The sequence below is a fragment of the Tyto alba genome, unplaced genomic scaffold (genome assembly GCF_018691265.1).
Source record: "Tyto alba isolate M040663 unplaced genomic scaffold, T.alba_DEE_v4.0 Super-Scaffold_2, whole genome shotgun sequence".
In the NCBI taxonomy this organism is placed as follows: domain Eukaryota; kingdom Metazoa; phylum Chordata; class Aves; order Strigiformes; family Tytonidae; genus Tyto; species Tyto alba.
The window spans coordinates 73388421-73532599 of NW_024881282.1; the positions used below are offsets into that span (position 1 = coordinate 73388421).

Sequence of the window (144179 nt, forward strand, 5' to 3'; positions counted from 1 at the left end):
TGCTCCACATATCCCAGGTAAATTTAGCCTCAGACTGGGAATATAGGAGATTTTTGATTCCACAGCTGTATTTAACCAGGAAGGCGGGCATATGTGAAGCCTCTCAACTATCCTGATGCAGTTTTCCTGATTGTCTGGTCCTTGCCCAGCACAGCACCCCAGAGGTCACCCCATCCCCAGGAGCACATGTCCTGGCAAGCACAGCACTTGATGAACACCAAAACCATCATCCCCCCTTGCCATGAATCTACCCTACACATACACCTCCCCCAGCCTTCCCTTTCTCCTTGAGAAGAAGAAAAAAAGCCTCTACAGCTCTCATCTGCATGATAAGGGGTAATGGTTTTAAACTAAAGAGGGTAGATTTAGACTAGATATAAGGAAGAAATTTTTTACAATGAGGGTGACGAGATACTGGAACAGGTTGCACACAGATGGTAGATGCTCCATTCCTGGAAACATTCAAGGTCAGGTTGGATGGGGCTCTGAGCAACCTGACCTAGTTGAAGAAGTCCCCGCTCTTTGCAGGAGGGGATTAGACTAGATGAATTTTAAAGGTCCCTTCCAACCCAAACTAATCTATGATTCTAAAATTTTATGATGTGAATACTCACATCACCATATGCACCTGAGCAACTGCACTGTACTGCTGCTGAATGCTCTTTGCTTAGTTTCTGTCCCACAGCAGCAGGAGGTTACAAGAAACTGCTGAATGAAATGTTTCATTGTTTGATTTTGTGCTACAGTGTTATATTTTAATTTAAAAATCACGTTAATTAAAAATCTTTGCCTCAGTTAGTCTCCGTGGCTTAGAGAATTTCAACTGAACCTTTAAAAACATTCTTTTGCCCTTTATCATTGTTTCTAATTTTGTGTTTCTTTCAGTGTAGTGATTCAAAGAGGTTGAATCTGATTCACTTCGGTTTTTAATTTATTCCAAATCCAGATGGTTTTACATCCTTCAAATGCCTCAAACAGTGATGTCAGGGAAATACAGATCCACTCAAATAACAAAAATACCCTGTCCTGAAGACTTCCACCCTCATCTAAAGCAAAACACCAAAGCCACAAAAATCTCAGACAGGACTTTGCTGAGAACCTGTATAGGAAATGTGAACCCTGGAGAGCAAACTGTAGTTTTTTAATCCTCAGCAGAAAACAAAACAATTTATGACTGGAATTTTATTTTAATTACCTCCCTCTACAGCTTAAAAAATACCATAGACACTTAAAAGAAATAGCTTGAGGTTTGCAATTTGCAGAAGTAGGGGGGAGGCTGTTTGTTGGTCTCACTTTTTTTTAAACAAAAGATAGAGTCTGATCCAGTGATTAGACCTACCAGCAGCTTTTCCACCCACGTGGGCCCATGTATGTCTAAATAATGCTCTTAATTCTAGCCTGGCCCCAGATTGTCCTGAATGGAAGTACGGAGATCCAAATGAGCTTTGATACTGCTCTGCCCATAGCTCTAAATGGAAAATTGATCATTTAAGCCTATTTAAAAATACTAAAAAGAATATGTAACACACTGAATGCTGAAATCACATCTGAACCACAGAAAATAGGCTTGCCTCTGAAGCATCAGGAAAAGAATGGGTTTGGGTTTTTTCCACAAGCATCTGTAAAATTGAGCAAAAAGAGACTCCTTTGCCTTTTCTGGTCAGTGATATCTTTGCAAAACAGTTTGAAATGCCATTTCTTCCAAAATTTCATCTAACCTGATGCCAGATGCCTGCGCTATTGGTGTCTCAGCTCCCTATTTCACCATGGTCTAGTTTGTTATTCATACTGTTAGGTTTGTCACAGTATATAACCTACCTGTTTTCATGCTTAGTTTCTTCTACAGTCTCTGAATAACTCTGGACCTTATACATCTGCTGACATGAAAGTATTCACAGGCTACGTGGCTATCCCATCAACATCCCTTCCTGTACTGCATCACAGCAAGTTTCTTCGGGAGCTCCTCCTCATGTTACCCAGATTTTCTTTGGTTTATGCTTTTTCTATGTTTTCAGAAATTCTGTATAACATGTAAAACCCTCTCTCAGCATTTTTAGTTTTTTTTCTGGGTCTGAAATGAGCATTGGTAAGTAAACATGTGGTGGACACTCCATATCTTTGGCAGGCCTGGGCATTAAAACAAGTGAAGGAAAGGAAAAGAAACTTTGCTTTGACTTTAGCCATGAAGAATGTTTGCTTGATTCCTGAGTGATTGTACCCAGAAATCTCTTTAGTCATTTCATGGTGCCTGATTAGACATAAATCCCACCAAACCTAAAATTACTAATTGGGTCCTCTCAAATGTGAAAGCAATCTGGAAGTCAACACATCTCCTGAAGACAACATAGCACAGGTAAATTCAACACACAGAAATGTGATGGTTTGCATGCGTCTCCTTTTTCAAGTTGGGAATTTGGTGCCATTACCAAACAAGTTTATAAAGCTCATCAGGACCTTTCTCTCAAAAGGATTTTTTGATTTAGCATGATTGTGGGTAAATGATGGGAGATGTAGTTCCACCAAAGAGAGGATCCTTGGGCCATAAGCCCTTCATATGCTCTTGGGAGGCTGACAAGAACCCACCGAGATAAATGAGAGAAAGCAAAGTAAATTGCTGCCTAATTGGCATTCCTTCCCCAGGATTTTTGGCTATAAGGTAGTAAGGCCCGAAGACTAATGCCACAGGGGAAAATGGGAGTGAAGAGGACATAAACTCATATCCCGCCCATGGACTGCAGCTTTAGAAACAGGTATGTGCTATAGATTGCAGCTTGAAGCAAACATGTCTAGATGTTTACAAATTAGATGGTGGGTTTTGAACAATTTGTTCAGATTTTTATGTGTGCTCACGTGAATATTCCAGCCTGCATCAGGACAAAACAACGAATGTTGAAGAACTCATTTTTCCCCCGGGATGAAAAACCTAATTTCTACTTGGCTGTAGAAAATAAACAATCCGCAGTAGCTTAGAGGCTTAATTAAAATCAGACTATACCTGTGGTAAGAACTGGCAAACATTGACTTTTTAATGGCTTCTGTGAGCAATCAGAAAAACCAAACAAACTTGCTTGACTTTGCAATGTAAGGAGAAAAGCACTTCTAAAGAGCAACTGGGCTTTAGGACCCCAATCTTTGCTGATGGTACCCTTGGAGATAAGCAAGACTAAGGCAAGCACTTATGTGATACACAGGATAGAAAATATTACCTTAATGAGATGTATATTATAGAGCTGTGTGTTTTTACTACCAGGCCAGGATTAAGACCTAATGAAAAATAGAAATAGAAGTGCTTCTGAGGCAGTGGGAGCAAAATTTATTGTCACCGCTGGTCGAAGGGTGATGGGATCTAAGCCGGGTTCCCAGCACTTGCTGTGCAGGCAGGGAGCTGCTGTGAAGCAATGCAGCTGGCCACCTTGTGGAAAAGGCAGTAGCACTCAGCAGAGGTTACAGGGGCAGGATTTTAAATAAATTACAGTAAAAACTCCAGAGTTCCATTTTATTTTAAAGGATTGTTTACTGTGAACCTTCTAAGAAAGACCCTCACTTGCTCTAAGGGCTGGCTCTGAAGTAAATAGAAAGCCATCATCACAGCCCTGAATAGGATTCAGCTGTCCTTAATACACGTTTCAATAAGAAGTAATTAATAGCCTTGAACAGGATAGCAGGTGAACAGAAAACAGCTCCTATCAAACTCTCATCCTTGTTACTGCTCTAAAACACACTCTAAGACTCATCCCATTTGTGTGAATGGTTTCTAAATGGCCCATTTGTTTAAAAGTCCCTTTTTGCCCTGTTGAATCTCTGTCTTAGAGAGTCACATTTCACATTAATAGTAGTGCTGCAGCTAGTAGACACCCTGCAAGCATAGTGTTCATGTCTGCTGCATTCACCAGCTTGCAATGATGTTCATTCCACACTGATTCATTACTAGAGAGAAGATGCAATAGCAAATTCTTTCAGTCTTGCTGACTTGTTCATCTGTTAGTCAAATAAACAGAGGGGAAGCTGGTTAATTTGCTAACAGAAAGGTTTTCCTCATTGAAACATCACAGTCAATAAATAACCATTCAGTGGGGTTTCGTTTGTTCTCTTCATTATTCCATGTCTGTAACAAAGCAAATTCATCTGGTGTTATGTTTAAATGAAGAAAAACAGATATATAGTCATTTGTACTGAAGTCATATGGTGGAAACCTAAGATGTTTGCAAGGGAAGATTATAATGGAAAATAAAACACACACAATTTATAACTGACTTTAATCCTTTTTCTTTCTTTTACACAAGCTCATTACAGGAGAGAATGAATTTCTGCAGTAGCTGCCTTCACTCACAGGCCTCTGATGAGCAATCAGCGCTGTGTACCGAAGCATGAACTTTATATGTGTACAGAAATTCACAGTTCAACAAATTCTCCAGATCAACCTGGAGATGGAATAACAACAGAATTAGATGTGTTATTATAGATAGTGACCCAACATCTTCATTGTTCATCTTTCATTTAACTTTTCTTTTGTCTGGATCCAAAATGACAAGCTGAGTTTGTCTTCACTGAGTCACTTCTGTGATGAAGTGTTTGATGAAATTTCTGCAGGCCAAAAATATTATTGTTTTGTTTTGTTTTTTTTTAATTTTGATGTTGTTTTTCTTATGTTGCTATTCACATAGAAGCCACATATGGATGGAAGAGATAAAGTGTCATGTTGTACAGGCTTTGAATTAAAATAAAGTTCTTGCATCCCATTTTTTTCACGTAGGAAAACACAAAAGATCTTGCTTTTCTTCCACGTTTCCAGGAGGAATCACTGGGTGATTTTATCTTTGCCAGTGAAAGCAGCAACAATTTTGGATGGCAATAGGTGAAATAATTGTAGTATCTCTTGATGCCTACAAAGCAAACTTCTCACTCAAACATACCTCCTCCCCGCAAGCCTGTCACTGTGTCCCTGGTCATCACACACTCTGAACAGCAGCTCCATCTCCTCTGTGCTGCATGAGCCATGGTGATGGGCACCTCTGAGACACTGACAAGAGGGAATCACAACACTGGTGTCTCTGGGCTGACCCAGCACCAGCAGCCAGCGCAGAAGACAGCGTGCTGGTTTCTGTCAGGGTGGTCAGGAGTCTGCTGGGGTAGACAGATATCAGTATTAAATTACAAGGATTTATTAGGTCCAGCATTTTTAGGGTATCTTGGCTTTCCTTCCTCAAACTAGTCTGCAAGGCTTGCAAAGGCATTAACTTCTTCCTGAGGTTCCAGGATAAGGACTCTTAGGGTTGTGGAAAGCGAACCTGAAATCTGTAGGAGCCTTTTTGACAAGATCCATTCATTTAATATATGGCAAAGTATACTATACATACATACATATATATATATATATATATACTGAGGCGAAGTAAGGAAAGGGTGGCAGTCTCCATTTTGGATTCAATAAAAGCACTTCAGGTATCTCTCCCACAGAAGATGGACCCAGGATCAAGCCTTGCATTAGCCAGACATTGCTGGGCCACGATGGCATGGGAGGGGTTTTCAGGAACACACTGCCTGGCTCCCATCTTTGCAGAGCTTCTTTTCTGGAGTGGGACATCCCACTATGCATCACATGCTGCCAACCAGGCTGTCAGCAATATGTGTTCATGAACAGCTAACACATTTACCCACAGGTAAAGGGAGGAAGGTCAGGCAAAAAGCACCATAAAATCAATTTCTACCTTTTTTTTCTATTTCACACCATTTATTACAGCTGGAACCAGTGGCAGACAGAGCCTAAAGCCAGGTGCTGGGACAAGAGTATTTCCAGTCATGCCTTCTTCCATGCAAAGGCCACTGCAGCAGCTGTAAGCAGCAGCCTCCTGCCTCTGAAATTAGAGTTTCCTCACTTTCTGGGTGACCTAGGATATAGCAAGATCTCCATTTTCAGAAGTGAAAAGGAATCTGGCCTTGAAAGGCGGGTGATACTTTTATATTTCAGTTCAAACTTTTTTTTTAACAGGCAAATCAGAGAGGCTTCTAGATTTCAGGTGCCTCTTAAAAATACTCATAGTAGCTTTACTTTAATAACCTCTGTCTATCATATCTGGGACTGCTGACTCCTCTCGCCTCATACAAGGCTTAAACCAAAGTAATATCAGCAACACCAGTATCACAGAGTCTGCTGTCTGCTACTTCACTTTTTTTTTTTTTTAATTTTGTTACCTTAACTCTTCCCCTTCTCCCTCCCTCCCCCAAGTTGGTTGATACTTTTAAGATTTTTAGTCACTAAAATCTCTTTTATGAAATATATATTCCATTAAACAAGATATTTTGGAGCCACATCCTTGATGTATGATCTTAGTAAAGATTAACTTGTAATGGACTCAGTTTGTAGGGAAATGGCACTGCAGGGCGCACCCATCGCTGGGTCAGACCCATTTTCATGTCCCACTTGTTGCTGGCCAAGGAGCGATGGCTGTCACCTGCCTCTGCCAACCACATCTCACTGGTACAGCATCCAGCATCATCTGTCCCTGCACAAGGCCTGTCAGCTGGGTGGGAGCATCCTTCCAAATGCTTGAGGGCATCACAACTCCTGCTGGCTTCAGTAGCCAAAACCGCCCTGTGCAATGATACTTACGGATAAGAAACACCTTTACTTTATTCACGAAAGGGATAAATCTATTATCATATTTTGAAGCAGCCCCCAAAAGACTAAAAGAAATGCAGGTGTGTCTGGACAGCGCCAGCTTCCCTCAGTGGCGCTGCTCAAAGGCTCCTCTCCTGCTCCTGCCCCAGCCACCTGCCCAGAGGTCATAATCCATGCCCTCCTCTGCAGCCATTAGCTCTGGGGAGTCACCAGGCCCTTTGCACACCAGAATTAGTGATGCCTTTCATCATTTAAAGTCCTCTAGCAAAGGTGTATGTCCTGACAGGCAGAGAGGTGTCCTATGGTGAGTGCCAGGGTTTTCTGCCCGTCTGTTGCCCTTTCAAGCACTGTAGTTGAGGTCTCTTTCAGGTCTTCCAATTAGCTTCCGAATTCAAAGTTACTGGCCCAGAAGCACAGCATCAACTCTGCAGTTCTTCAGCTGACGTGTCACGAGTGGTGGCACATGGACTCCCACCACTCAGCTCTGTGGCTGTGAGGGCTTGAGGGTCCAAAAGGTTTGGGAACCAGGTTAACACCTTCAGAGGTTTCCCTTCCCTGGTGCTGCCGTACTAGAGCCAGGTTCCTCAAAGAGCGTATGTTTGATGACACGCCGGTGATGAAGGATGCCCCTGAAGGTATTTTAATTAGTTCAAGCTGGCTTATTCTACCATAGGGGATCACAAAGGTCCTGTAGCTTTATCGTCACAGAGCTCTGAGATGATGTGTCTGATAGCATTCTGCATCAGATCTGTTTGCCATTAAATAATTAACCATTAAATCGTTAGCAGTCCATAAAAATTTAGAATAAATCAGACTATTATTTACTAGACTTTGGTCATTTCCTAATCTCATGAAACACACAAAAATAGCTATGCTAATGATATTGTTATGAATCTGGTTTTCTTGCTCATCATTATCATTTTAAAGTGGCTTAAACGGACTAGTAATCACCATAGCAACAAAGCAGCAGTCAGGAGGACTACTGTCAAGAGAATTTGGTGTCTTAAAAGAGAATGTGTTTTTTTACATCTTTTCATTGAAGCCTCGGTTTCTTCTGATTTTGAACGTGATAACATACCAGAAAGAAAGGGGAAGAAAATATGAACTCTCCCATGAAAGCACTGCATATCCCCAAATCTACACTTCTTATTTATTGATGCAAAGTTTAAGGGGCATAAATAGAGAAGCAAGTAGGAATTAGTACATCAGGAAGGATTTAAGTATGCATTGGGGTACATAACACATTCCAGTAGCAAAAAGGCAATGTTGCACATGGGAAAGCAAATAACTGAAGTCTGGAAGAAGGCCACAGTGTCTTGTTGTACCTCAGGCTTCATCATATTTTTTTTTTTTTTATAATGACTTTTCCTGCGTCTGCCTCCTTCTATTGGTAAACACTCACAGACCCTTAAAATGACTTGTCATGGTATACACCACAGTCTAACATCATTCTTTGAGTTCTTCCTTAGGGATTGGCAATTTCAGATCATAGTAGAGATGAGAAATAAAAAATAAAAAAAAAAAAAAGGATGTGCTACTGCCTGGCTTAAAAGGTTTAGATCTGTTTACAAAAAATAATGACATTGAAATAGCTATCATTGCCTGTTGTCTCTTTCCTATCCTTCCCTGTTTCTGGAAGGCTTGATAGATCTCAGGAAGAAGCAAATTGAGTCAAAGAGATATAACAAAATACTTTGAAAACTTTTTTTTTTTTTTTTTTAATTATTGAATCATATCTGCACTTATGCCCGACAAATTCTCTGGATAAAAACTCCTCCTGTGAAAACTGAGAGAGCGGCAGCTGAGGTTGGAGTGCTGGGAGGTTCCTCTGCCACGAGCCCTTCCCCAGCCCATGGCAGCAGAGCCGGAGGCTCTGGGTCCTCAGCTGAGTAGCGGGGGGAAAGCCCAGTGGCCAGTTTCTTGTTGGCCAGATCCTACCCCCAACTTACATTATCTTGTCGAGCCACTGACAACAGCAGGGCTCTGTGTCTCCCAGAAAGATAGCTCTTCTGCCCCAAAATGCCTGACAGCAGTTGTCCTATTTAAGCACTGAATAGGCAAAATAGTCAGCAGGTACAAGCAAGATGCCTACTTGCATGCAGGCATCGTTTAGCAGCCTTAGAGGACAGGGTATTGCAGTGCACAGACTTTTCCAACCCTATCAAAAGGCTGTGGTGTTTTCTGCTCTGGAGGGGCTGCTCCTTGTTGTGCCTCAGTGCCACACAGCACGAGGATTGTGTCCTGACAGCCAAGGCACGAGGTAGGTGAACCCTATGGGGTTTGGAGCCCAGGAGCGACCTGCAGCTGGAGGGTGGGCTGGGGGAGCAGGAGACAGCTCCCCCCAGCCACGCTTGGGCTGTTCAAGTTACCGATTAAACACAACAGGCATTGCAGCCTTGATAGCAAAGACTTTTTCCCAGCTATTTCCAGTCTGGTCACCTTGCTGGAGCCTGAGGAAGCTGCACACGTGCTGCTGGAGATGAAGCCTCTCCACCCCATCCCAACCTGCCTGCAGCTGCCAGACTTCTGCATCAGGAGGCGTGAGAAATTATGTTACTTCAGCCTTTAGCCCGCACCTTGATACAAAAGCATTTCAGTATTACAGAGCACCTGGATTAACTGCATTGCTTCTCTTCTTGGAATGCAGTTTTCTCCTTATAAGGGGCTTGGATGCATGTCAAAAACTTGCATCCCGATGCCACTGTAATCGCTAAGTATGGAGATATTTTTCAAGACCTGCACGCTGATCTGTAGCCAGATGCTATTTTCACTTCACTGCTGACAATCGTGTAGAAACTACCGACAAGCAGATCCAAAGCAGTACACTTGCTCCGAGTTCCTTGCCTTCATTATTAAATACCAGCAGATGGACTCGGCTTCAGGCTGTCCCCCGCCCACGCCTAGGGCTCAGAAAGGATATGGGTCATCTTTAGCCATGAGCTGAATGCAGCAAGACCCACCAGGAGAGAGCTCACAGGAAAACACATTGGTTAAAAAACCCACCCCAGAGGTCTCAGAGGTGCCCAGCTGAGCAATGCTTGAGGTGATGGAGAGTTCCAGCCCCAGCACAGCGCAGCAGTCCTTGTACTGCATACAGACGAGCGGCTCTTACCCAGCCTTTGCACAGGAGCACATCACCCTCACAGCTCAACAGGCTCCTGCACGTTACCCACCACAGCAGCCAACAGTCAAGTGCTGGTGACAAAGGTGCACTGGTGAAAAAGGTGCCTGCTGCTCATTAGGAACATCTAGAATTAGACTATGATGCCAGTCTTCCTAAAGAGAGCATCAGAACTATCATCTGGGAAATGCACTTCAACTTCATCCCCTGCAAGGGCTTCCCTTTAAACTGGCTAACAGTCTCACTCATCAGCTGAATTTCAGCAACAAATGAACAGAGGGAAAGGGCTTTTAGGTCACCTCAGACACATCAAGAGGAAAGGGAAATGGAGAACAAGGGTGCCCTGAGCCCATGCTGGCCCAGCCCAGCACACTCTCCCTGGCTCTGCTGGCAGTGCTTCTGATTTGCAGACTTAGCCTCTGAAAAGGAGAGACCAGGGACTACACAAAACTGTATAAAATCAGACAGAAACAGTTACCCTAAAAAAAGAGGACAAACAACAAAGGACAGGCAAGACTCTCCTCTGCAACAGTGTCCCTCTCTCCTCATCATGGCTGCTCTCACTACCTTGGCACAAGGCACAGCATGAGCAGTGCAGTCCTTCCCACACAGAGCTGGCTGATTAAAAACATAACAGGCACGGTAAAATGTGGAACAGTACGGTGGAAACCAGGGTAATGACCTAAACAAGAACTCTATTTTGCCAATAGAAAAGTTCAGTTTTTGACCGAAATCATTCTGGCTGTCACCGCAGGAGAGAAGAGCAGAAGCCCTTCCACCTCTGCCCACCCTGTCCACGATACTGGCCCAACATAACAGTTGCCAGAGGCACAAGGCCCAGGCACGTCTGTCACTTGCCCCGGTGTTGTGGTTTGAGCTCAGAGGGCAACTGAGCACCACACAGCCACTCACTCCCCCTTTCTCCCCAGTGCTGAGGAGAAAATAAGCCAAAGCTTGGGATTCTAGATAGGACACGGAGGGATAAATCACCCATTACAGTCATGGGCAAAAGACAGACTTGTTAGAGGAAGAAAAAAAGAACGTGAATTTATTACAGACACTAACAACAGCAACACTTAACAGACAGAGTAGGACAGTGAGAAGCATTACCACATCATGAGAACACCTCCCTGAACCCTCCCTTCTTTTCCAGATCAGCTTGGCTCCCTATAACTCTACCTCCTCCCCCAGCAGAACAGGGGGCAGGGGATGGGGGGTGTAATCAGTGCTGCCACTTATTCTACCTCGGGGCAAGGAGGAACTTCTGGAATTCTCCCCCTGCTCCAGCGTGGTCCCCTTCTCACAGGAGTCAGTCCTCCACAACTTTTCTTCAACTTGAGTCCCTCCCATAGGCCACAGTGTTTCCCTCGCTGCTCCAGCATGGGTCACCAACTTTCTCTAACTGGAGTCCCTCCCACGGGCTGCAGCCCTTCCCGAGCTGCTCCAGTGTGGGACACCCCCGCGTGCTGCAATCCTCCCAGCGCTGAACTACAACAGCGGGGGCTGCCTCTTCCCACAGGATCCCGGCTGCCTTTGGGTGCAGCCACTTTAAATGGTCATCTAGGGCCCCTGCTGGCCATATATCAGCATCTGCTCCACCAAAGACCTCCATGGGGGGCAGGGTGGGACCACCCTGCCATCTCACCACAGGATACAGGGGGGGTCTCTGCTCTGGTGCACCTCCCCCCTTTCCTCCTCTGTTCTTCCACTGACCTTGATGTTCACGTAGCTGCCGGAACTCGTCCTCACAAGCCCAACACCTCCTCTCAGGTTCCTTCTTAAATAAGTTATTGCAGAGGTGCAGCTGATAGGCTCGGCTTTGGTGCAGAGCTGGGGCCGACCTGGAGCCAAGGGATCTCCAAGAAGCTTCTCACAGGAGGCCACCACTGTCACCTCCTCCCCTGCTACCAAAAAAACCCACCACCCACTCAAACCCAGAACACCTAGCTGGGAGAAACCTGAGCATGAGGGGGTGACGACTCTCCTGGCCAAGAGTAGTACAAAGCAGTGACTTGTGCCCAGCCAGGAGTTGCAGAGGGACAGCACCTTGCTCCAACCACCCTCTGCGCTGGGGGTACATGAGCTGCTCCGTCCCACCTCCCCATACAGCTGTGCAGGAGCCTGGAGCTCAGTGCAGGCACCTCTAACCCGTTGCTAAAGCCAGCAGAGCAGCCCAAGGTGGGCTTGGAGTCCTCAAGCTTGTGGGCACTGCAAAGGTCCTGTGGGCCAAAAAGCTTCAGCAGCTCTGTCCATTTGGACAACTGCAGGGCTGGGTGGCCATCACAGGAGCTTTAAAGCACCTACATTTGGGATTTCTCTTGGAGATCCAGCTTTGCCAGAAATCAGATGTCCGAGCGAGTTTGTCACCACCATGCCCCCCCCCGTCACTGCATGTGGCATCTCCTGCCAGGTGCTTAGGTCTTCTCTCATCGGCTGAACTGTTTCTGAGCAATCTGATGCAATTGCTGAAATGACACTGCTGAAAGCAGAGGAAAAGTATCTCTCATCAGGGCTTACCTGACAGTGATTAAAAAAAAAAATCTAATTCCTAACAAGAACTAAGACTTAGAAGTAACTGAAACCTGGCATCTATATTTTGATTTTATATTCTCCAGCAAAAATGTCAGCAGCATGGAGGACTATAATACAGTGTTATAAATTACCTCAGCCATAGAATAACATAAAATAGCTTAAACAGCACCTTGTGTGATGCATTTTCACATGGAGCTTATAGGTCAGCTTCCCAGTGCTGTCATGGGAAGCTCTCAGTATCATCAGTGCCGCAGGCAGTGCTGAGGGATGAGCCACGGCTGTACAGTCCCCACTCCAGTCTGGTGCTGGTGAGCTCCATGACTTGGAAAGCCGATGATTTTGAAAAGCAAGGGAACAATATCATAAAGACAGCAGTAAAAACAGCAAATGTTGAAATCACTGGGACCAGTGCAAGGACACAGATCTGGGTGTGTTTAACAGTGAGGTAGTATTTTCTTCACAGAGTAAGGGTGCGGGGGCACAGCAGGAACAGGACATAGACCATCTGAGAATACAAGTTACTCGTATCTAGGTTTTAAAATCATCAAGTGTTAGAAACTGTGTATGCCTGAGAAAAGTTCTCATGCAGGTGTGTGAAGAGAGCGATCTGGGAAGCCTGAGCTTTCTCCCAGCAGCTCCTGCTGCTGGGTCTGCACGCAGTTTACAAGTCAAGGATGAGATTTTTTTGCAAAGATTCAAGACATCAGCAACTTACTTTACACACAGGCTCACAATCCAATCCTGTATCTATGTGCATTTTATACCAACCTATGTCTGAACCTCTTAAGCTGGGTCAAGTATAAGTCTGTCCAAGCTGCACTTTAAAATAATGATGAGCACTGGGCAGAGGGGAAAAACAGGGAGAGCATTGTGCTTCCTTGGGAGACCTGCAAGAAATGAGATAGATCTATTTCTGCCAGTTATTCTCCTCATCCTCTTTTGCTAAAGGAGGCACCACAGCTTCCTTCTCACATAAACTCATTTCAGACCCAAGTCTCTAGAACCCAAATTTCCCAGCAGATTTAACAGAAAAGTGATTAACCAGCTAAAGCAGGCAGGGGTGCTCCCAGCCTTGCAGTTTCACAGATTCCAGGCGATGTGAGAGAAGTCTCGCAGCGACAGGAGGACCTGAGTGGTGCCACCACCTCTGAGGCATGCAGTGGCCCTTGGCCCCTGCGGCACCGCAGGGGAGCTGGAGGCAGCTTTGGGAACTGAAACGGGGAGAGCTGCAGGAGCACAATGGCCAGGCTAAGGGCATGGAAAAAGAAGGCCTACCTTCTTGTGAACGCATCTGCTGTGCATTGAAAGGTAAGTTTTTGGCCTCTTAGTGCACACAGCTACATGCCCACAGACACAGATGCAGAAAGGACAAGGTAAAGCTGGAGAGTAACATGGGTTAGACAAACCCAAACCTTTTTTATTTAAATTTAACAGCGTCCAAGATCCTTACTCGTGACTCTTAGGATGAGAACATACTACCCCAGAGATAACAAGTCTTCTGCTGCTTCTGCATAAGGGCTCTGAGACAGCCACCCCCACATTCCCCAGGCTTTCAAGAGGGATGAGCCCAACCCAGCACAGTCACTGAGTCAACATGCTCAAACAGAAAGCCCATGACCTCTCCTGACCACGCTTCCCGGCTCCCCTTCAACCATCCCTGCTCTCATTGAAATGGCCCCCAAAACAGATGAGCAACAGCTGCCCCCTCCTCACCTTCTTTTTGCCAGCTCTAGTTGAAGTTTTGAGAGAAGGAGCAGGGGAAAAGTCAGTGCTTGAAGGAATCTGAGTTAGTAGATTAAATGTAGCTCTAACAACAGCATACCGACTTGCAAATATTTGCAGTCAGGTTTTGTGCAGAGTTAACCTGCACACAGTTTTATCTCAGTTTCTTTGCATTATTCTTTAATATTATAAACTTAGGATCAGCCTTTGATGTTTATCCAATTCATATTCAAAAGTCACCTCTGAAATCTGTAGGATATTGCAAAACTGGAAATGGGAACTTTGTATATATCAGCTCCATTATAGACACCAAAAATACACCAGCAAGTGCAGATCCAAGGGCAGCTAAGCCAGCCCGTAACAGCTTGCTGTGCTGAAAAGGGAAACACACACTGCTCTTCTATATGCTCTCAGGTCCTCTGCTGGGCTCCTGCAGTTTTAGGAAGGTCTGGTGAGCCCCAGTGCTGGCATAAGGTAGGTGGCAGGAGGCAGGGAGCTCTCAGTTTGTCATGAAACCATTGTCAGCTTGAAATGTTTGCTTGAGCAAAGGCCAGGGTTTGGGCTTGTCAAGAAGGTGTTTACCCAGCTGGACCTGGAGTCTGGCACACCTGCAGAAGGAGGCATTAAAGGGCTCCTGTCATCTACAAGGAGAAAGTTGTATGGTGCGTAGTAAGTCTTCACTGAGCAGCCCAGCTTGTCAGAAATATAAAACAATAAACCTACTGAAATAGTATGAATAAATTTTAAGCATGAGTAGCGCAGTAAGCCCAGGTTGTTTGCTGAGGCCCTATATATTATACATTAAAATATATATATATATTTGTGTGTTTATTTTCCCCAAAAGTCACAAAATGCAACTGATATTTGCTACACTATGACTTTGCATGAAGACCATGTGTGGTCATTTTTGACAACCGCAGTTAGGGCAATACAATAAATCTACACTGTTCACATAAACATTCTTTATACACCTTTTGGTATATTTAAAAGCAGTCCCAACATATTTACACATATTTGAAGACAGCATCTTGCCTCGTTTTCCAAAAGCCCTTCTGAACTCTGCTCAGCCACAGATGGTGGGGGGAGCACCCACAGCCATCACAAGTCCAGGATTGGACTCAAAGCTGCCCGTGTCCCACATCCCATCTGTCCTCCCTTCCAGCAGACACTGTTTCAGTCCTGCATCACCCAGACCAAGTCCAGGGCTTAACTCCTCTCTGTCGTGCTTTGCTTTCCTTGGAAAGTGCCCAGAACCACTCATGCAGGAGGACGGGCACGCAGACACAGCCACCACCACACCACACACTATGCAGTTGGGGTTGCTTATTTTGGGAAGTCGTAGGGGTCAATGCACCACGAGAAACAAGGTGAAGTTCCATCCATGAGCAGGAAGATAGCTTTGTGAGGCATCTCCCCTGCCAGGTGAGCACTGTGAGCAACGGATGATGACCTGTGTAGCTTTGGAAACTTTCCTAGAGCACATCCACTAACCAACACCATTCACATTTCCTGCAGTCATCCAGCACACAGTGTATTGAAGGGAAAACCCATCTGAATACGGGAAAGCTCTGCATTAATATACTATACCCTCCCTCCAAGAGTAAAGAAAGGTAAATGCTACTGTTTTTATATATATATATATTCTCCATCAAGAAATGTCCATTTGATCATTCACCCGCTCCAATCTTCCTTGCAAAGAGCTTCTTTTGTTCCCAAATGCTTCTCAGACATCACCTTTGCAAATTTATAGACTTGCATGATACTTTTTAGCGATTATTTGGTTTAGAAACAGCTCATGTGAGTCTTATTCCCTATTCCTGCTGTGTGGCTGGTTAACATTTGTCAGTGGCTAATGATGTTTCTAGTCAAAGGAGAAAATTTTTCAAAAAGCAAAAATAACACTGAATACAGTTGCTTGATTTACAGACTTCATACTCGGAGCACTCTTTCCCAGATAATTATCTGACCTAAAAAAATAGGGAGAGGATTTCCAGAAGTCCTTACTGATTTATCTGTGAGAAGTTAAAACCTCACTCGGGTGCTCAAGCATAGCATGGAGATGTCTGAGCAAATATTGACTTAGGTTCAGTCCTTCCCAAATACCGTTTTGCAGCAGGCAGCTACTTCTGCATTTATCCCTCTACAAACATGTTTTGTTTGACACAGGCTTGCACCAGTAAGAAAACTGGCTTTGTCAAGACAAGACTGTCCACTTTGAAGAGCTCCCTCAGTGGTTTCAAGAAGCATCCTCTCCCTTCGGTTGTGTGGGTCATCAGGAGCAAAGACATGACGCATCAGCGTGAGAAAATGGAAGCCACCAACTAATCTAAACCAGCAGAAATAGTAATTTAGCTCCAATTTACACACAATGGAAGATATAACAGGTGCAAGGCAGCTTTAGTGAACTTGTGACATGTTCACGAGGATGTGGTCAGTCAGTATTTCTAAATGATCAGGACTGAAAGTATGAGGGCATTTTTATGAAAGGAAGAAAACTGGAACAACACTAAAGCAGAAAAACCCAGGTAAGAGGAAACAGAGGAAAGCTCTCAATTCAAAACTTGAGTAGTGACAGAGACAGCAAACCACAAATTTGGGCAATTTAGGAATGAAAAAAGAAAAACTTCTCTTCAGATATAATTCAGCTTGAAATTTCAGCTATACTGTAAGGCAAGAGCCAGTCACAAATTACTAAATGAAGCCAGGATGAAGAGAAATTTCTGGTCTAGTCATGCATGTGCTAGTAGGATTTTATCCATTCACACAAGATCATCCACAGATGAAATAAAGAGCAGGGAATAAAGAAAAAGGATGCAGTAGGCCAAATGGGCCAAGTGGTTTGGGAGGAAGCAAGAAAAGCAAGAAAAAATAAAGAAAAACAAATATAGAGAATTAGGGGAGGGTGAAGCATAAGGCAGAAGCCATAGAATAAACAAATTTGGTATTTAATGGAAAAGCATAGTGAAAGAACAAGACTGAAGGAACTCATGGAAATTGGCAAATATGGAGCTTCAGTAGAAGATGCAAAAGTAGAAATTTTGCCTAATATCCATACTTCAAATAGGCTGTGACACTCACAAGGTACAGAGAAGAGCCAGCTATTTAAACACAGAAACGGGTATTTATCTTACACTCATCTTACCTGTCTCCCAGCCAAATCCAATCTGGCCAAATACAGCATCATTTCAGGCTAAATATATCAAAGACATCTTCACAACAGTTAGATCAAGGCACTACATTAAGCCAACAACTTTTAGAGCATCCACAGCCCAGTGAGGACACTGCTGCTGCAAGGGACTGTTCCCTTTGCAATGCCCACTTCCCAACACAGAACAGGAACCACTCACATCTTTGTTACTTTTTACTCATGATGTAGGAAAAATATTTGAAGGTTTGAGATGAGCTGATAATTCATGGGTAAAACATTTAGCTTAACCCGAAACTGTCTAAACAGAGGAATTACTGAATCCAGGGATTCAGCAGAAGAACTCAGACTTAAAAACTACTTAAAAGTAAAGCAAAGAACCCCCTCCACTTCAGCAAACTAAATGCTGTAACTGTCCTTTACCATTAATCCAGTTACTTTTATCTGCTCGCCTGCATTAAGCCAGCATGTGCTGATGACACCCAGCAGACTGCCACCAGCGTGCCTCCCCTCCTCGCATGTGCGTTGGAGTTACACGGGGAACAGATAAATGGCTCGTTTTCATGGGCTGCTAAAGCGAGCTTGAGAAAGCAAGTGGCATTTTCATGACAACCGTCCCCTCCTCCCAAGCGCCCTGCAGTCTACAGCTGAAATGGCTCCTCCTCTCCTTCCACAAGGCTTCAGGCAGGCAGGGCTGAATCCAATTTCTGTGAATACTGCTGTAGACGTAACTCATCTTGTACAAATATTTAATGAAAAATGCATCAAAGTATTAAAACTGTGATGTTAAGTATTGTCAGAACACAAAATACCAGCTTAAAAGTACCACTGTATTGGCCAGATGCGTTGCTGCCAGCATGAGAAAACTAAATACTGAAATAAATAGAGCAGCGCACATTCACAACCGCAAGATCTATCACAGAGTGATCTATTTCAGCTGAGCAAAACACAGAAAGGAGTATTGTAGAGGCAAACAAACAGGTCTGGATTAGATGACCAGGCAGCTCACTCCTGGTATTACATCCCTAGCTGCAGACAAAGGCCTGGGTACCCAGTGAAAGCCAGCGCTGGGCAGCGAGCCTCCCTGGCACACACCACGGCTAAAGCAGCCCTGCCGATTATCCCCAACAGCGTTACAGGTTACACAGAAGCACAGCCAAAGGCTCAGCAATTGGGTACGCGCTGGTGTGACCGACGAGCTGAAGGGACCCGCAGCTGCTGCGGAAGAACAGCCATTTCTGGACGCGCGACGCTCCTGCTGAGCACCCCTCCTGCACACCCCCGGGGTGGAAGAGGGCTCCTCCTCACCCCCAGCACCCACCCGCAGCACGGTCCACACCTGTTTGTTTCACGGAGGAGCTCTGGCAGAGAGGAGTTTGTACTCCTTCAAACAGTCTCCTGTCACACAGGCCCTCCCGCAGCAGCCGCATCTTAGAAATTACTGGTTGCTTTTTCATCCCTGAAATTAACTCCTATGATTACAAAGTGACAGACGTACTTGCAGACAAAGATCTAAGCAAAAATAGGCATACACTCCCCGATACATTAACAGGATTATTTAAAATAAAATCAAGGTCTTCGGGCTTCAAAAGCAGTGAGAAACACAATCCACCCACCTCCCCATCAGTGATGGACTTTACGTGGCTGTGAATCTGCCAGAGAGCACTAACTCACCGTGTTCCAAGAAACAGGGTGTAGTTTTGATAGCTAAGTTATTATAGTTTGTATAAGAAGTGTTAGCACAAAGCTTTTTTAGGTTTATTTAAATAAAAATTATAATTTATACAAGACTTTTTAAACAAACAAGATTTTCTTAAAAAATGTACAGGGCAAATCATCTCATTATTTCAATTCTTCATACAGTATAAGTCTTTTGTCAAACAAAAGTTACACTGATAATGAATTATTTACAGCTTCAAAATATAGACTCAAACTTCAGACATAAAAATTTTAACATCCATTATATTTCAATGATTAGTAGAAATTAAACATCTGCCAAAATGTACAGAATTCAATAAAAACTACCAGTGTTTTTCATACAAGTTTAAGTAGCCAAAAAAAAGTACATCCTTTCATCTCTTCACGATTGGGTAAAATCTCTTTTCTCTTTGTCTGCAGAAACAAGGCTAGGGTTTTGCTGCTGGCGTCCTGTGTGATGTTGCTACTAATAAACAGCTTGTTTCATTCAATCTTGCCTCACAAAAGCTACAGTGCACAGAAAGGCATGATTTCATATTTCAGCTTTTTTTGCCTTTTGAATTTAAATGGCCACCAGTAAAGAATTAAAGCAGTCAGTTTTCATCTCCCTTTTTTTTTTTTTTTCCTCTTTAAAAGGGACTCAAACTAACCAATGCACTTCTAAAGAAGTTAAATACAATTACACGTGAATGATCCAGCAATGAACCACAGACATCAACAGAATTGCAAATATAAACAGCCGACAGACAGAATGACGAGAACATCACTTTCTGCTATTAGAAAGTAGCACTTTACATTAAGTGGTACAATCCAGCCTGTTACTGAAGTACAGCAGGCTATGCTGCAAAACGTATGTAGGAAGATTGGAATTTAAGGTGAGAGCTTCAGTGTAATTATAGGAGTCAAGTCTATGTTCACTCACTGTCCATCCCCTCCTGCCTTCCAAACCTGGGAGAGTGTAGCAGGAGGAAAAGCGCGAGTAAACATACCGAGGTTACCCCCCAGTGTCTCTGAAGTCACATATGCCACAGGAGCAGTTATGTAGCAAGAACTTAGCCAGCCCAATGTAAAGTGAACTTTGCAAAATATTTACACAGATGTTTGTCAGTTATATTACAACTCTAAAAAAAAAAAATAAATCCAGTCTGTTTGCTATATATTAGAATGAAACAATGTTGCATTGCAGTTTGCACTAGGTTTACTGCTTTAAGAATTGCAAACTTTTTAGGTTCACACTGTTAAAGTGCGGATTGATTTCAAACATCAACACATCAGATTTTACAGGAAGTTTCTAATTTCTTTGTTCAGAAAAAAATTTTAAAAGCATATTGTATATGAGGCATTTCAGTCTGGGAAAAGGATAATGACTTCTTTTCTCCCTCTCCGAAGCCTAGGTATGGTTAATTGTCCTGGCACCATCAGCATAGGACCTATAGCTCCTCCAGGAACCAGAATCTAGGACAACCCTATATACTAGGGTCAACCAGTGAAGAGTGGGAGGGAGAGGAGGTAATAAGTGCAAGTCAACTAATTTCCTACTGAAACTGCTGTTATGATCAGAGTGAAGGTATAAATTACACTTGAAAAATGATACAAAAATAAGAAAAAGAGCATGCTCTCTGTAAAAAATATAGTTTTCTGTTTCTTCAAAAAAAAACATAACCTTAAACACACCCAAGAAATTTTTTCTTAAGACAAAATTAATTAATCTGATTAAGATTTATATAACATTAAGCGATTTTAATGCCTATTTGTTAGCCACACTTACTATTCAAGGAAGTTTCTAGAAAGGAAAGCCAAATGATAATACACAGCAATTACAAAAAGAGATCAATCGATTTTAAAGTAGGTTTGATGAGAAAAAATCAAGATTAAGGATTTTTACTTAAACATAAAACCTGCATGTGTAAAGTGAAGAAACCATAAACTGTCAAGCTATATCCATATTAGATGGTGGCAAAATGGATTTCCCACCAGCTTCACTTATACTTTAAATTTTCAGGCCCTGAGTTACACCATACCTAAGGAGGTGTTAGAAGAGCACCCCTTTTTCAGGTCACATAAAGACATGTGTAACGACTACTCTAAAGGGAGAAGTCAAAAATAGCAATTTAGCCATTAGGGTGGATTCTCCCACATTCTGTTCACATTTCCATCCAGGCCACAGAGTTTTACCCCATCAGTGTTTCACTTTATAATACCCAACCAAATCACAGTATTCAACAGTATTTCTTCATGTCAAGTTCATAGTAAGTTCTTTGTATCATCCCTCTTCATGGCCAGACTGAAATAAAGTTTGTACAGTTTGACTGCCATCTTCTTCATTACTGTTGCATTTGTTGAGAGACTTTAATTAAAAACTGTGCTAAGAGTTAAACACCCTTTGGTGTTTGTCACCCCTCTCCCTCCTTCATTTTACCCCTTTCCTTATAAAGAAAGAAAATTATTGTTTAAATAAAAAAAAGAAAAAGAGAAGAAAAATCCATTAAATTAAGTCCCATTTTTATGTAAGAATTTGCATCTCCATTGCTTTTTTGGGGGACATTCATATAATGTCTGGAGACATCTATACTACCCAGCTGAAAAGACATAGCAAAAGAAAAGACATACTGGAAGGCTTGGCGTAACTCCTACTGTGCTTTCATGAAAATGCAAATAAAATACTAAACCTCTCAGATGGGTGCTATTATATAGAGTATAAAAGCTTTCTAATATTAAAGACAAAGGTCAATATGTGCTTTGCTGCTAGAAATGCCTGAGAGAGTTTAGAGAAGGAGCACAGCCTTCCTATTTTACCTGGCAGTTGGGTTTAATTGTTACTAAAATTTAATTTTACAAGGGGAAAGACAGCAACATACCAATGCCCCTCAAATTACGATTTGAAAAGGAACTAGTGCTTTCAGCTGCTATATTATAGTGTTATTTTATTACAAGGTAACTCAAGAGAAAAGCCAAAATAAAATTAAAAAAAAGAGGTCATATCTCAGTTTAGTTTAATTATTCCCACCTCCCCCAACACAAAAAGCCTGCAAGTCTTTAATGCATTAACATACAAACACCTTGTACATACAACATGTACAGTAATTGAGCCCTTCTATGACAAGTATCTACAGAAATACAAATATACGATGCCTAACATTTTAGGAACAACATTTTGGTGCCCTCTTTTATAAAAAGTATCTGCCTGCCTTCCTTCCTCTTACTTTGGTTAATTAGGAAAGGAAGATATAGTTACAAACTTTCTTGTCCAATTCACTGTACAAGCAATTTAAACATCTATGCAGGAAAAATTGAACCTAACCAAACTGGTAAAATATCCTTCTGCAATGGAAGAATTAGCAAGAAGGAGTTAAGTGCAGTTATAAATATGGAAATATTAAGATGATAATATTTCCATGCTACCAGTTTTCATAAAGAACCCAATTAAAAACTCTGAGCTGAAGAAAGAGACTTTAGGCTGCTGCAGTCATCTTTCTCACTTCTCAGGAAAAATAACTAAGATAAAGGGTCAAATGTATCCCTAGTGATATCAGCGGAGTTAAAGGGATCAATCTGTTTCACTTGTTACTGACTTCTCCAAGTATCTTCCCAGCTTTTAATGTCAGTAAATAAACATTAAAAGTGCTTAATGTGCAAGGCTAATAGTGATGATAGCACTTTCACTGTTTTGTTTCATTTTGTTTTTTTTGTTTCTTTTTTTTACAAAAACCTTAAAAACAAACATGAAGGCATATATAAAATACACTTGATTTATGTAACATATAGAATATAAACCACCAGACAAGAAAAATTATTGCAAAATAGATGAGGATGTTCATTTTTTTCACTACCAAGTTGTAAAATAAGAAAGTTTCCTTTAGATCTTCTAAGATAAGATACTAGCTTTCGCTGCTCGATGATGCAGAGGTTATTTTTACATATTGGTTGAAAATTGTCTCAAAAGCTTCATCTCTGTGAACCATGGCACCAAACACCAAAGGCTAAATGATAGAAAAAGAGATCATGTCAGTCTGGAAATGAAAAATCTTCCTCTAGGTACAGTTTTGGTCAAATCAATAGGAACAGGAGCTGAACTGTAATCAAGGTGCATTAATGAAGCCTTAAGAATCTTTTTCTCTACTAAGTCCTTGGATATATGGCAGGGTCTCTAAGATTTTTTCACTTCTCCACCTTCTTAAAACAACAATGCCATAAAATGCATACAGAATATTAGCAATGGAGAACGATTCAACTGTCTTTCCTCTCCATCCACTCCATGCATGATGTTTTCCTGATTGACCTCTGCCTCCAGTAAAGATTTTTAGAAATCTTTATCAGTGCCTCTTCATTTATGCTCATAGAGTATTTATTTAGGTAGATGAGTATTTCCAACGTTGTAATTAAGAAGTACTTCTCATTATCAAACAAAGAGCAGAAACGTGGGTACAACGGTCGTGTGACTTGGAGAAAAGTTATTTATAGGTGATTAGTTTAAAACAACTTTCAGTCATACACAAGAAAAGCTTCAGTTGCCCAAAGGGTATTTGAGGCTTAGAGAAACTTAAATCTTTAGCACTGTAAGACTGAAACAGGAAAATTGCATCTGAGGGTCAGGCCCTTCCACCCCAAAGCCTTCTCTCACCCACAGATACTCTCAAGCCACCAGCTTTTTGTTTCAGACTGCACAGCAGAGCATCCCCCCATGCTCCTGATGAAGGATGCTGGGAAACAATCAATGGAGGTAGTGAAATAATGAAGCAAATCTCTCTGAAGTGTTATAGTAAAATAGTCCAGATACAGTCGAACAAGCTAAATGTTTAAACTAAAATTCTGAAGCCAGATACACTGACTAATAGACAACTGAATAAAAAAGAAAAAGAAAAAACAAACAAACAAACAAACAAACAAACAAAAAAACCCAAAACAAAACAAAACAAAAATCCCCACTGGAATAAGGAAAAAAAGAAGTCTTTATGTTGGTGCTAGACAGAGAAGGAAAACAAAAAGGGCATGAAGTCAAGTACAGCAATACAGACACAGCCAGCTACTTACTTTTTGTGTAGATGGCGTTGATACAGCAATACCCATCCCTGATCCCGGGAGAACAGAGAGCACTTTATACTAAAAAGAAAAACAAAACAAAACAAAAAAAAAACCAAAACTGACCAAAGATATCTTACGTACTGAACAATTGCAAAACGTTCTGAGAAGGTTACACAACTTGTCACTGGTGTATCCTCCCAGCCAGAGCTGACAGACATCTATTAAAACGAAGAAGAGGCCAGACGTTGTTCTTTGATCCCGGAGCCAAGGGGAACAGTGAGAACCTGCCTCTCCTCTTCCTCCCGCAGGCCGTGGCAGCTCCCGGCCTGCTGGGACCGGCCCCAAACCCAGCACCCCGGACCCGCTGCGGCCGGCGGGCGCTGGCCCAGCCGCGACGCCAGGGACGGGCCCACACGGGCCGGCAGTAGGCACCGGCCCTACCGGTGGGACTGCGCACCCGAGAGCGGGCTTGGGAGCACCACCTAGAGGTTCCCCTAGAAGGAAGGAGCAGCAAACAGACCAGAAAAAGCTTCTTTTTCAAAATTAAATTGGCAGACAGGGTATGTATAGGTTGTTTCAGTTTTGTTTGTTTGCTGTTTTTTTTTTAAAGAAGGTCTGTAGTGCTAAGAAGGAACACAGTTGGCTGACCTGGGGAATATGCTCAGGGAGGAAGAGACCCAAAGTCTGGCCTGTGTTTCCCACCCCCCAAATAAAACCAGGCACAGTACATTTTTATGCTTGGCTACATGATCCCTGTTTCATCTTCGTTAAAAAAAAATAACACAGATGCAAAAGGACCTTCATGGCAGTAAAGGCCTACTAAACAATGAGCCAGCATTACTGCGAGTATGATGTTTAAAATCTATCAACATGAATTATTAATTCCAGTAGGAACGTTCAAGTTATGCGTAAATTGTCTGCTTTACAGGCATGTGATATATATAGAAGGAACTTACTTGAAAATCTGGAGGCACTTAAGCACTGAGGTGTTTCTTTGCACAGCATGATTTAATCTGTGGCACTCACAGCCACAGGACGTAGCAGGAAGTAGGGATGTGAGTTTAAGCGTAGGACAAATTCAGCGAGGGTACCAGAAAGTGACATTAAATGCCACACAGAGTGATGCAAGCCATCAATAAAGCCACTAGTGACTGCAGGCTGATAAAACTCAACCAGAGGAAGGATCCCACTGTATTTGCCATGCTTCCACCCATCCACTTCTTGCCTCTGTTAGTGATGGGATCCCAACTAGATGAAACTCCAGACTGATCCAGTTAGGCTATTTCAATGATTTATCTTTCTCCACTGACAATAATCCCTCACCTCTCTGAGGCACCTACTTTTAAGATGGTGCATCTAATGATATCAATGTCCAAACTGAAGTTAGTATTACACAATTCCTGCTAACAATAAATCTTCTTAAAGCCTACAGAGCTCCAGTCAACACAGGAGTTAAGAAACAACTTTAATTTTTCAATTATTCAGAAGTGTAAGGATTTTCTAAACTACTTTGTTGTTATGCTCTAGTTGAGTCTGCTTATGATGAGTCCAAATGGCTAAACAAGCAGTTCTGGACAATATTCTTGATCAAAGAATTGCATTTTATTTATAAAAATTATCAATGGTATTCTTTTTCAAAATAACATAAACAAAAAAGCAAAATATGACTATCTGAACAGAAAACCAGCTTCCTCCCCTATTTACAACATAAAACAGACATACCTTCTGAATATCCGTTATATCCGTTAGCTTTATAACTTTATTTCTTTTAGATGAGCCAGATTTGGAGCTTTCAAAGCACAAGTAACTGAAGACAAGGAAAGAAAATGCTCATTTTGGTACAGTATTCTAAAACAAAGCTCTCAATATCCCTCCTGTCACTTCTGAAGTTTGAAATCTCACAGGTTAAAATCAGCTTCAAAAAAAATAAAAGAAAGAGGCACACAATTCGCAATTCAGTTATGGCTTCTAATTTAGACCAAACATTTGTAACTTCTAGCAATTGGCTAAGGTGTCTGAAAGCCCAGAACATACAGTATGCACACACACACACACAAAATCTTGTATTTATATTACTGCACTGAATGTTTAAACCTGACAAGAATTTTAAGGACACAGGAAGCACATATGTCCTTAAACAGTTGAAATACCAAATCTCAAAAGGCTTATAAATCTTTTACCATCCTAAAAGAAGATTAACGCAAAACGCTGTGTTAGTTTCATGTTATTGTGGTGCAGACAAAAGCCCAGATTTCTAAATGCTGGAAAGTGCTCTCCATTACTAGGTGACACTGCATACAGATGAGCTTTACTTCCATTCATTACACTCCAACAGAATTTCAGTGCAAGACCCAAACAGTAATGACCGCAGCTATTCAGCCCTGGGAGGCTGGGTGGTAAGTAAGTGTCGAGGTTTGAACCAGGACAGTAAGGATTAAAAAAAAATAAAAATCAAGTATTAGTTTTGCAACCAATGCTTGAATTTCTATTTTCTTTTTGTTGCACATAGTTTCTTTTTTTTAAGCACAAATTGAATGTATGGCTTCCTTGAAATAAAGTATTTGTCAAATAACCATTGATCACAACTACAAATACACTTATCTTTTAGGTTTCTTTTTTCATATATACGTAGTTAGTATGTTATCCACAACAAGAACTGTAGCTGCTAACAACGGACTACATCGAACTACTCTCCATTCCTATGCAAGCTTTCCCAAGGCAAAATCCCATTTTTAAGCATTACCACACCCCAGATGCAGCTCTCCCTCTCCTATGGGTTTTCTTGAGGTTTTAAAGCACCATGAAAAGGTATTTTTGGTTCTAAACACTGTTAAAGTATTACTTTTAGATTAAAATTTTTTAGTCTCTGTTGCATTCCCCTCCTAAGAAATGTGTACAGTGTAATGACTCACTTTTCTGTGACATAAAGAACTCCGTTCCTGATGTAGTCTGTAGGCATCTTCCTATCTCTGTTAATCAAGCAACAGCGCCAGCCATTTTCACACACTGAAAAAGTCATAACAAGAAATCTTACTTTAAGAAAAATAAAGAGATGGACAGGCATTACCCCCAACAATTCCCTTATAAACAAGCAAAAAACACCAAAAAGCAAACTTTAGACACTAAAACTAGAAGTCTTTACAAAGAAAAGCCTAAATAAGGGGTTTTCAGATATCATAACATCTGTTTTAACATCATTTTTTTTTTAAATAAAAAAAAAAAAAAACAACCAACCAACCAAAAAAAAAAAACCACACAAAACCGACCCACACAATTATTCCCTTTAACTTGACTACTCTATTTGCATTGCCACAAAAGGCACACCAGGCTGTGCATTCTTTCAAAGAACTGCACGGATGTAGAATGAAAGAGACCATCACCATTCATCCTAATTCAAAGCAAGTTTTTTTAATCAAAAGCTTATACCTGTATATTGCACAGAAAGGGAATTCAACTTTAAACTATCCTTGGCTTTTTAGAAAATACTCTACTAATGTTACCTTCTTTTGTGTAATACCTGCCAAAGGACGCTCGCTTTCTGACAGGTTAAAAACTTCATGGAAATTCCCCCTCTTGGTGGTATGAAAACGACTTGTGTCTTCATCTTTGCTTATTCCAGTTGGTGCGCTTGAGCCCACGTAACTTCTGGATGCTGCTGTTTGAAGCTGCAGAAAAATAAACACGATTCTGAAATTTGAACAGCAACATTTAAGCTCCACTCAAAAAGAACTTGGCTAGCTATTCTTCCTAAAAAAAAATAAATCTGTAATGCAACAATTTTCATCAACTATTTCAGTAAAGTTAACTTTGGACTACTGTGTTATGCTATTGCTAAAACTCTAATGTGTTATCTAAACCTAAACTTTCAAAGTGCTGCCCTTTGATGGACACCCTTAGCAAGGGTGAAAGTACATGACACTAAATGCATCTATCTTAAGATATTATTTTTCTACGGTAAATGGCATATCTGATTAGATATGGCTAAGTCACTGCACACAGCTCCAATTATTATACTAGTGAGACTACTAACAGTTAATATATTATCAGTACTTGGCTTGTATGACAGACCAAGCACAAAATATTATTGCACAAAGTAAGTTTAGAAAGGAAAAAGAGCAAACAAAGAAAAAGCCACACAAAGCTGCATAAGCTTATTATGAATACAAATGCTGAAATTGAAAGGAAGTTTTGCACGCTACGATCCATACCTTTTCATGCCCTGACAGCTAGCAGGAAAAGAAACAAACAACACAAATGTGACAGTGACAAAAGAAAAAGTGAAGTCTATTTAACAGTATAATACATAGAATAAAACATGAACTGAATGACACTGCAAGATCTTGCTCACAAACCAACAGACTACACACAATGAATGCAATTAAAAAAAAAAGAGTTATCAGTGGTTAGAGCACACCAGTTCAATTTATTCAAGTTGCATTAGAGCCACTAAACTTTCCTTTGCTTTGAAGTTGCACTGAATTTTGACAGTGTTGACATGCGAAATGAAATCAGACTGGCTGTCAGCACCCTTGGGGGTGGGAAAAAGGTAGCATGGAGTTCTCAAAACTGAAGTATTCAAGTAAAATCTACTTTTAAACAGAGCTCCTGAACCACTGGAGACTGCCCTAACAAACAAGCCTTACTTCTAGAAGGACGGCAGAGTTTCATTTGGAAAGTTTGTCTGCATTTGCTTTTTCATCTTGGTGAGGCACCATAGGATTCCAAAGGAGGGGTTCTGTCATCAAAGCATAAACAGCTCTGTTCTTAGCCCTACTATACAACATGCAGTTAAACAACTGGCAAACTGACAACATGCAAGCTCAGGACTAAGCCCTGCTTGTGTAAAGGCCCGATGTTGTTGGAGGCCAACCAGCCTCCACTGCCTTTGTTTTTTTTGCACGTAAGTTGGCAGCACTCGACACTTTGTAGGATTTAACACTAACAAAAGAAATACAAAGCAAATGAAAAAATGTGCACTGCATTTGCTGACTAGAAACCAGACTGACAGAACAGGTATAGCAGAGGGTATTCACCATCAAGCTTTTAGTGTAACTGCGAAACAATGATGCCTCGGGGGAAAAGAATCAAGAAAGTTGACATGAAAAGCAAATGGTTGATGATTACTGTACTATTGCTTCAGTTACTGCCCTTTGCAATGATCGAGCCCCTCAAACCAAGGAAAATAATAGTTTCCAACAATTCATGTGCGAGTAAAGATCAGATGAATTTTTTGAAGGCTTTCTTGGACAAGTTACTTAGCTCCATATGCACATAACCAGGTGAAGCTCCATGGCCCAAAACATTAAAAAGGTCAGGGCAAGAGGTATAATGCTTTATGCACTGGAATGAGGATTATTCCTGCTCTCTGCTACCCTGCTGCCTACCTACACATTATATAAAGAGATTAAAAAAAGATGTTTAAACTTCAGTACCACATCCCATCCAGTGGCTGAAGATGTGAGAAAGTTCTGCCATTACTTTTAGTCCTTCTTAACACAGGGCAAATGTTTCATCTATCCTTAAAAGCAGCGGCTAATTTATCCACAACCACCCAGGCTTGAGACAACCTATGGTCGATTACTAAAAGAAAAGCATTGCACTGAATTTTGATAAGCCTTAAATCTAACTGGAAGTGATTGGATTTGGAATGCTGGAAGAGTCCTGACTGTCTAAAAATGCCACCAACAACCTGATTATAGGAATATCTGGAAGTATTCCTTTTCACTTGATCTGTCATCAGCTTTTGGCATACAACCTTTACCCGTCAGATACTGTTGTCAGGATTGTTCTCTAAGGACACGGGGTCAGAGTAGTGGTATAGGCAATGAATATTGCATTGTGTCTAGGTTTACAGTGTCTTGTATGCTGTTTAATAAGAAGCCAAAACAAACGCACGTATGCTGGCACTACATGCTTTTGGGCTCTGCCTTTTCTATGAAAAAAATGAAAAGCCTATTTGCTTTTTACCTTTTTGTACAAAAATCTATTTTTTATATTATGAGGTTCCCAGAAATCTCTCAAGCAGTAAGTAAGTTTGTCTAAAACTGTTGAGACCAAGTTAACGTTTTCAAATACACTTGGAAGCAGATAACGTAGTCCTGCACATCCTTTCCGGCAGAAAAGACAAGCCCGTCAAGTCAGACACTGTAGTACTAAAACCAGCCTGGTCTAATTGTCAAAACTTAAGCCACATGGAAAAGCCAGAAGGCATAGTTACTCTCTAGGTTTATGGGTTCAAGTTCAGCAATTCAGAGCCTTTCCACCTCTAAGGCAGATTAGAGAGACTCAGTGAGAAACTGTCACAACCACCACAGTATGTGAATGATAACCTGCAAACTTGAGAGGCACAGAAACTTTTAAGCCCATCTTCTGCAAGCAAGAGAAATACAGGCTATGGGCAGCTCCATCCAAGCACTTATTTACCTCTCTCGTCTCTTGGAAAATAGTTGCAAGACTCACTTTCTGTCAGAGATCATCCTTCTCTTCTACTTCCTTCTGAAATACTCAGATTATGCTGCATTTATTTTACCACCAACTGCTCCATCGCTCCTGGAACCCCATATTTCTTCTTCTTCACAGGTTAACAACCGAGGGTTCATGTGATTATCCTTTTTGCTCTCCAGTTGTGTACCCAGGCTGAATTACTGCTAAGTGCTGCACATTTTAGTCAGGGAATTTATAACAGTACTCAGATACTCTGTGAATTCAACTAGATATTGTGGTAAGAGGCATTAAACAAATGCTAAATTGGGACTCCTCTGAAGTTTTATTACAACTATTTTGATTTTTAAACTAATAAACATTGACAAATTCAGGGACATGGAAACACATTACTTGCTTTTCAGTTATCATGTCAAGCCCCAAAATAAATTTCAAAGATGTGAAAAACACAATACTTAAAGATTTAACTATGAAATTTTAACAAAAGAAAAATTTACTGTTGAAGTAGCAACATGGTGAAAAATCATTTATCACCACCATGTTAAAAGGTCATCTAATACAAATAACCTGAAGACATAATGCCTAAATCTGTAAACTACTTTATTACCTCTGTTAATGCTTATTTCATTAGTAAGCTGCGTATTATACTCAAGCCTTTTTTACTAATTGTTTCTCAATCTACACAAGCAGCTGAATTTCCACTGAAAAAGAATGTCTGAAAACAGAGAAGGGGCATACAAAAAAGACTAAATTTTGACAGTAAAATCACACAGAATGTATGTTACAGAATTTTACATGAATATGGATGGTGTTATTTTTGTGCATTTAGCTTCATACAATTTCCAGTATATATATTTATTTATATACACATTTTGATAATAGATTCCTTTCTTACAAGAAACAGAATCCATATAAAAACTCTGTGGGTTGTGAAAATAATATAAAAAATAATACAACTAACATTGACTTTTAGGATTTAATTAACCTTCCTTTTAATGTGCTCTAGTCACTGGGAAAAAGAGAAAGGGAGAAAGGGATCTAATCTTCAAATGTTGAGAACAGAGGGACAAAAAGATTTATTACCCTTACCCGTCTCGACACTGTAGCATTAGATCTTTCTTTGAGCTGAGGATCTGTCGGGAGACTTGTCCAGATGATATAAGGAGTATCATACTTAGCTCTTAGTCTGGGGCATCGTTTGAAGATAAAATCAATAAGGAAAAACTTGATTCCAGCATAGAGTCCTGAAAAAAAAGGTCACTTTTATATTCATGTTGAAGCAACATTAAGAACATCACTGTTTTGATCACATTTTAACAAGTTCATAAATGAAACCAAATTCTGTATCTTCAGTCACTATGCTAAACCATTCTCTTGAGTTTAGTATTTTGATTCTTATTCCAAAGGCATGAAATTATTTTTTTTATCTATGCTGCCCAGATTCCTTCCTCTCCATCTCCAGTTCTTTTAAACCACTTACGTAGCTTCTTATGTAGAAGAACATTAAAATAATTCAAAGATACATTCCTTATTACCAGAAGCATTCTGAAAACATGATATACTTCCAAAACAGAAAACACATCAGAGTGTTCAACTCTGCAGCTCCTTGCAAGAATTTAAATGGCAACAGAGGGCTCTCATGTACTACATTAAACTCTATCTTCTAGTCTAGTCTGTCCTCTTATCTTATACAAGATACTTCCTTGCATTCTGCCAGATTAAAAAAGGCTCAAAATAATCTCTCAAAACAGATCACTTTCTAAGGGTCAGAGCAAAAAAATAATTCCTCACACATCTAATTCAATTGCTACATCAAGCAAACCCACATTTATGTTCAAGCTAATACAGTTCGACTAAAAATAATGCTCATTTGATCATATAATTACTTTAATGAAAAAAAAAAAAAAAAGAGAATTCTTGGTTCACAGGACATGGCTACATATAGAGAAAAGACAGTCTCATGCTGTAGCGAAAACCACCTTTTCTCAATTCTCAGCTGAGAGTTAGCATCAGCAACTTCACCCACAGTAATCTGCTCGTTTTGTTCAGCCTATCCTCCAAGTTTTACAAGTATTCCCTAAAACCCTTTAATTTTTTTCCAACCCTGTCATCTTTGTGCCTTCTATGTGGCTCCACATATTTAATTTGAAAGGATGTATGAGTGAAAAAAAAAAACAAAACAAAACCAAAAATAGAGGACTTCCTGGAAGCCTTATAGCTGAGTCTGAAGACCTCTGCTAACAGCTCATCACAGACTTCCCCTCTTCAAGGAGCAAATGCATTATCCAGTATTTTTCTATTATATCTAGAGATGTTTTTCAAAATGCACAATAATCGATGTCAAGCACAATGAAAATACTTTAAAGCACTGCATTATTTATTAATGTGGGGTTTTCTTTCTTAAACTCTAAAATTCTCCTCTAAAGATCAGGTTAAGTTTTAACGTAATAAGTTCAGACTGTAACAGGTGAATTATTTATTGCATTTACCCATTGCAAGCCCAATAATCCTATAGGGCAAAAAGCAGGATGCAATAAAAGCTGCCCATAGAGTTATGTAGAGCTTCTGTGTTATTTCTGGCTGGACCCACATGAACAAGCTGAAAACAAAACAAAACAAAAATTTATTACTACTGTTCCAGACATTGGTCAAGACTTGTTTTTAGAGGAAAAAAAGACTCATGTCAGATAACTTACTTTTTAATTTTTTCCAGTATGTCTGCCATCTTGCCAAAAAGGTTCTGCATAAGAAGCAAGAGAATTAAAACCAAGTCCTGCATTTTGTTTTGTTTTTTTTTTTTTTTTTTTTGTCCACATAATAGAAACCATAAGTTATTTTACTCTGTTGGTAATAAGCAATTCCCAGAAATTAATTTTTTACCTCATTTTTAGCTGTTTATGTATTTCACTATTGAGTATATACAGAAGTAAACTTCATCTTCCCAAAAAATTTCCGAAGGTGTTCATATAAACACATGCACCACTGCCATCAGAAGGAAGGTGATGTGTGCACACAGTTGGCCAGAGAAGGGTAAGCTACTTTCAGCAGCGACACGTCATTAGGCATGGCACACGGCTGCAGTTCCACTGGAGGGTGGAGTCACTCAGCTGCTAGGGTAGCTCAAACTGATGGAGCTGGAAGAAAACCTTATCTCGCTCTCTCCCACACAAGCAGCAGATTTCAGGGCTGTGGGGGGAGTGGTGGTGGTGGTGTTTGTTTTAAACACTATTTTAGAGATGCTGTGCAAACTGTTGAATTAACACACAGTGAAGGAACAGGTTCTCTTACGCGAGTTTTGCAACTAGCAGGTTTGGGATATGGAGCCATACGACAGAACATTGGTAAGATTTGCCACCTGATCTACATTATTAGAAGCTCATTTGCATATATCAGGGGAAAAACTGTCAGAAGGTGCTTCTGTTCCCCTTCAGACCTCGCTCAGAGCTGTGACTGGAGAACCTCAACCACTTCTCTGAAGCATCATGCCATTCCAGAAGCTCCAGGCATCTTACTGAGATCTCTACTGCTCACAAGTGAAAATCCCCTTGCAAGGGATGTATGGTTTGTTTAACCATTTGCTTTCAGATGCTGTGTAACAAAGTACTTTGACCACTTGGACTATGAACCTCTTTGTTCTACAGAAGCAGCGGAGAGGTCCCAGAGCAGCACAGTACCTGTGCCTTCTGAGCCACATCTAGAACAAGCTGAAACTTTTCAGACACCGTCAGGTCCTCTTTTGGGGGTTCCTTGGGCAAGAAAGAAACAATCCATTAATTTTCAGCTCAGTTAAAACTGGTATTTTACAAAACTCCTCATGACAACATGACCCTTCAATAGTCTTCGCATTTTTAAACAGTCTAAATTTGCCAAGCTCCTCCCTTGTTTCAGATCTACTGTTTTATGTCTTTCACTGCTGGTTATCTTTAGTTATCAACGCTTTTCCTGCATGGTATATGCGAACATAGTCGTATGAGACTGTGAAAGACACAGTAAGCTTTTGGAGCAGCATGGTTACATTGGCTTTCAGTCTACAATCACATACTTAAATTGACCTATTTCTAGTCTAGTACAGAAATATATATATAAAACTTTTTTTTTTTTACATCTATAACTTTATTCATTTGAATAGATTATTGGCCTTTTAAGAATAACAAAATTATCCTGGAAGCAAGGCCTCACTAAGTCTTAGTAAAAGGTTTGAAATTCAAAGAACTCCATCTTATACAAATACTTCAAATACTTCCTGCTTAAAGCAGGATATGCAAATATTTATTTAAAAAATGTTACAGAGAAAACAGAATGAAAGGCTTCTTGAGGATCCCACAGGAACTAACGTGTCCCAGGCTGGCATATTAACATTTATTCCAGAAATATCATTCAAGTTTGGAATATTTTATGGTGAAACACTCAAACCTAGTGCTGTCTGTGAAGATTTCTAAATTTAAAGAGAAAGAAAAAAGCTGTAGCTTCTTTATTTGCACCTAACTCTTCCTTCATTTTACAGCTACCCACATAAACACAGAGGAAGGTTTTGAAGGTGCAACTTTTAACACAGGCATGCAGGTCAAACCGATTGAAGGCCTACCATGGGTTCAGAAACTTCAGGCACAATGCTCCACTGTATTCTCCAACCCCTAGAAGTTATGGAAATAGTTAAAGAGAGCAAGTACTTCTCCTCCACCTGCCAACATGGACTATTTGTAAGAGGTTAAAAAGTGGTTTTCTGCAGCAAGCACTTAAGCGTTAAAAAAAAAAATAAAAAAAAAATCCTCCAATCAACAAAGAACCCACAAAATAACATAAACACAAGTGACAAACCACAGAGAGCTTTAAAGGAATATACATTAAAATAAAGATTGTATTACCTAGGTGGATACTACTCAGAATCACTGCTTGCAGGTTTTACAGCAAAAGCAAACCGTGTGCACAGAGCAAATAATTAGGAATATATATATATATATTTTTTTTTTTTTATGTGAACAAAATTACATCAACTTACTCTGGAGCCTATTTGCTATTGGTAATTTTCAAATAGAGTGCCAGACAGTAAGTGTTAATTAAGAAATCATAAAATTATTTTTAAATATGCACATTAATATTGTCCCCACCATTTTAAGGTAGAAAACCCCATCAGCCTAAAATAGTATTTTTAAAAGAGCATCTCAGTACAGAAAATGTACTTCTGTTTTTTTAAAAAGTAAGTCTTAATTTTTAATAGAGACCAAACATACAAATGGAATATACTTTGGATAAAGTATGCCAAGGGCCACTGAAAAAGGCAAAACTGCTATTTTAGGCCTTCTTCAGGGAAAAGGAGCAGGGTTTGGTATTTAAGGTGATGTTTTCCAACTACTCTGAATACTGCAAAATATTTTTGTTTTAAAGTGTTAAGTCTGAGAACATACAGCATCATTTATGATGACCCAAGTCACAGGAAATGAAGATAATCCCTTAGAATAGCAAAAAATTATAGAAATTGAGCAACAAAATTAATGATACTAGAATTTGAATTCAACTTCGTTAAACTTAACTCACAGCATTAGAAAAGGTAACAGTTTATGACTCAGAGCAAGAATAATAAAACTTTTTGCAAACAAAGCATTACAAGACAATAATCTAGTATTTAAGTAAGTACCTGGCTATGAGGTAATTTAGGGACAACCTCAAAATTGCTAAAAATAAGAACATAGGAATGGCCCAGCCATGCCATACAGCATTCATGTAAATCTGCAGATTAAAAAGAAAAAAAAAAAAAAAAAAAGAAAAGAAAGACATATGGATTACAAACTGGGGTACAGTGAGTTATATGAAATATCATTTCCCACTGTACTGTTGGGTTCAGAATTACACAACTCAGATGACAAAAGTTAATAAATTTTAGCCACCCCATGACAGACAATAACACTGTATTCATGAATGTAAAGTCAAAACTACAAGATTGAACTAAATCTCCAGAGATAACATTTAAATAGTGACCAACTGCTCGAGAGAATTAGTATTTCTAACACTGCAATTATATGAAGGTATAGAAGAAAAATAGTAAACCTTAAACTCTGTGAATCTGCTACATGACCATGATAGGCCTGACATCACATAGATTAGTTGAAGCAATGGTATGGTAGAAGAGTTATAACAATTAGCCCCTTACAGAGCAACGGGGGAAACTCTCACTATATTATTTCACATCAACTAAATTCCAAATTTTTACCAAGCTTAAAAAGATTTCTGGAAAACAGGTCTTATTTTACCTAACAAATACAGTCACGAAGTGCTTCAAAAGGTGTTCTGTCCCCTTCCCAGCTTCTGAAAATACAGACTACCGTCTCTCTGCAGAGAGACATTAGACTTTTTACTAATAACACCAAAATGGAGACTCGCTCCAGCTCCGAGGTCCCAGAGGTCTCTGAAAAACAGCTGAAATTCCTTCTTTCAGCTTTTATCTGAAGAATGGGTTTATCAGGAGAGGTGAGAGAAAAATCGTAAGATTAGGAGAAGGCACAGACACAGAGCACTGGGAAGGGGAATTTTCCTCCTCACTATTCCTTCAGCTGTGCCATGAAAAACAGCATTAAATAAGGCTCTATAACTTAGGGAAGGATCATTTCATGAAAAGGTGTGTGACATTTTCACCAAACAGGTTAATTCAGCTACAACTAGTGGTAGTAATTTCCTTCTATATCATAATATTTCATATACACTGTGACCAAAAGAATTTAGATCATTTAATTAACCATTAGAAGGAAAACAAATCAAAACTCTACTAAATAGGTATGTCACTTTGTGGCATGCAAAGTTCCTTACGTAACGTGGGAATGCTTGAATTTAGCTCAGAGACCTGATGTTTGCACATAAAATTATATTAAAATCAAGGCATTTTGTCTCTCATTAGTAAGCATGATCCTAACAAATGGCAAAGAGCACTGATGGTAAATGATAGCTTCTTATCAAACACTGCTGCTATCAGCATTTCAGCCCTAGACAACAAGAGACTTTGCAGAGGCTGAACTAACCAACAAATTACAGGACTGGGAGACAGGAAACAAGAAATGAGAGAACAATGCCCAGACTGTTCCAAACTATTTTGACAGTTACAAAACTATGTACAATAAACCCAGAACACACAATTTAAGCGGCTCTGAAATATAACTGAAAGTGACAACTACTGGTATTTTGTGTTAAATGAAATTACACTATTTGATTTGACTTAAACTGTAGTATAGCCCCTACTTAGATATGGGAGTTTCACTGAATTTCAGTATATAATACATTTTAAAAGTTCCTACTACTGGAGGAATAGGATAACTTACAATAAAGGCAATAGCAGAAGTGTAGATAGAATACCAGTCTGATAAGGCAGAAAGATTCTTCACAAAATTAGTAACAGGTTTGGCACCTCTCTCTAAACAGAAAAAAAACACAACTGTTAGACTTAGCTGGCAGCGGTTAAGTCACTTGTAAATGACAAACAACCAAATTAGAAAATTAATAGGAATATTCAAAGACATGTAAAGATAAAAAGGCTTATCCTAATTAAGAAAAATGAAACCCATTAATGTAACTGAACAACTAGATAAGTAATGCATTTCCAAAAACTGAAGCGTTATTCAAGACAAAGTGATGTCTAAACTCTGAAGTGTAGACAAAAATAACCAATACCCTCTACAAGGGTACCCTGGACACTGACAGCAGTCTGTTCTAAGCCCTGTTCATACTACCCTGGAGATGTCTGCAAGGGCCAGTTCATCCCACTGTAAAACAAGGTAAATGAGCCTGACTGGACTCCAAGCCACCAAGCAACAACTTGCTGCTACTTGACCAAGCTAGCTTAAAGACAGGCTAGATCGTTCTCGGCTACGTTTCTGCGGGAGTCTATCCATTGGCAGCACTTTGCTGCTTACCCTTCCTAAGCCAAGAGACACAGGACCTTGCTGCCTGAAGAAGTTTGTCTCCCGTCTCTGCAGACCTTTGCTCTCGCAGTCACTGCACGGGAGACAAACCTGTGCCAGGAGAAAAGTCACTCCCACGTGCAGATGCCCACGGCCAGCCTGCGGCAGCAAGAGGAGCTCTTCAGCTCCCTGAAAAAGACTTGTCCTTTACCCTTCCTACTCCTCTAAGCTCTTTTACAACTTGGGTAAACTAACTGAGAGACACAACAGGAGAGGGCTGCTGCAAGATGACCTCTGCTCTCTCTCTTGGAACAGACATTGGGTTTTGCCTTCCCTGCTGAGAAGAGTGATGACCCCTCTTGCACAGGGGGCCTCAGAAGCACCCACCCTTGTTTGCAGTACAGCTCAATTTTCAAAGGCTTTCCTCCAGAGAGCTTGCGACTTGCTGTCCTAGTTTGTTTGGCTTGAAATTCAGCTACCCTTGAAACATTCCCTGTGGGAAGTAAACAACTAGGACTCGAATTTCCTTGAGCATCAGCAGCGCAACCGAAGCAGCAGATGAAGTGGAAGTGCACGCTTGAGGCACTGGAGGGGGTCACAGGCTTGAGCACTGCTCCACCATCCTACACTAAACCTACCGGGAAGGTGAACACCTGGAAACCGCTGGCAGCAACAGGGGTCTTCAGAGCAACCAAGGGTCTTGAGAGCTCTGGTGGGTGGTTGTCAGGCATCCCTCAACAGCAGGGATCTAGATTTGGGGGCTCACTGAGTGGAACTTAAGAACCACTCAAAGTTTAAGCTTAATGCCGCTTTTTTAAAAGCTATTCTGAAGGCAATGCACATCCATCCCAAAGAAGAGGTCACAAGTATTATCCCGAATAAAACTAGAATGAATACCAGTATTAGAATATGGAGAAAAAAACCTGACTTTACATGGAGATAACAGACCCTTATTTCAACCTCACCTTCTCCCTTACAATAATTTAACAATTTGGAGCACAAATCAGCCATTTTTTTTTCAGGCTAGCAATTCTTTGCTGCACTGAACTTTTGGAGGGCTTAACTACTTTGTTTAACCCATTGTCTTGCATCCTGCACCTTCCAAAATAGTTTATCAGCTATCCAAGAGAAAGAAATGCAAGACACACTCATCCAACCCCTCCTTCTTTGAAAGCATAAGCTAACAGACTAGCAAAGCAAACTACAAGCAGCTCAGGCATAAGCGTATGAATGTTACCTTTGCCATTGGACAAATACCCTGTTCTCATTCATTACATGTTTACACATTTTAATTAACATTACATTTTTACTTCAGAGATACACTATGTAACTGAAGATTAAAGGCAAGCTTGTACCAATGCTCCTCTAAGTTACTTTGCACTCCAAACACTAATTCAGGATTTCAGAGCCATTTCTGTTTATGAACTGGCAGAAGTATTTCAAAACTGCATTTTAGGATGCAGCAATATTCCCAATAGAGTTACTAAGAACTATTTTCACTTCCAGAAAATAGAATACCGTTAAATACTTACTTAATCTTCTCATATTTTCAGTCAACCTGAAAAACAATGGATAGAACCCAACTTGTTAAATACATAGTGCAGTTGTGTACATTTGGTCCCTAAAATACTGTTCACAGTTATAAATTACATGTTTGTGCATAAAGCTTGTTATTAAATCTTTCTTGTAACTAATACAGACTACCTTACATCACACCAAAAACTGAAATGTAAAAGCTCTCCAGCCTAAGACTGTTTACAGTTTTTGAAAGGCATATGACGGAGCCTGGTAAATAACTCTTACTCTACAGCAGATAAACTTCAAATTTTGTGTCTTGGCCAATGCATTCAAAAACCTTTTGAGACAGTTCTGTGCTTTCAGTTTTATTATTTGTTATGCAAACACTTGCTCAAACCATGCAAAAAGTTGTTAAAAAAAAAGAGAGGAGGAAAAAAAAAAAACAACACAACAAACAACTCGTAAAGAAGCCAACAATTCCTCACAATCACTTTAGAGATTTACCTTCTAGCACTAAGTGGCTCTTCTGTTTCTACTGTATTCTCTTCTGGCTGAAATCTGAAGTCCTCAACATACTCCCCAAATTTGTCACAAAACCACTTCTGGAGTCTCGAGCAGACTGTGTGACTACGCTTATCTATAAAAAAAGAAGCACTAAGTATCAGGATATATCTTCATACCAAGCCTGCCCCTGCTCCCGCACACCATGCTTTGCTGGGAAGCAGACTCTGTACAGCTTTCCTGCCCTTCACCAGCACTCTTCACCATTGCACAGAAACCCTGACTGCACTAAACTGGTAAAATAAGACTAAAGGTGACTCCTGCTCTAAGTACAGCACATGGAAGCATCTTATTACCAGAAGTACAGAGATTACTCAAGCATCCTAACAAACAAGAATTTTTAGCAAACACTGTAAAAACATTTTCTGGTTAAGAGGTTCCTCTAAACAAGAGACTGACATAAATTTCAGCATTCCTATTGTGCTGAAGGGTCAGACTTGAGAAAAGCAAGTATAAAGCAAAATACTCCACAGCAGAGAACAGGACAACCACTTTTCAGCCATACAAATTTGACAGGAGAGGGAGGTGGAAACTTAAGCAAGATCACAGAATACCAGGTTGGAAGGGACCTCAAGGATCACTTGGTCCAACCTTTCTTGGCAAAAGCACGGTCTATTACCACTTCCAGCTGAACCTTTAAAGTGTCCAATACCGGGAAAGATCCTGCAAGGGGAATTTTTACTACCACTTTCCAACCATTTATAGGTTTTAAAGACTGTGCGCACATGTGTATGTGCACGCACACATATACACACACACACGTGTGTATATATATGCACACATGATAAAAAACACTCACATTCTTTTCTCTAGAGCCAGACTACAGAAATTATGCTGTACATGCCACTTTATATATATGGAATATATAGTCATAATACTGCCTGGAAGGTCTTATATGGCAAAGTAATGAAGTGATGCACACTTTCTGTATGTCAGCTGCAGTGGAAAAATATAACATAAATATATGGGTATATGGAAATAATATAAGGGTAAAAGCCTTAATGTAGCACAAATCAGAACAAAATTATCATGTTTTGCTTTACCTGTAACTCAGAAAATGACTGTCTACAAGGAATAGACAGATTATTCTTTGGAAAATTAGGTCAATACAGCAATGTCATGAAGAGGACACCAGTCAGAACTATCCCAAGATCAAACTTGGTACAGAACTCCATAAAATTATGTTATGATTAATCAGCCAACTACAACAGCCAAAATGATGCTTTTAAGCATGTGAGAAAAAGCAATCAGTGTTCAGAAAATAGAATCAAATTATATATTAATAAATGACAGGGATATCTAGAAAAACAGGGAATTTAGTGACAGTTTAGAGCTGAGACAACACTTCAATTTGAAAATAAAACAAAGTAGCTACCAACATGCTAATACTTCAGGTAGTACTGAGAAATAAATTTTGAGCGTACAAGACAGAAAAAAAAATGGCAGGCTGGAGTTCACATAACAGAAAGTGTTGACATTATGGGAGTATAAGAGGAGCAATTTCAAATTTAATCCACAGACTTAAAAACATAAAGCTCAAACAAGAAGTGTGAGGAGGAAAGTTTAAGTGTACTGAAAGATTGAGAATCTGCCTGTTGCCTTAGTTCTTTCAGAAATCACTGTTATTAAATTCATAATAAGCAGCAGCTTGAGAAATGTAGACGACAGTGTAGGTGTCCAAAAAATGAGTATGTCTTTATCTTATTCCTTCTCCAGAATGTCTTTTCTTTTAGAAAAAGGAAGAATGGCATAAAAGAGCTTTTGCAGTTGAGAACAAAATAGAGTATCTTTTCCATGTCTTACATCTGTTTTCTGGTAAGTCAAGCATCAGCAAAGCGTGCAAGAATGACAAAGTCAGACAACAGGTTTCATTACATTCCTAAAAGCTTTACAATACACAATAAATTCCTTGCTCAGGTGTGCAAAGTCAACTACAAAAAGTAAACGCAGAATCATGTACAGAGAGGTAAGAAGCTGCTCAAATCGTCATTCATATTCAGCTTCTTCAGAAGCCTGCTTAGGGATCCAGGAAGTTTTTCAACAAGGTTTAATCTTCTAAGGATCAAAAGAAAGGGGTGAAAAAATCCAACTGAATAAAGCTGCTAGTAGAGATCTGACCAAGATTACCTGTTCCATTGGCTTGCGTCTGTGGCTTTGCAGGTTGCTGAACTGCAGGCACCTCTTCTGTCCTACAAAGAAAACAGAAACAGTGTGAAATGCTACAGATGGAGACTTTTTTCCCTCTTAGGTAAAGGAAGTAACAGAACCTCCACAGTTTCCATAGCTGAGATAATGCAAGATGACAAGAGAAAAACAAACTCATGCCCTTTCGCAGGATTAGAAATATTCATTGCAAGTTGCACTTCGGATCCAGGGAAATACCACCCACTGGAAGAAGAGGTGTGGTTAAGCCATTTCCTGTCACCAACACCTCAATTTCATCTTACACCTACTAAATAATTTAGCATTGAATTTCTTGCATTACTTACGCCTCTGTGTTTTATATTCAATGCAATGCCTACCAGAAAAACCCTTCAGAGCTCTGACTACTCCCACAGTAATGAATGAAAAAGGATTCAATACTGCAAGTTGATAACCACAATACTAGAATAAAACCACAGTTTAGTGTATGAACCTAGAATTCTGCCATCATTACTACAGTCAAACACCACTCATCTTCACAATGAGAGGAACAGGTGTCAAGAATTATTTAAAATGTTATGTTGGTAAGCTCTTGAAACACACAGATACCAACCAATTTTAAAAATATCTTTTTAAAAACTTGCAAAACTTAAATAATGGTCTGAAAAACTGAGACAAAAATGTTCTAAAAATACACAAGTAGCAGGCATCATTGGTCTCATCTTTCAAAAACAAGTCAAGAATAATATTCTCATCCATTAAAAGTGATCAGATTTTGGAGAACACAAATGGTTTTGCCATTCTGCACATGTGCAAAGCTTCAAATTACATTTGCACTATCCAGTCTCCAACTGCCAACCTGTCTTGAGAATACTTCAGGCTTCAGTCCAAAAGTGTTCAGCCGCCCATGGAGATATCCTACAGAAAGATTTCTCTAACAAAGCAGCAGCTTTGACAGCGTAACACCAGCGACAGCAATCTTTACTTGACAAGGAGTTGAATGATTGAAAAGATTACTGTTTGAAACAAAAACATTTCAGTTGTGCTATCTCATTATTACTCATTTATCAGACAATATAGGTGCTTTCAAATGTTCCCTTCATCATTTGCTCCTCAGGAAAGGAACCAAGTGGGTCACTGGTCAGCAAATGGAGAAAGAAAAGAGGGATCCTACTGTACTGGGCAGACTGCAGCAATATAGACAGATATACAGTTCTGTCTCCTGCTGTTCCTCTAGAAAGAACATTAAAGAAAGATCTCGCTGTACTGTCTGCACATGGAAAAGGCAATTACTAATGTGTGCTGTCTCCACATCAGCATCAATGAATATGATGGAGAAACTACAGAACTAATTACCTCCTTTCCTTCCTAAGCATTCCCCATATTTAATGAACTTTCCACATCCTTGTTCATTTCTAAAAGGAACATTTAGAAATAATTTACTGATTTATAAATTATAACTGGACATCTATCAGTGTGGAAAAGCTGAATTCAACAGTTTCTGCTTTAAAAGTCACTTGTTTTCACACCTCTTCAGGACTTTTCCACATGGCTTCTGTATTTGCAGCAACTCTTCTTTTCAAAAGCCACCTGAAATTCCACCAGTTTCTTTTTTTCTAGCTAAACTTTTAACTTTGGTTTCTGTGAGGTTTTTCCCCAGTTTCTATAGAAACCACGGGTTCCTTGCCTAAAATCTCCCTCCCCACTTGCTCTTTCCCCCACTCTCTTGCAACTCCTCCATTTCCAGCTCTGTTTCTCTAAAGACAGACAGCAATTAACATGATCAAATTTGTACAAATTATTATACAGCAGTGTCTTGTTTTCCTCTATCAGCACATCAGATGGTTACACCATATAGGTGGGCATTTTCATCTGCAGTCTGTCACTGCCACCAGGTTTCACTGAAGCTGAAGACACATTTAGGTAGAGAGGGGGTAGTCATTCACAAACAGGTTCACAGTAGCAAGGAGCCAGTTACTCAACCTGTGCCACTTGTGTGAAGGCACTGGGGGGGTGTCACACCTGAATGGCTCCAGTGACAGAGCCAAGATGGGATCCTACTACCACCAGCCATCAGAGCCTTCAGACTGGGTCTTCCTTTGACATGCTGGAATCTATTTTCAGAAGCAGCACAGTGTCATTACTTTCATGTTTCTTCAGGGAAAAAAAAAAAAAAAAAAAAAGAAATATCAAGACAATCTAATCAAGAAGCAATTCTGGATAGCAGCCTCAGTGGGCTCCACCAGGAGCACATGATGGTTTTTGGCCCTTGTTGCTTTTTTGTTTCATTTTTTCTGGCAGTGTCTTACTTGCCATCTGTCTGTTACTCCTTCCCTATGAAGAACCTGACCTTTACGAATCATCAGGTTAATGACAGCTCATTATTGCACCTGTGAATCAGGTTATAATTAGCTACTTCAGACAGATTTGGGCCAGGAAGCTCAAAATTCATTGTTTAGGCTTGCACACCCATTGGGAAGCTCAGTCCCCAAACCAGGTCATGTTGAACCAGCCAGTACATCAAGACCACTGACAGAGGGGAGGAATTATCTTTCCTACAGTTTCTGAAGTCGTCTTCATGACAGAGATCAGTTAAAAGGCTGGAAAACATAAATGGTCCATAGAACAATGTAAAAGGCTGTGTTCCTATGCAGGCTTCCTAAGCGCAGCCTGCACCAAAGAAAACAAGCTTCATGAATTCCTCTGGGACCATGCCTTCCACACAGGAAAAAGGGTGTAATTGGTTACACCAACAGATCTTCAACCTGAGGCTGGGATGTGTTTATGCAACTAGAGATCACACCCATTTAAAAGCACAGGCTGATTAAAACAGATAAGAGCAACCACAGCCAATGGAGAAGACAAATGTGCCCTTTTTATTTTCTTTTGTTCCCCTCTTCTTTTTTTAATGTACTAAAGTCAGGGAAGCATGAATTTTAGAGCTGTTCATAACCACTATACATGTACCATTCAAAAATGACCAGCACATACTGATGCAGCATCCACTCAATGCCACCCCACAGAATAGCACCAAAACATTAGTTTTGTAGCTGCAAGTATAACTCAAGTTAAGGGAGCCTTGATGCTTAGGGCCATTTACTTTAAATAAACATTTTTGGTTTGTGCATATTAGGGCTTTAATACCGTTGTGAGTTGGGGCATATGTGAATCAACAGACTCTCCCCAACAACTGCGTGAAGACCAGACTGACTGCACACAACAGGTCCAATTGCTGCCAGGACGTTCTGAGACAAATTAAAAGCAATTTTCCTATAGGCTAAGCCCAAGTTCACAAGCAACCCATCATCATTCTTTTGACAGCTGTTGTGGAAGCCAGACAAGGCTGTTACATCCTTCTTACTGCTCAAAGCAACATGAATGTGTGTGCACTTCCATCAAAAGCACCTTCCAACCTCAGAAATGCAAAAATAAGCATAAGCAAGGTATTTTCACAGCCTAGTTTAAAGACATATCATTCTGGTATGCATGACTCCTTAACCTGAGGAGCTACCACAAAACTGACCTAAATTATTTTCATATCTTTTGTATTTCCTTCCCATTAAAATATAACAAACACTTCAGAAGCCTTTGCCCTTCTCACCCACATTTGATATAGCTAGCATCCTAATATGTAGTTTCTGAAACAAAAGAAAAGGTTTCCGAAGAAATTCCATCAACCCAAAGTTGTACAAGATCTAAAAGTTCATGGGCAGAAAAAAAATTAAAAAGAATCTCTTGACAGCAGCTACTTTACAAGCAGCCTGTCACCAAATCTACTAAGTTAAAAAAATAAAGACATGCACGAAGTGCAGCCAACTGGGTATGTTGGCAATCACATACATATACCAGCAAGCCTAGTGCAGCACAGCAGCCAGGCGAGAAGCTTTTGACCCAGGTCTCAGGTTCTTGCTACCTGTGCAGAGTCCCACCCTGATGGGTATCCTTCCAGGAGGGAATGTTTCCAACCTCCAGAGCAATCTCAAGCTGAGACAACATCTCACCAAAGTCAGCCATGCTCAAAACATCACGTGTGGAAGATGACATCATTTAACAAGAGGCCAGGAAGAGTTAGCCAAGATAAGTGGCACAGAAAGAATACTGGCTTATGCAGAAGCATTGTCTATTTGCCTCTCTTAAAAATAGTTCACAATGATACTAATAAAAAGGTTTGCACGAGTCACAGCTTGCTGGTAGGTGTTGTTGCAAAACTTTTTTTTTGTTATTTTTTTTTTCTGTGTGACGGAGCTGGCTCGCAATTTGTAAAATAAGGCAGCAACAGCCCACAATTTACAATAAACAAGCATTGCTCACACAGACTATTCCAAATTATTTATGCATTGTTCCACTAGCAAAATGTCATAATCTTCAGCTGTCGTACCAAATGCTGAGATGTCCCAAAATGTATCTATGGAAAACTTCAGCTCAGGCCACCATGTCTCTGAATACTCAAACATCTCAAAAATGAACACCATGACAAATAAAACCACTAAAAATCCTCCTCTTCCACTCCTCCCTGTGCACAACTCAATGAAAGAAGCCCATGTTCTTCACTTAAAAAAATAAATAAACCTAGATTATTAGCTCATTGTTTTCTCCTTGCTGAACACTTTGCAGCATGTATTTATAGAGCTACATGTATTGATTGACTTCACAAATATTTCTGAATACTGCAAATATTAAAATAATTTCTTCCTTCTTATACCACAGCATGGCTTGTTTTTTACTAGTAGTTCACTTCTGTAAGCAAAAAGAATACATGCAGACATGTTTATATGCATATCTGTTTAAAGACGGTATGAAAAATTACTTAACTGAGAAGCAGAGTGAATCTGGTTTTGTTGACATAGCAGAGGTGACTTTCTGCTGTTACTTTGCTTAATAAAACTAAGTTCCCATCAGGTGTAAATTTGCCTATTATGTATTTGACTGTGTCAGCCAACACTTCACCTGTAGTCCTAATAAAAGTATTTCAAAATGCCTAAAGTGAAGTGCAAAAAGATAAAAAGCAGTGAAGAATTTCACACAATGGAGCGCAACTTAAGGAAAAATCATAGGCAACTGGATTTTTCTCCTGAGTAGAAATTGGAAATTTTTCGAAGTCTTATTTTGTTGTCATCTTACAAATACCTGCCTGTCCCAAAAAGGTTGGACTATTAGTAACACTGGTTAGAAAAAGACTCGAGTAAATGGGATAACTGGCTGAATGTAATCCCCAACTGCAATACCCTAGATAAGAGGGCTAGTGTAATCCTTAGGATATCTAAATGGAAATACAGCACTGAGGTGGACAAGTCATCCTACCTTCATTTAGCAATGGCACACCTATTAGAGATTTGCTGTTGTCCACAATCCAAGGCATAGATGTTGATACTAATATTGATAAATAAAGACCTTCAAACTCTTTTCTCTGTAAAACACACATACTCACAAGCTGCAGTGAGCCATATCAGACCCTAAACCACTCTCATTGCACTGAAATAGGACAGGATGATGGGTACCTTTCTGCAGAGGAAGATGGCTCCAAGTAGGTGAGAACCCAAAGGGAGGGTAACGGAGAAGGTAAAATGAAAAATATCCCACCTAGACAAGCATCAGGACACCTCCATAGCTAATGCAGCACGTATAGTCAAGTAATTCAGGTGTACAAGATGTGCTTTTACAGGAAAACATAGACAGCTTCTCTCTCTGTGAGCTACTAATTTATTTTAAGAGACCCTAGGCTGAAAGTGAATGCTTTCACCAGAATTCCTCAGAGACAGTCAGAGACCACAAGTGGCTTTCAGCATTGTAGTCAAGATATTTCTCTTACCTTGCTTTAGATATTCCTCTTACCTTGCTTTAAGTACTTCATTGACTTTTTGTTCTAGTTCTAATCTCCTCTGCCGTTCCCGTTCTAGCTCCTGCCTTAACGTTTCAGCATTCGTTTCTTCTCTCAGCTTCCTGAGCTCCTCCTCTGTTAATTAAGGGAGAAAAAAAAGATTTAGTTACTCTCAAGTATTTCTGTAAGAAAACTAAAACCTAATTATGACAGATTAAGTGTTATTTTTTTTTATCTGTGCTATGCCAAATTATATTCACCAGAAAAAACAAGCCATCAAGGACTAGAAAGACTTCACAAAAATCACACGGCTGTAACATGTACAGAATGTTTAGTTACAGTTGTTAAAGCAAGGAGAAAAACAACTTGAAAGTTTTCTTTTTGAGATGCGATGTATTAAAAATAAGCCCTCAGTACAAACTACCTTTACCTAAATAAAGTGTGATGTACTCTTCATTCCCCAAAGAAATAATCAGTAGGAAAGGCTGTCTATTGACAAATCCAGTGAGCATAACAAAGAAAAAAATAAGTATATGTTTTCTTCCCCTATGTGTATGGGTAGGAAAAAACACCCATATACTCACATAAAGTTAAATGATGCCACACAATACGCTATCCATCACTTTCTGGCACCCCTGTATTTTTATGTAAGTCAGATGGCCCCGTTATGGACCTGAGTATCTTACAGTTTTAAGAGGGGTTATGAGATGAGGAACTAAGTTCAGATTTTTACCATTTTCCAAGGCTACAGTGTACCTTACTAACTTACATGTAATAATCTATATATAAATATATATACACACACATATTTACTTATACAAACACATATACACACTCTCATAACTTTTTTCATGAGAAATGAGTATCAAGTACACATAAGGCTTTTTTTATGGCTAATTAGCCTTGCTTTTTTGCCACTGTCAGTATCCTTGTTCATGACCTTATTTTACTCTAGAGCTACAACGGGGTCACTATCACTAATCGCTTTTCCCAGATGGGTATACAAGAAACATGACAAAGAGAAGATTTGGATTTTTTTTTTTCTTTTTAAACAAAAAAATTACTCTACATTTTGGTCTCTGGGCTGGTTTTTAAGCTCAATGTCAACAATAAATAGCAGAACAGCAGGTGTATTTCAAGCTCAGAGCAAACCAGAACAGAAAATACTTGCTAATTCCACTATCAACACAGACACAGGGATTCAGGCTTTACGTTGCTTTACAAGACTCGTATATTATGTTCTACCCTTCATCAACCTCTTCTGTTTCTTTTTACATAGTCCCTTGTAAATCAGATAATTTTGATACCTGAGCTTGACTCCAATCATTACGTGTTTTGAGAAGGTCTGGAGCCCTAGTGCAAATATTCAGAGGAACTGATAAACGTTCCCTTCTCTGCAGGAGGCCCTTGTGCAGTATCTCCGATCGTTTTATCTGCTGTGTGAGGTGGTGGCAGATTATCTGTATTCCTAAAGCACTAAGAGGTTTAGAGCACAGAATTAGGAGAGATGGGAAAAAGATAAATGAATCGAGAGGACAACATGACAACTTCCACTGTGAGGCTACAGGTTGAACTCCACCAAACAGAAAAGAGTGCTGTCATCTCCCCTCTGACACTTTGTTAGTGACACTGGAGAGAAGAGTTGGAGTACAGAAACCAAGTTATCTTCCCACAACTAAAACTGAAATTTATTTCCAAGGGTAGGGTAGGGAACTTTCACTGTTGCAGCAGGTATTTGTCTCTCCTGTAAATAAAAGGAAAGATATGGACATAAAGGCATACCTATACATGGAGCTGTTCCTAATTATGTGTCTACAAGGAATTTTAAATCCAACAAGAAAACTACGTTTATAATTAGCTTACGCTACTTTCAAGGGCTCGCCTTGTTCCAGAACAAGAGCATGAACACAGATGAGGGGAAACATCTGTTGCAGCTCAAATGCACTGGATCTTGTGCAATATCATGAAGATATCACAAAAAGTTCCAAAGCTCAATAGGGATGTCATCTTTTCAAGACCATTAAAGGGAAAAAATTCTTCATTAAGCACTGTTGGGTTTTTTTTAAAGAGGAAGTGACTATGCATTGTGTATACATAAGAAAACCACAAGTAGTGTAAATTAACCTCAATGCCCTTGAAAGTCTACTCAGATCTTCCAGCTTCCTTAAATCCAGTTGTTCTGATTGAGCTACATCTTGTTCTATTAAAAACAAAACAAAACCCCCAGAAACTTGACCACTTGGAGGACAAGCAGTGCCAGAGATGAAGAATCTCTCTATGCAAAGAGGCAGAGTTAAAGGGTACACAATGAACAAGGTAGAGCTACAAGTCAAAACAAAAAATAAAGTATCTTATCATTAAGGATTGCCACAGCTTCACATTTCAGTGCATTTCCTAACTTTCACGTACATGACTAATTCAAATCCACCCCACTATGACTGCTTTGGCCCCTCCAACTCTTTAAAGCAGTATTTGTTGCTCCTTTGGCAGCAGTGTGATCTGGCATTGTAAAACTTCCATGTTTGGTTAGTTAAATGCTTTAAAGTTTGCTAAGCAACAGAAACTGGGTGATGGGGGGAGAGGAAAAGCAAAAAAAAAAAAAAAAAAAAAAAAAGAAAGAAGAAAAAAAAAATGTACTTCCTCACTCTCTCCCCTGCAATAATGTACAATTTGGCCAAGCTGAACTGAACTTAGTAGACATTTCTCTAGCCCTGAAGGTTTCTCCTGTTGAATGAGTGAAGTTGTCTACAAAGAGCAGAGGTCACGGACCCTTGAGAATAGCCTGTAAGAACATTTCACCACTGTATCTATCTACTAAGTTTTACAGATGAGTATTCTCCTTAACGATGAGAACAGAGTGCTCCTTGGATTTCATCTTCAGACAGTCAAAATTCGAACATCCTCCCCCCTCCACACACACGCAAAAGGGTAAAGCACAAAAGGTCACGCTTCAGCTCCAAGATTAATCACCCTCCATAATTTCCCTCCCAGGCATATCAATCACAGCTCCCTATCTCCTGCTGGGCAAGAAACATTAAAATATTACAAGAGGCTCAGTGCATGTCTTAACTGGACATACAGGTGATGTGAGAAGTCGTAAAGGTGTCCTGGTCAGAAGGGGAAAATTACTAAGAGAAGAAAATGTCTGCTGAAATACTGACAGAGAAAATGCCAGCCAGACTGGGAACTAGGCTTGGGAAGCAGTAGCATCCTTGAGAAGTACAGCTGGTCTCTTTGAAGTACACAGCTGGATACCTAGAAACCAAAGACATCCTGAAATACCATTGATTAGCATGAAAACAAGAACTGTAACAGCAACTTATCATCTGAAAAGGTGAAAAATAGTCTAGAAAAAGTGGAAAACATCCTGAGAAAGTAAGAATTAGTAACTGCCACTGGCTGTTCTATCTGCAAGAACAGGAAAACAGTCTGGAAAAATAAAAATTAGCCTGATAGAACAGAAAACATCAACATCTATTGGCTATTCTGGGTGAAAAAACAGAAATTAACAGCATCTATTAGCTGCTGAAGTGTTGGTATCCTAACCTCCTTATTTCTGAACTGTCCGCAGAAACTTTCTAAGAAATCTTGGACCCTCACTGAGAAGCATGTGGTTTATCCTCCCACTTCTGAGATGGTGGGGTTCCACTCTGGGATCTGCTTGTCCTCCCCTCTGGGATGATCTGGCATCTTCTGAGATCTGTCTAAGCTTGATACTGGTATTATTGTGAACATACATATATGTGCATATATAATTAATCTATCATAAGTATCTCTGTTGCTATATTATTGATAAGTTTGCCTCACTAGTGCTAAGATTGTAGTAACCTGTAACAATATACACTTACTCGGTTGCTGCCATACTATTGATTGTTGCCAATAACAGCTTTTTAGATATAGACATATATACACACACACATATATATGGATATATATGTTTTCAATCACATATATATTTGCTTTATCAGTCACATGTATAGTTCCTAGTGGTGATTTTTGTAATATTTGTGGAAATCTATAATAAAGTAGAGAAATTTAGAGAAAAAATCTCCATGTCCTTGTATGTCACAGAATGCTACCAACCTACAGTCACGATCTCTATATAACTGCAGGCTGGGTAACCCTTTAGGTCATGACAGCAGGTGTGACCCTGCAAAAATGCTTTAAAATCTAACAAAGTCAACTTGTGTAGAAAAGCAGGACAATAACTGGATAAAATTGCACTTTTAAACATGAGAGAAAAAAGTAGTAACAGGCAACAATAGTGTTTCAACTACATTAACTTGCATATTATTGCATTGTAAACCCTAGGAGAGCTGACCCTGTAGGAAAGACCACCACTAGCAATGCATCTCACAAGTTACCAAAAAAAATGTATCCACTTCAGGTTTTATACAGCATTTTATCCTCTATTAGGCGTAACACAACTATTGCACCTAAACTCTAAGGATGTGATCATTTAAATTTAAAGACTTAACAATTTAAAAAGTTTACTTGACACCATGTAGTTGTTAAAAGACAAGCTACCCAGCATTTCACTGAATTAGCCTGTCATCAGCCACTACAGCAACTGAAGAATTACAGTTTGCTCCCCAGAATACACAAGCTTGTAAGAAATGTGATAAAAAGTTCTTAAATACCCAAGTATTTAGTTCAGGTGAGACTGAACAGTATCTGAGTAGTATTTAGAGAAGAAGGATGATACACCAGGTTGGGAAGGTATGGCAGCAATTTGGATTTCTAATTCAATACTGCATGTGCAGTAAAGCGGATGTTTTGCTTGATGCAGGGATCAGAGGTGGATTAGGGAGTCTCCTAGTAGCTGTTTTACGTAACAGCATTCCTTTGTAGGCCTACAGGTATGCTGCAAAATCCATCTCCCCTGACCTCTGAGCCAAAGTGACCAATAAAAAAATCCCCTTTCAGACCGTAACTAGAGGCTGCAGACCACCGTTTCTAGCCACCAAATCAGTTCAGTGTTAAATCTAAGGAGATAGAGTTAAAAGCTAATAATGCCAAAAGTGTACATGCACCCTGTTGTATTTACATGGGGAAACACCAGTACTTAACAAGACACAAATAATCCTTCTATATCTACGTTAATTATGGTAAATCTCCCCACCCTTTGAGTATTACCAGAGTTCAAGTGTGTTGTTTAATTGCTACTAAATGCTACTAAATGCACTAAATCCCAACCACACACGTCAAACTGGATCTCACCCGTCACACTGACGGAGCCAGATGGTGGGAGTTTTCTCCAGAGCAGGCAGCTTGAACCTTTGCCACACTCGCAACTCCTACAAAAAGCTAATATTTTAACTTTGTCCCAACTAAACCAACTATATGATATTACTAACAAGATGTTAGGAGTCTGAAAACATGTCTATTTTCATCACCATGGACACTGAAGATCTTTTAGTTTTTAACTTAAACACCAGCAGCAAATGGCGGTGCTGTGAAAGACAGGGAACAGCTCCACCACTTGTGATAAAGACAAAGAACATTGTCCAATAAGCAGTGATGGAGGAAGGACCCACAATAGAAATCCCTAACCTGTTTTTCCCTGTTTACAGTTATATTGTAATTCATATACTCCTCTGGAGACAAGTTCACATTTATAGCTATTCATAGCTATAAATGGATACAGCCTAACTGTGTACTATTTGTTACCTGTTGTTCTTCTAATCTCTGACTCTACTTCCCCAGGACTTATGTCCTTTCCACCAGTGACTTGATAATCACAGTCTGACAGACTTACCACAAATCTATCCAAACGACTTCAGATACAACATTAGCCTTTGAACTCAGACATTCCAAGACATTCTACTTCTCTGCATGCCAGATACTTGGGAAAGAAAAGGGCTTGCCTAAGCCATCACTCTAGCAGCTCCACTTTATTAGCTGTCCTTTCTTCTTTAAGTCACCTCTTAAGTTCATGACCTCTTTCATGCTTGGACTTCTCCACTTCACTTGGGAAGCACAAAGCTCACCTGCTTAGGAGGACTACTCTGAGCATTTTAAGAAGGAAGAACCTAAAAACCTCCCTTCTCAAGCCCCAGACTCCAGGTTGGCTGTCTAAACCTTCCTTTGTCCTGTGTGGTTAGGTGGTCACTTCCAAAACAGATACCAGACTTCGTGTTCTTCATAGGTCTTCCAGAGCTGGACAATGAGTGGTCTGGAGCTGGTCATCTCAGCTGATAGCAGCAACAGTGGCAAGAGGGTAGGAGATGCAGCCCAACTGTGGCATTATCTGATGACACTTTTAGAAATTCCTTCCTACTTTAACAATACCAGATACTGTTACCAAGAGGATTCAGTACAACACTAAACTGACCACATTTTAAGCAAGAGTCCTTCATACTGTTTTTTGCAGGACACTGTCCTCACATTCTTTGCTGGAAAAGTAAGAATCCACACTATTTTCACTTTATGTCCAGAAACCCTTTTACACCAACAGACGAAAGTCAACATATGTTCCTACTCTAGATTTTTATTTTTCTATTCCCTTTAATTCAGAAAAGCCACGGGTGGACTTGGCAAGGCATAATGATGGGTTTCAGCATCACTGATTGCTCTTTTGCCAAGTACTTCCTCAGAATTTGTTTTGTTAACTATGTTTTATGTGAACTCCATATTACACCATTGTCCTGGTTTGGGCTGGACTAGAGTTCCCGTTGGTCTGGCAGCCGGAGGAGCTGCAGCACCCTGAGACCCCAGGGGCTCCCCAGGTCCCAGTGCCCTCACCTGTGTGCGGGGGCGGGGGGAGCACAGCTGGAGGGCTGGGCCCTGATTGGCCGATAGTCCATGTCACGTGACATCGTGCTCACTATATAAAGGCAGGAGTGAGCCGGGAGGGGCTCTCACCTCCTGGAGTGTGGCTGTGGGGCCTTTGTGTTGGGGATCACGTGCCGGGAGTAGGCGGGTGTCAGTCAGTTGGCAGGAGGTGAGCAGCTGTATGGTACATTACCTGTTGACGCTGCTGTCAGCGTATTGTTCTGTTACTGTTATTAAACTGTTTTTATCTCAACCTGCGAGTGTCCCTTTGCCCCTCCGATTCCCTCCCCGTTCCCAAGTGCGGGGAGGGTGGGTGAGCGGCTGCGGGGCGTTTAGCTGCCAACCAGGCTCAAGCCACGACAACCATTTAGTTTTAAAAAAGAAGTAGATTAAGGGGAGGTCCTGTTAAACTGAAGGCAGCAGCTCTCAGACTTCATCTCACTCAGAGGTGGATCTTTACAGCTCAGAGACAAAGACAAGAATAATTATATTTTTGTTTTCTCTTTATCTTGCCATAGGTATTTTGTGAAGCAACATTGAGGAGGCTAAGTGTCACACACAAACATTTAGCAGCTACATCAAGTGAAATGGAAGAGTTACAGAGCCCAGCATCCTGTTTGGCGATGGTCAGGAAAAGGTACTCTTCCACTGGCACAGGGACTTGTGGCAGTACCCTCTGAACCACCACCCACCTGCAGCACAAGGACCTCCTCTGCCAGGAATGCTGCGCCGTGCTAAGGAGAGGAACAGCAGCCAATGCTACAGCATCACAGAAAGCGTTACACAAAAACTATTCCCAACACACTGCAATTACAGTTTCCTCTTTCTAAGAGCACAGTTGAAGGTGCCAGTGAAAGCATTAGCTACTTAGAAGGAACAGAGCCATCTAGGAGCCCTGATTCACCTCCATAACCTTTAACAGTTAGTGTCATAGTGACATTCCCCACAACAGAAGTGAACTTATGTCATATTTTTTGTATAATTTAACAGCTTATTTATTCAGTGGTGAGGACTCCTAGGTGAGCAAAAAATCCCTGTACAGAAAAAGTAAAATTAAAAGTAAGCAGAAAAAAAAATAAACTACCACCCGATCTACTATTGTACGGAGATCAAAAAGCATTGTCTACACAATCAATCTTCAATGAATTTTCATTCCTCCTTTCTCAAAAACTTTATTGTTTCAAAAGACTCATCCTGAACTACTTTATCTTCAGCTGATCTTTGCTCAGCTACACGGTGTAGAAGTAAATAATGCTAAAAACATATAAAGATTTTTATTTTAACCCAACTAGTGTATGAATGGGGACCAAAAGTAAGAAAATCAAATGTTAATCAAATAAGGGAAAGAAAAAACAAACAAAACCAAGTCAGCAAAGAAGGAAAGCTGAAGGAAGAACTATTTGGTTTTTTTTGCATCTGAAAACACCTTACTTTGGCAATTTAATGGTTCTCCCTTATGGTTAGGCCTCTTGCTTCTGTGCATGAGTCTTTCATACAGAAAAAAGGACAAAAACAGATTTTCTAACAGGAATATTGGTGTCACAAAAATCTAAGAGAGAAGAGAGAAACATCAAAGATGAGTTACATTTATTAAGTGCATATCCCTTCCTCTTCCCTACCCCGTTTTATATAGGCATTTTGGTAGAGTGGGAAAAAATCAAACAGTTAAATATAAACCCCACATTTTTACTATAAGCTTTCTCCAGCTCAGTCTGGTTTACCTGCACACATCAAAATGAAGAAGTGACATGTCATATTTGGAAATAGTCATGCCAAGTTGCCTTAAAAAAACCCTAACACAGGTTTGGCAGTTAAACATTCTCTCTTTTTTCTTTTCCATAATTCTGCTGTGCCTCTCTTTGCTCTTTCAAAGGCAGAGCTCCTGATCCAGTACTTACAAAAAAAGAACAGCTTTTGAGGACCAGTTTTTGAGTCTCTGCATACACCTACAGGGTAGGGAGCAGCATGGCCTCTCTCTGCACTAGTAAGAAATAAACCAACTCTGATCCAGAAGCGTTGGAGGGAAGGCTAAGTCTGAACCATCATTCTGCTTCTCAGTGCAATTAACGTTCCCCTGGTACTATTTTCCTCATCCCAATAGCAGAATTTCATGTGAAATGTTCTCCTATTTCATGCAATGAGGGAGACTGATTTACAAAGTACATAATATTTGACAAGATCTTCCTCTGTGCAAACTAGTCTAGCCTCCTCTCTCATAATTTCTGTTATTTCTCACTTCAAGTGGGTGATGTTAGAAAGAATTAAGATGTCTTTACTATGGCATGTACAAAATAGGTACGCTAACAACCGATTAGTAACTTTACATTTACAAATAGCGTTTTCAGTGGAGCTTTATTGTATTATAACAGACACAGGATGACTTCCCCTTCATTATGGAAGGATTTTAAATTAATCTTCCTGAAAATATCCGAACTATCTTAAATATCACTAGCTTACTGAGACAGATCCCCTTCTCAAAACATCAAGTGGGAAGTTTTCTATTGCTAGATGCACTTTTGCCTGCTTAAAAGCCATGAAAAGTATTGCTGCTCTATGAATTTTCAGAAACTTCAGAGACTAAAAATGCCAGAAGAGTTGCAGAATCCATCTAAAATGAAGGGAACTGCAAAAATTTTGTCATTCTTGCAGGAACTGTTTTCACTCCCTGGTTTTGGCAAAAATGAAACAGGCTATAAACATTTCAGCGTCTTGCTCAGGAATAGCAGCAGGCTCTTCCAATGCTTTTATCTTAGTAAACTGAGCAGGGGAAAGCAGCTTCTACATGAGGCTCCCAAGGTCTCCAGCCCAGTTACACAAAAAGCACAGGCACAGCAGTGCTGACCGCTGCCCTGCGTGAGCTTTCACACCAATTCCACAACTCATGAAGCCAAGTTGAGCACCCAAAAAAGGACAGAAGCAAGAGCACACTCCACCTACATAATGCAATGCATAGGCGGCATCTGTTTGAGCTGGTGGAGGAGCTAAAACAATACACCTCTGTCAGCACAGTGCTGCACTTTGGTTAATCAGCCCCACAAAAAGGTGGCACAACAGCACATGATCCTTCTGGGCTGGGCTCTCCAGCATTCTGGCATCTTCATTCCACCTCCATTCACATGCTGTCCAATGATGAGGGCAGATTGCAAAAGCCAGGTCTGGAACAAGGACCAGCCCAGAACTCCAGCTTGCTGCTGCTCTGGGCTGGAGTCACATCCTTTCCCTCTCCCCTGGTCTCAGGAACCTTGTGCTCTTGGAAGCCAAGTTAAGAGTAAGCAAATGCACAACCCATCCTCCATCAGTCAGAGCAGAGTCCTCACAGAGAAGAAACAGAGGTCTGAATCCTCCTTCATTTGTATTGAGGCCTCTTAAACACCAGGCAAGTGCTCTAACCTGCTCACAACTGCCTCTTCCAACAATGTTTCCTGGGAAGGGAAGCCAGAGTTTTGGAGGGTGTTTTGTCCAGAAAGGCTAAACGTGAACTCAGTATACATGGTGCATCATGTAAGCATCTCTGCATGTAAGTAAAGCCTTTCCAACAGCTCCTGAGAAATTTTCTGTACTTTTTGAGAGTGTCCCAGGCAGAAGTCCGATCTCGAAAAACTTTAAACATTTACTAGTACAAAGCAAGCAAGAGCAGCTCTGATGAACAAACAGCTCTGCAGCAGTGCCTGGACTCACATATTTTTACTGTGGCTTCTCTCAGTGCCCAGGGAAAACACTCAAGAAGATTCCCCACCAGTCACCATACACAAACCACAGCCCTCATCAGAGGAACTCCACAGGCTCAAGGGGTGCACACAGATCTCCCAGAAACACCCCATTAGCGTCTGGGAGCCCAGGATTTTAAGTTGAAAGAAAGGAGGACTTAGGAGAAGGAGCAAAGGATAGGAGAAGACCAGGGTAAGCTCCACTGCCACTGGCACAGCAGCCTCGGTGCTCACCAGTCAGCACGCTTCATTTAGGAGCCCGTGCTGCAGCGTCGGGATCCCTTGGCCAGGATTGACCATCTAGCAAGAAATGGCTACTATGGCCTACAGCCAGTACTTGGGTGGCTCAGATATACACAGCAGCTACTTACTTTCTTACCAGAGTCTTCACCTTCAAGTCTTTATTCTGCTTCAAGATTTCTGAACTGAAGGTGACTATAGGCTGCTAGGTCAGTAAGAAGACAGCAAAACCAATACAGTAAAACTATTCCTCTGCTCTTCTCTAGCTCTCCTACTGCAGCAGGTGTTCGACCCTCACATGAGGAGAAATTACACCAAGGGTGTTCTGACAGTTGGTAATTGCACTCTGACTCAGCTTCATAGTCAATTTGTTGCATACAATTACTGTGGCTGTTCGAGGAAGTATTAGTATTTCTGTACAGAACAGGACTTTGTAACACAGCTGGTTACAACCACTACCACACACTTCTTCATCTCTAAGACTTATCACTTTCTAACACCCCAGAACTGTCCAAGGACCACATATGGTTTTCTAGAGCTCTACTTTCATGAGGTCTATATTCAGCTCAGTTGCTCTTCTTACAAAGAATCATTGGGTCATTTATACCAAAAAGCAGAAACCAGAGAAAACACTGTGAAGTTAGTCACCTACAAGGTTTAAAAAGGCACATGAGAATGAAAAGTGTGGGGAAGTGGAAATGTCAATGGGAAAGAAGCATAATCCCAGTTTCTTTTGTAATGTTGGTGTAAAAACCATAACTGAAACCAGCAGCTTTGCAAACCCCTAGACTCCTGCCACAGCCTGCTGTATAGAGTGGAATGCAAAACTCTTGTGGGAAGGGACTTTATTTCCTCCTAAAGCTTTTTATCCTCACGTGCCAATTCTTCCATTTACCAGTTTATGACTAACCCTCTTCTCTAACAGTCACCTGGTTTGTCTATGCTTAGTTGCTGCAACCACCACCTCCTCTTCCCTGAACTGCTAAAATTAGCATTGCAAAAGGCTTGAACATCCTTGAATTAGAATTAGCTAATACTTCTTGTAAATCATAGGATGCATGCATGCCTACAAAGCACCCTGTAGCACAGGGACTAGCGTGCTGCTATCACGCCTTCCGTAATCAGACACAAACAGTAATGGGAAGGTGCAAATCCCAGAAGACATTGCCTATCGTTTTGTCTTTCAAATGAAGGAGCAGCAAGTAAGTTTCTATTTCTTGTTTACATACAACCAGACTTTGAAATGGAAGCACTAAAAGCACTGATAACCTTAGCATACTAACCTAGCTGCCCCAGTTCAGCAGTTGCCTTCCCTACCTGACCCCTCAGTCAGCACCAAGGCAGTGTTCACATGCATTAAAAGCAAGTTATATAAATACACAAAGTCCTTTAGAAATGGATGGTCCTGATGGCAACAACTCCAAAACAAAGCTTTTTCTATCCATGTGCATTCAGAGGTCCAGCAGACTACGCTCTCTGCACTTTTTGTTCAGCAGGTGGTCAAGCCTTGTTCTAACAGGAACCCCCACCCCGGCACCGCAGTCTCACCAGACCCAACACGCATGTTTTCAGCACTCCTGTCCTGCGGCTTAGAAGGAGCCATTAGGTTACAGAGATTAAGACCACTCCCACACAGACAGGAAAAGCAACTTTAGCCCTTTCAGCTGGAAGAGTCAGATGATCCCTCCCTTGCTTAAAACGTCATTATCCAGGATCCCGTCCTCCGCATGCCTCATCCTCCTGTCAGTCTGAAGCTTAAAACCCTTGCATCCCCAGTCACATTTTATTTGCATTTACAGCTATACAACATGCTAAGCAATTCTGCTCCATTTTCACTTTTCTAGATGTTTAGTTTATCTCTTCCCTAAGGAAGAGATTCATCTGGCATCTTAGATGAAGATATTTTCCATTTACAGACAACTGTTTGTCTCCAGTAACTACTTGCTCCAGATTTCCTCTGCAGCTTGTAGATGTTACAGTTAGGTTTGGGATGTGTTTCACTGAAAATACCACTCAGACAAACTGCACCTCTTACTTGTGCCTACTAATGACTGAAAGGAGTTTAGAGAACACTAGCAGTTTGCTCTTCCGCTAACCAGGCACCTGCAACTACAGACCCACGCTGACTTGTAGCTGTGCTGTGTATGTGTTTATTATACATAATGTATAGCTGGGAGGAAATCTCTCCTCCTTAAACCTCCTGGCTAATAACACACTAATAACAAATAAAATGCATAGAAGGGGCAAAAATAAAGTCAGGATCAGGCTGATAATTATCAGAAACGCAACACACAAAAAGCAAATCCATGGAACTTTAAATATTTCCCCCACATATTAGCAGTTGCTTTGATTTCTGCACACCTAGCTGGAGGAAATGGAGTAAGAGGAAGTGGCAAATGGTTTATGTAAAAATACAATTATAGCAAGGTGTCCTTAAGGAATTTCAAAATTAAAAATAGTACACAAATACAGCTGAGTGACTAGCCTTCTTAAAAAAAAACACCTACTACAGCAATAGGATTTTAAAAAATAAATACAAATCAAGCTTTCTTCCAAGAACAAATTAAAGTAAACAAACTGCACATTTCAAAAATGTTTTTCCACTCACTATCAGTTCACTTTTGGAAAGAAAAAAAATAGTGAAGCATTTCTAATACAAAAAGACACAAAACATTCACTCAAAGAGAAGAAAGATGAAAATAAAAGAATACAGGAACCATATCCAAAGAGTTCCTACTTCACTCCAACTAATTAACATACTCAGGTATTTCAGCATAAAATTTTAAAGTGGGTGGGTGGGCAAGGGATGAGCTTCATTGTGCTTACTTCTTATTTTCAGTTTATTATTCTTTCACTTGTTTTGATGTACAGAATTGCAATCAACTTGCCAGAACAACACTACAAATGCAGCCAAAGCAAACCTCAGGCTTTGGTAAAGAGCTCCTGACCTAGTGGTAAGGGCTGGAGTCACCCAGGACTGACTCACACCACACAGCTGAACTGTCTTGTTGGCCTGAACCTCCAACCATCTGCTCGAAGTTTATGTGAAAGCATGAGCTTCATTATCCTTTACCTTGGAGTTTGCTGCAAAGGTCTGTGCAAAGGAAGAAGATTCAGCTGCAAGTGGTAAAATGGTTGATCAGAAAGATTTCAAACTAGAGCATGAACCTGAACAGTAAAAATATTCACAAAAATTTGTGTCCCAAATGGTTACTGTAACCACGTACTAAGGACTGAGAATGAATTCACTAGCCATGGAAGTGCTTGGGAACCATAGCATGTTTTTATAGCAAAAAGCATGTCCTAGTTCAAACCAGAAAACAGTTCTGGGAAGTCCTACTGTTTCTGTTACGCATCAGATGACATTAGGGAATCACAAACGTCCCATCTAGTTTAAAAACCAGAAGCTTAAGCAGTATGTCTTCGCTGACAGAAAGAGGATGTGGTGACTCTGTACTGCACAGGTAAATAAGAATTCAAATAAACCACTGAAACCAACAAGGCAAGTCAAACAGAGCTTTCAGTTTTTGCTTCATATTCCAATCATGATACCTCTTCCAGGTATCAGTGGAAGCTGATAGCAGCTCACTATAAATTCTTGCCCAGTCTCCTTTAGCAGGCCTCCCTATCATACACACAGAGAAAAAAAATTAAAGAAATATTGCCAAATGATAAACAAAGTTACAGAAAATTAATTCCAAATCCTTGAGAATAATCTTAAAATAAAACAAAAGTCTTGTTGTTAGATTATAATCTAAAAATTGAATAGAATCTATAGCGTTGTTATTTCTACCCCTTAGAAAATATCTGACAAGCTTTGAAAACATAAAAACAACCCTCATATTCTGAAGTTCCAAAATAATCCATTAAAATTACCATTTGGAGAAGCAACTGAGCAAGAATTCTTGTTGATTTATTACAGAGATCTCTACTTCTACCAAGTTAAAGGAATGCTTGTCTTCCAATTTTTCTGGTTTTAACTATCCCGTCTTACAAGTCAGCAGTTCAGATCTGCTGAGATAAAATCCCAAAAGTCTTACGGGTGCCTCCAGCCATGAATAACAATTCTGTCTCATATATACACACACATATATACATAAACCCAAACAAGTAACACTTGAAATCTACTGATACTCTTATTTGTAGCTCTTACACCAGTTACCAGTAATTCATATTTTGTTAAGAGACATGTGTTATTTGTTGAAACAGCTGCCAAGGAAATGCATTGGTCACCCCTCCAGAAATATCTTCTTATAATTACCACCAGACAAACAACACCTATTGCAACTGCATGAAGGTTGAGTTAATTCTATGATAACCCACAGATGTCAACATCAAGACTTCAACTAAGCAGCTTTTGCAATGTAGTGAGGTATGCTGTAAGGAATGCAATGAGGAACAAAAATACCCAAGTGACCCAGAAACCCAGGGAATGCTTTTAAGTTCCTCCTAGGGAAGTGTCAGCCCATGTGCTCTGCACACATCAGCACACCTCAAAATTCTGATGCTAACTTTTGCAGTTTAGAAGAACCTTATTTCAGCAGGTTTAAGTCATTCCTTTCCACAGAGCATTGATTTTATACTTACGTAAAAAGTGTTTTTCCAGTAAGGCTATTTCCAGGTGACCTTTAATCTCATTCAGTCTGTCAGATTCCGTTCTGTTAAAATCCTGGACTCCTGAAGCCATGATGATGGTCCCTGGACCAGCCTATAAGAAAGCCAGAATACACTGACAGCTCAGAGACACATTTTTTTTGTCATTGAAATAAATCAACTTACTTCTAAGGCAGTAAAGAAACAGCCATGTAAGAAACATGCAAATATCAACAACTCTGCGTGCCTCTTATTCAGCATTAAATCACCAAAATAAATGAGCAAAAGCTAATCAAATGCACAGCATCTCTCCCATGTGAGTTTGCAGAATGCACTTCAGCCGACCTCCAGGAGTTACAGGAAACAAAGATATTTCTTCCCCCCTTTTACCAGTTCTGCTGCATCATCATTTAGCCTTTCCTCAGCTGATTTAAAAGGCATATTTATACCATCCCTCTCCTCTTCCCATTAAACGAATGGTCAATGCAACATACTTTACATATAAAATTGTGAAGCTAGCAAAAGTAATACTTATCTAGATATTTACTGAGCTATTAGAAAACACGTATTGTCTACTTTAATATCCATTTACGGAATGTGTAATTCTGAAGACCACAGACTCTCTGCAAGGAAGGGGTTCCCCGTCCCCTCACCTCCAGCACAGCCCAGTTACTGATGAAGTATGTCACTGGTGCCCAGAAGCTCATCCTGACAGGCCAAGAAAGGGCGGGGTTAGGAGGCTGTGTATCTTGACAGATTTACCAGAACCCCTCAAACAAACTCAGCACTGGAAATACTGCAGAACACAGAAATTAAAGAGCAATTTGCTGAGTTAGGAAGATCAGTGACAACCACCACCTCCACCAAGTGCTCACAGCAAAGCCCCCAGCCCACACAGCAGAAGGCAGGTGGTGTTGTGTCTCTCTCGTAAAGTGGGCATTTTCAGAGAGCAGGGGAAAGGGTGGGTAAGGGCATCTCCTGGGTAATGGTTGTTCAGGCACTGTGTGCAGTCCCCACCAGGTACAAAAAGTCTGTCAATGAGAATTACAGGAGGCTCTCCAACAGCATATACTCAAAATCAAAGTGCTAGATTACAGAAGCCTACATCTAAGAAATGATCTCAAGGCAAAAAGGGATATATTTACCTATCCTAACCATTTCCCCATCCCTTGTTTGAGCCCCGAAAACATACAGGAACTGTATTGCTTTCAAAAGTCAGCTGATATACATTCAACCATGCCATCTAAAATTGCATACATATATAAACTCAACTAATCTACAGAGAGTTAATTAAAAGACATTTCCTATGTTTCAGGAAAGATGTGCAGAAAGCTCACTAACAGCAAAGTACTTTCACTGTTGGGAATGATTTGCACTTTTAAGATAAAACAGCGTGGAGATACCTATTAAACACCTGTTTTCTTGCTGGAGCTGAACAGATGCTGACTCTAAGCCTCAGAATTTGTCAGTATAGGCAAATTAGCACTCTGTAGGCATTTACTGCATGGCATTTACCTGGCACCAACTCCCCACCTGGGCTTGCCCAATACAGTGTCAAGCAGAGATGCTATTTCTAGTCCCAAAAGCAACACACACCCACGCAGCACTCTGCCAACGCTGCTGGCCCCGCCGAGGAGCAGAAGCCGTTAGCTCAGCAGCAGCCCCGTGCTCCTTCCCATTTTGGAGCCGGCACAAACCATGCCATAGCAGAGATGGCCAGACCCCAGGGCAGCCCTCACACGGGGAGCTGCAGCGCAGCATCCTCCTCCCTGTGCTCCACATTTCATATTCACACCCGCCTTTGGCCAGAGAGGTGCAGTAAGACGTGCCATTTGCAACTGCTCCAGCCACTGCTGAAGAGTAACAGCCGCCTGTTTTCAGATGAGCAGGGGATGGCAATTAACCTCTGTGTCCATTTCTTATCTATAGAGCTGGGTCGTATTTATTTACGCTGCAAGACTTAGTGTTATCACTTGCCAGACACTTATGAGAGCCCCAGGGAGGATGGTGTGGCTGAAGTCAAACAGTGGCACCCCTACAACACACTCTACAGGCAGGCACAAGAAAAAATGTTATTAAAATACAGACTGCTGCCCAGGCGCTAAAGCGTGGCTTTCTATATTGTATATCCACATCTGGTACAAAGGGACAATCTCTGTTCCTAACATGCAGGAGTTAATATGGAGCTGTCTAAAGAAACAGTGACACTGCTTAATAAATAAATAAATAAATAGATAGATAGACAAATAAAATCACATACAGGTCAAAGATCAAGATGCTGTACTCATCAGGAACACACCTGGGCTCTGCATCAGCTCAGTGCTTAGATAGCACCTGGATTCTAACCTGTCCCTATTCCCCAACCCCACACGCTTGGGTGGGGACAGGAACACAGAGACTGAGGTGAGGTGGGAGAGGAAAAAGAAAGGAGCTAGCAAATATCTAATCACAGTCAAGTTTTCATGCTCACTGAAGATACTCAAAATATTTCACCCAAAGATGAGCTACATTTCAGAAATCCATTTAGAGAACCAGCTCTACTTTTGCTTTTTCAGAGATGTTAAGTCATTAAGCAAAACCCAGGATGACGTGACTGTGCCTCGTGGGAAGAAGGAAAAAGCAAGAGGTGCAAGTTTCCAACTGTGTGTATCTTCTAAAGCATTGGGTCCAAGAAGTCTGACATCAGTTGATGAGTTAAAAATGAAGAGGTACACATCATTAAACTAACCATAAAAGGTTACAATGACCTTCTAAGTTAGAGAAAAAAGGGGAAAAAAAAATCCAAAGTTAAAACATAAGAATGGTTGCTAAGAATACTAGGAGCAAGACCATGTAATTATCATGTAATAATAAAATGGATTAACCAGAGTAGTAATATACATAGTGATACAAGTTTGGTGGAAAATAAAGTACCCAATTTCTAAAATTTGTGACACCATAACATATTAATGAATACAATTTAGAAGTGTTCAGAATACTGAGCATGTCTAAGACAGCAATATAGGAGACATTTAAGCAGATAGTTCTTTGGTCCCAGAAGTTTTTTCCACACACCAATACACCTGCTTCTGAAAAGAGGTGTTAACGGGCTAGAAAGACATGAAATAAGGTCTCTGTATTTGCTGGAGGTCAACTGCCTGCCTCTGAATTCAAAAAGTACCTCTGTCTGAAGTTAGCATAACTGACTCAACTCACAAGTTAACACAAATTTACCTTGTATTAATTCTGGTGTTAACTGGGTAAAAGTTTCTCCTTTCTGCTGCCTCTGTAGGCTAGTACTGGGACTCGGGCTTGATTAACTACACATTACTGTACAGATGCCCTTTCCTGCTTCTGACTCAAAGTAAAAGCCTTGAAGGCTTCCACAGATTTCTGATTTTTCTTCTGCCTCTCTAGCTTTGACAGTATTTGACACAGGAGACCTCTTAAAATGTTGGCAATCACTATTACTTAGCAAAGAGTACGCACAAGTCTCGATGGTGCCTAGGAAGCCAGCAAAATGCCAGAGTTGAGCATGATGTCAGAGACAGAGGGGTTAAAGGAAGATTTCTGATGATAACAGATTGCCTCTAACCCACTATCAGAGTTGAGAGTTGCTGCTACAAGCCAGATCCAGCTCCAGATCTGAAAAACCACATCTCCCCACAAATGTGTTTTTCAAGCTCTCTGCAGTTCAGGCTTTTCATAACAGCATCTCCCAACCTGAGAGTTGTCTGCCTTCCCTCCCCAAACCCTTCCCATCCAGTGAGCACTAGGTCTTTTTTCTGTGTGCTGAGCACCAACACCACTGTTGCTGTACAGCCACAGAAAAGGTCTAAGTCACTTCTTAACCGAGCAGATGCGGATCTGTCCTTTCCTTCTGCAGCACAGCACATCTTCAGCATCACACAGAAACGTAACTGGCCAACGCTCTCCTATTTTATTTGCATAGAATCGTGCATGGATGATACTTTCCGGAGAATATCTAACAAAACCCTGGTCTGGTCTCCAAGTTTGTAATTAACTTAGAGAGGAGCAATTCGGAGACACAGAGGATAGGGAGCAGCAAGGACACGGCATGCCAAGCCCAGGGACACAACCATCCACTTCTCCCTTCTCAGGGCCCAGCAGTGGCCGGGATATGATACGTGGAAGTAGTAGTTTAAAATACAAAATTTTAACTTGCATTCATTTGAGCAACAAAGGCAGAGGGGGAGGGATGGGGGTAAGTCTTCAGTAATACAACAAACTACAGAGGTTGTCCAGAGAGAGGTCGTAGCCTCCAGAGTTTTCCAACTGAAACTTCATGTGCATTTTTTTACTTGAAATTACAAAAGGGTTCCCTATGGCTGGTGCATTTACCTGCTGTAAGAAAAGGGAAAACCCAACGCTGCTTAAGAACGAAAGCATCTTCATGAATAGTTAATCCTTAGTACCTATTCTTGGAAGCATAATCATATTGGCAAGCTTCTAAAACACAGCTATATTTTACATAAAATTTTAAAAGTCTAGTGCTAGCCAGGTTTAGAGACTTTAATATCTTAATTCCAATGTTTGCATCACGCTTTATACCTTCTAACCATAATGCTGTATACCTTCCAATCATTGTAAATGAGGTGACCGATACAGAAGCATTTAAGGTTTTAATTGACATGTTTCACGAAAAGCCAAACTGTACTAGAACAGCAATTAAATTAATGTTTTCTGTACCACAATAACTCAGATTTAATCCTAGCACACTGGCAGGGAACTTGCATAAGTAGATTAGACTGCTTTCAGTATAATATGCCAGGTACAAGAGTGTTTTGATTTGTAATTCTCACTGCCAGGTTAGTGCAGAACCTCCAAGTGTTTAAACACAAATTTGTTCTTTCCCCTCTCTGCTGAAGGGGACATGATCCTCCTCTGCACCGAGTTCATTCATATACCTATACACAGTACTGAATGTTTTTTCCCCTTTTATAAAAATGAGGCATTTGTCACATTTAGAGTACATAAATTCATCTATAGCACAGAATAATGAGACGTAAGTTAAAATGAGGCAAATTGAACCAGAACTGGCAAATACAAGGGGAGGCTATGATTTTCAGAGCACAGTCCCCCTCCCTGAACATTTGCATCTTAGCAAATCAAGTTACTGGAACAACATTTTAAAGCTTTTTTAGGCACAGAATTGTGATCTAGCAGGAAGGAACTCATGTTGCATCTACAGAATAGGAAACCATGATGGCACTGCATAAAGGGGACTTTACCAAACAAGCAACATTACCTGAATTTCCAATGTCACAACAAGACAAATGCTAATACATTCATTATCAGGAAGCAGGACTGGACCAGGTCAGCCCCTCTATCTATTTTGCAACTGTGGTGCTTTTCTAACACAATGCAGAAATAACAGTGCTGCACGTCATTGCTTTAAAAAAAAACCAAAAAAACAACCAAGCACCTATGGTGAAAAGGAAAGAGAGGAAGAAATCTGGGAAGCCATTCAGGAGCTGAAAGAGATGCTTAGCAAAGAGTTAATTTGTTAACCAACATGGCTGTCTTGAGAGTGATCTGAGCACAGTGTCCAGGTACCCCCCCAGATGTAAGAAAGTACCTGCTATCCAAGACATACCTGGTAGTCAGGGCACTTAAGTGAGAGGGGGAAAAGCACCCACACAAGCAAACAGCCAACCTGTAAGTTGAGACCAAAGTACTTTCAATTAAGAGTAAGACATCTTTTGAACAAAAAAAAAATCTCAGAAACCACTGAGGAGAATTCAAAGGAAAATAACAAATCCTTCCAAGTCCAGGGCCCTCCTACCAGGAGCTAATTGTATGCTTTACCCAAACACGAGTTAGGATGTTTATTATTGAACTAAATAGATAAAGGTCACAGTTTTAAGATAAAGAATATAAGATGACCTCATCTGGCCATCCTTTCTGTCCTTCCACAGAGTGTAAATTTTACATGTGCTACTTTGGTAAGATGTGAAATGTTGGAACTAAGTCCCAGTGCTATATCTGGGGCCTGGGATTGAATGTTCACTTCACTTGTTGGAGGTATGCAACAGAGGATGCTCTTTGCAGATGGTCAGGGCTCTGCAATCACAAGCTTTCTGACAAGGCTTTTTAATCCAAAACCTCAATTTGTGGCAAGTTTTTGCATAAGCTTGTCAAGTTCAGACACATACATAAATAATAGGCACCTAATGTGCTCATTTTTAAGTGCAGGATGTACCCCTGAGGCACAGTACAGAAGGGCCTTTCATTCATATGACTGTGCTGTGCTGTTCTAATAGACAGGAGATCTTTCTTAATGGCTCTGTACTGATTAATACATCAGACTGGGGGGTGGGGATGGGGGAAAGAAGTAGTAGTAGATAGGGGCAGAGATGAAGCCTTTGACTTCACTGTCAGTGGTTCCCTCAACAGAGACACCTACATACTAGAGATGCAGATAAGGGGTACTGGACTCAAATTTTGCATGCCTGTGCTCAGTTCCAAGCCACCAATCATGCTCTTTCAAGCCCATGAGCTCTGTATTCAGGTTTTAATAGGAACAGTGAAGCAACAGAAACGGAAACGCAGTACAGCTCACATCTGTCTGAAAAGACATGCAGCCTTAACTTCAATTTATGCACAAGACTTGTCTTGACTTTTGTATGCTTTCAGCAGTTCCCCAAAGGTATCAAACAAGAAGACACCAACAAGACGTGGTCTTCTCAGAATCAGTGTAATAAGTATAATACTAAGTTGCTTACAGAGACTATAAAAGAAAATCATCCTGTATAAGCAATTTGAGTTTTAGTCACTTAATTAAAAGCAATTCAGGCTCAATTCAACTATATGATCTCAATATGAAACAGAGACATCATTCAGAATTGCCCTGTTCACAGAATCTCAGACACTGTTTTAATATGGACTTAAATATACAAGCATTACTTTCTTTACTCCTAGCACCTCTGCAGCACAGGGGATTATATCTTCTCCATTTTACAGATGGCCAGCAGCACTTAGTGGGCAGATGTCTGTAAGGGCGAAGTGCTAATTCCCAAAATTTCCCATCTGAAATGTATCCTTTATACGTCAGACCTTTTTCCTCATACAAGTTTGCTTATTTTGCTCCAATCTAACACAGCTGCTGCTCTTAGCAGCAGTTCCAGCTGTCCCAGAATCACGCTCAGTTTGGAGCTCCCAAACATCAGAAGCAGGACAAACAACAATTCTGATGCTGTTGCTGCTTTCCCCTCTCCCATTATCCCTGTTTTTAAAGAACTATACTCAACTGTATCCAAGAACTTAGATCAAAACAGCCTACTTAACAGTATGTAATATGACTGAAAGCAAAGTGTTTCTCTTCAAATTACCTTCTCAGAACACAGAGTTCAACAATTTCAGAAAACAGAAACCATCACTGCAAATGTGTAACCCTAAGACTTTATAACTAGTCAAAGCTGTAGGTTTACCTCATCCTCCTACAGAACTATAGCAAATAGTATCTAGGATTTAAGACAGATCTTTCTGTAGCCTCTAAGTCTGCCATCCAGATCTTTCTGATTTAACACAAAGGGTATCTAAGTTTAATGAAAATAAGCCAGTATTTACCTACAAAAAACTCATAAAATACCGTGTTGGAAGGACAACAGCACAGATTAGTCCCAGTATACACAAAACATACATCTTAACAAATGACAGATGTCTTTAGTAGAATAAGAGCAACTGAAAAGCATTCAACAGACTTCTTTGTCTGAGGATCTTGAGGATCTGCATACAATAGACTTTTTGTAACCAAAAAATGCTCTGTCATTACCACTTGTTTGTTCCATGATCACAGGAAAAAAAATCTGGCAAAAGAGCTCCATATAAGCAGGATTGTACATGATACCATATAAGCCTACCTAAATAGATATAAAAATCTAATAGCTACAGAACAGGATACCAGCTTACAACGCAAAGGAGATGCTTAAGCATATACAGTTTGAAGTCTTTTAGTTTAACACTTGCAGTGAGCAATCCCTTTGCTTCTAGAAATGAGCTTTCAGACAAGAGCCTGACCACATCTTGTGGACAAAAACTGCACAGTGATTTTCCAAATAGGGTGGTACAAACTGTGACTTCCAAGTCACATTCTAGAATACAGTTAAATGGACAAATGTTTATTTAGATTGTAGCACTCTAAGCTCAAGGACCCACAGCCATTTTTTACACAGTCAAAGCAGGATTTATTTTTTGTAACCAATATTTAACTTTTCCTGAAACAGTATCTTTTAAAAAGGTAGGTCTGTTTGGGTGCTTCTGCTTAAAATCACCAAAACGTTTTAGCACCTGAAGAGTCTTGCTCACCTCCTGCATAGGTTCAAACCAGCTCGATAGCATGGAAGCTTTACTGGATACTACACTGCAGCAAAGAACAAGGTGGTATGACCCTCTAACTCTAATGAAGCCACCAGAAGTCTTATCCCTACACTCCTAGCAAGCACCATTTGAGCAGATCTGAGCTCCTCTGACTGAAAAGAAGTCTTTCCTTTGGATGTATTCATTAGTAATTCAACAAAACAAATAAAAATCAGACAGCATTCAGAACCACACCCAAGATTAACAAACCTGTCAACCCACAGATCTAAAATCAACAGTAGGGACAGGGAACCCTAATACCAAGAAATCAACTGATCTTTCCACAAAATGGAAGCCCGTTACTGGAAGCTTACTTCCTAGTCCGCAAATCTTCAAGTGTTAAATCCAAAATATAGGAACAAAGAATTATTAATTTATGTTATTTTTCTGCCTTGACAACTATATAACATAATATAATGATATTTAAATCAAGTACTTACAGGGTCTCTCAGCTCTTCATTGTCTCGAGTTGACGTTCGAGGTATTTTCACTGGTATTTCATCTCCACATTCAGTGTCTGAAGCATTTGGAGACTCTGCTAAATCAAGGAACTCATCTCTCTTGTGACCTCTGAACCTTATTTTGTCCAACTTCTTTAGCATGTTCAGCACTGCACTTTTCTGCTTTACCTTAACATGACGGTTGGAGTCTCTGAAAGAAACAAGACATCGAGAGTACTTTAGAGAGCTTTCAATAAACCTAAATACACACATTCTAATCACTAACTACTTCTAACTATCTTTCAAGGGCCTTTTTGCCACTGGAGGAAAAACATGCTGCAGCTTAGCTTTTTAACCGACATTTTTTTCCACAGTGTAACAGATGCATGGTTTGTTTTTCAGTAGTTGATGATTTACCATCTTCCCACACTATTATGGCCTCCTTCTCATGGCTATTTTTAAAGCAAATCAGAACGGGCACAGGCTAGCAACCTGCACTGCAAATAAAGAATAGGAAGACAGTTCCTAACAGCTTACTTGAAACAAAAAAGTTTAGCTGATAAGTCCATATTCTTCAGCTTGCTGATGTTTCTAATCAAAGACATGAAAATCCACTAAGCTTCACAACCAATCTTTAAATTCTCAGAAAAACTGAAGCTAAATAATAGAAGGTTATCATATCTCCCTACTGCTTCAAGCTAAGGAAACATAAAGTACCAAGCATTTATTTAAGAAAGCCACTGGACATATCTATCCAGAAGATCCCACCAAAGACTACAGATGGTTGAAATTGAACATAAGCCATATTCAAATACACTGTCAAAATCCTTAAAATTATCACGACTGACAATCTGGTATACCCTTTGCTAGATTTCTATTTCCCTTTGAGACACAAAGGAGAATCACTTTAATAGTGATACTTTCAATTTTTTTTTAAAACTAGCATGACCAAAACTTTACTGTAAGAGTAATAGCGCAGTCAGTATTTTTGCAGAATGTGTAGGTGCCAAGGCATCCAGAGGAATGAGAAATACCCAGGACATTTCACTTCCACGGACAGTATTTGACATAAGCAATACTTAAATTCTAAATCATAAATCATACTGGGAGAAGCATTTTGCTTTTTAAAAGAGAATTGTAGCTTTCCAAGACACTGCACAACATAATTTCTGATTTAAACCAGACCTGCCAAATCAGTCCAACTCAATATCACACTATACCAAAGGTCCCCAGCTCCATTTTTTTTAATTAAAAAAAAAAAAGTTAGTTCCTTGATCCTGCCACTCCAGCAAGCTGACACTCTGCCAGTTTATAAGAAACCAGCCACAATTTTCTCTCTTACAAACTCCGTTCCTCAGCTCAGAGCATTCCACTTGGACAGTGTCACAATGCTCTCCCCCAAACATTTTTTTTGCAGTGGTAAAACTTTATTTTGAGGCACTTGTTCCTGTTACTATCCTTTTTTCCCTATGGTCAACACTGCCCTCCTCTTCATTAAAAAAATATGCTTTGCTTCATGGCATGTCATCCCAGGCAGTGGTGTGAGATGAAGAAGCAAAAGTGGATCTAGACACGCGTCACTTCTGGAGTACAAATAAAGAGCAAGAAAGAAGAGCCTTTTGCTACTGGCTCCCACAGCCTTTGCACTTGAGACAATTCTCACCTCCTAACACAAGAAACAGAGCTCTTCATCTTTCCCCGTGAATTCTCCGCTTTCCCTAACACTTTGGCAGGGACTCTTCACACCAAGTTCAAACCAAATCCCTCCCTTCAAAACCTGCCTTAGTTTTCACCTTTGCCAAGGTTTATTAGCACCCTTCCCTTAAACTAATACAAATCCTCTGAAGTGCAGCCGGCAAAACAACCCACAAAATTCTTCCTTTATCAGAGATACTTTAAATTGCAGCCCTGTGTTTAAACTTTCACTTACTCACTTGTGGTAACTCACACCAAGGTTATTTTCTATGAACAGATTTTCTTTGAAGTTCTATTACTTGTCAAAGCTAAGTTTAAAATAGAAACACTTCTTGCTCACTCATTGACTATTTCATGAAGAAACTTGTCAGCTATCACATCCAGAAATATCTCTAGGCCCTACTATTAATAGCAACTAGAGAACAAATGCCATCAGGGAAGTTTAAACCTCTGGTAGGGCCTGGCTCAATTGTATCACGCTCCCTCCCATCTCAAAGATCTTCATCTTTATGTTCAACCAGTTTTGCACGCCATGTAAGTCAGACCTACAGCAAAGCAGTTGTAAACCAAACCCTGTTTATTTGTCATCCATGCTGTCATTGCTAATGATACAGCTACACGAAGAAATAATAAGGATGGTAGAGTGCTATCCCTTTTCTGGTCAGCAGTCATCAGCCCATGACAAAGGAGTACAAGCATGCATCCCAAACCTCCTCCATCCCTCTTACGTGTGGAACAGTTAAGTCAAGGCTGCAAAAGAGCCTTGGCAAAATGTCCTGGGCAGAATTAGGAGTCTTCAGTGTTCTCCTGTTAAAGCCATGTTTATCCACCACTCCCCAAAGACCAGGGCTGGATCTGGACCTGTTTTATAGCCTGGCATATATAGCACTTGAATGGACGTTTCAAGATCTGAATTCAGTTTTCCCCTTAGAGTTGATTCACATTCACTTATCACACAAAAGATGTGAAGGGCAACAAAAAAACCCTTGAGAGAAAGCAATCTCCAACCCTTCTCTTCAACCAATAACAAATGAAAGACCCACAAGGCCAGTGAAAAGGCACGGGGTGTAACTGCCTGGGTTGTTCACCCTTTGAGAACAGGTAGTCCTAAACTCCAGCCTCCTCCTAGGACAGTTTGTGCATTTCAGCCCTAGGTCACAGAATAACACATTTATGGTATTTTTCACTAGTAAAACTGATGTACCTACCCTTAAGTGTGTTACCACCAGGTCTTTTAAAAATGCAAACCTTTCTTTAAAGCACTAACAGATCACTCCACTAAACAGAGTCATCTTAAATTCTGTAACACAGAGGTCAGCAAAAAGAGATGTCATCACCGTCAATATTTTTGAAGCATTATTCAATACGTTGACCATTAAAAGAGGAAATAATAAAGAAACATGTTCCTTGGCATTTTTTTTAAGTGCTTTAAGTACAAGAAGCTGTTACATAAAAATATCTGCTTGGTTATAATTTAAAAATAAGATCATTTTGTCTAAAAATTGTTTTGAGTGTACCAGGATCCCAGATGACTTACAGTTACAGTAGATTAACCTCAGCAAAAATCTAAGCTTGCCAACAAGTTCCTATAGAAATTAATTATCTGGCCTCCAGCCAAATGTGTGACCTAAGACAGGCTTTTTATGTCAGCAGCCTGTTCTTGCAAATAGCAACTTTTTTTTAGATAAAGATCAATAAATATGGTGACATTTTGGCAGTTTCAGGCTCACTAGGAAAAAAGCTTCTCGGAGATTTTGTATTCCAAGTGACTTGGGTTAAATTTAGATAAGCTTGAGGAAGCTTTGTAAAACTTCAGACCAAAATCTGACCTAGAATTAGATTTATTGTAAAATAGAGTAACTAAATAGGAAAACACTTGCATCACCATCATACCTATTCACGCCCTCACCCTCTCCGAACTATTAATCCACATCCTGGACTCAGCTCATTCAGCTGTATGTTCCAGGTTGTTTCTAGTAACTCCCAATACCAGCAACATCAAAACCAACGTGCGGTTTTGCACATGCAGAGCTCAGAGCGCAAATGCAGACCCACATCTCCCTCTGCTTTCAAACTAACCATAAACAAATATTATGAAATTATAATAAAAATACAAATATTTTAACTCCATGCACTGTAAATACTATCACTTCCCAACACTGTCACACATGTGACAATAATTGTTCTCACTACCATACAACAAACAAGCTATAAATAAGAATTAAGACTGGTATCATGCTTGCAACTTATTAACTTGAGCAAAATAAAAATCAAATCCATCCTCCCCATTCAAGTTTATTTCTGCATGTAAACACCCTACCATTAATGTAAGCAACAGGAGATCTTGCCCACATTCAGTGCTTTAACAGAAAGTGCTGCAGAACACAGTAAGGCAGATGCTGACTCTGCAAGACTGATTTAGGTCTGACTTTGTTGCACCTCAGCCAGATCTAATAACACTAGCAGGTCCTCTGTCATAATGTAGTACGGATATCTTACATTAATGTGCTTACAAACACAGCTATTCAGGCATCCAGGTTTTTAAAAAGGTGGCTTTTATTTCTCTTGTTGCAGTAGCAGAGGTCAAACCAGCAAAATTAAACAACAGCCTGCAAAAATTATCTTGAAGTCTGAAAGCATATAGTAAAAAACTAGGCAACAGATTATGTATACAAGGCTTAATTAGCAAAAAAGGTCTATACTTTCCACGCTTAAAAAAAAAAAAAAAAAAAAGAAAAAGAAATAACCGCCACAAACTAAAATAATCTTTAGAGGTAGGGGTTTTTTAAATTGCCATTAATATCTAGTTGCTAAAGCAAACCCTTCAAGGCTGAGGTTTCATTCCTTTTACAGAGGGCCACAGAAGATATTACTTTATTTGGAACTAATATTTAGAGTTTAATTGAGGATTTTTATAACTGTCAGACATTGTTTAAATGAATACATCAAGACCCAAAACCCCAAACAAACATACACACACACACATTCCAAACTTATCCTAAGTAGAGAAAAATCAAGTTTTCCCAAACTTTCATGTAAAAATCACAAGGAGATCTAGCACAGCTTTTTCTCCTTCTATCTACAGAGAGTCTTCAGCAAGGAGACAACCAGCTGCAGGGGAACAAGAGCCAACCTGCCCAGTGCAGTCTAGAGGGACATGGTTACAGGGCTTGCCCCAGTGGAGATCCCCACCACTGCTTTGTGCCACTGATCCCCCCATGCTCTGCTCTTGCATCAATGTGGTAAGAGGCTGGGATGCAGGAGAGGAGGGAACTCGGGGAAGGGCAGCACTCGGTGCACCACTGCTGTCTGAAATCCACAACAACCCGCCCCAGCATCTCCTACAATTGAGGAGGTTATAGGTTTTGGTTTTCTGTTGTATTTCATCCTTACAAAAGAATATGTTAAATCAGAGTATGTGACCTGGTAGACTGGTCAGAGATTAAACAGCTAAATCTTCATGTGCACTTTGTTGGAGAAAGGACTCTGCTTCGCAACATGGCAATTCAGTTTTCTTTATCTGTTAACAAAATGCAAACCTGCTACACAAAGTCCAACAGCATTGCCTCGGCAAGTGCTCATCTGGAGCCTGGGGAAAAAAAGAAAAAACAACAAACAACCCACTAAAACATCATGGACGAACTTCATCTCAAGTCAAAAAAGCCATACAAGACTATGACACAGAGAAGTAACCTTAAAAGCAGCCGTGTTCCTTTTGCTAGAAAAATGATGTTTCACAAAGCTGAAGACACTGGAGTTGAAGCAAATCTAGCATACCCCTAGTTCTCATCTTTATATCCCACCTCCTCCACATTCTCCTTTCAATCTCAAAATGTCTTTCTTCAGAAGTCCATGGTAGGAGCTCTGGCATCCAAGAAAAGCCAGGCTGTGTGTGGATGAACAAATACAGACACAGTGTCAACACCAGGATGTTTCTGTCTTATCAGGAGGGAGGGACGTGCAAATTGAGGGAGTGGAAAGTATCAGGATTATGTTAGGTATTCATTACTTCTTCACTGAAATGCTCCTGCATATTATCCTAGAAGAGTTGACAGGAGAGCAGGAACACAGGAAGATACGCTCAGGCCATCTACATACCAGCTGATACTGAAAACAAAGCTTGATGTGTTTTTTTTCTGGACATGCCTAACAAAAACTGGAAACTTTAGTGAGTATATCTAAGCCTACAACAGATTCACAGTCCAGCTCTACATACTGCTCTGTGCAAAAAGTTCCCTCTTGCTACATGATTTTTTCCCCCTAGTTTCTCATTTTAATAGATAGAATCTCATCTTGAGTCACTGTCTGAACATTCTGTACTTATTAATATTTAAGAAACTAACCAAAGAAAGATCAACCGATGGCACTTGAGTGCTCCTTGTCTGCTCAGCTTATTACCCTGTCCACACACTTCTCCCAAACTGCTCTCCAGAAGGCTTACATCTGTGAAGAAAGCCAAACTTTACCCACAGCATCTCTTCTTGAGCAACAGGGAGTGGTTTTGTATAGATGAAGTTGGTACCCTTCAGGAAAACTTTACATTAAACTCAACTCAACAAGACGCTTAAGCACACAGAAGGGACACAAACCTCAGTCAACACAGCCCTTTCATGAATGGCGCCCACATGAGACTTGTATCACCCACGACTACGCAATGTGTTAAGTTCTCCCTATAGAATGATGTAATAATTTCTCACTGGAGACCAAGAAACAGCAATACTTTGGGCCAAACATCCAGTTGGACTGGCGAATAGCAGCTTACAAACACTCTCCAAAAGTTACAAGTGTTGCGCAAGTGCCCTTGATTTCCGACATCAACAAACATGCAGGGCTTGACCTTCAGATCTGAGCTCTCCCCATGCTCAACCCGTCACAGGTTCATCCCGAAATTAGTCACTGCCTTAACATCACAGTCTGGTAAAGCCTTCCTCCAATTACATCACCCTTGGCCCCAGGGTCATCATCTGATGTAATGCACATACAGAGTAAATTGCTTTCTGGTTTTGAGTAACACCTACTAAAAATTCCCAACCCCTTCAGGGTCAGGAGTCCTTAAAACTCTGTGGATAGAATAGGCTAGACAGGGATAGACTAGGGAGATAGACTTTATTGGGTCTTTTTGCATGAAAGATGAAGCAATCAGTAAGCCTACCTATGGTGTGGAGAAATACTATGTTTAGTAACTCAGGTTTATTTTTCCCTTGAGTTTAAAAGGAGATGAACACAGAAAATCTCACCAGAATCATCATCTCCGTGTTACAGACTGCTGGCGGAAACAAAACTTGCTTAACACAGGTCAGAAATGAGCAGGAAGTTGTGCTTTAGTGTTGCAGTCTTAATTAGATGCAGCTATTAATTAAGCATCAAGTCTGCAACAATTTAAGTTGTCCACAGATTTTGGGGAGGATGGGAGGGGGAAAAAAAAAACTGGAAAGCATGTGTTACATGTGCTATGGTACAACACCAGGACTGGAGACAGAAGTTCAACATAGTGATCTCGACTGCCAGTGGTGAGGTTGTCACAGCAACCATAATGCAGCTTCATGAATATGCATTAGACTAAAAATCTAATTTTTCCCCCAAAAAGAGACTAACGTGTCATTCAGCTCACAACATGAAGCCGCCTGGGAGACAAATCGGGGTTGTACAATAAAAGTGATTTGTCTTCATAACATTCAGCTTGGCTGCTGCAGACAGGAAGGGTTGGGGGAAAAGGGGAGACACCAAACATAGCAGCATGGGGCTGTAGGACTCTCTTCTGTACCTGTCTCAGTTCAGACATATCTGGCAAACATTTTAAGGGAGAGCTTCCCAAAGTGAGCTGTTCCGTCCCTGCAAAGTTTTAGACCTGTGCAAGGCATCAGCCTTAATCCCTCAACCATATGGGGATAGGCCCTTCAGCAAGACAGAGGAGGCGCCACCTCCGGTGACCCTCCAGAGAAGGACGGGTGTCCTGGGTTTGAGTGAGTGCCGTGGTTTTTAGGTAGCAGGGGAGGGGGCTGCAGTGGTGGCTCCTGGTGAGAAGCTTCTCAAAACCTTCCCGGCTCCAAGTCAGCTCCACCTCTGCACCAAGGCTGAGCCCATCAGCTGTGCCTCTGCCATAACGTATTTAAGAGGGGACCTGGGAGGAGGAGTTGGAGTTCTGAGGAGGAGTTGCAGCAGCGGGATGAATACCGAGGTCAGTGGAGGAACGGAGGAGGAAAAGGGTGGGGGAAGTGTGCCAGATTAGAGACACCCCCTGTTTCCTTTGGTGACACAGCAGGGCAGTCCCCCCCTGCCACCCATGCCTGTGGTGGAGCAGACGCTGATATGTGGCCTTTGAGGGCCCAACAAGCCCAATTAAGGTGGCTGCACCCAAAGGAGACTGAGATCCTGTGGGAAGAAACAGCCCCCGCTGTTGCAGTTCAGCACTGGAAGGACTGCAGCACGTGGGGGTGTCCCACGCCAGAGTAGTTTGGGAAGGGATGCAGCCCATGGGGGGGGGACTCAAGGTGGAGAAAGTTGGTGACCCACGACGGAACAGTGTGGGGAAATGCTGTGGCCCGTGGGAGGGACTCCAGTTGGAGAAAGTTGGTGTCCCACACAGGAGCAGGGAAGGGAGGAGTGAGCAGCTGTGTGGTGCTCAGTTGCCCTCTGAGTTCAAACCACAACAACAGAAAAGGCAGAGATGCTGCTCCCACTATTAGAGACAGTGCTCAAGCCAGCTGAAATTCGGGGACCTTGGCTTGATCATCACTGAAAAACTGTGGGTGGAAAGGCCAAAAAAAAAATTTCCCAAACCACACACATGTACCTGTACAGGACACACACCAGTGTCAAGAAAGACACCAAGGTCAGTGACTATTTCAGCTGAGTAGCTGTGGGAGTTGTACCATGTACTTAATCCCCCACTTCACACTGGAAACATCGCCCCTCCAGAAACACAACCCTTCCACAAATACATTTACACTCTGCCTACATCTGTCTCTCATCATGAAACCTAAAATTAGCAAGCTTTGTTAAATTAATTCCTCTGTAAACTGGGAATACTGAATCCCAAACCAGTAAAATAAAGCTATTTTTTTCCTCAAGACACCTGTGTGGGAAAGAAAAAAATGAAACATTCATTGTGCCATCAGAAAAGCAGTACCAAAAACCCTGCACAAAAATGACTTTGCCTGCAGAGAGGAGCTCAAGCAGCACGCATGGACTGGAGGAGCTGCGCGTTCAAGCCATGGGGCAGCAAGGAGTTGCTCAGCTACTCTGCCTGGCAGATAGCCTGTGAAAGGAGTAGAATGTCATGATAGTAAAAAAAGCGTATAGCTCTCTAGGTGAACCATTCCCCGTCACCCCCTGGGTCTCCCCTCACCACCCCCATCCCCTCTGCTAGGTACCCATGCCAAGCCCAGATGAGCCCAGCTAAATCTGACACCCACTTGATCACACCCTGACACCGAAGGGAGCAACCCCATTCATTTCTGCCATGGCCTTTATGTCACTCGGCCACTCATGCAGTTTATCAGATCGTTGCTGATACAACTAATTTTTGTGTTTGTTTTCTGGCAAGGTCAGTCTAATCAAAGCAGACAGCTATGCAGCCTCACTCGTGGTTGCACAAGCTATTAGAGTTGTTGTGCCTCCTACACAGAAAATGTTTCTGGTCATGGGCAGAAAGAGAAAGCATCCTTTTACAGCAGCCACCTGCACTTAAATCAGGTTAAACGACTGAAAAGCCTCGCTCTAAAGACAGTGTTCATGAAGCTGCTATGAGGCATATTTCAGAAATCAGTCCCGCGCCAGAGCTTCAGTCCCTCCTCTGAAGGATGGGGGAAGAGCTTGTCACAGATCAGCATTGACAAAAGACTTTTTTCTGCTTCCTCACTCTGAATTTTGTCTACTAGTCAGGGGAGCTGAGGGCAAAGACATTATCTTAATGTTTTTGATTAATGATTAATCTTAACATCAGCAGCTCAGCAAGAGCCTCTGTGTACAAGAAGGCTCCGGCAGCTCAGGTCTGGCTGAAGTTAGAAGCCAGGACACAGGGGAAGCACTTCCATAAGCAAGTTCTACAACTTCTGCCCATAGAAACAAAGAGACATGAGGGTGACAGATGGGGGGAAGGATGGGCCATGACTATCTCAGGGTAAGATCAGGCTATCACTGCATGTCGTGGTTTAGGCCTGGTTGGCAGCCAACCACAATGCAGCAGCTCCCTCTCCCTTCCCCTCCGGCTATGAGAAGGGACAGAGAGCCAGGCTTGGGGTTTGAGATAGGACTGGGATGGGGAAAAAATTCCCCTTTATGATCACGAGCAAAAGGCAGACTCGTTAGGGGAAGAAAAAAAAGAACATATATTTATTACAGACACAAACAACACATAACAGAGTAGGACAGTGAGAAGCATTGCCACATCTTGAGAACGCCTTCCCCCTACCCCTCCCTTCTTCCCGGGCTCAGCTCTGCTCCCGATATCTCTACCTCCTCCCCCAGTGGCGCAGGGGCAGGGAATGGGGGGTGCAGTCAGTGATGCCACTTTCTTCATGTTCGGTGAGGGGAGTGTCCGGAACTTGTTCCCCCTGCTCCATCGTGGTCCCCCTCTCACAGGAGACAGTCCTCCACAAACTTTCTCCGACTTGAATTCCTCCCATGGGCCGCAGTGTTCCCCACACTGATCCGTCATGGGTCACTAACTTCCTCCGACTGGATTCCCTCCCACGGCTGCAGCCCTTCCCGAGCTGCTCCGGTGTGGGACTCCCCCGCGTGCTGCAATCCTCCCAGCACTGAATTACAGCAGCGGGGCTACCTTTTCCCATGAGACCCCGGACTTCTTCGGGCACAGCACCTTGATCATCCAAGCAGGAGTAACAGGCCATAAATCAATGTCTGCTCCACCACAGATCTTCATGGGTGGCGGGGGGGGCCGCCTTGCCGTCTCCCCACAGGATACAGGGGGGTCTCTGCTCCGGCACACCTCCCCCCTCCTTTCTTCCTCCGTTCCTCCACTGACCTTGGTGTTCATGCAGCTGCAGCAACTCCTCCTCACAAGTCCGACTGCACGTCACCACGTCCCTTCTTAAATACATTATCGCAGAGGCGCAGCTGATTGGCTCAATTTCCCAAACAGAAGTGGATCTGACATGGAGCTGGGGGAGCTTTGAGAAGCTTCTCACAGGAGGCCGCCCCAATAGCCCCCTCCCCTGCCACCAAAAAAAACCACCATTCACTCAACCCAGGACACTGCATCTATCTCCTCTTCCACTGTTCAAACTGAAGTGTAGGAAGCCTAGGTTGACATAGCACTTAGAATAAAGTTGGCCTTTTACAATCTGATTTAAAATAAACATTTAAAGTCGGAAGTACACATCCTAGGATGGAATACCTTACTCAGAGTAATAAGTTTATTACAGAAGATGATCACTAGCTGTTCAGAAAGTGTGAGCTCTGCCAGCCCTGAAGAAGAACTTTAAATCTATCCCTTCAAGTAAAAAAAAGTGCAAGTTATTGAGACCAATGCAGTTATACCTGTTTGACGCTGACTGTGTTTTTCATAGTTTCAACTTCAAGTTCATCATCTTTGGATGATAAATACAGATAAATCAGAGAGTGGGGGTACTGCTAAAAAAGAAAAGACACTGTGGAAATGAACCATAATCTAGGCTTACAGAAAGACACTTTGAAAACAGCCTTCCAAGGTCTGTGCAGAATGGCCTGGACCTAGCAGGTATTTTTCTTTGAGACGACTCTCAGCAGCAGGCAAATACTTCATCTGCTCAGGGTGATTGCTCATAGATCACCCAGCAACCTTCAGAAACATAACAAAGATATATAACATGGTCTAGTTTTGAAGAATGGCCACGTATTCTTTTTTTTTTTTTCTCTTTGATAAACAAAGACTTCAACTTGCTATCCATTTATAAAAAAAGCTGAGGTACATATTTGAAGCAGGACACAGCGTGCAGCTAACGACTGTAGCCTGACTAATCTCTGCTGACCTCCATACAGCGCATGTACCTTCACTGTGCACAGCTGAGAGCAAGCAGTCATTGCTAAAGAGAAGCCTGCCCCACACCCTTACCAACAAAGATCTTTTTTTTGAGGGGCTTCCCTCAATTTAGGGAGACAGTTCAGCAGAAGCCACCATTAACACCTTTGTAAGTGAGTAACAAGTTGTCATGAAACCATCTAGACATCTAGATGCAAGTTTTCAGTGAAGATTCCCAAAATGCGGTGATTTTGTGTGCAGCACCTTGTAACTTGCTTCTGCAAGCTTTAACTCTTCTACTGCTCAGCTGAGAATTCATGAAGCCTCTGAAATACCTATGTTGCAAAAACATGTCAAAAACTACATTTCAGATGTGCTGACTACAGAAATCAATGACAGACACATGCAACCGAAGGAAATAAGTATTTTACCAAATACCAGTAGCTCTCCAACTACCATACAGTCATAAAAATAATATTAATGAAGTTTTTTTACTTTTCCCCTCATGGGTAAATAAGTTCAAAAATGCTGGTACATAAAGAACTACAAAGATACAGCTAGCACATGCCAATTACAACCATCACTATAATTAAGAATCTTTAATTTCCTTCTTAAATACTGGCCTTAAACTTACAAAGAATATGTATAATCCCCAAAATCCACCCATTTCCATGTGAGAAGCAGTGCTGATGCTCATTCTGTTCCTTCTCCCTTCCTCCCAACAAAAAATTAAAAATGCTCCTGAAACTGGTGATATGGGCACAGAAGGAACCTGAAAGTGCACAAGTCCACAGGACCTGATAAGATGCATCCATGGATCCTAAAGGAACTGGCAGATGAAATGGCTAAGCCACTACCCATCATATTTGAGAAGTCATGGCAGTCTGGTGAAGTTCCCACTGACTGGAAAAGGGAAAACATAACCCCCATTTTAAAAAGGGAAAAAAGGAATACCAGGGGAACTACAGACCAGTCAGTCTCACCTCTGTGTCCAGCAAAATCACAGAGAGGATCCTCCTGGAAACTATGCTCAGGGCACATGGAAAATAAGGAGGTGACGTGACAGCCAACATGGCTTCACTAAGGAAAAATCATTACTGATTAATTTGGTGGCCTTCTATGATGGGGTTACAGCACTGGTGGATAAGGGAAGAGCAAGTGATGTAATCTATCTGGACTTGTGCAAAGCATTTGACACTGCCTCACACAACATCCTTGTCACTAAATTGGAGAGACATGGATTTGATGGTCGGACCACCCTGTGGATAAGAAATTGGCTGGATGGTCACACTCAGAGTTGTGGTTAACAGCTCGATGTCCAAGCGGAGAGCAGTGACGAGTGGCATTCCTCAGGGGTCAGTGCTGGGATCGGCGCTGTTTAACATCTTTGTTGGTGACATGGACAGTGGGACTCAGTGCACCCTCAGCAAGTTCGCCAATGACACCAAGATGTGTGGTGCAGTCAAGACGCTGGAGGGAAGGGATGCCGTACAGAGGGACCTGGACAGGCTTGAGAGATGGGCCCATGAGAACATCATGAAGTTCAGCAAGGCCAAGTGCAAGGTCCTGCGCGTGGGTCAGGACAATCTAAAAAACAAACACAGGCTGGGCAATAAGTGGATTGAGAACAGCCCTGCAGAGAAGGATTGGGAGCACTGGTTGACAAGAAGCTCCACAAGACCCAGCAACGTGGGCTTGCAGCCCAAAAAGTCAGCCATATCCTGGGCTGCATCAAGAGAAGTGCAGCCAGCAGGTCGAGGGAGGTGATTCTACCCCTCTACTCTGCTCTTGTGAGACCCCACCTGCAGTGCTGTGTCCAGCTCTGGAAACCCCAATGTAAGAAGAACACGCACCTGTTGGAGCAAGTCCAGAGGAGGCCACGAAGATGATCAGGGGGCTGGAGCACTTCCCTTATGAGGACAGGCTGAGAGAGTTGGGGTGGTTCAGCCTGGAGAAGAAAAGGCTCTGGGGAGATCTTATAGCAGCCTTCTAGTACTTAAAGGGGGCTACAGGAAAGATGGGGAGGGACTCTTTATTGGGGATTGTAGGACAGGGGGTAATGTTTTTAAACTGAGAGAAGGTAGATTTAGATTAGATATAAGGAAGAAATTCTTTACTGTGAGGATGGTGAGGCACTGGCACATGTTGCCCAGAGAAGCTGTGGCTGCCCCCTCCCTGGAAGGGTTCAAGGCCAGGTTGAGCAGTTTGAGCAACCTGGTCTAGTGGAAGGTGTCCCTGCCCATGGCAGGGGGGTTGGAACTAGATGGTCTTTAAGGTCCCTTCCAACCCAAACCATTCTATGATTCCACGATTCTAAGAGATAAGGAAGGGGAAAAAAAAACAAACAAAAAAAAAAAAAAACAAAAAAAAAAAAAACAAAAAAAAAAAAAAAAAACATAAAAACAACTATGTGGATTGTGGATTATGCAAATTTGTAGTGTTGTAATTCCTCATCACATCAGCTTCTAAATGAAGGGGCATGAAGTATTGTGTAAAAACTTGCATAGATAATATGTAAAAGGACACTGTGAAAGACTGTTATGCTACATGACACACAAAAGGGGAATTAATCCAAGTTAGTTAAATGAAGAAGTAACAGAGAAATAGCAAGTTTCATACAGTAAGTCCGGCTGCAAGCATCAGCTTCATTTCTGGCACTGTACTACAGAGATGCTTGTAAAAGCCATGTAAACTATTTCTTGAAATCTTATCACAGAGTAAAAAACTCAAGGTGAAGCTCCTACCAGACCGACAAAAATGTGAACAGCAGCTCCGCTGGAAAGCGGCACTCTGGAAAAGAGCCTCCTTCATCTCACCCACACAGCTTGTCAAAAGATGAGAGGGATATTTTTCTCCATGTAGCAGAGTTTGGAAATAGCAAAGGAAGTTGTGTGACACAGGAAAGCACCAAATTTGTCCTCTAGGTATCACAGACCCCTCCTCCATCTCTTCAGAGTGCAACCCTTTACATAAGTCTTTCTGCCCTGTTGCTGCACTTGCTATAAACAGGACTGAATCATTGTACCTGAAAGACAGTTTTGATTTCTGAACTGCAATTACTTGTTTAAATAATTTAGCTGTTAAATTACTTCGCTCAGCATAGTGAAATGGCATGCTTAAGATTGTTAACCTAGGTTGTTGCCCTGCTGTTCAAGGTAATCTCCCTTACAGGAACAAATATCTATTGCCTCACATTTCAAACTGCATCATTCCCCCCATAGGCAGAATATATGCTAACAATATATGTTTATAATAGTAATCTTGAATTAAAAAAAAAAACTAAGCTGGTATAGCCACACCAGGCAGCAGAGTATCCAACCCTATGAGAAACTAGAGAGGCCATAAGGAATATAATCACAGCATCCTGCAAGTTAACTCTTTTGCTTAGTAAACTGCTTGGGTATTCTGCCATAACTGAAGATCTTTCATTTCACATGTTGTTTTTAACATGCTTTGGACAGAAAAATTAAGTGGAAATCTTTACTATTAAACCTGATTCTTCCAAGAAGCACACACAGTCTGGGCATTTCCTTCATGCTCTTTCACAATAACGTATCATCAACTGCTGTTAAAAAAGCCAATTTTGTTAATACTGCTAACTGCTCTAAGTAGAGGACTGAAGATGGACACTAGTCCAGCCCAAGAAAAGGCTGACATACAAGCTTAGCAATTGTGACAGTTAAACAGGCAAATGGTAGAGAAGTACGAACATGAGGCTGAGCAGAGGGTGTCCCCTCACCACACCAGCAGTTACAGATGGGGGACGACAGTGTGGGTCTATGCCGGTAAGTAGAATAACCTCAGAAAGAATGACAAAGCCTGCGAGTCAGACACTTGTAGGGAAATACACGGAAGGGAAAGAAAAGAAAAAAACAAAAACAAAAATTACATTACTCTAGTCAAGTTTCCCGTGCATTCTTCTTTTCTCCCAAATTTTATTAGTTCATGAAACCAATTTCATTTTGCAAACAAAACCAAAATAACTCATCACTCCAGACACTCAACACTGCTGCAAATGAAATTCAGTCAGCAATCATAACCCATTCCGCTCCAGACACAGAGAGAGCAGCTCAGCTCTCCACCTTCTCTCCACCTTCAGCAGCTTGGCTTGCCTGGCTGCATGCATGACTGACAGATGAATGGGGAGGAAAGACGGAGATACACAGCCATATTCTAAGAGCAGTTCTGAGTCTTCCTTCAAGCATGCATAGAGCTGAGGAAAGCTAAACAAAAAATTCCGTAATTTCAAGAAAACACAGAAATGATGCATTACATAAGTCTGTAAGGAAGGTACAAAGCCTCTTCCTGACAAGTAAACCAGCCAGCTGACGCTATAACCATAAACTAGCCCAGTTCTTAGTAATTTGACCATATTTGTAGGAAATTAACATTTTAATGTTGCTTGTTATATCCCATTGCCTCATAATGGCAGATGACAAAAAAAAAAGCTATACACAGGAGTTAACAATTACATTTTTGAAGCTGCTTGAAACAACTGGAACAAGATATCTTAGAGTAAGCCTTTAAATAAACCAGGCCATATCGACATATCCAGCTCTGCTCCTCTACTGAGGAGGAGCCTGCTGTTGGCAGCATCACTGAAGTAGTTACATGCTAAGTGGCATTCTTCCCCAAAGAAGACAGCTCCTCTCTTGATAGAGCCATATTAGTAAGGTTTCTACCATGTTTCAGCATGAGATGTACTGGACACAAGGAACAGGCAGAAAAAAATCTCTGCCAGTTTGTTTTTTTGATCCCAAACATGGGGTAACCTATGAATCCAATGGTGTTTGCACTTAATGTATCAGCTCTTTGGTTTATTAACCAAGCACTCTGATCTACCATACTTTTTGCATGCTCTATTTCAAAACAAGTTATTTTCTCATCTCAAAATGTCACTAATACACCACGAAGCCTGTCAGGTTACAAAGACAATACAAACCAAATGACTGTAAATAGCAACCTGGCACATCACTGAGCCTTCAGACTTGAAATAGATTTAAATTAACCCAAAGATAGCCAGTCATATGGAGAACTTAATAACAAAGTGAAGAAACTAAGGGAGAAGAACTAAGGTTTCAGGTATCATTTTAATCAGACCAAGCAACCTAAAAGCCAGCTACAGGATGGCATTTATGTTTGCCTCTAAGACTGGGATGAAGGCCAGAATTACACTACTTGAGCTGACAGGTTTATTTATGCTATGATGACACTTCAGTTAGCAATGATAAAGATCCAAAGGTCAAATACTTTAAGAAAAAGAGCCATATACACACAGTATATCTTTCTGAGCAGTTATGGTTGGGGTGTGGAAGGAAGGGGCAGGGAACATTATACCTTGCACACACCCACCTGCCCCACAAGCCAACATAAAACCACTTCAGCTGTGCCCATTTCAAAGTTTCCTAAGTTCACAAAGGAGATTTCTGTAGAGATCTCCACCTTTCTTTGTCCAACCACCGAAGAAATGGTTTGTTTTTCCAAGTCAAAGCCAGAGAAAGGCCAGTGGTGCCTCATGGCAAAATTGAGAGGCCACACCATCGACTGAAACCCAGAGACCACCCACAGACCTCCAAAAGTCTCCTCAAAATTCCCTAAAAAATCTGGAGAAAGTAGAAATGAAGGCAGAGAGCAACTTTTTTGACACTTCTGTCAGTCTCTTAATCAGGACTTCTTCCAGCTCTAACTTACTCCAAACTGCTTCACTAATATTCACATATTTAAATCTTGTGATTTTAAAAACTAAACTATGGATTTCACTTTTCAAGAAAAAGCTTAATTACCAATCAAGCTCAAATTCTGGTTTGGGGATATCAATCCTTTCATTTACACTACACAAATATTTTAACAGCTACAGTCTTTCAAAGTCACAGAAATTTGGAATTCCAAGACCTTCTACATTAATGACAGAAGCATGCTGATGACTGCAGGACATGATCAAACCACCACCTAGCATTGAACTCCCATTAACCTCTGACTTGCTTATATAATTGCCAACTACGTTAAAAATAAATTAAAATACAATATTATACCACGTAATTCTTGAATATTTTAGGGATTCCAAGAGGCTCAAATCTGTGCCCAAAAGCAAACTACAGATCCTCAAATTTGCTGAGGGAAAAAAAAAAAAAAAAAGAAACATGACATCTTTGAACTTCTTTGTTGTAGGCATCTGGGGCCTTCATCCACCTGCCGGATTTAGGCAGGCAGACTAAATTTGAGCAGGGATTTCGATGGCTGTAAATGCAAGTCTGTTCTAAGCAAGACCTAAGTCATTGAAGATGAGAGCAGGCACAGGCTGCCTTTAAGATTAAAAGAAAAGCTGTAAATACACAGTGAAGTTCATATCCTAGCGATACTCCAGCCAAACCCTTCTATTTATTGGATAGTACAAAATCTTCAGAAACTAAACTGCAGTTTTAATCAAGGACTGTTCCAGGTTTTTACTGCTGCATTCAACTTTGATGCCTCACAGCATATCACAAGCATCTGACCTCCAACAGCTATATTGCAGCAAGCAGACTAAAAATCACACCCTGCTACAACCTCTTCTTCAGAAGAGGAAGCCACACAACCCAGAAGACACAAAAGCAAGTTTTTCTAAACTTGAACACTGTTGTCCAGTAAGTGGAAAGGTTTCTGGGTGCCCAGGAATCACGACAAACTGTGAGAGCAGAAAGCTGGGTCCAATTTGCATATAAGCAGCCCCAAGACCTTTAACTAACACATATATGGAAAAAAGTCTGGATTTGGTATACAAGTTAACAATGCTACAGAAGAGATCAGACCACTTCATATGGGCGTACCTACACAAGGGTGTATACAAGAACATATTGGGGGGTGAATAAGCTGTCTGCCTTCAGGAACTTCAGGACTACTGAACCTCATGCAATTGAGTACCTTTAACTAAAGGTGTTTTCTTTAGCAGACTGGCTACCAGAAGAGCCTTCCTTTCCACCTTGCCAGGCAGAGCGCTCTGCTCTCCCCCACACCTCAGTGATAACACTCACATTACAAGTTATGACTGCATTTTGCAAAAAACTTTAAGAGTTGAATCTATTGGTTAATCTTCATTTAAAAAGAAAAAGATATTTCAAATTATCATCAACTTGTAAGAAAGAAAATCTGCATGCTTGTAGCTAATCTACTTCAAGAGTTGGCATCTGGCACTTGCTCCACCATTCGGAAACACCAGCGATACATCTGCTTCCTAAACACGGTTTCTCATCTCCCACTTCAGATAACGAGCAACCTGGTCAGACAGTTATCTTCAAGGTCCAACCCTTTCTTAGCATTTCCAGTACATATATCTGTCTTTACCTACTTTTCCTCTGACTTTTACAAGAATGCAGTGTTAACTTCATAGCAATTAAATAGCCGAATTAAAAAAAAAGCTCTGGAAAACGCCAGTCTATGTAAGTAACCACCAGCACTTGGTTCAGCTGGAGCTTTTGAAAAAGGAAGATAAGGCAAAAAAAAAAAAAAAAAGCAAATCACCACCTTTAAAGCACACAAACACTCTTTTTTTGTGTCGGTCCATGCAGTGTTTCCAAAACTCATCTAACACAATTGTTCAACAGTTAAATATGCACATGAAATATTTTGTGCAATGAGTGAGGTCTGCTGTACTTTCATATTAGCTCTCAGATATTATGATGAACTTTTAGCCAGCTGAGAAAAAAGCCACCTTCAGGGTAAAATAAACAGATGTAGTTTGTTTCAGACGATAAGGAATACAAACTGTGTGGAAAGATTTTCCATGATTTAACAAAGACAATAAATTGTCACCAACAGTAGACTAATGAGTCACAGACAACAGCTTAATACTTAAAGCTTATATCTAAAGAAAGAAAAAAAAAAAAAAAAAAAAAAAAAAACACTTATGCAATTTCAAAGTATTAAAAACAAAACAGAAAAATAGTTCTTAATAGATCCAACAGTCTCCAATCAGGATAACTGTATGCAACCATACAGTGAAATCCAAAGCGGACACTGTGCACCGCCAGCCTTGCATTCCACCAGGAAAACCAGACTGAAAATGCTGGTCATTGTTTCTTACTCAAAAAGCGTATGCTGTCCCTGCTCTGCTTTAACAGAGGACTGCTGAGGGCCAGAGAGCTTCACCAGGCAAATTCAAACTAAACAAAGTGAGCTCCACATTCCTCCTGTAAAATATTCTAAGAAATGGTATTTGTGCCTCACTTGTTTTCAATGCGTTGTTGTAGAGGGATAAGTGATCCAGCATTAGAGGAAATCGTTGTTGGCAGAGCCCTCAAACTGGGGAAAGGTTGCCACTGGAAGAAACAGGAAAGAAGCAGAAGTAGCTTTAGAAAAAGTGTATTCGCTGTACAAATCTTTCCTAATACAGTTTTCTGGTGAAGTCAGAACTATCACACTTTGGCTGGTTATTCCCATAACTGGAAGTAAAAATAAGAGCTGTTAAATATGTGTAAATTCATCAGTCCTGTAAACAACTCTGCTGTGGACGGAAGGCAAAATCCTTCAAAATAGGCCCAGACCCTTTTATAAGCATCAAAAGCTTTATATTCAAAATGTTTCTCTGAAACAAAACAGGGCTAGCTCCAGATTATCTGGAAGAGACCACAGTCCTTGTTTCTGCAGTGTTTTGCAAACTCCTGACATTAGTTTTAATTACTGCAAGTTTCCAGGAAGCTCTTACATCTGAAGAAAGTCTTGGGAGCACAGCACCCTGCAGCAGCTGGCAGTTCTCTTAAAGGATCCGTGTGTCCAGCCAGATGCTCGACAGCTTTTTGGGAAGGATGCTCCTCATCAAATGATCCCAGAGGATCCCACAGAGCTGCTGAGATCGTGTAGGGTTTTATGCAAAACCAAGCTGCACTACATTTTTGTACAGACACTCAGCGATCTCTTTTGGGTTGCTCTGTAGATTAGCCTTTAAAAGGAGCGTGAAGATCTTGGATAAAAAGCACTTGTAGAAGTGCAAAGAATTATAAAGTTAATCAAACTGGAATAATGCCTAGAAGTGGTTTAACGCTTTGAAAAGTCAGACTACATAAAGAACATAGTTATACAGACTCCACTTCTTCCTACTCCTTCCGATGACACGATCCTTGCAAGCTGATGCAAGACTTAGTCTACAGGGCTGGTTTTGACTATTAACTGCTGATCACCGTCCAAAGTCACCCTAATATTAGTCACATGAGGATGCTTTGGATGTTTTGCTGCTCTCAGGTCCCACACTTCACAGCTACATTTACCCCACACAAACAGGATGGCAGCTGCTGGGAATCAAACCTCACAGCTACACTCAGCAAGAGGAAGCAGCCAGGATCTTTAATGATGGTACATGCAGGCAACTCCTTCAGCATTACTCCCTGTCTCACAAGGGGAAAAGTGAGCAAGAGGAAAGATAAAGAAAGCCCCAAACCCAAAAGTGAGTTCAGAGATAGGATCCCAGACTACAGATCGTCTTGCAGCTTGATTTTGAATCAGGTAGCCAAAATCATGGTCATTGAGGGCCATATAAGTGCAAGGAACATTACACCGAAGGTACATGGCATTTCATTTCTGGGTACTGGACACATTTTTTTCCTGTTGCAACGTGGTATCTTGTTGCAATAGTTGTGCATATTACAAAATGCTAAGAGCCCAGGCTACTGTCTCCTTCACTCCCAGAATAGGGGTATGGATATTTTCAGAGTCGTCTCTCCTCTGCTGCTCTGATCACTAAGGCTCAAATTGGGCATGCCACTCTTTCTGATCAACTGAGAAAGCATAAACTCACCCAATTTCTGGCAGCATGCTGTCCCTGGAACAAAAGCTACTACTGGTAGTGGTCCCACTACTACAGGAGTGACTGGGGAAGCACCTTGTACCCAAAGCACACAACTGTACAGCTCCCTAGACTCAGATCTGGAGTAAATTACAGGGTTTAGACACCCACGTCAGTCCTAACATAACTAGGTGGAACCCTGAAGCTGTACAGCTACAGACATCACCTGGCTCTACCAAAAGCAAGATGAAAAAAAAAGGTATCTCAGTCAGGCTCATAATGCACCATCACGGACTATGCATGACCTTCAAACTATGTTTTAAGAGATCATTCTCTAGAGGCTTCACATTTCCCAAACCTTACAGCTGTGACACTGCTTAAATATTGCTGACTGTTATAAATATATCTGCCTCTCTGTAGCCCTGCTACATTTTCCCAGGAATTACAACATGCTCTTAACCTTGAAAAGTGCAGCAAGTTATTTTAAAATGCAGTTACTGTGCACACCTGGGAATCCAGAGATGAAATCCAGAGAGAGGGGAAGAAAAACACACAAACTATTTCCTGAATGTAGAAGAAACGTGGAGCCTCAGGTAATAAAATCCACGGTGAGAGGCTGGAGGACTTTTTTCTGAAGGTAGCTCTAGAGCTAAAATTCCTTTAAGAAGTTATCTTTTGCATACACATTTCAAACTTGAAGAAGCCACTTTCAAAATTTAGGCTGATGATAAACTTCAGGTTATGAAATAAAGCCTGCTTTGAGCATCTAAAGATGCTTGCGTATCCTTCATTGAAAAACCTGGTACTGATTTTCAGTCTCCAAGAATTGGTTGGTTTCCAAAGCAGTGAATTTGAAACAAGTAACCTGATACCTAAAATTAATATTGAAGGAACAAGCAGCTTTTACAACATGGTAAAAAATGCCAAGCATTATTTGTAATCTGGCATTTAAAACATCTAAACTTCAAAGTTTATCTAGCCTAAGCTTAAAATCATATATTAGGAAAAATTTCTTCACCAAAAGGGTTATCAAGCATTGGAACAGGCTGCCCAGGGAAGTGGCTGAGTCACCATCCATGGAGGTACGCAGAAGATGTGTATATGTGGCACTTAGGGACATGGTTCAGTGGTGGACTTAGCAGTGTTAGGTTAACGGTTGGACTCAATGATCTTAAAGGTCTTTTTCAACCTAAACGATTCTATGATTCTATGATCAGTAACGCCAGATACTAATACAAACTGCTGAAAGTCCTGTCGAGTGCTCTGATAAAAGTTTTAGCAGTTGGAAACTAACTGCACTCAATCATTAATTGCATACATCAGGCCAGAATGGAGTGCCTGGCTTTGTTCTCTTTAATTAAGATAAGTATAGACCTCTCACATTGTGCAGTTACTTTCAGGGGAGTACTATAGAAATTTAAAATGCATCTATTAACCATTGTATTTGGAGATAGAGAAGGCAAGCAACTGCTAGCTGCGTTTTCCACATAGTTTTGTCATATTCTTTAAGAACCTTACAAAAACATCTTAACCAACTACACACACCTAGTTATACAGGATGGGACACTCAATGGTCAAGAAATTAGTGTCCCCTCCCACAGAGTTTGATGAGAATCCCAAGGATAAAGTGGTATTTTGTACTTTATGCCTTTTTCTCGTTCTCTCTCCCTCTTGTCCATGACCAGTGTTACCAGCATTACACTAACTTAACTAAGTTTTTATTCTGCACCTAAAGTGTTGACCTAAAAATAAAAACCCTGTTTACACATTCTGTATTTAACATCCTGTATTAACATTCTGAATAAGGAAGCATCCAAACTTCACTCAGTTTAGTTTATAGACAGACGCTCACCTTCAGGCATGTCACACGGGAAATGCAGTAATGTAGAAAGTGCCCACGGAGCAGGCAGGTCAGCCCCGACGGAGTACAACACACCGTGGGATGGCCGCTGGAGACCCAAACCAGCCCACAGCAAGGATGTGCCCCCATTGTAAGCAAGTGTTCACCCAAAACTGAAACCAGATCTGTTTCAGAGAGCAGTCAGTGTGAACACACCCCAAGAAACACACGTACCCATGTGACTCAGCTTCTAACGATTACACTTACTAGGCATGTGCAGCCAGCAAACCTAGTCGTAAATCCCTTAATCACAAATCAAGAGAGTTGTCAAAGCCTGCACTGATGGGATCAGGAAAATGCTGAGGCATTTGGGATTTTTTTAACAAGGAACATCCGCTCCTGTGGAAAAGCAAAAGTACTCAGAGAAGCTGCATCAGTGACTTAGAGCACCAAAGTCACCTCTCAGACCTTGCATCCTAAAAAAAAAAAAAAAAACAACACACTCAAAATTTCCTTTAGAAGTTTCTTATTTTTACAGCATACTGAGAAATGTGAGGCCACACCTGGAGTACTGTGTCCATTTCCAGAGCCCCCAGTACAAGACTCTCCATGGACATACTGGAGGCAGTCCAAAAAAGGGCCACAAAGGGCCAGGAACATCACACCTGTGAGGAAAGGCTGTTCAGCCCGGAGACAAGAAGGCTCGGGGAGGGGAGATCTTGTAAGTATATATAAACACGTGAAGGGAGGGTGCAAAGAGGACAAAACCAGGCTCTTCTCAGTGGTGCCCAGTGACAAGACCAGAGTCAATGCGCACAAAGTGAAATACCAGAGGTTCCCTCTGAACATCAGGAAACACTTTTTTACTATGAGGGTGACTGAGCACTGGCACAGGTTGTCCAGGGAGGTTGTGGAGTCTCCACCCTTGGAGGTATACAAAAGCTGTCTGGACTTGGCCCTGGGCAACCTGCTTTAGGTGGCCCTGCTTGAGCAGGGGGTTGGACCAGATGACCTCAAGAGGTCCCTTCCAACCTCAACCGCTCTGTGATTCTGTGAAATAAAAATAATAATTCTCTTCAGTTACTGATAGGATGCCTAGAACAAGTTTTACAGTAAGTTGGACGCATTATTGTTAGCATGTGCATCTAGGACAGGTGATGCGTTCTTCACAGACCACGACAAAGAACTTGCTGCATTAACGTGGGATTTGTAAGAAGCTGCAACTAATCAGAATTTCAGTTTCCATTAAGATACAGAAACATCTTTTAAACTAAAGGAGACGATTTAATATTCTCAAGACGTGTTTAGAAAATACTGCCAGGGGGTTTTTTTCCTCGTTAACACAGGCAACTATTAAACACATATTGTGACCAAAGATGCAAATAGAAAGGATTTTTCAAATGCAACTGAATACATTGGGATTCTTTACCTTCCACTATTGTCTGAAGCAAAAAACTGCACCTTCAATTATTTAAGCACCTCTGAAGACCTGGTCCTTTAAGTCATTAAATTAAATTTACTGCTACCAGAGCGTGCACCAGGAGAAAGGACTGGGTGTTGAAGAGAGGAGGGGAAAACCAGCAAGAGTGTTCCTAACCACAAATACAGTATTTTTGGTTTACACTGATAACTGCTCTTTCAGTTTAGTCAAAGCAAGAAGATTTACTGTGCAAACGAAACTGTAAGGTGAAGAAAAAACATTCAGAACTCACTCTCCGTGCAGACTGCAGAGCCTGTTAATATTTATGAAGTCTGAAGTGGCTTCAAAGATTCCTTACTTAATTTTCTTATGTCATAACAAAAAGCAGCACTAACTCATTAATTTTAAGGTGAGCTCACCATTAAACTATAACTGTTTTAGTAAATTCTGACCTCCTAGAAAAAAGCCTAACTTCTTTGTTTTGTGTGTGTGTGTCCCATACCAATGACAATGACCACAAGATGGAAAGAGAAAACTTGCATTTGTTCAGAAACTTGAAAGATCAAAACACAAGCCCTGGAAGCACCCAACATTATGGCCCAAAAGCTACATTTGACAGCTGTATTTCTGTGCACAGATTATTTCCTGGATTAACCTGCCACTGTGCAAGGCCAGAGCACTGGGCAGAGAGAGAATCTCTTTTGAAAGACCCTGATTAAGCTCTTACTGTCAAAAGCTTTCTCTCTGATCAAACTCTGCATCACAAAAATAACACAATTAGAGGAAGACATCTCTCCTCCTAGCATGGGTGCTGCCATGAAGATATTATTTAGCTGAGAAAAATCTATGTAGGAAAGAAAAGGAAACAGTGTTACAGGACAAACCTAGAAAATTGTGTACTTCATTTCAGCCTGACACAACCAGGTTTGGACAACAGAGACTCCAATTCAGGATAGCAGATTTATCTGCACGTAATACTGGCGTATTTTTGTAATATCCAGGGCTTTGGGGACTTCAAAGTTAGAGTGTATCACTGCTAAGCCTGTTAAATACTGGGGTTAAGGAGGGGGAGGAAGAGACTGGGACAAGCCACTGAATAGCTACATAACTTTAACCCCAAAAAATTCAGCAAGGCACATGTTGTCCTTGACTCAAACATTCCTGAATAGCATTTATTTTCCAGACCTATAAGAAACAAAACATCAGGAAATGTGATCTATTACTCCTTAAATAAAAATATATTCACCATAAAACTATTAATGAGACCACATGTTACACAAAACACAGTCTCATATCTTCAAGAATCCCTATGGATTTGGTGGTGACAGAGTCAAAAAAAAAAAGCATGACTTTTTGGCAGACAAAATGAGATGAAATGGGGTCTTTGTTAATTTTCCAACAGATCTGTCATCGCTTCGGAGCTTGAAGAGTTAATGCTCCTCCTTAGCTTTGAAGTGTCTGAATACTCAAGTATCAAAACCATGCTGAGGACACAACATTATATATGTAGTTTCACATGTGTGTAGGTCATATGTATCCATACCCCAGAAGTATACCTCACCTTAACAGCAGCACTAACCACTTCTCAAACACTGAAGAAGTTCCCTTGCCAAAATAAAATATTAAAGTTGGGATTTTTTTCCCAGGTCTCAGACAATATTGAATCTCTTTAGTGTCCAAATATTGCCCCAGCCATACGGTCTTACAATGAACTTCAGTTCCTACAAGCTTTGAATATCACACGCCAAGAGAAGGAGAAAGGGTAGGGCCTGGGAACAGCCTCTACCTCGGCTACCTGCTGTAAATCACCAGGAATTAAGTTTTTGGCCAGGAAAACAGCAGGGCTGCACGTCAGCCCCCCGATTTTGCCTCCTGAATCCGGATCGCCCCTCTGACAGTCTCTCCGAAACCAGGTCCAACAGAAGAGCAGAGCCAGGAGAGGCTTTTCCCAGCTGCTGCCCTTAATTCCTCCCACTCCCACAGACGCTGACGTCAGGTCCCCAGGCCACAGCGATGCTGGCGAGGCGAGCAGGCAGGAGGTCAAAGCCTGGGTGATGCCTTCACCCAGAGCAGAAGCCGTACCGTGCCAAGGAGCGGCACACCTACCTTCAAGGAGCAGCAGTTTCCCCCACGCAGCTCAACAGCCACCCCCTGACCCAAGACGTGCCAAGCAGACCAGGTTTCACTAGTGCCACAGTTAAGAGAGGAAAAAAATCCAAACTCGTCAGTCTGACACTTTAAGCCCAGGTTAGTCCCACCTGCCACCATCCAAAATTGTCTCCAAGAGTTTACCTGCAGAGCTGGAAACACGGCATGGCTCATCTTCAAATTCAGTCTGGCATCTCAGCCCAAAACCACCTTTATTATGGCAGAGGGATGAGCCAAGCATACTTGTGGCCTCCACGTGAAAAACAGTGAAACGTAACTCAGGCTTTCAGGGGGTTTTGCCCAGTTGGGTATCATAACACCATCAATTTTTATATTTTATCAGTTTCACAGTTAGTAGCTAAATTTGTCAGCTTCAGAAGAACACTGACTAGGACTAAATGAAGCCCTCCCTTTTTGAATAAGTAGATAACTAGATATGGCATTTGATAACTAGATATGCCATTTAACAAAAAAAAAAAAAAGGTTGAAGGCAGCTCACACCTCTAATTCTGAGGATTTAAACTACTTCTTATCACATGGTAAAAACTATGGCACAATACTGTCAGGTAACACAAAGCACAGGCACCTGGGATCCCTACTTTATTAAATATTTCCCCTCCTCACCCACATCTCAATCACCACTGGAAATGCGATATCCGAGAACCTGTCCATCATTCATTCCACATTCACAGCTCAAGAGTACCACATCTACTTGATCTAAAACTCTGAAGCTGCAGTAACAAAGCATAACACGAAAATACAAGAAAAAGCTGTTACTTTCACGTTTACCCCATACGTGCGTTTAAGCCCAGTGATGACCCACAGAAGCACACAGGAGGCCCACAAAATACATGTGCACCTATCAGACCTTTTCTGAAGGAGTTCAGGTTGACAGCTTAGACTATAAAACAGCCGTTTACCCAGCACCATGGCTCTGCCACCCTCCTAGTCTCCCTGAGAGTAAGCTATCCAGCAGCATTTCTCTGCTTCTACGCCTCCAACACTCCCGGGCCTCAGCATTCCACATCAGGATGCATCCAGACACCGCAGGCTTTGAGGGACTGGTACATTGGTGGTTACTATTTAATATCAACATGTGGCCAGCCCCTAATTCAGCCAGGCTCAGCTAAAGCTCAAGAGGCAAACTTCACAACAGAAACAACATTCTCGGGCCTTATTTCCAAATCAGATGCCACATCGGCCAGGGGATGGGAAGAGGTAAAGGAGGGTCCAGCTCGCTCTGCTCCCCCCAGGCCAAGGGAGATCCCTTCTAGCAGCTGTAGGAAATACAAGACCAAAGCCAACTGCACAGCTGTGTGAAGACGAGGAGCAAGGTCTGGCAGGGACAGCGTACTAGCTGCTGCAACACGGTCCTCAACAGCAACTCAGGAGAGCAGCTAGGACGAGCCGCATTTGTACGTAAAGCTGTGACCTTTACCAGGTTCACCGCCACCCTACAGACTCCGCATTTACTCCAGCCTGTGTCTCCCGGCTCCGCGTTTCACCTGGACGGGGGCGGCGATGCACGCCCGTCCCCGCAGCCCGGGACGGCTCCTCCGCGCAGGAGGGACGCGGGGAGGAGAGCAGAGCTGCCCCCCCGCCCCGCGAGGGGGGCAGCCGGACACCCCCAACTACCCACGGGGGACGGCCTCCCCTTACCTGCAAATGGACGAAGGCAGCCCAAAAAGGCTGAGCTGCCGGTCGAGCTTCCCGGTCCGCAACCCCTCATCCGCCCGCCTTCCCCCCCGCCCCAGACCCGGGAGAGCCGAACAAAAGGCGACGGAAGGAACGGGGACAGCCAACCCCTCCCGGGGGTTCCCGTCCCGGAGGGCGGCACCGCGCCCCGCACGCAGCCCTGCCCGCGGGTGAGGGGTCGCGCCAGTCCCCGCCGCCCCGGCCTGGGAGGTCGGCTGCGGGCGGAAGGGCGCGAACGAAAATAAATAAATAAATACATAAAAAAATAATTATATTACCCGCCCCCCCCCTCCCCCCACCTCCGCGCAAGAGGCGGCTTGGCGGGGCACCTACCCTGCTCGTAAATCGGAGCAAACTCTCATCCACGCTCCCCGCGGTGCCCAGGCCGCCGGAGCCAGACGACGCCCCGAGAGCCGCCGGTCGCTGGGCTGCGCTGGGCCGGGCCGGGCGCCAGCGGGGCCGGGCGCGGCCGCTCAGCCCCGGACAAAGCGCTGGTGCCGCTGCCGGCTGCGGGCGAGGGCGGCAGCAGGTGCCCGTCCGCCGCCGAGGCCGAGCCCAGCGCCCTGCGCAGCCGCCGCCGCCGCCGCCGCAGCGCCCAAGCCGCTCGCCGGGGCCGCGCCGCGCTCCCGCCCCGCCCCCGGCCGCCGGCGGCCCCGCGGCGGGAACCCGCAGAGGCGGGGGCGGGCGGGGCCGGCGGGGCGGCCCCTGGGCGGCCGCACGGAGCGGAGCGGCCCGGCCCGCAGCGGCGCACAGCCCGGCGCCCCGCCGGCCCCAGCGGTTCCGCACCCTCCGCCGACTCAGCGCGAAGCGGCAACGAGCAACGTTTCCCCCCCCCCCCCGCCCGCCCCGCCCCAGCCCCACCGCCACCGCGCCCGGCGGGCACCTGCCCTGCGCCGCGCCAGCGCCGGGAGCTCGCCTGCGAAGGAGTCCAGACGCCTAGCAGGCAAGATCCTCCGTGCTGTCGATGGCGCTGCCCTCTGCGATGTGCCTTGCACGGCGGAGTAGACCGCGGCGGGGCTTGCGCTGGCTGAGCGTGCTGCTTGTTACACAGCCGGTACCGTGAGGCCGCGGACGGGGAGCGGTGGCGGTTGCATTGTGGCCGGACCCCGGGCCCGGGGCTCCCTCCTGCGCTGAGGGCGGGCCGAGCGCGCCGGCAGCCCGGGCCCTGCCTGCCCGCGGCCCTCAGGACCCGCGCCCGGTTAAGCGGCGGCGGAAGGCGGCGGCGGGCCGGGGGCCGGCAGCCCACCCCGCGGCACCGGCACCGGGTGGGCCGGGCTGGCTGCCCCCAGCCACGCACACGCGGGGACCCGCGGGGAAGGGGCCGCTCCCGCGTACGGACGCCTCTGTGTCAGCATCACGGGTGTTTGTTTGTTAATTTAGTAAACATACAGGGCTGTACCCTGCTGCTCATGCACCGTTCGTTGCCTTTTGCCTGCCGCTTGTTAACCCTCATCTTTTTTTTTTTTTTTTTTTTTTTTTTTTTTTCTCATAGCTTAAGAAATACAGGGGGCATGTGCCATAAGAAACCCTTTTATTTCTCATCCCTCTCTTGTCCCACCTTCTGGGTCTGGCGAGCCTAACGGAGCGGCTGCTGTGCAGCGTAAGCAATATCAGGCAATTCTGTAATAGGTTCATCTACCTCAGCGCGTGGCCTCTAGCGCAGCGGAGACGAGCCGTGGTTTGCGGCGCGGTGTCCACCGGCGAGACTCCGGAGGGGATGGCCCGGGCTCCGCTGCTTTTCCCCGGCAGATTTGGCCATTTGCAGGGTGGTGACTGGTGGCATGTTCTGCGCTCGCCAGCATCCTCGTGTTTCACGTCATCTCGTGCCCTTTGCATGCTGCCTTTGTAACTCTTTATTTTATTTATTTATTTTGAGATCAGGAATTTATGAATCAAAAGATGGGGGAGTGGAGCCATGTGGAGGCTGAGTCAGATTGTGGAAAAGGAAAGCCAAGCGAGAGTGTGCAATTGCATATCACATTTACAAACAGTTTCATTCATCTCCATATGTTGCTCCTGTTACTACTAATAAAGCTCTGGTTTCTCAGACTGGTGCTGCCCTGGGAACGCCGTTTGATCTTCCTGGGGTTTTTACTCTGTAGCCTCCATAGTATTTGTGTTATAGTGTGTTATTTTCCCAATTATGTTTTTATTACATTGAACACGTGTTAATAACAGAAAGAATTTGATAATATGAATGTAGTTCCCACACCCTCCTCTTTTGTCCCTATTATTGGATGAGCAAAGGAGTGACAAATTATTTACCAGAAGCAATTTTTTCCTTCTATATGGGTAAGATTTCCTAATTATAAAAAAAATAAAAACCTTTCCCCTGAGCATGCACCCTCGTTCACCTCCTCTCTTTTCTCATCCTGCTAATGATACCCAACTCCATCATGGTAATTTTGGAACTGCAGGAAATCTAGCTTTGTCTACGAAAGATTTCTACAGACGCCTCTATAGGCAAAGAGAGGCAGAGAGCAAGGTCTGCTTTAGGCGTAATGCTGCCTGGGGTTTTCTTCCCTGTCAGGGAGGTATAACTGGAGTGTACAGTAATTAATCCAACACTAGGAGGGAAGGAGGAAGAATTATTTTGTTGGAAAAAATAAGGGTGTTTTTTAAGTGTCAATTTCAATGACCTTCATGATTTCTATTTTAAACAAAAGGCAACAACCTACTACAAGGATATCTTTTGTCTTCTGGCCTCATCCTTTGTTCTCCTTGGGTTTAGCCTGTCACTTCTCAGGGCTTGACTGTCCCTTCTTGGCACAGCAGCACCTCTCACCCGTAACTCTCCAAAGTGCTCTTCTAGGAGGTGATTTTTTTCCCCCAACTGCTTATTTCACATCGTCTCTGCAGTGCAAGGTCCGTCTTTCTTATGACCCTCTGAGTCTCTCTTCTCTGTGTTTTATTTATGCGTCAGTATTTGTGTCTTGCCAGACATTGTGCTGGTTACTTTACCTTCCCCCTTATCTCTGCTTTTTGCCCACTCATGCCTTTTCTCTCATTTTTATCCCCTTTCATATATTTTCTTCTTCTGCCTTTTTTTTTTTTTTTTCTTTTTCTGCCCTGTTTTTTACACCCTGTCTTGCTCTCTCCTGTCTGACATCTCACTTCAGTCCATTGCCTTACTCTCCCTTCCTCTTGACATTTTTTCTCCACGCTGTTCCTTTGGTCATTGTCCTTCTCCATCCTTTCTTTTGACTTACATTTACACACATACACACACACATATATATATGTAGACTTATATCTCCCCTCAACTCCAGATCTTCCATTCTCCAGCTGAAACAAAGAAATGACACATGCTGATAGTCTAATCCTATTCTATATCTTTTTCAGCATCTGAAGTACACTGCTCCCACCCGTCCTCAAACACATGTATTGGGTAGACTGAAGCATTAAGTATGTGTGAAATGTTCCTAAATTCAGAAGTGGACTCACTCAGGCTGTACTGTGAACAGAGCAGTTATTGTGCTCCCACTCACAATACCAGAGGAGGATTGTAAGCCCCCTAAAGCCAAGGAACTCCTGGCATTTTCTTCACATTTCTAAATTTCTGGGGTTTTGTAATGAGAAGTCTATAATTTTAGTTAAGGGACACTGCCATCTATTTGAATGATCCCTTGAATCCTGGACTGATCCAAAATAAGATGCCACAAAATGCTTCTTTTTTATCAATTGTTTTGTTTTATACATTTGTTAAGGCACTTTTGTGCAGCTGTTGGGAGAGAAATGCTTTTTTCCTCATCAGAGCTAAGCTCTGCCTCTGAAAAGGGCTCTGTGTGGAGTGAGACTGGGATCTCAACTTGTCATATTCCCTTCTTTTCTGGAGCCAGAGGGAGAGGAGAGAGTTGTGACTGCAGGATCATATGCATTAGGTGGGAGATGGAAGAGTAGATGCATAACCCAAAATGCTACATTAACCTAAGTGAGTGGGAGTGGAGTTGTTTAATAATACTTACCCTTGAAGTATTATTCCCCACTGACTACAAACAGCATCATTGGAGATCAAGGGCAAATGTTACATTTTGTTATTTAAATAAGACTCTTAATTTATAAAAAAAAAGTTGATTTCATAATTTAAGTGGGGTTTTTTTTTTGTCTCTCAAAAAGCATACTACTAACTGGCTGGAATGAAAACAGATTCCCATCCCACAGATTCCACCTCCGCTTTCTGGCAACTTACCTGAGTCATAAAGAGAGTGGGGGATTTTATATGCCACCTACATCAACTCGACATTTTCCTTTGTGGTGAGAGTTAATCACCACCCTTGTCATATTATTTCAACCACCCTCTGGAAGATACAATCTATCAGGGGGGATTGTTTAGCTTTCAAACTGGCCTTAAAACTTCTTACAGAGTAGGGTGGTTTTTTTCTGAATTTGGTGAAAACACACAGGTGGTCCATTGCAATAAGGTTTCTGTGTTGTTTGTTAAAAACGTGTTTACCCCAGAATCAGGGAAGAGATAGTTTCCGTTTGCAGAGGACTCATTTCTATCATGAGATGTGCCACCTGGAGAGTTGAGACGCACCAGGTGAAGGTAGAGGACCATCCCCCAGGTAATCATTGCAGGAGGTGTGCGCTGAGGAAGAATCTGTGGGGTTGTAGCCATGATGATCAAGGACTTAAGAGGGCAAAGTTCTGTCAGCAGAGGCAACATTTGTATTAGACCAACAGACAGAGTCAGGAAAAATGGCCATGCTTTTGGGCACATAAAATCTCTCCTTTTAACCTGTTTGTATAACCTCTGTGACCGTGACTCTTGTGAGGAGAGAGATTGTATGAAGTGGACTGATATTTGTCAATCAGAAAATACTACACAAAAGAAGACAGGAAGATAGGAATGAGAACAAAACACAAAGGTGGCAATAGAGTAAATACAGTGTGTGCAGGAGGCAGTGGAAGAAGGGATAGGAGGAACTGGAAGTTCACTTCCAGGAAGGTTATTGGGAGTTACAAAGAGGACATGAGTTACACTGGAAAGTGAGAGGAAGCTTGAGCACGTGACATTTTTTCAGAAGAAACTCTTGACGTGGTACAAGGAGAGCAGAGAGGAAGGAAAAGCTGAGACTGCTCTGGAGCTCAGCACTTAAATCTTAGTGCACAGGAGGGTCAGGGAAAGCATTTGATAAGAGTCTTCTCATCTCTGTCACAAGGGCAGGCAGAATGGGCAGGAAAGCGGAAAACCAAAAGAACTGAAGTGAACCGTTGACAAATGTGGATGAAGGAAGGGTATGTAAGCAGCTGCCATGTTGACAGAAAGTCCTCTGGGTCTCTGTGGGACCTGGAAAATGACTGAGTAACAAATGGGGTGCTACAAGACAGGAGTCAGGGAGCATACAGCGGGAACAAGCTGTCTGACCATACCCAATATAAATATGGGTTATTTCCATTCTTGATGTGTAACAGCCTTAAAATGCATTGCAGATACAGCAGCTCTGCCCTGAAGATATGGATGCTGCAGCTGTCTCGCCCATCCTGTCACACCTTCCTCCTTCTCCCATGCCAGAATTAATCCCATATTCTCTCCTCTCCTGTATTGTGGGTCCTCAGCCCAGCTCTGTCCTTCCTATCAATTGTGCCTGCCTGATAACTGAGGCACAACTCAAGATAAGTACTCAGTCACCCACAAAGATGTGCTTCTTGAAGCAGAGGCACTAATGAGCTCTGCAGGGGATGCAGGCTGAGAGCAGCACCAGTGGGGAGAAAGAAGAGCAAAGGATGGACATTTCATCTGAGGAAGAAACAGGTTGGGAGACTGTAGCAGTGGGGAAACTAAAGGTGAGGAAGCCTCAGGAAGAAAGTGAGTGTAGGAGGGTGGAGCCACGGATAGTAAAAATAACAGTATGGTACAGATAATGTGGCACTCCAGTGGCATTTTAAACCTGCTGCCTTTGAAAACCCTGCTGGGGTTTGGAAAGGAAACCTTATATTTAATTGTTCTAATTGCTACTGGCCAGCCAGGACCACTGGCATTTTCAGGCTGTGATTTTGTTCAGCAGCCCCCATTTTCTTCACTGATGATCTAATGGTTGCAACCAAGTCTTCCACAGAGAGTTCTTTGCACCATCTGATATAAATATCGATGTATCCGTAATAATGCTTTGATTTGTCTGGAAGGGAGATGGCCTTTTTTAGCTTGTATCAGTACAGTGACTAGCACACCAAGTCCATGTGATAATGATGCTGTTACAAATTAGAGCTAAATTAAAACACCATTTACAGACAGTTTGTACAATGTGGAATTTGGGCATGGGCTAACCTGGCCTGAAATATGTTTTTTTTCAATGTTTCTGGAAAACTGCAAGCTTTTCAACCCCCTGGCTGTTGTAATGTACTAGTCTCTGTACATGTATCACACATCAGATGGGACTAAGTGGCAGCAAACCTGCTGGGGCTTTGAACCTCCTGGCACTTGTAATAGGAGTTAGAGAAAGAAGGGAGGAACAATAAAAAGAATAAAGGAAAAAGTGCAAAGTGAAGGACCTCTGTGCATTTTGATAATAATTCTTCAGTAACACAGAAACATAGAACATAAAGATGTTGGTTAATGTAGAGCAGTTACTTGCTATTGCTGGAGCCATATCCTAGAAATCTTTTTTTTTTTTTTTTTAAAAAAAAAAAAAACAAAACAGAAACAAGTTTTGTCTTTGAACTATGGAGGGTATGCATTTCTTCATCTTTCTCCCCTCCTTTGTTGCCCTCATCATCCCACTTCCAAGAAAGGATGTAAGTGATATTCCTTCTTCTCATCTCCAGCATAAATTTATTCATGAAAATTCGAAAAAGGTTTATTGTCAGTTCTTGTGCCAGAGTATATTTATACCTTCAATAACTCTTGTGTCCTTAGTGCTCACCTCTATCTACTTCTGGAGAGTAGCCAGCTCCCCTCTTCGGTGGAGCTTTGCCGTGCTGTCCCAACCATGCTTTTCTCCTCTCCTTCCATCTAACAGGCTCTCCGTTTTCTTGCTTTGTTCAGAAGATGACCTCTAACACTCAGAGGACTCTCTGCCTGTGGTAATGTGATCTAGTGGCTGCAGCAGAGAAAGGTGTCAGCAGTCCTGGATCGTATTCCCAATCCGGTTATTGGAAGATGTGAGATCTGGGGAAGGATATTTATCTTTGTTTCCCTGCAGGCTCCAGTCATAGTCACACATCTTCATTTTACAGTAAAATTGCTATTATCGTGCCAAATTAATTATTAATACACACATTACAATATTTTCAGTATCCCGTAGCAATGAAATCTCTGCCACTCGCTGCACTTTAGCTTGTGGGATGGCAGGCGTTTTGGATGTACCCTTGTGGTACCCATGGCTCCTCCATTTACACTCCATGTTCCCAGGCACCCATGCTTTGCAGTCATGATAAAGCAGCTTTCACATACTCCTGACTTTTCCATTAATTGCATGCTTTCCACCGTTTGTTTTTTTTTTTTTTTTAACCATTTTAAGGACTGGCAGAAACATGAGTAATGTAACCGGGAAACAATGATTGAAGGTAGAGACTCTCATTTAGAAGGAATGTTGGTCATGATTGATTACAGCTGCACACATCATGCCCTTGCCTGGCTCTTTCCCCCCACATAGGGAGAGAGTTGGTGATACTGCCCAGGTCTGTTGAGCATATGTGCATTAGACCCATGTACATTGTATGAAGGTTGTTAAAAAGCTTTGCTGGCCTTATTTCACCTATGCCATTGAGGATGTGTGGTAATACTTATGTTGTGATGCACCCATCGCATCACTTAAAAGCCTTAATGCCCTTGGTCTGATCTTCAATCTAAATTGGGAACGCAGCTTTTCACTGCAGCATGGTTTTACATCCATATGTATTATTCCCAGTCAACATGGTATGTCCAGAGTAAACATTTTGGGGTACGATCCCTCCTTTGTTTCTTTTTGCTACGCAAATTATCTGTAGCACTGGAAAAGGTCACAGAAACCTACTGAAACCTGGGGATTGGGTGTGTGGGAGGAAGAGGTGCCACACATGTCTGCGCTGGTTCCCACGTAACTCCTGCCATAACTCAGAAGCAACTCTCATCTCCTGGGTGGGCTTCTCCCTCTCCCACCCACTCTCCCCTTGTGGCCTGCTGGTTTTGGGCTGTAGCTTCTCTCGTATTTTTGGCCATGGCTGAATTAGCACATTTTTATGGCATGCCTTTTCCAGCACCAATGATAATAGTCTAGAATTTTGATAATTTTCTGTTACTCCATAAAATCCATAAAAAGTAATTTGCTTAAATATCATAGCAGTTCTTTAGGTTTATTGTCATTGCTAGGTTAGAGACCATGACTCCATTGTAGAAGGAGTTATTTAGATATAGCAGACTCAGTGAGTTTATGGTCTTCTGCTTTTCCAGTGAAATTGAAATGATGAGATCAAAGGTCAAGTGATTTTCATTTTTGATATGGCACAGAGCAATTTATTTTGAATCTGCGCTTCTTATTCTCAGTAGCATAGGGCGTCATGGAATAAGTAAAGCACCTTTCTGATGTGTACGGGTCCTTATTATTACAGACCCGGTCACCTATGATTTTTGTTCTCACACCCATCTCCAATAGTCTGTACTCTGCAGATCACCAAGAAGATATGTAGAGCTTGCGATGCTGCTGAGCAGCTGAGTGGCTGTGATGTCTTGCTTGCTCCTCCTGCCCAGCAGAATTGCTCCGGGCTGGTTGGAGATCATCTGCCTGTACATGGTTAGCAAGCTCTGACCTCCCCCTGCCTTCAGAGCAGATTTGCTGAGCTAGTCTAAGGGCAGGAGCTAAACCCTGCACCGAGACACAGTTGCTACTGACAGGTAGACCCCCAGTGGGTCCAGTTGAGTTGTAGTGGGATATGAAAGGAACAGAAGCCTGTTGCTTGAAGAAATGATTCATGGCAGAAGCAGCAAATCTTGATGGCTGTGAAACTTGGAGAGGAATCTTGTGGTGAAGTTTATATTGTGTTAAGGTTTTGACTTATTGATAAAACCCTAGGAAGGGAGTGAGTGTGGTTGTGTTCTCTGCTGGACTGTGTTAGTATTGAGGGCTTTCTGAGGATGGCTGCAAGATTACAGGTTTCTCTTAAATCCGGGCACTTTGTGGGAAAGCTGACTGGAGTGTAATTGTACCAGATGCTGGTACTGAGTGTACTCTCATAAACGTTTAACAGCTATTGATCTATAGAAAACATAATTTATCCTTTTTGCATTTATAAGATGTTATTGGTCAAGTGTGGACATCAGAGATATTCCAAAGCAGGTAGATAATAAGTGCTCTTATAAAGAGAAGATAAAAGTCATGCTAAAGCTTTTTTAAGTACTCATTTATTCACAGTACCAAAACCTTGATAAACCGTAGAGTCTGATTTTTATAGAGTACTGAGCCTCCTGGATTCCAGTGGAAATCAATGTTGGCTGTTGATACTAAGCATCTCTAAACATCCTATTTGTGGTTTCAGACCCAGGTTAAACCCCCATTAACTTCAGGCACTCATTTAATCAGAGTAAGTACAGCAGTATTTAGCCTCCTGACAGTCATTCTTCTTGCAGCACTGTCTCTCTGTTGCTCTGCTTGACTCATGGATAAGATTTTCTTTTCTTTAAAAATTCAATATATCTTCTCTGCAGAGAGCTTTGATCTAGGGTCCTGCTCCTCACTTTGTACATGAGCATCTCTGATTGATAGCCCCACAGCCCGGAGAAGTACTTGCATCTTGGGCAGAAGTAGCACAAGAAATTAACAGCTGTTGCTGTTGATTAAAAATGCGTTTTCTAAAATCATAAATGGAAATGCTAGAAAAGAAAACAAGAGAAAAGGTTACTGTAGGGAGTATCCTGTACTGAACTCCCAGGCAGTGCATTAGCACAAGCAATAATAAGGATCAGTCAGAAAGCTAGGACACCGGTGTATCTCAGGGCTCTTCTGCTTGTATTTCTTCTAAAGAAATCTAAAGATCACTTTGAACATAGTGTATCTGTGTCAGGGAGTGAGTTTGTAGCATTTCTTTCTGTGTTAAAGAGGAGGGGGCATCTTCAGTTTTAGCATATTTTCACAGTCCAATATGCAAGCATGAATCTCTTCACTAGAAGAATTGCATGTATGTAGCCAAGGTTAGAAATTAGCCATTTAATCGATAAATTTACAGGAGCAGTCATATAAAATTCAGCAGATCATGTGGGATTGGGGATGGGGCATTATTATTGATACTGGATTACCTGGGATGAGACCTGGGATCCCAAAACTGATCTCTGTGCCCTTCCAGCATGGGAAGAAATCAAGCATTTCAGACAAGTTTAACTTATTATAGGAAATTCTCGTTACGTCAAAGCAAATATTACCTCATCATCACATGCTAGACAACATACCAAGAAAAAACTTCTTTCCAGTCCAAAATATGACTATCAGTTTTTGCACATGAGGCAGCATCACCGATGTCTCACGGTGACTCATCACACTTCTGATCTGCTTTGCTACCTAAGGCAGAGCTTGTTACCAAATAACCATAAAATACCTGCTTGTTTTCTCAGCTATTACTACTTACTGGCACCTGTTGGATGAGCAAATTCTTGATTAATAACTTCCAAGTAGATCACTGGACATCATAAAAGGGAGGAGAATTGCAGTTTGCAGAACTATGCTGTTCCAACAACAGTCATTTGCTGACATCTGGTAATTTGTAAACTGTATTTACCGGATCGGCTGTCTTACAAGCATTTCAGAGCAGATGAAGCCGTTAGAAAGCCTTTTCCTTTTGGTGGAAACATTCCCTAATTTGTTCCCTTTCTTTGTGTTCCAGAGTAAAACAAAAAGCAGCAGTAAATTTCATTTTATGTTTCTTGATGTGTTGGATTAAAGCCAAGTTTTCTTTATTTTATACAAGAGAAACTAAGGAAAGGGACAATAATTGGACAGAACTATAAGTACAGTCCTATTTAAGGGGCAGAATAAACAATAAATGCCCATTGTCTCTCATTTAATCTATCAGGGGTTAAAATAGATGATCAGAAGTTTAGCAAATATCAGAATATCAGAGGTCCAAAAGATGAGAGCTTGAATTTTTCCTACAAATGTTTAATTTTTCACCAAAACCTCATAAGAACAACATGCTGATTCTAGAAATGGTTTTATGGTTGATGAGGAAATTAGAGCAAGGGAGCAGCCCCATGGGCATGGGGATTTACAGTGGATGCCGCAGAGCTCATCACAGCAAGGACAGCTTTTAATAGGAAAAAGAAGAGAAAAATCCAAGTGCTCTTTCCACCCCTGCACAAGGAGAGGTCCAAAAGGCTAGCTTATAGCCCACCCATGGTCACCCATGCGCGCTGCTGGTACCAGTTTAGCACTGGTCCTACAGAGTCATCAGCAAGGCCAAAAATGAACAAAAATGCTGCAGGAGTTTCCCTGCCTGTCTCTCTCTCCATCACTGTATCAGGCCTGGGGAAAACAGAGACAGCATCAGGCTTCACGTGGGATTTCTCAGCAGGGTTCCTCTCTCATCTCAGATCTGAGAGACTGCGGTGATTTGTGTCTTTGAATATGTTTTCAGTTCATTTTCCTTTAATGATGCTGAAGAAAGGGGTGTCAACACAAAGGAAGATGTACCTGTCACTCCACACCGCTCTGGTTTCTAGCAGCAATCAGGCTGCTGCTTGGAGCTGACTAGAAAAAACACTGTAGTTGGTTTTGTTGTTGTTTTTCTGAGGAAGGCAAAAAATGCCAGCACTGATAACTGATTGACTCAGAGCATACAAAGCCACGAAGAAAAAAAATGTACCCAAGGGTTTTCCTCAAAAACCTGAAACCTTCCAGATGTCACCGTGATGCTTCAGACTGCCTCCTCGTGCATGGCCATACCCTGTGTCCCAGGGACCGCAGTGGCTTGGACCTGGAGATGAGCACCCTCTCCCCTCCTTAGGGGTTCTTGTGGGAGTCTCTGGCTGCAGTATCCTGTGGGAAACGCCCGTTGGGGGAAGAGCTCATAAAGTATGTTCTAGGCAAGAGGTACCCAGCTTCAGTCTCCAAGAGTCACAAAGTGGCTGAGGCTGAGGTGCCTCTGGAGAACATCTAGTCCAGCCATGCTCAGAGGAGGGTCAGTTGCTGTGGGTTGCTCAGAGCCACGTCCAGTTGGATTTTGAGTATCTCCAAGGATGGAGACCCTGCAACCTCCGAGCAACCTGTGCCAGTGTTTGGTCACCCTCACCGTAGAGAAGTCAGTGATGATAGCAACACTTCCAAACAAAAAAAGTTAATTATTAACCTCTTCAGGTTTTAGATTTTTTGGGGAATTCTTTGTTGTTGTTTGGGTTTTTTTTTTTTGGTTGTTGTTTTTTAAGGAAAAGAAAGAAATGCAACTATTTTCATAAAAAGAAACCATTCTTTTTAAAGGTCACCCAGTTTTTCCTCAACAAACTCTCCACATGGACACTTTGGGAATAATCCCACTACTTCTGTCTTCATATCAGAGCAGCACCTGCCTGCGGATTGCGTTGTACTGTTGACAGAAGGGTTGGTGATACTGTTGGCAATTATTAACATCATTTATTTAGCACCTGGCCAATGCAATCGGGCTCTTTGTGCTAGGCACTGCCCAAACAAACTGGAAGGAAGACAACCTGTTCCCAAAGAAGGTGTTATTTACCTCCTAAACAGTAGACTGCAAAAAAAGTGGTTGGAGGGAAGCAAGGACACCGAAGTTTCTGTGCTAATCTCTGGACTTCAGCACCATTGCTTCCCTCATTGCAACCATACATGGGAGAAGAGCGAGATCCTGGTCACACTACCCAAGAGCATTAGCCAGTCAAATGGACGGAGATGTCCTGTAAGTGTGACATTTTCTGGAGACATATGAAATCACTCTGGTGCCTGTTCGGTGCTATATTAAATTTTCAAAAGCTGCACTTAACAATTAATACATATTTTAGAAGGACACACTTTTTTAAAAGCCTGAGAAATAGTAATTTACATTTTTCAGTTCTGGTATTTTTCAGTCAGTAAATTATCTCAAGAGGAAAAGAAGCAAATGCCTGTTATTCCTTCTATTTGAAAAATGCCTTTTCGTTGAAAGGACGTATTTTCAGGTCTGCAAACAAGATCAGTAGGGGATTTCTTTTCCCGATACTGCTTCCCAAGTAGAAGAAAGGAATAAAAACTTTGGTTTCACCAGAAGAAGAAAATGAGGAAAAAAGTCCTGGACACTCTTCAAAACTCTGACACCTGTTAAGGTGTCAGGTGTCAGAGTTTTGAAGGGTGTCCAGGGCTTTCAGGGCAGTCCAGCACTTGCCCTTCTGAACTCCTCCACTGAGAAGAATGCCTGGGAAAAGTAAGAAAGGGAGTGAAGTAGCAGAATCAAGCATATAGCACATGAAAATCATGTATTTGGGGATTTTAAAGAAAATATAAGATATCCATCTAGGAGGGCATGCCTGGGTATGCCATCCTCAAAGCAAAGCGTGGAGGTCTGGAAAATTCTTCTAGCTGCACATTTCTGGCATGTGTGTGACACAGTTTATTCATATGCTCAAACTGAGCATTTTGCCATGCCAAATCTCAGAGATCACTTTGGTCAGAACCATCCCGTGTGTCTCTGAGCATGGTCTTTGTCCATGGTTTTCCACCTGGCTCAGCTCACTTGGCTGTGAAGTGGCCAGGGGATGAGCTCAGCTGAAGGAGAACTACTCTCGCACAATGCCCATCTCCTTCCTCTTTCTATGAAACTGCTTTAACTTCAGAAAGTCAGCAAACTATGTTAGTTTATGCCAGGTGGTATAACTATATATGTTATAATCACAGGTTGACTGAAACTAGGAAAATATATTAATATTCATAAACTGAAGTCAACTAGAAGAAAGCATCAACAGCTTTCAGTACATTTATTTCAGTTTTTTCTTTTCTTTTTCTTCCTATCCTCCATACCTGATGTTAGGTTGCTAGTTATTCCAGAGATTTGAGAGGTATTTATGTGTATTTACCCAGTTTTGGTGATTTTTTTTAATACTTGCATGCTTTAGTCGTGAGCAGTTTGAGGTTCTGGTGCGGCAAGGAGTTGGTGGTGTGCTTGCCTGTTACGTGAAGTTTTCCTTTACATTGGCCTTTTCCACCTAGTTAGACAGCATCCCGTTTTGGAGTGACTTCTTTTTGCAAGTACTTTGAAGTACTTCTTTTTGCAAGACTAAGCAAAGGAAACTTGAACAGGCTTCTCAGGTCTCACAAAGGCAAAACTCCCATTAGTGGCAAGGAAGAAACTGCTTTGCTTGAGCAAAACCACGGTGCTAAGGACACTGGTGCCAACTTTCACTACCAGCCAGGCAGGCGTTTTGGAGGGCTGTGGTGGAGACGTTGCCTCCTGGCTCCCTGGCATGCCAAGCAGTGCCAGCCTGCCCCTGCAGCTGGGTGTACCCCCACTGGAAATGCTCAGCGTTGCCCTTTGCCCAACGGCCATCAGAACCCAGCGTCGGTGCCCTTTACGGTAGGGCAGCCGGCAGCAGCCCCGGTGCTTGCTGCAGGCAGAAGGCATCATCTCACGTACTGAGGATTTGGAGCCGTGGAGGTTTCTCGCATGGTTTGGAAGCAGGAGCTGGTATCCACCAAGACATGGTCATATAAATCCAGCCTCAGCATCGAAGACGTGCTCCCACAGGGAGCAACAGGAAACTTCTTACAGTCTTGTTTGCAACACAGCTGCTGTTTCTGGTTATGATTTCAGATTCGGGCAGCAGTGGAGGAACCAGTCCACGTTGGAGGGCAGCATCTTATTCCTTCCCAAGGAGGACAGGCAGGGCTGAGCATGCAGCCATTGCTTTGGCACAGGCACCTCTCTGATGCTCTGTGTTTGCAAACCATATGTTACATCCCAGCTTTCTCTCTCCTGTTTACTTCTATCTATTTCCCCACGTGCCATCAGCCCTGAAGCTCCTTTTTCTCTTCTGGTCTCTGTTGGTGAGCAGACTGTAATTCCTAGGTCATCTTCAAAGGAGGTGCAGAGCAGTAAAAGCCCAAGCCCTGGGGTGATGCTGGAAGCTGATGCTTCAGCAAAGCCTGGAGAAGCCTTGCCTTTCAAGGGAGCACTCAAAATGTTCTCTGAAACACAAAACCGTTTAGCAGGTTACGACACAGTTATTCCCTTGACCCATGAAGTAAAGCACATGTAAATTTGTAGTGTAGGGGAGGCATCCAGTTTTGTCATGGGTTTACATACTGCCTTTTTGTTATTGCACTTCTGGATGGCAGCAGTCAGCTGCAGGTCTGGGCTCTGCAGGTTGTGGCCTACTGAAGAAAAACTCAGAGAGGATCGGGCATCTTTGGTGTAAACTGGCCAGCGGAGGCTCGCTCTCTTGAACGCAGAAAGCACCAAATAGCACGAAACAATTTCAGTCCATGTATCTTCTCTCCATCAACATGTAGCCCAAAAGCACTTTGATTTTTCCTTCCTACCCACATCCCTGTTTCTCTGCCACCTCTTCTGAGCTTTTCAACTATGGTATTTTTGCTAGCTAACATGAATACTGAGAGATTCCCATACCTCAGCTAGATAGCTTAAAACTGTATGATTTTTATATTCCACTAGAATACATGGTGTAAAACGCCACCAAAATGCAAGTACCCTCAAAATAAACTTTCACCTACATGCAAAGCAATAAGGGTCTATTAGAGATTGTAATAACCATATAAAATCATTTTGACCAGTGTCATATCAAGGTGGCTTCACTGGTATCCTGCAACAGTCTCCGGACCATTCCAGCAAGATTTAATTTAATCCATGCTGCAATTAGTGTTTTCTTTGGAACTGCAGTGTTCTCAGAAATATGTTGACCTTCCAGCCCATATTTACTAAGTAGATGCCAACTAGGCCTGGGTTCAGTGATGTTTACAAGGCCAGTGTTACAGAAACAGCAAAAAAACATACACAAACAAGAGTAGTTCTCACTGGCAGTTCAAAAATGCTTGCACAGGGCCATGGGGTGTTTGTCTCAGATTCAGAGACTGTTGCTGACTCAGTCTCTCTCATCTTTCAGTAAAACTATACTGTAGAAGAACAAAAATGATATTTTAATTTTTTTTATGTTCTTTCCAAGCAGCTCCAAGACCCAGAGGAAGAGCTCTCAGGATGCCAGAGCCAGCGAAGTCCACCTCTGCGCCCAAAAAGGGCTCCAAGAAAGCCGTGACGAAGACTCAGAAGAAGGGTGATAAGAAGCGACACAAGAGCAGGAAAGAGAGCTATTCCATCTACGTCTACAAGGTGCTGAAGCAGGTCCACCCCGACACCGGCATCTCCTCCAAGGCCATGGGCATCATGAACTCCTTTGTCAACGACATCTTTGAGCGCATCGCTGGAGAAGCCTCCCGCCTGGCCCATTACAACAAGCGCTCCACCATCACCTCCCGGGAGATTCAGACGGCCGTGCGCCTGCTGCTCCCGGGAGAGCTGGCCAAGCACGCCGTCTCAGAGGGCACCAAGGCCGTCACCAAGTACACGAGCTCCAAGTAGCCGGACGTCACCTCTCCAATGGGACCATCCAGCATCGGACCCTCCGCGCAAGCACAGGTAGGCAGCCACGGTCTGGATAAACATCACAGCTATTATCCACAGCAATTTACAGCCTTGGGATGGGCATGAGAAGCTGCCTGGTGGAAAAGGAGATGGTGATCTGGATGTCGGCTGGTTTTCATAGTCTGTTCAGGATGTGCAGCGGGTTTGGCAAGGCTGGTGGAGAAGGCCCCTGCTTTCACATCTCATCCAAAGGACTGACCGACTGTAGTATATCCAAACTCTCCTCTGTGCTTGGCAAACATGCATGTTTGGCGCTGGCGGGAGACTGACAGCGGCAACACAGAGACACCGTCTCTGAGGTCTTCCTGTTTGTCTGCTTTCTCACAGTCATCCAAGACAGGCACTGAGGAGTCAAGCGCTGGTACCCTCTCCCTCATAGCCCAGATCTGTCCCGGTGTACAGTGGCACAGCCCACCCTGTGCTGGCAGAAGTGGCATCAACAGCTACCAAGCATGGGCTGTAGAGTAAAATCCATATTGATTCAACAGCTATCTGTGCTTGACAGCCTGTTTTAAAGAGCAAGCCTGGCAGGCAAGCAGATGCCCATGATGATACCAAGCACCATTCCTCCTCACCACTCCCAATGGATGAGCCATCGAACAGGCTGAAGGTGCCGGCGCTGGAGCTGCCCACTGCCTCCCACCTTGTACCAAGGCAGACGGACAGACAAGGCGGGATGTTGGGGCTGCGCCGCTGCCTTCCCTGGTTGCTGCTTTGACTGCTTTAGGACTTGCTTCGTTGCGCAAGACATTGCTAATTCTGCTGCTTTTCAGAGACTTTTCCTGTCTCAATGCTGCCCGGGCATTCCCTTCCACCATAAGCGTGGGCAAGATGGGGTGGTGCCTATGGGGGTTCCCTCTCCTGGAAGCGCTAGGGTGGTGCAGGACAAACAGGACAGAGGTGTTGGGAGAGGACTGAGGATTTGAGAAGGCACCTGGAATGAGAGCAGAGGTGGTTAATGCAGACTAGGGGACAGGCACGCTCCCCACATACATCACTGTGGGCAGCTCACCTGGCCCTGCTTTCCCTGCTTTATTCACTCGTTAGAAAGCAAAAGCAAAAACTGGGGCTGGTTGGATATAGAGACACTCACCTGCACTCCGGTGATATTTTAAAGGTTAATTAAATTTAAACTATTTCAGATACTCCCCACGTCTTCTCAAAGTCCACAGTAAGGTAAGCAATAATAAAATCCTGATAAAAGCCATAGAGATTAGTAGAGGAACGTCTTGGTTACAGGTTTATCTTGCCCAAACTGCTGGATAGCAGAAGAGCATGTGTAGAACTGGTGTGAAGCTGAAGCTTCCTACTCAAAACACAAAATTAGCTAACATTTTTTTTTTTTTTAAATCAAAATCTCTGGTAGGCAGTAGCGCTCAGATAAAAAATATTCATGTGTAAAATAACAACTGCTTTCTGCAGCTTATTCTGTAAATAAAAAGGACGGCAAAGACACAGGATCCAAAACTAAGTGCAGGTTATCCCCAAGCTCCAAGATCTTGCTTTTAATTGAAAGGTAAATTCATACCTCAAAATTGCAGCCTTGCAGTACATCTCTCACTTTCCCCTATGTTTATCTCTATCCTATTTCTTTACACATGGAGATTGATGGGGACCCTTGACAAATTTATGTTGCTTTTGGAGCTGCAGGACTCTTGTCTTGTTTTTATAAGTGTTGCAGTTATTTTCTAGTTGATCTGAGGGAAGGACTGCATAGACCTGCTCAGCCAAGAGCACCTTCGAAACCCGACAGCAGCGTGGGGTCTCGTGGTCTCTGTGCAAGAGCAAAGGTCAAGTTGCTTATGGGCTGCTCCCATCCCCTGCTTCGGGTTTGAACACCCCACACCCGAAAAGGGGCTCGCCTCCCACACTTTTCTCGGTGATAGCACACAGCCATGTTTCATACCCTAATGCCAGCAGGCATCCCTAGCAGTATCTTTCAGAAGGAGCAAAATGGGCTCCCCAGTTGTCAGCACCCACAAGGAGCAGCTCCCAGCAGCAGTACCTGTACTTGGTAGCATTGGTAACCTGGATCACTTGGACAGGACACTTTGGAGGTGACAGATTAGCACTTCCTTTTGTTTTCCAATCACATAGTCAGATACCAAAGATGAAAATGTACCTGCGGTGGGCCTAGAGCCACTGTCCCTGGCCCCTCTCCCACCAGAAGTCAGACAGTGGATGGTGCAGAAGGGGAGTGAAGGGCTGGCTGGCAGCACTGGAGCTTTCTCCTCCCGTCCCTGTGAGCTGTGGGTCAGAATTCATCCCCCTGGGGAGTCCTCCTGAAGGTAGAAATTCAAAGTGGAATAAATCCACTCCAGTTCAAGCAGTGTGTGTGAGCCAGGACACACATCTCCCAGGATTACCCAGCATAGCCTCGAAATCCTCTCTTTTGAGCAGAGCAGAGACCTGCTTCAGTCTCTGCAGGCTGAAAGAAGTCAGGAAAATAAAATGAGGTGTTGGCCCTCCAAGGTCTCCTGGGCAGCTCAGAGAGCTGGGGACAAGGCTGGGCGCTCGGATGAGAACTGCTGGCCACATACACATACATACACAGTACTGATCTCATTTTCTTCTGCCACTGTTGCCACTCTCCATTTTTGATCGTTTCAGTGACAGGAGAAATGGCAATTTAAGTCTATAAAAATACTTGAAGGCTTAAAGAGGGTTTTTATATTGTCTAAAACCAAGTGACTGAGATTGGTCATGTCCATCCATTTATAGTTTAGGCTGTCGTTTCACACATCATTTGCTCTTCACCCACCCTTTGTATCATTTCTTTACTTACCCCCGACAGTGTGGAGCACAGAATTGAGGAACTGATCCAGGTTAAAATGAACCTTTTTTTTTTTCTTTTCTTGCCAGCTTTGTTTTAACCCAGTTCTAGTGGCTGCTCTGATCTGTGACTGTCATACAGACCCTTGTGCCAGCCAAGGGAAGGGCTGATCCAGAAAAGACAAGTCTGGCATAAGCTAGGTCTGCCACCGAAAGCAATTGGGAGATTAATGGCCTTTGTGTCAAAGAAAAATGAAGAAAGGAAATCTTTGTCTCCTGCAGTGGCCCAGTTAGCAGCAAAGGTGTGGCTTCTAAATACAGTGCTATGGGTGTTACCCTTGCTGTGTCCCACAGGCAGTTTCTGTAACAGTCCTGATGCTGGAAATCAGATGCATCCCATTTCTGCAGATCCCAGAGGACACCCATGTTACACAAAGGAGAAGGAGCAGATTAGGAAGCGGACTTGGCTCTCATGCAGCCACCCAGCTGTAGTGGTACAGCAGGCAAACAGTGTGCAAGGCAGCCTGCCCTTCCCACAGCTGCCTGCCGCTGTACAGGAGCACGCTCACAGCGGGTTAACAGGAATTATTTTGACTCTGCTGAGCTTGGACTGAGCCTTAATAGTAGAGGCAATAGAAAATGGTCTAAAATTTCAAGCATTGATTGTCCACTCAATAATCTGATCTGTGACGTATTCCATAGTTCCCTGGTAAGGGGATTTGCTTCAGAAGGAGTTCTGCTCTTCAGGATCTGTGCTTTTAAAAAATATGTATTTCCAGCTCTGGAACTGATAAAATGTTTTAAAAGTGAAGGTAGTACACCAAGATAATACACCAAGCCCCACTGTCCCTACCTGATTCTTACTACAATCCTAGAAGCATCTCTAGGCTATTACCTATGTTTTGCCAATTAAAAAAAAAAAAAAAAAAAAAAATCAACTGCAGATTGAAAGTTGGAAAAGGAAGCTGAAAAAGAGTAATACAGCTTTGACATTAACCTCAAAGTAACCCCATGGACATCGCTGCACTGAGTTACTTGTTTTAGTGTACAATTTAAGAGAAAAAATTAGCTATTATAGATCTACTCCTGATTTCCTACCCTGCTTCCTAGTGGGGCTTAAAGTCCATCTGCCCTTCAAAGCAGAGCTTAACCTACAGAAGAACCGAGCGGCACATGCACAGAGGTTTGCTCCTGCTCAGGACAGACAGGTCTTTAGTCAAGCACAGAGAAAATGAGTAAAAACAAGCGTGGAGGGCGAGTGCCTGTCCCGGACACTCTGTGTGTCCTAGGAAGGGATGCCTGCCCAGGGGAGCTGCGTGGCTGTGTGCCCTTCTGCCCTGGTGACAGGCAGCCGTGAGGAGGTAGCGAGGTAGCCCCAAGGCCTGGCCCCAAGTTAAGCTTGGCATGGCCTCTGCACAGCCCTGAGCGTTTGTCCCATCATAGCATTTCCTGACGGTTTACATCCAGACCAAATTGTTTACAGAGAAAGGAAGAATGTCAACTAAATAATAAAAATCATTTGCTGCCAGAATTTCAAAGACTTCCTCAGGACCAGCACCTGGGGAGCGATCTCTCATGCTTGCTCTCCATGCATAGTATCTTGTGGGCTTATGTACAGAGTTTTCCTGACAGTAAGTGTTACATCAAATATGATCTATGTTATATTACTGCTGATTTATGATCTATCTTATTGCTAATTACCTGTTTTCTGTTAAATGTATAAATAAAATGTAAATGCCAACCTGTTGAAAGTCAGATGAGACCCAGCTATCAGCATGTCTTTGCTTCTGCTGTGTCACTGGGGCCCCCCCAAACCCTACATTTCTCTTTCTCCATCATATTTCCTCCAGACCCGGGGTGACGGCAGCCACCCTTCCAGCAGAAATGGAGCCCACCTGGTCCTGTCACAGGGTCAGTCAAAACCAGAGCAGCCTCACACCAAGGAGATGTCACAGGCTGCCACTGTGAGTCCTCACAGGGTGTCACTCACCCCAAAGATAGGTGCAACATGAGCACGTGTGTGTTTTCAAGCCCTTCCAGTGAGCTTGCCCTGAGCAGACACAAGCCTGCAACTTGTCCTTGCCACACTCCTGCTTGGGGTTTACTCTGCCTGGCACCTATCACTTAATTCCCAAGGGGCAACACTTTTGGCTTGCACAGAATGAAGCACTGTGAGATTCTGTGGTTGGAAAAGTGGTTTACGCACATTCAGAATTTCTGTTTATCTGAGTTAACAATTGCTGCCACTAGAAACATCTTTCGTTGGACTATGAGTTTATAGGCAACAAACATGGAGTAAGATGTAGCATCTCAAAACCCCGGGAAGAAAAAGATCTTCCTTTTAAGGAATGATTGGTAAATATACTCAAGTGAAACACTTAACTGCTGGACATCAGCATCATAATGCACTCACTGAAGAGGGAAATGCATGTGCCGTGCCAGGCACTGTGTGCTGGAGAAACAAGCTAAGACTTCAGGTATGGCATGTAACAGAAATCAGAGCTAAAAAGATACAGTCTCTCTAAAGACAGATTCATAAGCTTAACATAATTGGGGAAAATCAGTATTTGGAGAAAAAAACCCTTATAACTAACTGACCTGAAATATTTTTTCCCAAAGAAATAAAGTGTTACTTCTAATGCCAATTTCCATTTTGATACCCCTTTGCAGAGCAGCACCCACAATGCGCTTTCCTAACAGAGCTGACACCTGGGTCTCAGGAAGACCCAAACCAGGTTACAAAAGGTAGAGTATAACCTATGGTCATCCTTCTCCAGGATGTTGGGAGATAACTAACTTGGTTTTAGTTATTCAGTTATTATTTAGTTATTATTGAACAATTATTCAAAGACCATCAGTTAGACTTTGGGTGTCACATGGCTAAGGCTGTTGGCAGAACCAGACAGAAGAACTCAGGGGCATCAAAAGAAACTATGAGAGAATGAGTTTTAAAATAAGTTAAGAGGAGTAGCACTTCATACAGCAAGCAGTCTACCTGTTGAACCCTTTGCGAACAGACGTTGGAGCTGCTAGAATTTGGTTCAAGGACAAATTAACAGGAGAGAAATCCATTCAGAGTTGCTAAACACATATAAACTGTGCTGAAAATTACTAGAGGATGGAAGAATATGAAGAAGAAGCTATTGTTTGTGTCTGCCCTATTCCTACAGCCTTTCTTGCCTATTCTGTCATGGAAACAAGATTTTGGGTTGGAAGCACCATAGGACCAATCCAGGATGTCTTCATAAACTCATGTAGTGTCTGCCTTGTAGTACACATGGACTGTGAAGAGTTTCAGAGAGTTTCCTTAGGCCTCTGAAGCTTAGAAGAAAGCATAAAAGAAAGCTTTTTATCTTCCTTTCCTACGTGGCTCCTGCACTTGCATTGATCGTTATGTGGATTGTGTTAGCCTGGCTTGCAGGAAAGATGTAAGAGATGTTTTGTTTCTAAAATAGTTAGAGTTAATAAACACAGATGGTGTGAGAAAGAGAGAGGAATGGAGCTTCTGCTTTCTCATATAAAGGAAAGCTGTTCTCAAAAACATTTCTCATTTTCTCCCGTGAAGCAGCTGATTTAAAAAAAAAAAAATATACATAATTTCCTGCTTTTTAATGTCCATATTGCTAATTCCCCCCCCCCCCCAAAAAAAGTCTCTTACAGGATTTCCTACAGAATTCATTCAGAAAAAATTCTTACATATTTAACTGTCTTGTAAAGACAGGAGATTGTAATAGTAATAGAAATGGGAAGATTGTTTAAGAATGGGGAAGAAATGGCATTGGCTGTGTGTGAGGCACCAGAAGGGATCAAAGGCAGGAGACTAGAAGTGAATGGTGTTAGAGTGTCAGGTACTGATGGGACCTCAGTGAGGAGCCCACCAAGATGCCAGCACACACACGGCGTGCGGCTGCCCAGGACACAGTCAGGACACCAAGGGCAGGGAGTAAATCCTGGTAACTCCCAGAGGTGGATCAGGATGGACAGTGTAGTTGCTGCCAGCAGCTGAGGGGTGCAAACGGCACATCCAGTCACCAATCTAAGAGGAACCCAGGAAATTTGATGAGGACGTGATGGCACCATCCCTCATCCTCAAAGTCATTGTGAAGATGGACACATATCCTGGTGTCTGCAGGCTGGTCAGGCGGCTGGGATACACTCACCTCATGGGTATGTGGGTACAAGAACATGAATGTGACTGAGTCAAATCGGTACTACTTTAAAATAAATTCAACTGCCTATAAGGTGATAAAGTCATATTCCTATAGGGACTTGCGATGGGTTGCTACATTGTGGCTGCTCATTGATTATTCATGTACATCCAGCCTCAGGGCAGGAGGAGTGTCTCACCTGCACACCCCTCCAATCTGTTGCCCATTGAACCTCCTCCTGCAGGTGTGGAGAATATTCTTTATACAAAATACATCTGTATTTGCCAACACTGGAAAAATCATCCAGCATGACTTTTTAAATAAACCAGGAGATGCTTCTGACCTAACCTGCCCCACAGGCTAGGACACGTCCCGACGAATAACAGGCTGCCTCTGAAAAACATAGCTCCAGATGGGAGAGCCATTGAGTGCTGTCGATACAAGCACTCAGTCTCCTCTCTTCGCCTGAGTCAGGGAAGACCAACAAAAGGAGGGAATGTAAGTGCACCACATCCAATTTCACTAAAGTGAAGGAAATGTGAGAGTGCTATTGCCATTTCCCATCATCTTTTTGTAGGCTTTCAGTTTCTTTAGAGGTCTGCAATATTCAAGGGCTCCCAGGAAGGCTGGTCTTGCAGGCACTGATGGAAACAGGCTATTATTGAACTGCTCCATCTCAATAAAACCTGCCCCTGCAGGAAGCTTTCTGTGGCATGGCTTAGTTCTAGCAAAGTGGGAAGCCTGTGATGGCAAGGGCTGCCTGAGCATGTTGAAGGGCAGATGGTTGCTTTTGTTGAGAGGTTACTTTTTTGGGATGAACATTTATGCCACAGCTACTTCCTCCTGTCATCAAGGTAATAAAAAGTCGTATCTCAGTGCTGACTTTAGAGATGCAGCATCCTCCCCTCTCTTCCACCAACACCCTGCAATGCCACATCCATGTGAACTCATGCTAAGTCCATACTGCTCCCATACTGACTTGCACTCTGGCCCAGGTCTAGAGCAAACCAACTGCAGCATTAAGTGGAAAATTCAGTGGGAGAGCAAAAGAAGAAAATTCAAATTCCTCCCCCAGCCCCTTTTGCAGTTTGTGTTATAGTGAAAGGACCCAGACACCTCTTGCCACAGTTGATCTCAGCTAACAAAAGCTGTCTCTGTGGGGTCCACCAGCAGCCCCTGGCCACTTAGCAGGACAGAGCCAGAGCTCTTTTTAGCCCAGATGATTCAGCACAAAGAGGCCTTTATAGCTCAGCAGCAGGCATCTCGTGCCTCTTCTCATCACGCCTCTTCTCAAGTTCTAAATACAAGGGGACAAAAGTTCTTACAAACCCCTGATTCTGTCAATTCCCTCAACATACGCCTGTAATGCTGTTTCTGGCATTTAAGTATCTTTAAATAGAAAAGCTAGAGCTCTTAGGAATCATGGGACACCACACGCACCATCTCTCTTTCAGAGCCAGCATCTTCCCTGGCGTAAGTTAATCACCACTTGTGATATTCTGTGTTTGTAGGGAAGGATACTGAACAACACTGAACAGCAGCACAAGAAAGTTCGATGCAAGCAGCTGCATGCCATGAAGGATGAACAGGAGGTCCTCCATGCCAAAGGGTATCACAGCAACCGAGAGCTCAGCCATATTTTAAAGGGATTAGAAGTGCATAGAAGAAGAATTTTAATAACAAAAGACTAAATAGATGCAACTTTGCGAGCAACGGTAGCTCCCAGCTTCATAGGAAAGTTACACTACATACAAAGGAACAGCAGGAAGAAGTCTATCCCACCCTGCCAGCTGCTGTGGGGCTTGCAGCATCCTCAGGAACAGCCCATACCTTCATCCCTGGCAAGGAGCCTCTACTAGATAGAGGCAGAACAGAAATTCATGACCTAAGTGCCCTTTTCACATGAATGAATAGTCAGTTCAGACTGTTGAGAAAGGAATACTGAATTTTTGTAAATTTTCGCTCTTTTTTTTTGGTAATTTACTATTTGCATCACATTTTTCATGGTTTTTTTCAGGTCTTTGGCTGTGGGTAACTTTGACACCCAGCTACACATCTGCCAAGGCCTGAGCAGGCAACAGTTCTGAAGGTGACCTGAAAAAATCTGAAGTCAACCTAAATACCTGCAGTTTTGCTTATGGGCACAAAGATGCCAAAGCATCTGTGCCTACACAAGGCTGAACAACTTTGTACTGAAACTTAACCCTGGTTTGCTTCCAGTTTCTCTCTAGCAAGCTGTTTTAGGAAAAGCAGGAGCACAGAGACACTGCTCGCTCACTTAATGCTATAATTCAGGAAAAAAAAAAAAAAAACACAAAAAAAACAAAGAGGTCCTAATTTCCTGATCTCTTTCCTCACTCTGTCTGGATGTTTGGGAAAGAGAGCTTGAAATAAGACCCCTAGCAGTTATGAGGAACACAGGAATTACTACTGGTAACCACCTGCTTCCCAGCTCACAACCCCTTGTTCTGCAATTACTCCTCTTCCTAACCTGGGGCATGCCTTTCTACCCCTCCTGCTGAGGCTGGGCCGCTATTTGGAAAACAAAAATCAGGGGAAATACATGAAGGAAGAAGGAAGTGTTTCTGAAGCAAAGGATAACAGATCAGTACCCTAGAAACTGTTCAGTTTTATCTCTTAAGTGATTAATGAGAAAAGTGCACATGACTTGGAGCAGGAAACTGTTCCCCAGCAGGTGCCATCTCCTACAGGCTCAGCATCAGGTGTGCTTTTACTTTCTAACAATTTTGGACAAGGGGTCAATTCAGGAGGGGGAAAGGGTGAGGACTCCTTGGCAAGTAGACACAACAGTATTATTACCTAAATCTCCCACACAGTGCTCTAACACTGCTAAGTGACAGCACACAGGTGGAAATCCAACCCCAGCTTCTCATTCTAGCTTCAAAACAGAAGTCATCCTCTTAGCTGGGTCTGAAGGTCTGACCACTAGTAACAGTAGTGTCTCTTGTTGCTGTTGTTGTTATCCTTCATAAAAGGTCTTTTGCCTGTCCCTGAAGACAGTTTAAAATGAAGCCCTTGGTATTATTTCAGCACTGACAATAGTGTCCTCTCTGTATCTTGGTTATGTCACATTCCTGGACTTGTCAGATGATGACTCAGAAGAGGTAGAAGCCATGCCAGACAGTCTTCTCAGTCACAGGATCATAGATTCATAGAATGGTTTGGATTGGAAGGGACATTAAAGATCGTCAAGATCATCTAGTTCCAACCCCCCTGCCATGGGCAGGGACACCTTCCACCAGACCAGGTTGCTCCAAGCCCCGTCCAGCCTGGCCTTGAACCCTTCCAGGGAGGGGGCAGCCACAGCTTCTCTGGGCAACCTGTGTCAGTGTCTCACCACCCTCATAGGAAAGAATTTCTTCCATACAGCTTGGTGTCATCAGCAAACTTGCTGAGGGTGCACTCAATCCCACTGTCCACATTGCCAGCAAATATGTTAAACAGCACTGGTCCCAGTACTCACCCCTGAGGAACACCACTCATCACTGGTCTCCACTTGGACATCAAGCCATTGACCACAACTCTTTGAGTGCAACCATTCAGCCAATTCCTTATCCACCGAGTGGTCCATCTGTCAAATCCGTGTCTCTCCAATTTAGAGATAAGGATGTCATGTGGAACAGTGTCAAATGCTTTGCACAAATCCAGGTAGATGATGTCAGTGGCTCTTCCCTTATCCACCAACACTATAACCCCATCATAGAAGGCCACCAAATTCATCAGGCACGATTTACCCTTAGTGAAGCCATGTTGGCTGTCACCAGTCACCTCCTTATTTTGAATGTACCTGAGCATAGTTTCCAGGAGGATCCTGTCCGTGATTTTGATGGACACAGAGGTGAGACTGACTGGTCTGTAGTTCCCCTGGTCTTCCTTTTTACTCTGTTTAAAATGGGGGTTATGTTTTCCCTTTTCCAGTCAGTGGGAACTTCTCAAATATGATGGGTAGTGGCTTAGCCATTTCATCTGCCAGTTCCCTCAGGACCTGCAGATACATCTCATCAGGTCCCATGGACTTGTGCACCTTTAGGTTCCTTAGATGGTTTCAAACCTGTTCTTCTCCTACAGTGGGCAGTTCTTCATTCTCCCAGTCCCTGCTTTTGCCTTCTGAAACTTGGGCAGTGTGGCTGGAGCCCTTGTCAGTGAAGGCTGAGGGAAAAAGGTCATTGAGCACTTCAGCCTTCACCATATCCCAGGTACTGGGTCTCCTGTGTCCTTACAGAGATGGCCCACATTTTCCCTTGTCTTCCTTTGATCACCGATGTACCTATAGAAGCTTTTCTTGTTGCCCTGGCCAGATTTAATTCTATCAGGGCTTTGGCCTTCCTAACCTGATCCCTGGCAGCTCAGACAGTTTCTCTGTATTCTTCCCAGGCTATCTGTCCTTGCTTCCATCCTCTGTAGTCTTCCTTTTTCTGTTTGAGCTTATCCAGAAGCTCTTTGTTCATTCACGAAGGCCTCCTGATGTTTTTGCCTGACTTTGTCTTTGTTGAAATGCATCGCTCCTGAGCTTGGAGAAGGTGATCTTTGAATATTAACCAGCTTTCTTGGGCCCCTCTTCCCTCCAGGGCTTTATCCCATGCTACTCTAACTCTGACTCTAGTTCCCTAGAGTCAGCCAGATATGAAGTTTGACTAGATATTATAAAAGATTTATCAGAAGACATGTGGTTCAGCTGACATCTCCGATCACTTGTGGGATTTCGTGGCACAGCACATGTCAGGTTGTGTTTCGCTGTGCAGGGCTGCTGTTGTCCTGTACTGGCATCTCCCTGGCTCTATCACTGAGCACTCACAATCAAGATTTAAGATGTGGATGTGAACAGTCTAAACCATACGGCATGTTATATCCTGTGTGTCTTGCTAGAGGCCCAGTTGCTGTGCTCAGTAAGGTTCAGTATGAGATCTTATTTAGATTCTCAGGTTATAATTAAGGGAGATTTCACTAAGAATTGAATTTATTTTTATCAAGGTGGGAAAAGTCCTTTTTCATTTTCAGAGACTCCATTCTTTCCTTTGAGTCAGCCAGCTAAGACACCTCCACCAGGGTGCTGAGTCACATAATCTAAGATGGTAGCACCTTGTCCTTACAGAAATGAGCATGATATCATCTGGGTTTTGAACCCTGAGCTGAAACAGTGCCCATGCCGTACTGACAAGCTGAGTCACTGGGACAGCCACAGGGAGAGAGGCCTTGGGCAGAGCAAATACACTCACCTGCAATCCAGTCCAAAGCCCTGACCCTGAAGGACGACACATACAGAGCTCCTTCCAGCAGCTCCTGTATGAGCTGGCTTAAACCTGCTGCTGACAGTTATTTTCATTCTTATAGATAAAGATAAGCTGTGGATATGGCAGAGCAGTATTTGATATAAATCAGTTCATTGAAACTCAGCCAACTTGTGTCAGAGCTGAAATAAACCTGAAAATAATAAGTCATCCATCCCAATTATTTTTATTTTTATTTCAGCTGTGCTAAAATAATTCAAATGAGAGCAGGTCTTGACAGCAAATAAAACAGCTTCTGTGACAGAGAGCCTGCTCACAGTCTAAGGGAGAGGCTGGCAGGACGGCAAGGGCACGGTGAGGAGGAGCACACCGATGGACCCTGCCAGGCACAGGGGAGCAGAAGGTGAGTGTCTGTCCCTGGCTGTGCTGCCCTGCCCTGCCCCTTACCGACACCTTGCAACCTGCTCAGTCTTCAGCAGGTCCCAGCAGTGCCCCATTGCTGTGGTACAGCCTACGTGTGCGCTGGGCTCATGGTGAGAGGCTGTGACACCACCATGCACAGCCATTTGTAGGTGACTTTGGATAGTGGAGATTTATGCCTGATGTTTTGATCTGCTCAGCATAGACAATGGCTGTTTTCTAGGCAAAACTAGACCTATAGGGTGTTGTCCATGACCTCTACTCCCATGTTTCATGGTCTGCAATAGCATCAGGCTGTAAACAGGACCCAGCATGCAGGGGGTGGTGGCTGTTTCAGTTCACCACTAAAACCAGAGGGAGCATGGGGCTAAAGCTGGCCACCTCTAGCTTAGGCTTTATGGATGCTCCTCTCTGATTTAGGACTGACAATCCCAGCATGTTGAGGAATTTTTCAGACAGGATCCTGGTGACTGCCTCCATTTCAGTTTCTGCAGGTCCCAGTTGTTTCCAGACACATGCATGGCACCCCTTGTTGCAGTCTGTTTGGTCAACATAAAGTCACAGTGCCAATATCTGCTTATATCCTACCTTGTCCCCCACAGCTTTCCAGCTTCTCCAGCCAAGTGCTGGCCTTGTCAGGTCTCTGTCGGACTCAAAATCCTTTCTGCAAATTTTCCCCAAGCCTCCCTTTCTTCTGCTCCTCACCACAGGTGGCTTTGGCCAGTTCTTCCTTAACAGGCAAGAAGGTACCATTTCCCCCTTTCTCTGAGCCCTTGTCTCCAGAAGTAGATTAAACTCGAAGAAATTAGATTTTTATCTATCTCAGAGCCCCTCACCACAAAGCACAGGTGAAAAGGCCTCAAAGGATTGTTCATCATGTTGCTGCAATAGAGGAGGCTGAGCACTTATGGTGCAGTTGAAAGGGGAGTTGCAGTCACTACACACACTGGCAGCTGCAAAAACCCAGCACTGATGAAGTAACATCACTTTGCTTTACTCTACTCTGCCTGGATGACTAGTGCAGGTGCTAGTATCTCATCACTGGAGCAAAGAGAAATTTCCATGCTGCAAGCCAGCTGATCTGCACTACAATGAAGTGACCTACACCCTAGGAGTGCACATTTCTCTTGTTTTACAATGGATGGGGTCTGAAAACCATCCCTGAAGACCAGTATCTGAAATTCGGCAAGATGGTAGAAGGTAGGGCATGGCAGAGGGGGGACACAAACCCACAAAGGTCCCATCCAGCAGTGCCAGGTGGCTGTGCATCCCCCAGGATGTCACATTCTTGACCCTCCCACCAGCAATCATATGTAGGCTATTAATTGTTTGCCATGGCAAGCTGCTATGCTGAGAGATGCTGAACCACATCTGGTTCAGCTCACTGTGCTAGAGGTTGGCACAGACATGTCCTCTCCACAGACCCGACAGTCACCAGAACCAAGGATATACCCCAGCCAAAAGCCCTTCCAGAGCTACAGTACTTATGGGCTTCCCTTTATTATCTTCATGTATTTTAAGGCAGAAACTCTACCTGAGCCACCCCTCAGCAGGGTTTCTCTGAAAGCAGCATGTTACGGACTCGTTTCATGCCCTCTTGGGCAGTGGGAGAGTCCCTTGAAAAGATTGTGCCCATGGCTCTGCTCTTGGTCACCCACTCAACTGGCAGAGCAGCCTTGCCTTTTGTACGGGAAGCTTTTCCACTGAAAGGGAAAACTCAGCGCTTGTTTCTGTATCCCACAGAGAGCGAGACAAGTCCACCTGGGGGAAAAAAAGAAGAAATGGAGTGTGCAAGTTTTGCAGGCAGCTTTTGTGAACATCCAGCATCAGTTCTACACCTCTGTCCCATCTGCAGCCGCTGCTGGAAGTTTTCTGCCCTTCCCAAATCTGTCCTGGAAGATGTTGCCTCTCAGCTGTTTGGAGATCATGGGCACAGACAGGAGCTTGAGAACAGCCTTAGACTTCAGGAGCTTCAAATTTACATGCTTACAGTGTTGGGTTGACACCAAAAGGAAACCCCTAAGCCACCTGGTTGTGCTTCTCTTGCACTGAGCCATGGCAGGAGTGACATGAAGCTGGCAACTTCAGCCAACAGCTTCTCAGAGACTCAGTTCATGCCTAGTGCCAATGGTCATAGAGTAGCCTCTAGACATCTCTTCATCTTCTGGTTATAAATAAAACAGGAAAATTATCCTTCCTCTCACCCTGCCTCCCATAAGAAAAGGGATAAGGAAAGCACAGATCCTGGAATTTTATGAAGGATACTTAAATATTGTCACAAACTGATCAAACATTGTATTCAGCCATTCCCACTGTCCCTCCAGTGTTTCATCTGCCTAACAGCATTGGTCAAAACCACGGTGCTAATGTGGGCATACACCCATGGGCATATTCTGCAGCAGTTTTGATTCTGTTGTGAGGTGGGTGTTAGCTTCACCCAGCATGACCATTTTGAGGCTGGGAGAGCAGCTTCTCTCCTCTACCAATGTCTTGGAGATGCCCTGAGACACACAGATCTGTGCACTTGCACAGAGGCAACAGAAGGACTAGGGACAGCTATTTGAAGCCTGCATCACTTCTCCTGATGCTGAAGGGCTTACTCCCATTGCACCAGGGTGGCAGGGGCAGAAGATGGCTCCATTTGAGTGTGACTTCCCTTACCTAAGAGAACACGGTGCTTTCCTCAGGCAGCAGAGCAGGCTGTGTTCCTTCTTCTGTCTTTAGATCCCAGAGATTTGGGTTTCTTTGATCCTTCTTGAAGTTGTATCCCATACTTTGCAACTTATTTCATAAGGTACTTGTAGGAGCAGAATCTGACATGGTGCCCCTCTCCCTAAAACTAATGTGATTGCACTACAGTGGCAGTTTGGGGGATTATTAGCACTTAATTACACAGTTCTTTGAGTAGTATGAATCTCCCTTGTATGCAGGTTGGAAGAATCACAAGCTAATGACAAATATTTATTCTCTATAATTATGTGTAGCAAGGGAGGACAGCCCAGCTCCCCCGAGCTTTCCTTCTCCATCACTCTGACAGCTTCAACATCACCTGCTCTTAGAGCAAAGCAGGCACAGAAATAAAATCCACACTGATTTTTAAACCAGGCATCACAAGCTTGTAATATGAGAGCATGCACTTTATTTATAAGTATCAGTAAGGAATTTGGGCACACTTAAGACATCACTCACCTTCCTGATCATAGAATCATAGAATCCTGTAGGTTGGAAAAGACCTTTAAAATCATTGACTCCAAACATTAACCTAACACTGTGTAGTGGTTTGAGCCTGGTTAACAGCCAACCACCACAGATGGTCACGAGCAAAAGGCAGACTCATTCGGGGAAGAACAAAAACCATACATTTATTACAGACACTAACAACACGTAACAAAATAGGACAGTGAGAAGCATTGCCACATCTTGAGAACACCTTCCCCCCACACCTCCCTTTTTCCTGGGCTCAGTTCTGCTCCCGATATCTCTACCTCCTCCCCCCAGCAGCACAGGGGCAAGGAATGGGGGGGGGGTGCAGTCAGTGCTGCCTCTTCTTCCATCTTCAGTGGGGGAGCTTCTGGAATTTGTTCCCCCTGCTCCATCGTGGTCCTTCTCTCCCAGAAGACAGTCCTCCACAGGAGTTTCTCTCTCCCACGGCTGCAGCCCTTCCCGAGCTGCTCCAGCGTGGGACTCCCCCGCGTGCTGCAATCCTCCCAGCGCTGAATTACAGCAGTGGGGCTACCTTTTCCCACAAGACCCCGGACTTCTTTGGGCACAGCACTTTGCTCAGCCAGGTGAAAACAAACACAGGCCACAAATCAATGTCTGCTCCACCGTAGATCTTCAAGGGTGGCAGGGAGGGGCCGCCCTGCTGTCTCACCACAGGATACAGGGGGGTCTCTGCTCCGGCACACCTCCCCCCTCCTTTCTTCCTCCGTTCCTCCACTGACCTTGGTGTTCATGCAGCTGCAGCAACTCCTCCTCACAAGTCCAACTGCCTGTCACCACGTCCCTTCTTAAGTACATTATCGCAGAGGCGCAGCCGACTGGCTCAATTTCCCAAACAGAAGTGGAGCTGACGTGGAGCTGGGGGAGCTTCGAGAAGCTTCTCACAGGGGGCTGCCCATGCATCCCCCCTCGCCACCACCAAGCAAAAAAAAAAAAACACCACTCACTCAACCCAGGACACACTGCCAAGTCCACCACTAAACCATGTCCCTAAATGCTACACCCACATGCTTTTCAAATACCTCCAGGGATGGTGACTCAACCACTTCCCTGGGCAGTCTGTTCCAGTGCTTGATAACACTTTTGGTGAAGAAATTTTTCCTAATGTCCAATCTACACGTCCTCTGGTGGAACTTGAGTGGATTTCCTCTTGTTCTATCACTTGTTACTTGGGAGAAGAGTTCGACACCCACCTCACTACAACCTCCAACCTCCAGGTAGTTGTAGAGAGCAATAAGGTCTCCCCTCAGCCTCCTTTTCTCCAGGTGAAACAGCCCCACTTCCCTCCATTGCTCCTCATAAGACTTGTTCTCTACACCCTTCACCAGCTTTGTTGCCCTTCTTTGGACACACTCCAGCACCTCAATGTCTTTGTTGCATTGAGGGGCCCAAAACTGAACAAAGTATTCGAGGTGCAGCCTCACCACTGCTGAGTGCGGGGGGACAATCACTTCCCTAGTCCTGCTGGCCACACTATTTCTGATACAAGCCAGGATGCTGGTGGCCTTCTTGGCCACCTCAGTACACTGCTGGCTCTTATTCAGCTGGCTGTTGACCAACACTCTCAGGTCCTTTTCTGCCAGACAGTTTTCCAGCCACTCTTCCCCAAGCCTGTAGCATTGCAGGGGGTTGTTGTGACCCCAGTGCAGGACCCAGCACTGAGCCTTGTTGAACCTCATACAGCTGGCCTCGGCCCATTGATCCAGCCTGCCCAGATCCCCCTGCAGAGCCTTCCTACCCTCAAGCAGATCAACACTCCCGCCCAACTCCATGCCATCCCCAAACTTACTGAGGGTGAACTCAATTCCCTCATCCAGATTGTTGATAAAGATATTAAACAGAACTGGCCCAAATACTGAGCTCTGGGGAACACATTTGTGACTGGCCATCAACTGGATTTAACTCCATTCACCATAACTCTTCGGGCCCAGCCATTCAGCCACTTTTTTACCCAGTGAAGTAACCTCTCTTGCCTTCTTACCTTCACTTGCTTTTTAGAAGGTCCACCCTAGCAAATGGTTCAGGTGAAGCAGGGAAGTAACGTGTTATTTCTGGTCACTGAAGGATTTCTAGATGTTGTGGAGCTTAGAAGCATCACTGCAGTTCTTCCAGTGTCAGACAGAAGGAAGGGAGTGGGGCTGCAGTTGCTGTCAGTTGCAAAACACTCTACAAGGTAAAGGCAAAGTCATACTTGACAGCTGTAGAGTAGCTACCTGATCCACCTATCCAGCTCATTTGGCCATCTTTGGAAAGTATTCTGATGTAGCTACACGTAAAAAATATTTACCAGCAGTGAGCAGATGGATCTCAGCCCCTTTTTTTAAGCAGGATGTTTTTTTGCGACCCACGTGCCCACAGCTGGAAATCTGTGTCACGTGTCCCCTTTTGGGATGTGTATGCTTCAGACAGCAAGTCCTCAGGCTGATCACGTCTTTTTCTGAGGCTCAGTTAATCTTGTCATTCCAAAAAAAAAATGGAAAGAAAAAAAAAAAAAAATCCTTCTGGTCTTTCCTCCAGGATGCCTTTTCTGCACATCATTGTTATTCTATCACTCTTCCTCCAGGCCCTCCATCCCTCACAAGCCTCATTGCTGAAATTCCCCAGGGAGCCAGGACCAACCTCATAGACTCCCACTACTTCACCTTGCTCCTCGCCTCTCAAGGACCTTAAGCTCTCTCCCCTGCCTCCCAGGCTTTCCCAAAAATGGTTCCTACTCCCCAGCAGCTCTTCTCCTTGTCCTCATCATAATCATGTGTTCACCCCTCTCCTTCATCTGGGAAGACAGATAAAGCCTCTCTCTGCTTTGATCAAAGCCTAAAAGTGCTAGATCATCCTGCTACTAAATCCACTTTTCAGACTAATCACATTTCAGCTATTAGTGGTAAGTCACATCATCTCATCTCTGACTCTATTAGCCAAAGGGTCTTATAAGTGTCTCCTTGGAAAAACAGAGCTTCCCACTCGCATCAGGAGAAGCAAGAGTTGATGAACCCTCTTCCATTTTCAGAAGGAAGTGGCTTCCTCTGAAATATAACGAAACTTGTACAGAAGTTAGCTCAAAAGTGGATACAATCACATCACTCCAGGACCTGGGGCTCCAGGTGTTGATTTTCACCCAAGTCTTGGTCTGTACCACTATGCTACATCTGAAGCAGCATCCTTACCTTGAGGATATTATTAGACGCTGGATATTATTTTTTCATTACTAAATGCCCAACAAAATCTAAAAATAGAGAAGCATGGTCTTCAGAGCCAGGCTGGACAAACCAAGGCACTGCCAGCTCTACCTCTCACATGGGCTGACACTTGACCTCTTCCCCATGGCCCTCCTGCTCTGCCCGGCATCACTGGCTCACTGCTGGCTCATAGGGCCCTTCTCTGGTTTATTTCTGTTAAGTAATCTGACAAAAAAGAAGTTTCTCCCCTCATCTGTATCTTTCAGATGATGAAAAAACAGGTTCAACGCATTAAATTACTGTTATAAACATGTCTCAGTGAGGAGACTGGAAGGGCTGACCTGTCAGGCTGGTCTCACCCTGAAAGACATGGTTGGGCTTCAGAGTGATTACCAGCAAATGGAATAGAATGCATTTAGAGGCCCAGTCCTGGGGAAAGAAACCCATAGGCTGCTTTTCAATAGGAGTGTCAGCCTGGTGAATGCCACCAGCATGCTGCCAAGCCATGCACCCTCCAGTGCTGCCCACCATGCCCAGGTGGCAGGGAGGTGTCGTGTGGCCATGCTGGGACCTCCTGCAGCAGCACCTGGCTGGTGTAGCCACATCTTCACGACTGGTGTCCCCATCCCTGGGGTGTCCTACAGCACCCTCCAGATGTGGGACTCGGCTTGGCGTTTACACCCTCTGTTCTTTGGGACTGAGAGGTGACATTTTCAGGCAAAAGCTTGCTAACTGATGACTTTTGCTTCTGGACTGTTTCTAGGAAAAGGGAAGGAGTGACCCAAAAAGTGTTTAGGCTTTGAATTTTGGGTTGCTGAGAGAAGTTTCCTAGCACCTATAGCCAAACTCCATCCTGATGTTGTTGGTTGTCTTTTGAGGTTTTTACATGGTAAAACCAGCAAATACTTCAGGTGAGATGGATTCTTTACAATAAAGTGCCATCGCTGTGGAGAAATTCAGCACCTCCTGTACCAACAGCATCCAGCTGAGAAGTGTCCTCACCTCCTGAGCCACAGCAGTGCTGCAAAGCGAGTCACAGAAATTCCCCTCAGTGCCAGGGGACACAGGGAGGTGTGTACCACCTTTCCCCCTTTGCCCAGGGTCCTTGAGACTATCCAAAATGTTTAATCTTGTATTACTTATTTATAATAAAATTCCACTCATTTCTATTCAGTTATATTCATATAAAATTAATCATCAGAGGCATTATTTTGCATGCATCATATTCTGATCCTCTGATAGATTTTAGGAAACCAGCAAGCGTATCACTTTATTCTTCTTCATATAGTACTTCTAAGCTCAAAATCCTATGATACCTGAAAAAATCTTAAAATGTCTATCAGTTTCACCAAAGTGAAATATTGGTGTACTTTAACTGCAGTTTTAATAGACTTTCAAGATTTTCAAACACTTTTACTCAAAAGTACATTCAAAGGTTTGGGGATTTTCTTGTGGTTTGGTTTGGCGATTTTTTTTTTGACCAGTGAATGAGCAATTCTGTACACTGTAATTATGGGAGGGAGCTGAACGTCTACAACCCTGCTCTTCCAAGACAGACATGGATTATGAGTAGTCTCATTCAAGCGTATACATGCACAGTCTGCGTTGTAATGGGGTCCTGATCCACATGAAGGACTTCATTGAGCTGCTGCAGTGCAAATAATAATAAGTATAGCTGGTATATAAGGTCAAGAAAAGATTTATGTCTTTGAAAGATCAGGATTGACGTTGCTCCTGTATGGAGAATAAATGATACATGTACATTTTGTCCACAGTAGCCCAATAACTTACATTAGTTTATGTTTCTCCTCCTTGTAAGTAACTCGTGAAAAGTCATGGAAACACCATGAATATAATATAGATACTGTTGTGCATATTTAGTGTTTAATACCTTTGAGTTTTGGTGGTAAGATTTGGCCCTTTTTATTTTTAATGACACTTTTCAGAAGGCCAGACTTGAAAAGTCTGTAATTTAGAAAACTCTTTATAGTCAAATTATTGTTTTCTTAAAAAAAAAAAAAAAAGGCAAAACAAACAAAAAACCTCAACAACAACAAAACAACAAAAAAACAAACCAAAGAAACAAACAAACAAACAAAAGAAACAACAAAGAAACCCCTCTTTCTAAAGAGCTTCACTGGATGCTCTTTGAGAGTGCTAACACTTATTCCACTGTTTTTATCATTGTCTTAAAAGGCAGAGCAACTCTACCGTGATTAATTTTTCATGCATTGGGTAGGAAGGGATAATTAGAGCGTGGTTCATACCGATTGTCTGCAACTGTTTTCTAATTAACTAAATGACTACAGAGCTAATGAGATACAAAATAAATTTTCATATTTGAATTTGGCCAGACCGATTGTAAGAACCATGAAGACAAATTGGACAGAAGCTTTCATAGGATGTCAATCAAACAGGTATTTTGGAAATACTGTATATTATCGCCTGGGTAGCTACTTTGCAATGGCTTTTGCCTCTACCTGGTGGCTGGAAGATGAATTGCATGATTCCCAGTTTTTCTTTGGTGGGAGTCAGGCAGTCTTTTTGGGTAAGTATATATATAGAAACATGAAAAACACTGTAAGCTATCACTATCTGGAGACTCTTTTTTTTTTTTTTTTTTTCCTATTCCACAGTCAGGTCAAGGAACTATTGGAAGGGATTGGTGGAGTGGCTATGTGAATAAATAAGATACATTCATCACAGTTAGCATCAGCAGTCATGACTCACGTATCTGTAAGATTTCTTTGAAAGCATCAACAAGCGAGTGTCAACAGACAAGCAAAATCCAGTACATAGTCAACTCGATTTTCAGAAGTCATTGGGGAAATCCTTCAACAGCAGTTTGTAAAGTAACTGTCGTGGATTAAGAGAGAGTGTCTTCATGTGAGCAGGCAACTGGCAAAAAGCAGGAATACACCAGCAATATTCATAGGGAAAGGGAGTTCCAGCTGGAGTCCTACACTGACATGTACTGCTGCTGCTTTGAGTAACCAATTTCTAAATATCTGCAAAAGAAGGTGAATAATAGACCTTCAGGGATAATGGGTAAAATCAGTCAAGTGTACACAGCTGTCCAAAGTAATAAGGATGAAAGTTACTTCAGCAGTTGCAAAAGAGTTTCTGAATACACAGAAATTGGACAGTAAAATTTCAGGTGACATTTGCAGATAAAACAAAGATAAGTTTAAGTCAAACCCATTAGTAAACCAAGATCTAACTTCCAATATGCAGAGACACAACCTGAACCAGCTATTGCAAATCAAAACATGATGCACAGTTCTGGGCCCCCATCTCAAGGCAAATATAATGGAAAAAAACAGGTACAGAAAAAAAATTACAGCCTTTAACCCTGAAAACAAATAACTGAGAGGGAACTACGATGGCTGCGCATAAAGTCCTGAGTGGTATGAAGAAAGGGAGCAGAGGGAACTGTCTGAGGGTGTCTGAGGCTCGAGCAGGTGGCAGATGCTACGGGGCGGGAAGGGAAGGGTTTCTCACACAGTGTGTGCTGAAGCCTCACCACAGTTTGCAGGAGGATGCCAAAGTTTACATGGTTCAGAAAGCAATCAGTCAAATTTGTGGAAGAAAAATCCATTTGGCATTATTACAAATAATTTCTGGTCAGGAAGTCTTTGGACCACAAATGGTTGCAGTCTGCAAGCACTTTTGGGAAGCACCAGTACCTGTTTGTCCCTTCCTTATGCTCTGCCTGCAGGACCTGTTGCTGGCCACTGCCAGAGAGAGGGTAACAAGCCAGGCAGCCCTTTGGTTTGCTTATTCTTGATTTTTATGTTTCACTCACATCCAGTACCTTCCGCATTTGAGGAAAACCACCAAAGGCTAATAAGCATTGGCTGGAGCACATCTCACCTCCCATTAGATTACATTTCATACCTCAGCAGGAGTTGTTTATCTACAGGGTCCATGATAGGAATGGAGAGATAGCCTCAATTAAATGTGAAAGAGGACTAAAATCTCTTCCATTATTCAGCTCATAGTGTACTATGAGTACTACACTGAGAAAATGCAACATATTTTCATAAGACATGTACTTAAGCAGGCTATATAACATGAATAGGTCACCTTAATCCTGGCATACTCTTGAGAGCTTGACTTTGCAAAGGTAGTAATGTTCATTAATTTAGACTCTGTGTGTGGTTTTGTGCGAATACTTAACAGGAATCATTTATAAAATCAGCAACATTTTATATTTGTACTCATTTTGAGATGACTTTCCATTACCAGACCCAGCATGGCCCAAGCTGCCCCCTCTGTTCCTCTAAGTGCAGGCAAAGCCCGTGCTGGAAGCGGACACCGACCCACTGGAGGGTCCTGTGTGCCTGCATCCTTCAGTCAGACTCTTTCCCAGGGCAGTCAGTGCTCCCACAGCACTGAAACTGTAAACATTGTTCATGGTGAGCATCGGTGCTTGGCGGGCTCAGCCTGAGAGATGCTGAGCGCCCGCTGCCATGGGTGACCCACCTGTGGGCATGGTCCTCACCACATGGCCAGCCTCTGGCAGCACCAGGAGCAAAAAGACAGGTCGGTATGGCTTTCAGATACACCGATGGGTGCCAGATAAACTCTAGCAATGACAGTGTAATAACAGCAACACAGCGGCAATACAGCCCAAGCAAGGAAGCTGAGCTCAGACCTGCCAGCAGACCACGGCAGCTATGATTATCACATCCCAGCATATCTCACTTAACAAAACTGTCAACGGATAATTCAGCAACCTAAATGAGCACCACCAGTGAGGCCTGCCAGGAAGGTCCACCCAGCCCTGTGTGTGTCTGACACGCCAGCTGCTTCTGACCAAGCACCGCAGTGCTGCAAGATCGTGCCTCGAAGCAGTTCCAGTTGCCAGGATTCAGACTCCAAGGGAGAGGGAAAACCACAGGAAAATGCTCGATTAGGAGCCACACCTCTTGAATCCACAGAAAACCTCTGTGTCCATACCCAGGTGGTGAAACACAGGGACAGGGCAGATACTGGGCAGCTCTTCTGGCAATTCCAGGTTTCACTGGTTCGATATGGCAGGAGGACAGGCTGGCTTGGCACAGGCTGACTACAGAGCACTGACAGCCATCCTGAGAAGCTCAGTATCGGGTAGGAAGGCTGCCAAGCTGTGAGATTACTGTGAGATTACTGTGAGACATATTCCAGTTTGCAGCTACTCTCTATTGCAGTATTTTATCTCAATAATTCCTAAGAGAGGCTGGTTTCAGACGGGTCCAGAAGAGGGAATGCTAACTGGTGATCCCTCCTGGCAGTCTCATCCCTCTCTTCTGTTTTGCCCCAGTAATTCACCTCACTCCATCTTTCTGTCTCTGTTTTATCCTGCCCCTTCTCTGCTGTTCACTGTCCCGTTTTGAATCACAGAATCACAGAACGGTTGAGGTTGGGAGGGACTTCTGGAGGTCATCCGATCCTAGCTCCCTTCTCTAGCAGAGACATCTAGAGCCAGTTGCCCAGGCCCATGGCCAGACAGCTTTTGAATATCTCCAAGGATATCTCCACAACCTCCCTAGGAAACCTCTGCCAGTGCTCAGTCACCCTCACAGTAAAAACACAGTGTTTCCTGATGTTCAGAAGAACCTCTGTTGTTTCACTTTGTGCCTGTTGCCTCTGGTCCTGTCACTGGGCACCACTGAGAAGAGCCTGGCTCTTCCCTCTTTATACCCTCCCTTCAGATATTTATGTACATTGATGAGATGCCCCTGAGTCTTCTCTTCTATAGGCTGAACAGTCCCAGCTCTCTCAGCCTTTTCCCTTAGGAGAGACTCTCCAGTCCCTTTATCATCTTCGTGCCCTTCATTGGACTCTCTCTTGTGTGTATATGTCTCTCTTGTACTGGGGAGCCCAGAACTCGACACAGGACTCCAGGTGTGGCCTCACCAGCACTGAATAAAGCAGAAGGATCACCTCCCTTCACCTGCCGGAAATACTTTGCCTAATGCAGCCCAGGATACTGTTAGCTAGATTTGCAGTGAGGGCACATCCCTGGCTCAGTAGTCCTGGCCCTGACCCAGGCCCTGTGCACAGTAGGCCAAATTCCACTTTTGGCTATTCCCATGATTTAAGAGGATTTTCTGGATCAGCATGGATTTGGCTCCATTAGCTAGGTCAGTATAACAGGGCAGGTAGAGAAGAAGAGATTTTGCTCTGAGCTCACTCATGGCAGACACATTCAGCATTGCCGTTTGGCTGAAAAGACTTGTGCAACTTCATCAAAACTAAACTGTTGCTCACCAGAAGCAGCAAGGAAAATGAGGCAAAGAAACACTCCACAAAATAATGAGCAGAAAGCCTAATAAACAGCACATCCCTCCATTGCACAAGACCAGGAGAAAAATACTGCAGAGCTCACCTGAGGAGAGAGGTTTCATTGAATGTACTCTAATAGCTACCAAGTTCCTACCTAATGGATTAGCAACGTTGACCCCTTCTGTACTTTAGAAAAATGCTGCTTTAGTGGTGAACAAACCATCTGATCTAAAGTTACAGTATATGAGAAAAGCAAGGCTTTTCCAAGAGAGCCATATGGCTGTACAACGGATGGAGATCATGGATTAGGACAGGCAGTAATCTTGGTTTTATTATCATAAAACGCAAGGTACAAGGCAATATACCTTCAGCAGCCCTATTGCTGCTCTGGCATCTGCAGGGTCTATGCAACATGCAATTGGGTGAGAAAGCAAAGAGAGAATTCCCTCTTCCACACAAAAACACCAAAGGCTTTCCTTCATCCCCTTTCCCAAGAAGCAACCCACTAGCACCCACTGATATCCACCCATGAGAAGCCCAGCATCCCAGAACTATGCCCCACGACTAACCAAGGCCCCTTCTCTGTCCCTGCCTGTGTAGACGGCACGGTTTGCTGCTTGACATTTTCAGAATAAGCCAATTTTGACAACTTTTTCATCAGCAACAGTGGCATCTGAGGGAATATTTTTAGTTCCAAGTCTCTCAGCCTCCTCATAGTTCAGAAAATATGTACTTTTTTGCACTGTGGGTGGATATTGAGATTAGCACTTTCTAATGTTGCAGTGATGCTCCCTGGACAAGCAGCAGAGATGACGGTGGGAGTCTTGATTCTCCACCCATGCCCTGCAAAACCCAAGGGCACCCTGCATTTTCTTAATGTGACATGGCAGAATGTGCAATTAATTGTAGAGACAGCAACTAGGGGTGATGCTGCACATTCCAGTAGGAATAGTTAGAGATATTCCCGGAGGGTTTTTTTCACCTGAAAATATATTCCGTGTCACTGAGGACAAAGAAATCATCAAGACAGCATTTATAGCTGTACGTCAGGTCTGGAGAAGAAGGCAGGGTGCTTATGGTGCTGTTTTGGCTCTGCAGATCCCTGTGCTGTTCATCTGGGAACTGTTGCTGTAGCAAGAACGACAGTGGGATTTGAAACCAAATCCTCTCCATGAGAAACCATCTTGTGTGACTTGTTTCTTTGAGAACTGTGAGACCTGTGTCTGTCAGTATAGGGAAAATCAGCCTGGCAGCAGTGGTAGGGATGGAGTACAAGCCTGATAGCCTAATGACCTACCCACTCCCCAGCCTGTGTAACTGGTGATTGTTTTTGTCCTTTTCCCTGACTACAGCTTCCAGGATAGAATATCTGAAGATAAGGGTGTTCCAGGGAATGCCAGACAGAATAAAAAATGACCCCTGGCTGTACCTGAGCAAGAAAGCAGGTCGCCTTGTTTCCATGAGGCACATCCTCCCACAGCCACTGTGGTGCTGCTAGTGAGACTGCTGCATGCAGAGGGGCTTTAGCTG

The 144179-nt window shown here is 42.6% G+C and overlaps 2 protein-coding genes across 4 annotated transcripts; one reads left to right on the forward strand and one right to left on the reverse strand.

Moving 5' to 3' along the window:
• Nucleotides 1-18875: 18875 nt before the first annotated feature.
• GRAMD4 (GRAM domain containing 4) lies at nucleotides 18876-101458 on the reverse strand. Of its 2 annotated transcripts, XM_032996218.2 has the most exons (20): nucleotides 101184-101458; nucleotides 72338-72548; nucleotides 63534-63654; nucleotides 48240-48360; nucleotides 42393-42454; nucleotides 40209-40341; nucleotides 39719-39744; nucleotides 37608-37699; nucleotides 35936-36027; nucleotides 34886-34934; nucleotides 33975-34046; nucleotides 32997-33040; nucleotides 32790-32899; nucleotides 31390-31544; nucleotides 28068-28085; nucleotides 27377-27524; nucleotides 26772-26865; nucleotides 25582-25666; nucleotides 23869-23937; nucleotides 18876-22817 (listed from the first exon to the last, which is right to left on the reverse strand). In XM_032996218.2, the coding sequence occupies exons 1-20, from the start codon at nucleotides 101210-101212 to the stop codon at nucleotides 22716-22718; spliced, it is 1833 nt and encodes a 610-aa protein (XP_032852109.2). In that variant the 5' UTR covers nucleotides 101213-101458; the 3' UTR covers nucleotides 18876-22715. The 2 variants fall into 2 exon arrangements, with proteins under 2 accessions (XP_032852109.2, XP_032852111.2); XM_032996220.2 differs by lacking the exon at nucleotides 28068-28085.
• Nucleotides 101459-101542: 84 nt separating this feature from the next.
• LOC104360037 (histone H2B 5) lies at nucleotides 101543-121130 on the forward strand. Of its 2 annotated transcripts, none has more exons than XM_042793132.1 (2): nucleotides 101543-101904; nucleotides 116920-121130. In XM_042793132.1, the coding sequence occupies exon 2, from the start codon at nucleotides 116949-116951 to the stop codon at nucleotides 117327-117329; it is 381 nt and encodes a 126-aa protein (XP_042649066.1). In that variant the 5' UTR covers nucleotides 101543-101904; nucleotides 116920-116948; the 3' UTR covers nucleotides 117330-121130. The 2 variants fall into 2 exon arrangements, with proteins under 2 accessions (XP_042649066.1, XP_042649065.1); XM_042793131.1 differs by having other exon boundaries at nucleotides 101543-101793.
• The last annotated feature ends 23049 nt before the right edge of the window (nucleotides 121131-144179 follow it).

Bases quoted from the DNA above. Each gene is read 5' to 3' on its own strand.
- GRAMD4 (XM_032996218.2), bottom strand. From the start codon at position 101,212: ATGAGAGTTTGCTCCGATTTACGAGCAGG. The intron at 42,455-48,239 runs GTAAGAGGAATA...TTTTCTTTGTAG, and splicing joins AATGAAGTACTTAAAGCAAG to GACAGAAGAGGTGCCTGCAG. The intron at 37,700-39,718 runs GTAAGTATTTAA...TTTTCTGTTTAG, and splicing joins TGAAAATATGAGAAGATTAA to AGAGAGGTGCCAAACCTGTT.
- LOC104360037 (XM_042793132.1), top strand. From the start codon at position 116,949: ATGCCAGAGCCAGCGAAGTCCACCTCTGCGCCCAAAAAGGGCTCCAAG.